General features: G+C 36.7%; 1 non-coding gene and 1 pseudogene across 2 annotated transcripts; one reads left to right on the forward strand and one right to left on the reverse strand.

Annotated features, from left to right (window-relative positions):
• Positions 1–3,529: 3,529 nt before the first annotated feature.
• Positions 3,530–53,098, reverse strand: LOC144369067 (endophilin-A1-like; annotated as a pseudogene). The gene is made up of 8 exons (XR_013428511.1): positions 53,033–53,098; positions 39,921–39,993; positions 14,910–15,053; positions 13,870–14,003; positions 11,921–12,079; positions 9,542–9,645; positions 7,190–7,320; positions 3,530–5,119 (listed from the first exon to the last, which is right to left on the reverse strand). The product of XR_013428511.1 is annotated as an endophilin-A1-like (transcript).
• Positions 53,099–135,248: 82,150 nt separating this feature from the next.
• On the forward strand, positions 135,249–135,352 carry LOC144369640 (U6 spliceosomal RNA). The gene has a single exon (XR_013429426.1). It is a non-coding gene; the product is annotated as a U6 spliceosomal RNA (small nuclear RNA).
• Positions 135,353–144,179: the final 8,827 nt, after the last annotated feature.

A 144,179-nucleotide genomic window follows, 5' to 3' on the forward strand; every position in this document is an offset into this window, starting at 1 on the left:
GCAGTGGCCCCATGTGGGGCTTTTGAGACTACCATAGACAACCCTTTCTCCTGACCCCTCAGGATACAGGAAGTTAGCAGTGAGGCATCAAGGAATGGCAGGGAAGAGAGAAGATAGAGACTCCAAGTCAGCACAGACTCAGATCAGGATGCCTTTTGTCCTCAATTTAAAAAAAAATAAAAGAAAAATCACTGGAGTTCCTGAATTTGCAAAATCACTCTTGAGTAAGGGTAGAAAAGCATATATCAAATATTATTGAATCAATAAACATGAATACCTTAAAGCAAAAAATTAACAAGAAAAAGTCAGTGAGCAGTGTCCTGCTTATTTAGAACATTTGTATCTAGAGGAGTACTTCCCAAACTTGTGGGAATCTGAGTCATTTGGGAAGTAGACTGGGACTCTCCAGAGCATGTTGAAGCAGCCACCAAAGCATGCCTGAAGTGCCACCTCTCAGGTCTGCAGAATATGCCTGGATTTTCCCCACTCGTCATTCTACATAGAAAATTCTATTGTGTGTGAGAGCACAATGAACAATTATTTGGGGAAAATAATAATAGTGAATAGTGTGTCAATGTTTCCTTATCATGTTCAACACCACAGGCAGGGATTAAAAACCAGGAAACAAGAAGCTGATCTAGTAGAACAGTGATACTCCAAGTGTTGTCCAGAGACGGGCAATAACACTATGGAGCTTGGTAGAAATGTGAATTCTCAGGTTCTGGCTCCAGACTTAGGACTGGTTTCTGGAGGTGGGGCTCAGACATCTGCTTTAACAAGACCCATGATTCTGCTTATTTAGAATACTGATTCACATCAGCACTGCAGATTTTTCCTAAACCTTTCTGATGGTAAATATAATTTCCTAGGCCCCTCTGTGGGCAACTCTGATTCAGAGCATCTGGAACAAAAACCTTGAAATTCAGTTTGTACAATTAACCCCAGGTGCAACTTTTAGGAAGGTTGAGGTACTCTAGGTCCCTTCCTAATCTCTTATCTACCTGAGTTCTGATGAAGGCAGATGCTTGGATAAGAAATATACATTAGAATCACTGGTAGAGCTTTTTAAAAACAGATTCTCACGTTTTCCAAACTCCAGCGAATCCACCTTCTGTTCTAAGCAAATGGTTTTGAGAAGCTCTTTGCTTTTGCTTTTAATGTGGACAATTTCACTTGTCAAGCATTGTAGCCTTCTCTAAGTGAAAGGCCACCATCATCTACTCATTTGCACTGAGTGACATTCAAGGGCCTTAACTTTAAGTAGCTAGCACTCAATGAGCCCTTAAAAACAGCTTTGCTGGTCAATTTGACAGCTCCTTTAACCTGGAGTCAGAACAGGTCTCAACAGTGGCGCCCAGAAAAAGCTGGTATTGGCCTTGTTGTATTGCATGTCTTCTCTCCCAGCCACCACCCAGAGTTCTTAGCGCAGGTGTCACGCCTCTTTCTTCATCTTAAAGTCTGTCCTTCCACTCCATCCACAGAAGATGAAGGGCAGTGGGCATGTTAAGCAGTTGTTAACCTGGCTGGTGAAACAATGGGTTTTAAAATGTGTCCACATGGTTTCATCCAGTATGTTAGATGCTATCCTGGAATTAACAGCCTGAGAAAACACCGATTTCCTAAGCAATATATGCAGTGATGGTCCAGGTTATATACCACATATACATAGTCCCACAGAAGTTTCCATTTCTGGTCATATTCTTATTGTTTACTTATTTACAAAGAATATAAATTGAGTGTGGGAGGGAGGACTATGTTTCCAGAGTTTTCTCTTTAAGACCTATTAAACCTATTTGAAAAATAGAGAAACAATCGTCCCACTGAACTTGTTTACCATTTTAGGTTCAGTTTAATTCAGTTCCACTTCCATTTCTGAAAGTTTGTTCTGTGATTACTTTGAAGGGCAAGAATTTTGGAGAAGTTTAACTTCCACTGATAGTCCACAGAGTTGTCTATTCTTTTCTATATTTATGATTTCATTACAAACTATTTACTACATAGTTAAATAAAAATAAGAAATTCAAACAGTTATGAATCTGCTAAGTGTATTAGTAATAATCTCCAGAAGACTCCCTGAAAAAAAAGGTTTTTTGAATCTTGGAATCTATGGTCAGGGCACTTTTATTTCAATTCATATTGACTCATAATGATATTACTCTATTTCGTCAGGTTTTGATGTTCGTTATCCTTTAGGTCACAAAAATAACATTAGACAGATACAGCTGATATGACTATATCACATTAAAGATAATGGAATGCTTTATTGGTTCAAATATGATTGAATGTCTCTTTCTGGATTCACTATTCTGTATAGACTATGCTTCTACTGTTGCATTAACAGTATACTACCTTAATTACTAAAACTTTATGATGTTTTAGATTTATATAGGGTAAGTCCTCCAAGTTTGTCCTTCAAGAAAAAATATCCCTTTGCTTTTACATGTAAATTTTATAAGGCTTGAAGCTGAATACAAAGAAACAAACATTCTTAGATTTTGGTAGAGACCACATTGAATATTTCAACAGGTAAATTTGGAGAAATATCTTACCTTTACTGAACCGACTTTTCCAATCCAGAAACACAGAATACCTCTTCACTATTTTTCCTAAAACATATTCCATAATTTCATATGCAGAGATCTTGCTAGATTTCTATCTATAGGTTTGACCTTTTGATGCTTCTGTAAATTTTTTTAATTGAAATTTTCATCTTATACAGAGTAATCCTATAAAAATCATTTATTAACATTTTATCTTGAGATCCTTCTGGATTTCTACATTCACAACAATGTCATTAGTAGTTTTTTAAAACTGAATTAATCTTTAATAATCTAGAACTCATGTAGCTTCCGAAAACATTGTTTTTGTTAGGTTAGTTCACATATGTAAGTTTTTAAAACTCTTCATATTAGTTTCGAAAATCTGGATTACTAGTCTGAGCATAAAATAATTTAAAGGGTGCCTAATATACAAAGAGCATGTTTATTTTCTTGGAAGCTTTGGAAATACCTATTCTGTGTGCAACTTCCCCTGTTGCCACCTGCCCAGTGCTGCTACACACAACACAACAAGAGAAAAAGAATGCTGGATTTTTAAATTTAATTTAATTTAATTTAATTTAATTTAATTTAATTTATAATGCTGGACTTTGACCCAATTGTTTTTCAATATATATTTGTTTCTCTTCATGTATGAGAGGAAATAAAAAGACTGGTTGATGTGATATATTTCATTTGCCCTTTGTTGTATTATTATCTTGCTGTTGCCACTGGTACATCTTATGGGATCTTGAGACCTCCCCTCTTCACTTGTCTCATCTCTCAAGTTCTTCTCCTTCCTGGAGTTAATGGAAGTTACCAATGTCCAGCTGGCTTCTTGCTGCCGGAACCTTCCTACTTACAGTGAGATAGAAAGGTGGCTGGAGTCAGGTCTGGGTGCAACAGGAGATAAAGGAGACTGAAGTGAGTCCTCTTCTACCCACCGTCAGACCCTCAAAATGGACACAAAATGAAAAAGCAGAGCCTCTGTGTTTGTTTTCAGCAATATTTATTGGAAACAGCAATGCTTCCCGGGTGAGAGTTTATACGTTAAGCAGTAAGTAAGATTTGCCTTTCACTCCACATGATCCACTACTGCAGGTGGCACATCGGAAGCAACACATTAAATCTCTGAAATAGTCTGTACAGCTAGATAAATAGAACTCTGGATACCTAACAGGACTTTCATGACTGATATAGGGGGGAAAAAAAACAACACTGGTAAGTTTACACACAGCACTGTACACACCAGATGGAGATGGGATAGAAGGGACAGATGTAGATGTGATGACTGAATTGGGAGAGGTTTTGCATATGCAGTCACAAACCTTAAACCGCTAAGCACAAAAATCATTTTATTTGGTCCTCATTGAGGGCAAATTCACACAAATGATGTTCAAGGAACACAAGGTAAAAGTGGAAAGGAAAGACATTTACTGTTTCTTGGTCTATGAAGTTGTGGGAAATGGTTACTAGTATTTTTCTCCTTGTATCTCTGTGCCTAATGAATTTATGTGATGAAACATATATTTCATGAATAAAACTGAAGGGAAGATAACTGTTCCCCCTTCCCTGTACCCTCCAGATATGGTCTAACTATGTACATGGCTTCTGTACAGCAAGAAATTTGAGCTTGAAAACCAGACCTTTTCCCAATTCCTCATAATAGAGAACTTCATCTTTTCAGCCCTTTCTACAATATGCCGATTGCTGTCTCACTTCAAAATAAATGAGTATCTCTCTCCCCTGGCCCACTGGATTTAATAACAGGGAGTAAAGAAAACAGGCTGTATCTCAGAAATAGGCATCAATGGGGAGAAAAAGGTGACTGTTTCCAGAGGATGCTCTGAGCCCACCATTAATACTTTTCTACTGCTGGCATCAGGAAACTTATTCATTCAGACCAGAAGACAATTTGCTGGTGAGGGAGGCTTTTTTGACAATTCCATGCCTCACATATTTAGGAAGGGACAAAGTGAAAAAGAAAGAACTTTCTCCTCTTTGAATGAAGAAGTTGAGGCCTGAATGGCCCCTAGGTGATAGACAATATCTTCAATAGGATGTTTTTTTTTGTGATGTGGCTCATAGTCATATTCTAAGAAACCACAGCCTCCTGAGAACTGAGTAAACAGTAGTTCTGTGACTACCAGCTAGTCTCAGATGGTGTTTAAAAGCACATGCCATGCCCACTAGGCTTGGAAGATACCATCCGTCACCAAGGCTCCTGTGGGAGCACACAAGTCAACCCAAAATACTTGTGGGGCATGATGACTTGGTCCACTGCAGCCTGCACTCAAGATGTGTTGTAAAGCAGCATTATCAAAGCAGTGGTTAAACTTAACTATCTGGGTCAAGAAAAGGTGAGCCAGCCAGCATAACTTTCTAATGGGGCAGGGAAACCAGAATTTCTACATAATTGATGGGGAAGAAGCCTGACTGGCCATGAAGCATCCCCTCATACCAGTTCTCATCAATTTGGTTGGTGAGTGTGATGATGTCACCCTCTTTAAAACCCAATTCCCCTTCATTTTCAGGTTCAGAGTCATACAGAGCTCGGCAGCAGGGCTGATCCATTGGGACACCTGGGAGTAGGAACAGGAGAGAAGAACACAAAGGATATTTAACTTGCAGTATCTACTGCCTGCTACATCCAACTGGCTTCTTGTTCCCCTTCTTCCTTCCCATATACCTCTCCCTGCCAATGCTCCCTCTTGCTACTAGACTCCAGCATCGCTCTAGGGCCATCTTGACCCTAACAGTTTTCAGACACTTACTTCAATCTTTGGAAGTTGTTGGATATTCCTGTTTCTATTCTCAATATGAAAAAATGGCCACATCTATTCTTGTGATACATACAGCAGCATTCATTAAGGTTTGCCTTCTCGACAATACCCAGAGATGGGAGACCCTATGACTTGGGGAGCTTATAATGAGATCTAGGTTAGTAACACAGCATGGCCAGAATCCTGTTATATTAGCACTTTAAAATCCCTGCACATTCAAAATAGGACAATTAACTCCATGTACAATGCTTTGCATCCTCAGAATAACAGTTATCATTCGTCAAAAAAAAAAAAAAACTCACCTCTGGAAAACTGCTGTAATGTAATGAAAGCACAATAATAAAATACACTGGGTTCAAGTTCTTACTCTGTGTGACCTTGCACAAGGTCACCCTTGGTTTCATTTTTTTCCAAATTGTAATTAACAATAGAATTTACTTCATATGATTATGTCTACTAAATGAGATGATGTTAAAAGAAATATAATTCATTCTTGGTAAAATGTTGAAGCTCAGAGCTATGATGGTAGATAAAAATAATGTATTTCACTTTAAGTAAAATAATAAGGGTTGGAATCATATCTTAAAATATATCTCTCTGGGGCTGGGGATATAGGTCAGTTGGCAGAGTGCTTGCTTCACATGCACAATGCCCTGGCACCACACACACAGTGTGTATATGTCTGTATGTGTGTGTGTGTATACACGAAATGACCAAATATTTTAATATAGCCCACATATACTTATGAATATGGACCCAAGTACATATAGCTCCCATACAAACTAGCTGTCTTGGCAGAGAAACAAGGTAATTAATATTTTATTTAGAGAAAGCCCCAAATTCAAATGAAAAGCAAAATATACTACTGGTTTCTGGATAGAAGCACTGTTACAGATAATTTATATGAATAGTCCTGGTAGCCAGAAGCCACTGCTGTTGACACAGGGAACTCAGCTCAGAGTTGCAGAGGTGAAAGCAAGGACAGAGCTGAGATTCATCTGCGGGTTTCTGTCTCCTTTCCTTTTCAGCTCCCTAAGAACATCTATCCAAAGTTTTCTCCTAAAGAACATCAAGCAATGAAGATTCATAGAAAATAGGATAAAGCTGCATATATTGAAAATTCTGTATCTAGTAAAAGACAGTTCCCATGTTTTAACCAAGCCGTGTCATGGAGTTAGCAATGCTTCAAGCACAGGCTTTGTCTGTCCTATGGATAGGGGGTGGAGAGTGATCGTGATAACTGAGAGAATGTGTTACTGGGTGTGCATCAATATTACTTGGAGAAAACAAAACTTAGCTTTCGTAAGACCAACCTCAGTTACCACCCCACCACGAACTGGTAGAGGGTGGGAGTAGAAAAAAAAAAACCTAGCAGGTGCTGAGGTTCAAAATACATCCATCTGCAAATATATTGAACCATATGTTCCTGTGACTCAAGAAATCCAGCTCCACACGTTCCTGGAGCTGCTGTCGCTGGGTGATGTAGGGTATATGTGGGTGCACACTGCCCAGGGGCTTCATTTTCATGTGTTGGATGCACAGGAGGGAAAAGGCAGGGAAAAAAGAAGACATGCCTAGCACCTTCCTGTGGTACTTGACCACCACAAAACGAGGCCCACAATCAAATATGTCTCCTAGGAAGTCTGTGTGTACTGCTGAGTAAGAGAAAAGGGTCATGCAAAGGAAGTTTTGCAGAAAAGTGGTGGAGGAAAAGAAAATGAAAAAAGATTCCTTTAACAGTTTCTACCCAGCAAGCCACTCCATGAGACTTGTGTTACCGTACATTTCTCATGCAGATTGAAATCCTGGAAAAATATTAGCCATGTGTCCAAAGCCTAGGTAGTGAGGTCAGTGATGTGTGCTCCTTACCTGCAGGCTTAGGAGTGCCCGTGTGGGAGAGGCCTCCATTGGGCTGCGTGCTGTCTCCAGTTGAAAACTCCAGGCTCATTCGAGGTTTAGGCTGATATTCTCTTCTAGGCTGAGATGAAGCTTGTCTTATTCTGCACAGAAGAGAGAGAGGAGAGGAAAAAAAAAAAAGGCTGGGTTGATTCAGGAGCAAAAACAGAAAGCAACAAAATCAAGGAGATGTTGGGCCACTTGCCAGTCTACTATGACAGAATGTGGAAAATCAAAGGAGCCGTAGTTTCCTTCTGTGTGTGCACCTGTGCTCTTAGTGATGTCCTCCTTCAGTGTTATCCTCACTGTCTTTATTCATCTATCAGTCCCTCACTTCCTCCCTCCTTTATTCAGTGATTTATTCCACTATGCACTGTGTGAAGTGCCAGGAACAGAGAGGTGATTAGGATACAATTCTTGCCCTCAAGCAATTTATGTTCTGTAGGGAACAGCACAACAGATTATCAAATTATAATAGTGCTGTCAAGGAGAGATCTACAAAGTGCTGTGGAATTTGGGGTGAGACTGGGGGTAGGGAGCAGTCCTCCTCACCTGGGAAAGGTAGAGAAGTTTCAGGAAAGATGCAAAAGATCCCTAGGAGTTATTTCCAAAAGAACACTGTGGAAGAAAGCTACTCTAGAACAAGAGCAGGTTTAAAGAGAAGGAAGAAGGAAATACTGAGAGGAGTGAGCAGTCTAAGATAGTGGGGGAAAGGGAATAAGGGAAAGCAGGAGAAAAATGGAAAGGTATGGCTGATAACACATTCTGCATACCACTAAGTATTTTCCACAGCTTTAGATACTCGATAAGCAAAGAACACCAGAGATATGCAAGCATGGAAGGGGCTAAGGGTATGGTCACTGTAGAATGATACTGACTTTCAACATATTTCAGAGGAAAGAAAGGAAACTGGTCCCTTTATGTTCAACAGGTATCACAAAGGCACATACTTCTTTACTAGTCTGACATGTATAGTTTTAACTCTTTCTAGAGGCTTCAGCGATACATACATTCCCACAAGGCACAGTGTACCAAAGGAAGCTGCATGATCAAAGCACCGAAGAAGATACTGAGGAGAGGAAGAGCCTAGCCAGATGCAAACAAGTGACATTTCCAACAGTGCAGCACAATACCAATGGTGTATTTACTGTGCACTAAGCCATCTATCTGTTCAGCTATGTGAGTCTAATCTGGCCATAATCTGAGAGTAAAGGCTGCTGGATGATCTTTTAAGGTATATATATATATATATATATATATATATATATATATATATATATATATATATATATATATTTTTTTTTTTTAAGCAAGATTATCCTGCTTCATCTGGCTAAGTAAAATAACACATGTATATAGTTGCCAGCCTACAATGGTTTGACTCAATAATTTTTTGATTTTTGAAGGTGCCAAAAGGATGCAGATGGAATAGAAACCACACTTCAAATTTTGATCTTTTCTGGGTTAGCAACATGCAATACAATATTTTCTCACAATGCTGAGGGCAGGAGTCGGGGGAGGGGAGCCACAAATCCCAGTGAGCTATATAATCGCAAATATAAACAATCCCTATTCTAAAGTGCACTGTGCGTTAAGCTATGTTGTTCCATAACTTAGGTATATTAAATGCTTTTTATACTTTGGGTTTATTGACTATAATCCCAATGTAAGTCAGATAAGCAGCATCTGTAGGATAGTGTAGAGTCACTGCATGTAGCTCTGCAGGCTGTGTCCCCAAATCCAGAAAGCCCATTTGCACAGAGAACTACTATACGTCTCTTTGAAGTGTATCTATGGAAGTAGAACAGGTATATGAAAATGGCTTTCTCTGTTAGTGAGAGAGGACTTTATTATTCTGTTAGGACTTTATTATCATTCAAAGAAACCTGATATGAAAAGATGCAGGTATTCAAATAGGTTGTACTTGCCAGTGAGCCCCAGATCCACCACTGAGTGTGGCCATGGGCTCCCTAAACCTCAGTTTGATCAACTGTTACTTAGACTACAAGGATGTTTTTAGAATAATTATATGCATTAAGTCTCTTGCTGAACATCTGCTCACAAACTGCATCCATCATCATCAACAGTATCCAGGTGTCCATCTGTGACAGTCAGTATAGAATCCAATCTATCATAAACCCAAGCCTAGATCCAAAAGAACAAAGTAAAATGAAGCACAGACAACTAATCCACAAGATGTCTATGTAGGATCAACAAAAATTTTGGCAAAAGTTTTGTCTCCAAATGTATTCTATTATTTTGGTTTCTTTACATCATTTTATATCAAGGAAATTTGAATGAGAAATGCAAGGAAGTGTTACCCACCTTTCCTCCAGTCTGACTGTGACCTGCTGCAGGATCTGCACTGCCTGCTTGTGGTACTCCAGCTGGGCTTGCACAAGCGCAGAGAGCTGGCTCACCTGTTCAATCTTCAGATAGAGGGGAAATCATGCCTCAGTTACTAGGTTACTGTCCTGAAGCTCCTACTACTTACTGCCCCACACATATGACTGTGCCTGGCAATGCTGATGACTGTGTGGCAGGCCAGGCTAAGACAGATGTTCTGCAGGCTCCAAATTCCTTACAGATAAGAAAGCATCCTTGTTCTCAGAACCACATATATCAGTACCAGGAAGAGCAGCATAAGTAAGAAACCCCGTGAAGATGACATCACTCTATTAAACAGTCTGATGTCTAGTTACCACCTTCTGATGATGATGTGGCTTCCTTTATGGATTTCTTAAAGGAAAAAGATCCACTGACTAAAGGACTCTTTGTTCCCTATACTTTTTATGCTAAGTTAATATCAGTGTTGTAATAAAGATGTGAATATTGACTGCTCACATAGGCACCATGGAGGTAATATAGTCTGATGGAAAACCTTTGATCCTCTCAGAGCTTCATTTGTAGTGCAAAGGGGTTTGATTATGTGACATCTTGAGTTCTTTCTAGCTCTAATATTCTTAGCATCCTTAGCTATTCTTTTTTTAAAAAAATATATTTTTAGAGAGGGGGGGAGGGAGGGAGGGAGGGAGGGAGAGAGAATTTATTAATATTTATTTATTTTAGTTTTCGGCAGACACAACATCTTAGTTTGTATGTGGTGCTGAGGATCGAACCCGGGCTGCACGCACGCCAAGCGAGCGCGCTACAGCTTGAACCACATCCCCAGCCTCTTAGTTATTCTTCATTTTGAATCTCCTGTTGTGTTCTGACATGAGCAGTAGCCTCCTAGTGAACAGAGGTGATGTTACCCTGAATTTGAGGTATAGGGAAAGATCCCTGAGATTCAGGTTTCCTATGTTATTCCTCCTGAGTATTTAGGTGGACAAAAGTTATTTCACATGAACACAAACCTATACCACTTCCGGATGGTGAAAAAGACCAGATTTGTTCAATATGCCTTCCCTGCCACAGGAGGAAGGCAGTTAAGTGATGTAATGGTTAATTTTAAGTGTCAACTCAACTAGATTAAAGGAGACCCAGATAGCAAGCAAAGCACTATTTCTGGGTATATTTGTCAAGGTATTTCCAGAAGAGATTAGCATTTGAATCAGAAGAATGTGTAAGGAAGATGTGCCCTTATCCAATGTGGACAGGCACCATCAACTTGGCTAAGGGTCCAAACAGAGTAACACTGCATAAGAAAGGAAAATATTTACTAGCTCCTGAAACTAGGCATCTGTTCCTGCCCTTGGACATCAGAGCTCCCAGTTCTTCAGCCTTCAGACTTGGTTTCCAAGACTTGCACCACTAGCTCTCCACCTCTGTCTGGTTCTGGGACTCTACCCTCAGACTGAGAATTACACATTAACTCCACTGGTTCTCACAACTTCAGGCTTGACTGAGCCATGTTACTGGCTTCCCTGGTTCTCCAGCTTTTGGATGGCATATTGTGGGACTTCTGAGACTATAATTTCATGTGCCAATTTCCCTGATAAATTCCCTCTTACCTATATCCTATTGGTTTTATTTCTCTGGAGACCCTAACCTAAGTAATAAATACATAATATCTATGAACATTTTGGCAAAAGTTGCTGAGCAGCTTATAGGGTAGGAGGTGGAGATGAACAAGGACAGGAAAGCTGGTATAACAGGTCTTATTGCATAAGTGAAATGAGGAAGGAGGATCTTTCGTTGTAATTTCAAAGCTAAAAGAATTTAACAGAATGTCTATAGCAATAAACAATAATTTAGCACCCTGGGTATGCTTTTAAACCATCTCATCTATATCCCAAGTGTAATACCTATACTACAATCATCATTCTCAATAAAAATTACCTTTTCAAAGACAATGTCAACTTTACTTCAAAATGCAGAATGTCTTAATCTATGTTAGATGCTCAATTCTAAATGTATTTCATAATCTCAAATCAATATACTTTGTATTAACAAAGTATTTTTTCAAATATTGGACTTATTCATGAATCATTACCAACATTCTTTTTCTCTTTGACTACTAGTAATGTTTTAAGATTCCTCATCAGAAATAAAAATCTAGGTAAATCAAACTATAACAGTGCAGGAAAATACTACTTCTCTGTATACTTTATCACTTAAAATTATTAAAAAGAAATAAGCATCTATGTGTTCTCACCACATAGTATAATCCAATCTTAACATTTTTAATATCAGACTCTTTAACACATTAATCTACAGCCTCAATGATAAGATTAAATTAAAAACCACAGAAGAGTCACTTACATCCACCTCCAAAAGATTGAACATGCTTGACTCAGCAATTTCTTTAGACTCATCAAATTTCTCCAGAGCTTGACGGAGCTCTTCATCTGGAATCTTGCCTTGTCATTTCTTCTTATAATCAAAGTCCAGGCGTCGACCTTCCAACTTCTTTAAATGATGCTGAAAAAGTCAAGGGCATGAATATTCTATGAAAGGACTTACAGAAAAGGTCCACTTGCAGCTCACTTATACGTCATGCCTATCAGCCTCCAAAATAAGACAGGCTACATTTCAAAATGGCACACTGCCAGAGAAACAAAAAAAAAAATACACATTAAGGAGGCAAATATTTCCAAATGTGGAGAAATATCTTCAAAACTAATTAAGAATGAGAAAGACATTGTGGGAAATGACATTGTCCTTTATTTTCTGCCTTTGCCAGGCCAAAGTCAAGCTGGACTTTGCCTTTCCCTCACAATGATAAGGGAATATGTGTGCATATCCTACACATACTAAAAGAATATACTCAGCCCACAAGTCTCCATCTTCAAGAGAAACTGTATCTCAGGAAAAGGCAGGGCAAAAACACTTTCCCTGAAATAATGTGAAAAGGAATGGAATTCTTGATTTTGTAATCATTCAGTCTGTTAGAATCACCTAAATTGTTCATCAATAAAATAAATAATTCCTAATCACCTAAATCAAAACATCCAGGGCTGGGCCTGGGAATCTCTATCTTAACCATGTTCCAGTTGATTGTGGCAGGTTTTGGGGATGTCCTGATTTAGCCTAAGCCTCCTCCTGACAGGTGATACAACTCAATCAGAAAGCCTCACCCGGAAGGATTTCATCTAATGCTCCACAATGAGCTTCAATTCTTCCTTGTACTACCCCAGTCAGGCTGCCCAGCCTCTGCCCAGCACTGTTAGTGGCCAGGTGGGCAAGTTGCTTTCCAAAGTCAAAAGGTACTTTCCCCACCCTGAGAGCTGCAGTCTTCTATTACTAATGACTGGAAGAAAATGCTGGACTTTCCCTTTTTTCTGGATATGTCTGCAGTGGAAGGAAAAGAAAAGAAAACAGAGCTTGGAGTGACAAAGAACTGAGAAAAAAAGGAGGATGAAAAATATCCTTCCCTCCCACTTCATAACCTGCCCCCAGTCCATGGCTGATCCAAACTAAATGATATCTGTTCCTCTGTTATTTTAAAACATCTGAACTTTCAGCCAGCTGTGGGGTAGAGCATGGGATCAGTTACAGTTTGGATGCAGAGTGCCAGTCCACCATTTACTGGGTGACCCTGAATGAGTAGTAGGGCTGAAGGAGACTTACACTAGAACAGGGAGAACCAGAGAACCCGAGTTCAAGCTATTGAAGTCCACTTGACAGTCAACAAAATTTAAGCTACATCAGGTTCAACAAATATTAATTGTTCAGTTTTAGGTTCAGTGATTGAATGAGCAAACATCATATATCCAGTCAGAGACAAAGCCCATTGAATTTATTAGAAATAGCTCAATGGTTCTGTAAGTTTCAGAAAGAGGATTATTGGCTACTCCTGATCAATCCCAATCATATTTTTTATAAAAATTTAAAAAAATACATTTAAAAGTGAAAGAATATTTACTTAAACTAACATATAGTCCAACTACATTTGGGGAGTGACATCAGTCTGGCAAATCATTCCAACTGATAAAATTATGTTTTCTCAGGTTGAGTCCATTATGCTTCCAGCAGGAAAAATGTTTGAAAAAACGAATGTGGAAATTGAACATAAAGAAGTCACATGTAATACACAAGAGTGGCACATCACAACAGTAGGCAGAAAGGTATTATACTTCTAATTTCTCTTGTCTTGCCCTGTTGTTTTAAATTTCATGTGCCCAGTTCTGTCAACATAAATATTAACTTCAAAAATGTTTTCTAAAGGAAATGAGCATCTGGACAACTTCTACAGGACTAGTTGCACATACCTGAATTTCCCTTAAATCTTTGTCATGAAGATTCTGAAGGGGGTCAATGAAGTTCTGCTTCACTTCCATGTCCAAAGAGTCTTTCACTTCTGAAAGTTCCCGCATGGCCTCCCCTACGTCACCAAGTGCTGGACCTGGAAGGAGAGAAGGAAATTCTTCTAACTCAAAGAACAAAGATGAGCTACACTTGCAAAAATAGGGCATTCACAGATGAAAATTCAGGATTACACATCCTAAAGATGACGAAGACCAGAAGGAATGTGTAATGTCTTTTCCACTTAGGATGTTCATTTTGAGAACCAGACTCAAAGCCCCATGCCAATGGGGAATAACCCTTATCATCAAGAATGTAACATTTTACTTTACTTTTAAAAAGTAATTTGTGAGGCTCTCTGCCCTCTGCTGGAAGTACCAGCTCTTGTTGATAGAGGACCAGTTTCAGACCAATGTATTTAGAAGAAGCTCATTCACTAGGAATGAAAAGCAGGTTCAATCAGGAAGAACAATCATCATGTCAAGAAGGACATGTCCCACATCACAAGGGGGTGAAGGAAGACAAGAGGTATTTAGTGTCATCGCTGAGTGCTGGAAAATGTGGGTAGTGAAGGAATAAACCCTGTCTCACTTGGAGAAGTGGGATTAGGTACATATACAAAGGAGCTAAGATCTAAGAGAAAGCCCAAATGGCAAGATGTTGCTTTGTGCTGTGACTGTTTCCTCTATCTCAATTCTCAGTTCCTCCCAGACACACCAAATAGAAAGTACAGAGGCACCTGGGTATGTCAACCAAATGAAAATATTCAATTCTAGAAGTCTGTTGTAAGCACTGGATCCAATCATAGAAAAGAAAAACAAACTAACCAAAAAAAGACAAATCACCTTTAAAAAAAAGGTGAAAATTTAAAAAAAAATTGTTTCATATATGTAAGATCTAAAACAAAAAATAGCTTGACTAACTGCCTACAGAGTTTCTTACCAGAAATACAGCCCCCAGGGCTAACCAGAGTAAGTACACTGTGAAAAAGCATGGCACTCCTTACCAAAGTTGCAATCATCTCCAAGTTCCCTTCCAAACTTGAGCATGGCCTCTGCAAGTAGCGCCTCTGCCTGAGGATATCCTGGCCCCTTCTCCTGGCCACGGATTTTTGACATGGTGTTGATCATGCTGAGCTTAGCTCTGGATGCTGAAGGCAAAGAGAGAACAGGCTTTTGAAGTCAGCAATGTGGCACAGTGGAAACAGGGACAGATGAGGAAGCAGACCTCAGACCAGCCTATAATCGGCTTAATGATCAAAAACCGTACCTTTATCCTTCATGGTTTGGGCTTTACTTGAAATATGTGGGTGTTGATGTATAGATAGACATAGATGTACATATGGATAGAGACATAGATAAATAGAGATAGAAAGATATCAATATAACATATATATGCAAATAAATATAGACTGTGTTGATATATAATTGCTAAGCTCTCTCTTTTCCCTTAAAGTCCTATGAGGAATTATAAAGAAAAGGCAAAGCTATTCTCAAAGAAGCAATAGTAGAGGCTCAGATCCTATCCCCATCTGTCCCTGTCCCCTCTTCATTCTGGTGGCTCCAGCTGAGAGTCTGTGGCACTTGGTGGCTCCACAGAGACCATTTTGGAAAATCCTGAATTATGTGATGATCTCTAACTTTATTCCAGTTTTATATCTCAATTCTAGAAGTCTATGGAATAAAGTCCAAAATCAATGGTAAATTATTGAAGGGTGAGCCTTTATGCCGTGTTTCAATGACATCATCTATAAAATAGAAGTATGTTCAAAATAGTCTCTTAATTAAGATTATGACCATAAACAGATTCATGAAGAAGAAACATAGTGTGCTCATTAAGAATTAATTACTTCTTTTGCACATAGTTACATCTGAAAATTAGTTTAATGCCTCAAAGATAGCATTTCAATTATTTATTTGGCTTTTATTTTTATAAAAGAAGATGCCTGGAAAGCAGTTTCAATCTTAGTAGAAGAAAAGGCTTTATTACCAAGATATTAAAGCTATGGTTTAATTTATTCTAGAATGCCTGGGTTCCTTAGGCTCATTGTTAGAGCTTGGATTGTACATTAACCCAGGATTGTGCCTAAGATCCCAGTTGCAGGGAAACCCCTGTCAGAACCACATCTAAAGGTACTTCTGGCATTCAGTGGCTGATCTAGTTCAAATAGACTCTTATTTAAACTCTGGGCCTCAATGATACAAACTGGAGATAAGAGAGTTATCAGGGGAGGGACGTTATAATGAGTGAGATAATTAAGGCCACAGCTGTCACAGTTTATAAGGACCTGAGGGTAAAGTCTATTTTAAAAGTAATTAGTGTGACATGTACATACTAAGTGCCATGATGGGGGACTTCTATGAGTTATAGGAACATGGCACTGTCCAACTTGTGGGGTGGGACACTGCAAAGGATTCTGAAAACAACAACTCACTGAGCATAGAACCATAGAGAGTACAGGCTGACCAATGACACACGCAAAGCTGGAGGTGACTGTAAAAATGTAAAATTCACCTTTTATTTACCTCCACTTTCCAAAGAAAAGTGTATCAGATATATTGAATTTTTAAAATTAAAATGGTCTCATAATCACCCGTTTACTAGAGGAAACTGTCATTAAAGTGAAATTGCAGAGCTGTTTCTGTAATCAGCCCCGGCTGAGACCCAGGAAAATCACAATCCCTGCCCTCACGGTGTTCACTGAACACTGAGGAGTTGGGCAGACAGGCAGTAGTCTGATAGGATAAATATTATACTGGCTGATACACACAAGGGGATGGGGAAAATGAAGAAGTAGTAACATCCGTACAAATAAAAGAAAGAAGCCAACACCTGATAATAAGGCACACAGAATGAACACATGGAACACAGACCAAAGACAGAGAGTAGTAAAACCACCCCTGGTGGGTAAGGTAAGCCTTCAAATCCTGTTTTGAACATTTTACATTCCACAGATATATTCTGTTTATGAAAGCTGGGTATTGGTTAGTGTTATACCTTCTTCTGTTAAAAACTGTCTTTGGTAAGCAATTTTAAACAGTTTAATATATTGTAGCTGATTTTAAAATTCCTCATTTTGACTGTTGCTGAATTATGAATAGCCCTGTTCTCTTACTAATTACTTAAAAACATCTTTGATACATTCCACATCTTTACAACAAGGAAGAATAAAGCCATATTTTATTATTTTATCTATTTATTCAAATGATCTAAAAAAAACTATTAGCCCACATTTGAAGAGGTTGGCTTTTAAGTTCATTCACAAACTCATTAAATTTTTATTAAGAACCTTGGTTTGGTAAAAACTCTCTGTTATTGAAAAATAACATCAGATCTTGAAATTACCATATATGTATGTATGTATATATATATATATATATATATATGTTAACAATCATTTCAAATGATTTTCTAAAGGAAGCTGAGTATGAGCCTGGAAAATACAAATATAAGACATTAAAATTCCTGTAATGGGACCTCAGCCTGGATTGTTTGTCCAAGTTGTATTGTGACCCTGGAGACCTAAATCCCTTTTCTTCAAAGGGGCCTGACTATTCTTTAAAATATCTTCCCCTGCTTCATCACTTGGTTTTCTTACAAATGGTTATATTCTCTCTGAATATGCCAAACCTTTACTTTCCCACCATCACTATCTTAGTTCATTTGGGTTTACTGAAAAAGTGGTTTCCTATCCTAATAGCAATCTCTCCCCTGGGCCATGAGAGTAGGACCCTGGCATATTGGTCTGTGTATCTCCCAGTTAGGGTCAACACAAAGCTGTGCACACTGGAGATGTTCAACACATCTGCTGAAGGCATGAAGAAATGAATGAGAAGACCATCCTAGAAAAGACAGAGCAGAGTAGTGGTTTGCATAAATGGACCACTCACGTGCTGACCACCCCCTGAAGCACAACAATGGAAATTAGAACCTTGTTTCTTTGGTTGACAAATAAAAGGTATGGCAATTCAACAGATTTTTTTTTTAAAGAAAACCCCTGACCCTGTGAGCTAGGATTCTGTGGCAGTCACTATGTGCACTGTAGGACTCACCAATTGATGTGTTCAGAGTGTGGGTAGTATCCCTCAATGTCCATATATTAAGGGCTTGGTCCCCAGGCTGGCATTATGTGGAGGTGTTGGAACCTTTGGGAGGGGGGTCTAGTGGAAGATTCTTGGTCACTGGGAGTGTATGTGTACATGTCTCCTGCTCTGACTTGAGAGGTAACCATTTCTTTCTACACATGCTCCCAAGATGATGTGCTCTAATCTACTGCCCTCACCAGAGACCACACCAGCATGAGCAACAGAAGTTTTCTTAGAAAACAATGAAACAATACCTCCAAATTTCTTAGAGAAAATAAGGAAAATTATACTAGTCTATATTTGAATTATTAACGACAAATAAAGATCAAACAGTGACATTTTCAAACACACAAAAGGAAGGTCACAAATTTTTCCCCTTCCCAGACTAATGGAAGAGTTCCACTAAAATGAAATTATAAATCATGAAAAGGGATAGGTATGAGACCTAGAAAATAAACAGGAACCCAATGTAAAGAAGCAGACAGAGGGAATCCCAACATGACTGCAAAGGGAGATAAAGACAGTCCTAGAGCAGGTGCGGTGGCACATGGCTGTAATTCCAGGCATTCAGGAGTCTGAGGCAGGAGGATCACAAGATCAAAGCCAGCCTCAGCAACGGTGAGGCACTAAGCAACTCAGTGAGACTGTGTTTCTAAATAAAATACAAAATGGGGTTGGGGATGTGGCTGAGTGATTGAGTTCAATCACCAGTACACCCATTCCCACAGGGGGAAAAAAAAAGATTAAGAAAAAGATAGTCCCAATATTTCAGGCACCACAGGCAACTAGACCAACATAACCAAATGTGTGCAGCCCTGAGAGCCATGAGCTGCGAAGGTGCAACAATCTCTGTGGATCCACAGGCTTAATTCTGAAGTTTTCTTTGCTCCTATGCTCCCACTGGGATCATCATGCTGCAGTTGCCTGCCGTCATACCATGATTTATAATGTCCCCTTTACTGGGTTCCTCTTCTTCCCTGTTCCCCTCACAGGGTTTGCTGAAATCACCTTGAAAACCAGTACTTGTGCTAAATCTTTGTCTTGTGGCTTGCTTCTGAGGAACTCAAACTGAGGGAGTAGTCAATCCAGAGTACAGCATCAGATGTTTCAAAGATGATGAACACCTGATGGGTTTCACCATATTTTGTGAGGAAATTCATATGTGAGGCACAGCTTGGGAAAGAATCAGTGAAAGGTACACAAAATGTTCTGAAAATTTAAAAATAAGACAAAGATTAGCTCCATGAAAACCAAAAAAAATACATGAGAAAGAAAATACTATTATATTATTCTACATGCCTCAGCTTTGTATAAAGTTTATAAGGACAAAAAAATTAAATACTGATGTAACAAAAATTATGCTACAAACATACCAGAAAAATGAGAGAACAGAGGTATGTGAAAAATAGGGAGGTAGGAAAAAAACAAGTGATTCCAATCTTCCAAATTGGGAATCAAATGGAAAACATCTAAAACTGGAAAACTAAGCAGGATCAACATAAATATATTGTTTTAGGATTGGAAACAAACAAACAAACAAGCAAAAAAAAAACAAAACAAACAAAGAAATGGCCAAAAGAGCCTTCAAACTGTTGCTTTGTGAAACAGAAATGGAGAAGGGCTGTAATCCTGGGGGGACTACTATGTTTTATAAAATGTTTGTAAACTACTTGCTTTTTAATGTTTGTGTATTACTTCTATTCTAAAGAACTAAATTTAAAATATTTCCATATATTTTTCCCATAGGGAAAAAGGATGTTTAAAACAAGTCCTCAGTTAAAGAGGGTTGGGGGGATAGTTGTCAGAACTAAGCTAAAAAAAAGAAAAAAAAGAAAAGTCAAGTCTCAGTTGGCCATGATAGCACACACCTGTAATCCCAGCCAACTGGGAGGCTGAGGCAGGAAGATTCCAACTTTGAGGCCAGCCTTGCAACTCAGTAAGATACTCTCTCAAAATAAAAAATAAAAATGGCTAGTGATGCAGCTCAGTGGTCCATGAGTTTCCCTGGGTACTGACAGATAGTTGAATTGATAGACAGTCAGACAGACAAATGAAACAAATCCTCATCTAGTGATTGAAGTAGATAAACAGTGTTCTGCCTTGTGGCCACTGCCCCAACCTCAGGGACCTTTCAATCAAAAGGTTTGATGAAAACATATACTCACTGGTATAAAGACAATTGTCTGGGAAGAGAAAAGTTAATAAGGATTGACAGGTAGAATCTTATCAGGAAGCACCATCAGGAGAGAGGGTTTGATGTCTACAGTGAATTCTGGAAGGAAATTTTTGGATTGGATTGAAACAGCAGGAAGTGAAAATGGGATAACCAAAAAGGGCTCTACTTAGATAAACAGGACAGTTTCTATTTTGAAACTATGCTCAAAATCTATGCTATCTTTTAAGGAAGACAAATGAGGGCACCTAAGCCTCAATCTTCATTAACACCCAACTCTGAAGCATAATCTGCAGCACCCTGGCCATCTTTCTAATTCTGGGAACAGCCAAAGGGAAGTCAAGGCTCTGCTGGGAGTTAGACAGCAGCTCCACATGCCTTGCCTAAGCTATTTTCCTCTGACCTAAAAGCAGTGTCCACGTGAGTCAGTGGACTAAAGCTACCTGTCCAATGCAGCAACTAGCCGGAAATGCTGAACATCCAGTATCTCTGCTAACTCTTAGTTTTTAAGATTTTTATTTCTTCATCTAAATTAATGAATAGGGAAATAAATCACTATTAGGTCTTGTCTTTCATGGAAAGAAGCAGAGTGTGTTAAATTAAGCATTAGTTTTGAACACATGCAGACATAGGTAGAAATTCAGCCTATAAATCCTGTTGTTAGCTATGTATCCCTGAAAATTATCTCATTCATAAAGCTGTCACCACTACTCAAGAATAAACAGAGAACCAGGCTCTCCTCAGGCAGCATGTGTTGCAATGTTCCATGGATATCTTGGTCGTGCAGGGAACCTCATTTCTGAGAGTTCCTATTTCCATGGACCAAAGGGAGGTTGTGCAAGGGCTGGGAGGCAAAAGTAACCTGGCAACTATGACACTTTGAAGGCTGTCATTGGAAGAAAGAGCCAGAGACAGATGCAGAGGAGAGAATGGATTACAATTTGTCCATGATGTTTCCCATTGTGAGCCAAGTAATTTCATTTAAAAATATTAATCTTCTCATAAAATTCTTCTGTACACATCAATTTTTCTAATCATTAAAGAATGCCTCCCTCCCTATTCAAAAGCACCCTGACCTTCCTCTGTGCTCTGAAATGGAGCTAGTGGCTGCTGGTCAAGTCTTATCACTCCAACTCTGTCTGATGGGCTGGCTGGAGTATGGGTCAGGCTTTGGGCAACTGGCCTGCCTGTCTTCCCTTACATGCATTAAACAGTATGAGTCCCAAGATGGCCAGGCCTCTCCATTTCTCCATTGGTACAGAAGGGTGGAGTCCTATATCTCAGGTGGTCTAAGAGCCACGACTTGGCACTTAACCACACTACTCTTCCCTGAGCAACCTGGATTTTTGAAACACTTCATCTTTAAATCATACCATGAAGTTCTGCTTTATGTGAGAATGACAAAAATTGATCTCACAATCTCCTTGAATTAGGGAACAGACTCTCGTTTCCCCTAACCAGAGAGGGTTCCTAAGCTAAATGAAGGGCTCTAGCTAAAATAATTTTTTAAAAGATCCAATTAAAAAATAATAAGTTGGGGCTGGGGATGTGCCTCAAGCAGTAGCATGCTCGCCTGGCATGCTCGGGGCGCTGGGTTTGATCCTCAGCACCACATAAAAATTAAAAAAAAAAAGATGTTGTGTCCACGGGGCGGGGGGTGGGGGAGTATGTTACACTGGAAACTAAATTACTACCCTTTATACAAAAAAGAAAATTCTAAAACTTCAGTGCCTTGTTGAATTGTTATTTACCAAAAATATGTTTTTAAAGGATTTTTCATGGAATATAATAAAATTAGTATTTAATAACACCTGCTATGTGAAGAAGATTGCTCTGGAGACTGCTGCAAGAAGGGCCCTGCCTCTGACCCCAAGGAGCCGTCATCCATTGGAGACCCAGAAAACTCATTCCCCAGCACCAGGTAAAAGGTAGGGCCATGCTTTAGGGGAGGTTATAAATTCACACAGAGAAGACATAACCAGCTCCCCTAGAAGAGTAAGGGTGGGGAAAGCTAATAAAGCAGGTGACACTGATCTGATCTGTGTTTTCTGAAAGAGTCCACTATACAGGCAGAGTTGGGAAAGGCCATTCTCAGCATCTGGAGAAAAGAAACAAGGCACCAGAAAAAGACATCAAGTGTTCAGAGGGTGCAGAGCCACCAAAACTCTCAAGAACAGCAGGTAGGAAGACAAACTGGTAGAATATTTTGGACAATCACTTAGCAGCATGATTTGACCTGAACTACAAGCTATAGTTCCACCTCTAGGTATACGTCCACCAGAGGTGTGTACACATAGTACAAAAAAGGGACTATTTAAAGTAGCCAGAGGATGAAAACACCTTTATTTTGCTGGTGACAAAATGGACAATAAACAGTCCGTTTTCCCATGAGGCAACATTCAGAGATGAGAAAGGAAATGATAACTACACACAATAGCAAGTACAAAGTCAAACAGAAAAAGGTAAATCACAGGAGCACCTGATGTGCTTAGGGTTCTATTTAAGTGAACTTATAAGACAGACAAAAGTGTCTGGTGTTGGAAGCCGGGAAGCTGGCATCAGGAAGAGCTTCTGGGATCCTGAGTATTCAGCCTGAGCTGGTTGCCTTTGCACAGATCATCAGTTTATACTATGCAACTGAGTAACATACTTTTGATCTGTGTACTGCTCTGCTAACACTGGTCCAAGCCATGTCATCTTCAGCCTTGATCATTAACATATGTCCCCTGCTTCTATTCTTGCCCCCTAGAACTTATCCTCCATATGAGAGTCAGGGTGCTCCCATTCAGTGTAAATCATGTCACTCTTCCACAAACCCTTTAATGTATTCTCATGTCATTCAGGTGTCACTCTTCCCCAAACCTTTTAATGTGTTCTCAGGTCATTCAGGGTAGAAGGCCCAGTCCTAACAATGATTCTGAAGTCCTATGGGCTCCGACCCCATGGACATCCCCTCCTGCTATAGCTCTTTACTACTTCCTGAACACACCAAGAATACCATCTTCCTAGACTGTTACTTTCTATTTTCCTTACTCTTCACTTTTCTTCATTGTACTGAGAACCACCTAACACTAAATTTTTATTCTGTATCAACCTCACTCCACTGGGGAAGGGGCTTTGTTTCATTTGCTAATGTATGCCCATGGCTTAGAACACTGCCTTAAGGTAAATTTGGCAAATAATTGAAAATCTGAAGACTTTATTTATCCCCAAGTGGAAAAAGTCAAAGCTTCCTTAATGTGAAGACCAGAAATGATGTCTGTCCTGGCTGAGCTTGGCACTTAACAGAAATACTCATTAAAACAAGTTACAACCATCACAACAAAGTCAGTGTGGTATGGAATTAGGTGAACAATGAGGATACTGAGATGAACAGATGTGGTACCCCAAGATTTCCATTGACAAGAGGAAAGTTTACACAGCAGAATAAACATGGCTTTAGGTGTAAACATCTGATGTTGCCTGTGGTGTAACACTGAGGAGAGGGACAAGAGAGCTCAATCTGGGACAATAGAATGAAGCTGGTAAGTGACTAATGTAAAAACGGTAAGAAGGCTGCTAAGGGTTGGATTGTGTTCCCTCAAAATTCATGTATTTGGAAACAGGAGTTTTAGAAGTTAACTAAGATTAAATGAAGCCATAAGGTTGAGATCCTCATCTAATAGCTATTATAATTCAGTTATGTGTACTCTATTCTGGATATTTTAAAGAACGGAGTTTGTTCAGTAAACACAAAGGAGAAAGACGAACTCTAGAAACAGGATCAAAACACATGAGTTCTTAAACAGCAACATGCACCAACTTTAATTTCTGTGTTTCAAATAAAAAGAATATAGAAAATTACGTATAAAGTAGATTTTAGGATTTATTCCTTGTAAAACGTATGAGAAAACTATGAAGAGATTCCTTATAAGAAGACTTGTAAGAAGGCTACATGGGAGCTTGGTGAGAAGGTGAATGTGCTGCAGGCCAGGAGGAAAGCCCCCATCAAAAAACAAATGGCCACACTTTCAACTTGGACTGCTCAGCCTCAAGACTATGAGAAAACATTTTTTTTCTATTGTTTAAGCCAGCCATCTATGACAACACAAGGGAACAAAGGTTACAGTCTGAGGTTCTGGGACATGAATTTAGGAGGAATACTATTCAAGCTACTATACTGTCTTTATATGATTATTTTAGCAAACTTGATATAAAAGTAATTTTTATGAACTTGCTGAATTGCTACATTTATGATAAAACCATTTATTATAATTTTCACTTCACATGGATTTCTAAAGTTCTATCTCTTAAAGATTCCATCTGGGGTTGCTATTCTTGGATTCAGCCACTAAAAAAATTAACTTTGAAAGAAGCCTTATAAAAATAAAAAAAATATATTGATTTCTAAGTGATTTATTTATTTCTTGGATAATAAATTTTTTATGGAAGCTTTATTTCCATAAGAAAACACAAGAATGTGATCAATGAATGAATGTGTGATCTAAGGTTTTCACAGATACAAAAGAGACAAGTCCCTAACATCCTCCCTGCTCTGAAGGTCTCCTTGCCTCAATCTCAAGGTATTCTCTGGGCATCTGCTGCCTACTTCCCTGTGGGGACTACTTTTCTGTGGCTATGGTATTTCTGGATTCATCCAGCAGTGCTTTAGAGAGACAAATGACAGTGTGTTTTTCCATGTCTACCTTTAGTGATACCTTGTTGGCAATTTAAAAATGGCCATAGGAGACTTTGCAACACAGATACTGGCAACTGCCACAAACTAAAGTTTTTCTTCTAGAGAGATTGTTAAACTATTAGCACCATTAAAGCACTGAGCAGTGATTAACCTTCCAGCTAGAGGAGAATTTTAATGTTCTCCAATTCTCATCTGTGCTGGCTATACTATTTGCTTAAAAAATGAAATAGTTCAAACACATGAAAGAAGTATCAAAAATAACATAACACTCATATACATACACTATTGAGATGTTCTTTGTTGAATACCATGTTCCTCATTATCTCTGAACAGGTACTTCTTGCTAGTGGTTCTATCTATTGTGTCTCTAAAATAGGGTACAGCACACTCATAAATAAGTCAGTGTTGAAGTTTTATATAATTTGTTGGAAACACATTGATATTTGCTTTTTTAAAAAAAGCCTCAGAGGACCAAGCACAAATGATGTTTTCTAAGGGGGTTTGGTCCCAAGGGCAATAATGCCAGAGTTAAATTGCTCCTATTCCTAAGGAAAAAATAGGGGGTTCTAATGACACCTTTTTGATTTTAAGTTTCATTTACAAATAATTCAAAATCAAAGTTTATAATGGATGGAAGTTCTGTACCAGCAGTCTCCATGGAATAAGAAGACTGAATAGAGAAGTCCAGCACAAATCCAAGGCCAGGGTGGAGTGTGGAGGGGGGAGGGGACGGGGTTGTGCAAATGAGTGCTAATGCTTGAAGGAGCAGGGAAGAGGGTGAGTCTGCCCTTCTGCACCCCATCTTCCTTCCCACCACAAATGATTATGACAAATGTTTGGAGAGAGACCATTTATAAATTTAAGAAAAAAATACAACCTACTTTATACTGCTGTTATGCTCTCAAGTACGGTTTTCTTCCCTCTTCAACTGTGAAATTTCAAAGAAGAAAATATATTGAAAGGATATCTGTGCATCACAACAGGGAGAAAAAAATCCACCCCCACCTTTGGCTCATGTTGATGAACACAGCAGACACATTCAGGCAGAGCAGGTGGCCACAGTACTGAGTCACATCTTCGTGGTCTGTGAGGAAACCTGATGGATTTAGCACTTACCACAGAAGCACCAGAGACCTGGAACAAGTTTTGTGGAGCCTTTTATTGCTTAAAGGGACTTAATTCTTTTGTCACCTTTATTTACATTACAGAAATGAAGCCAAGCTTCATTGCTCCAAGAGCAGAGTTCCTTAGCAGGAAAAATGCTGAATGATTTTATTCTAATATTCATAAATGCTACCATATGGTCTAAAAACTTGGAAAAATCCCCCCAAATATCTTGGAGAAACTGAAGATCATGACCACATTTCATTTACAGCTATCAATTCAGAAGTATCTACTCTCTGTAGTTCCCACATCATCTCTTTAATCCTAGCAATGACACAACAAGTTTTGTTTCTCCCTTTTACAGGAAAGGAAAATGAAGCACATAAAAATAATGTCATTGCCCAAGGAAATGCAGTAACAAAGCCTCAGAGCCAGACCTTGAATCATAGTTAGGTCTTCCCAGAATGCTGCACTGGCTCTCACTGCTTTATTAGACCTTCTCTAAACTAGGTCAAATTAGGAAGGAGCAGTAGCAGAATGCAAAGCTTTAGCTCTACTTACATGCATTAAATGTTTTAAAATACAGAGGTGAGGAAGTATGATCATTCAGGAAGTGGGCATGCATTAAGAGGTTGGAGGTCTTTCTGAAACCTTTATGACCTCTGGTGACCTGCCTAACCTCAGACCTTTGGTGACCTGCCTAACCTCAGACCTCTGTTTCTTCACTCAACACAAGACTAGCTTACCCCACACATTACAGTGCCTTTCAGATCCCCAAATTTCTGATTCTTTCCATGAAAATCTTCCGGGACAAGTGGACTACATTATTTGCAAATGAATAGATGTATCTATCTCGATGCACAGAATTTAAATGTAAAATTTCAAAACCCCAAAACCACAATCCTTTATAAAACCGTTACCTAGAGTGAAACAGTTATCACTTTAAAACTCCAATGAACTATTTTTTTAAATCTGTCTTTAATTTTTTTCCCCACATCAATGTATACCACAGCCAGACCATTTTCTAATGATATAGTTTCTTTGTACAGGTCTGAGCAAAAGAAAGAATTTTTTTAAAGCCCCAGTGGATATGTCAAAGAAAACAATAAGGTAGCTTATTCTTCCTTCTAGAAACTGTCAGATTTCATTAGAGATAATTAATTCCTAAAGACAAATAGCATTGTGAACAAGCATTGTTAAAATGTAGAGGACCAAAAGTGACATATAAATTTTGAAATAGAGCCTCCTTTTGAAGATTAAAATTAAATTAGAACTGCTTTCTCCAGTGACACAATCTATAATCATTTTCTGCTAAATAATGTAAGTATACATTATATCAAGGAAATAATATAGGACTAGGTTCAAATGTTATGATGATCTCTAGTCAGAATGGCAGCTATTATGAAGACAAACAACAATAAGTGTTGGTGAGGATGTGGGAAAAAAGGTACACTCATTCATTGCTGGTAGGATTACAAATTGGTGAAGCCATTATGGAAAGCAGTATGGAGATTTCTTGGAAAATTGGGAATGGAACCACCATTTGACCGAGCTATCCCTCTCCTCAGTCTATATACAAAGGACTTAAAAACAGCATACTACAGGGACACAACACAATTTACAATAGCTAAACTGTGTAACCAACCTAGATGCCCTTCAATAGATGAATGGATTAAAAAATTGTGGCATATATACACAATGTAATATTACTCATCAATAAAAGAGAATAAAATCATGGCATTTGCAGGTAAATGGATAGAGTTAGAGAAGATAATGCTAACTGAAGTTAGACAATCCCCCAAAAAACAAATGCCGAATGTTTTCTTTGATATAAGGAGGCTGATTCATAGTGAGATAGGGAGAGGGAGAATGGGAGGAATAGAGGAACTCTAGATAAGGCAGAAGGGTGAGAGGGAAAGGGAGGGGGCAAGGGGTTATTAATGATGGTGGAATGTGAGGATCATTATTATCCAAAGAACAGGAATGAAGACATGAATTGGTGTGAATATACTGTGTATACAACCGGAGATATGAAAAATTGTGCTGTATATGTGTAATAAGAATTGTAATGCATTCCACTGTCATATATATATAAAAAGTAAAAGAGAAATTTAAAAAAAGAGCAACAAAGGAGAAAAAATGTTGTGATTGTGAATGAGATGACGTATTTAAGCAAGGTAGGTACTAACAAATTAAATCCAAATGGATCAAAAACCCAAATGCAACACCTAAAATTATAAAACCTTTAGGGAAAAAAACATAGCAAAAGCTTTATAACATTAGACTTGACAATGATTTATTGGATATGATACCAAAGGCACAAGAAAGAAAAAAACTGGATTTCATGAAAATTTTTTAAATTTTGTGCGTCAGAACCCATTACAAACACTAAAACAATAACCCAAGGAAATGGAGATAACATTTGGAAATATTATCTGATAGGGATTAATATTAAGAATATACAGATGTTTCCTAAAATTCAATAAAAACCCAACAACCCAATTTAAAAATGGGTCAAGGACTTGAACAGCCATTTTTCCAAAGAAAACTTTAAAATGGCCAATAAGCATATTAAAAACTGCTCAACATCATCGGGATACTGCTAGTCAAACCTCAGTGACATACCATCTTACACTCCATTTGAATGATTACTGCCAAAAATAGAGAAAAAGTGTCCATAAGGATACAGAGTAACTACAGTCCTTACACACTGTTAAGACAGGAGATGGTAGGACCACCATGCCAAACAATGCCATGCTCCTCAAAACATTAAAATAAAGTTGCCATGATCCAGCAATTCTGTTTCTTGGTATATATCTAAAAGAATGGAAAGCAAGGTCTCAAGAGATACTTGTGCATGTGTTCACAGCCGCATTGTTCACAACAGCTAAGACGGGAAGAAATCCAAGTGTTCATCTAAAAGATGAGCAGATACACAAAACGCAGCATGTACAAATATCTGATGGAATATTATTCAGCCTTTGAAAGGAAGAGAAAAGGAAGGGAAATCTGACATATGCTATGATATGAATAAACCATAAGTATATTGTGCCAAGTGAAATGAGCTGGTCACAAAAGGACAAGTACTGTATGATTTCACTTGAATATTTAGAGTAGTCAAAATTGGTGACAGAAAATGGAATGGCAGGTGCTAGGGTCTGGGACAAAGGAGGAAACAGGGAGATATTATTTAATGACAATAGTATTTCACTTTTACACATGAAAAGAGCTTGGATAAGGATATGGTTGGTGATATGATTGTATGGCATTATGAATGTATTTCTTATCACTGAATTGTTCACTTAAAATGGTTAAGACAATAAATTTTATGTATTTTACTACAATAAAAAATTTAAAAATTAATTCTCAATTATTGTAAATTTGTAAAGTGTAATAGAGAACATAATATTAGAGTGAGTATAAATCCCAAAATCATGCTACATTAAATTGTGGGTTTAGTATTTGCAGTAAAATGTATGTAGCAAGGAGCTCGGCATCTTTTCATGCTGGCAATGTGATGATTGTGTATAACAGCCTAATTTTCCTGAATAAAACCTCAGAACATCTGTAAGTCTGAAATGTGGCCTTCTGATGCTCCAGGCACTGTGAGCAATGTAATTCTCTATCTTGCACACTAACAATTACTAAAGAACCCACAAAATTTAGGTGGTAATTCAGTTGTGTTTGAAATTAAGTATTTTAAGGGATTGAGGAAAGGGAAGAGGAAGATCTGCTGTTGTCTTTCACAAACAGGTAACTCCAGCACTGGATCATTATGCTTGCAACCCAAATAATGGCATTTACGTAAGGGCTCTCTTTGAGGTGATAGAGTTCTTTTATGCCCCTGAGGGGGAAGCAGCAGGGAGGTATTTTTAAGACACTGTGCTGTGGTAGTCAGCAGCTGTAAAAACTCATGACATTGGACAGCAAATATCTCCCATCTCAGGACAGGGTATTACAAGGTGCCAGCGCAGATCTCACAGCAAGCCCTGGGAGAACAGACAACGGCACCCCAGGAGCACAAAAAAGTTTGTGTAATTTGAAAAATACACAAGCATCAGTATACTAACATGATGAGCCTTTGATTCTTCAAGTTTTTAGAGTAAGGACTTATGACATTGTCATGGGAAAGGGTGCACAGAGGACTTTTCCCTAGACGTCTTGCCTGAGAAATGGCTAAGGACACATCTGAGACGCTCTCAGGTAGAGCTGAAGGTCTCTGGGAAGGGTAGGAGAGTAACATTTCTTGAGTTCCTACAAAGTGACAGGCACTATGAGAAGTGTTGTTTACTATCATAGTTCAAAACAAGAAGATAACTTTAGTTTCAACATGGAATGGATTACCCAGCCACTCCTTAACATGTTCAGGAGACTTCCTCCTGAGCTGAAGAGACAATGATAAGCACTCCCAATCTATCTCCTACTTCACTGCATTGTATCCAGTGAGCCAAAATTAACAGGAGCAGATATGCCTCACATGGAAAACAACTCGGTTTCCCATGCTCTGCTCGGGAAACAAATGCACTATAGCCACACTGTATTGGTTTAGCTTCAAACAACAGTTTATCTCAGTTTCTATAAATTGGAAGTCTTCTGCTTAAGCTCTCACAGTAGGGCAAATAAGGTGTCAGCCAGGCTGTCATCTGAAAGCCTGAGTGGGTTAGAAGCTGCGTCTGGGCTCCTTCAACTTGTTGCCTGAATATGCTTCCTTGTGTCTGTGTGACAGGTCCCTAGCTTCTTATTTGCTGCCAGGTAGTGGCCATCTTGTGGTTCAAGGGACCACCTCAGTTGGTTCTCTCTCCTTAGGCAGTCATAATATGGTGGTTGCTTCTTCTAGGTCAGTAAAGGAGAATCTCTCTCGCTCTAGTGGGCTAAAACAGACTCACAATGGAAGATAATCATGGAAGAAACAGCCCATCTACTCTGTCATATAATGTTAGCTAATCAAGGGAGTGATGAATGGTTGGTCCCTTGACTTCTGCCATACTTAGGGTTAAAAGCAAATCACAGGCTCCATCCACTCAAAGGATATGGGTTACATGGGTGTGAGGTATTAGGGGTCAACCTAAGAGTGTATCTGCCACGTACCAAGACTGAAGTTATCTTCATATTTTGCAACATAAAAGACAGTGAAGGGCTGGAGATGTGGCTCAAGCGGTAATGCGCATGCCTGGCATGCACGGGGCGCTGGGTTTGATCCTCAGCATCACATAAAAATAAAAATAAAGATGTTGTGTCCACTGAAAAATAAATATTAAAATTTTTTCTCTTCTCCTCTCTCACTCTCTCTTAAAAAAAAGACAGTGAAAACAAAACGAAATTTAAAGACAACTATATCTAAGAATTCTGGTTTTTCTATTGAATGATTTTGGGAAAATTAATCTATTTTGAAGCTTTAGTTTTTTCATTTCAAACAAGAACAACTATTATCTAGGTCTACAAAAACAAATGTTTTGTCACTAGCTTCGATCCAATAATCTCACCCATGATAGTGTGCACATATGCATTTTCCCAAAGCAATTACTTGTGAAACATATCAATTGTGACATGAAGGAGATATTATAAAGACAAACTAAAAGCTGATTCTGGCCTGCAGAAGCCTGCAGACCAAGATTTTACCAGAAAGGTTTGCGGCTCCTACAGGGTGGAGTTTAAATAGACTTAATGTGATCTGAATCAGCTATTCATCAAATTATCTAATTGCTAAACACTAAGGACTGTGCTAGAAACAGTATATAAAATAAGCAAAACAGACATAGTCCTTTGTTGAGTTATGACATAAAGAGAGGTTCATTCACAAAATATTTATGGAGGGCATTGTGTATATATGAGGGATATATCTTTTTAACAAACAAGACAGACAAGTTCCTACCTTTGTGGAGATTATATTCTGGATGGGAAATGGGGGTGATGGACAGACAATAAACAAAAAGATAAGCTGGAGTATAAATTCAATTGTGATAGAAAATAACAAAAGGGATAAATAATGAAAGAAGTAGAAACAGGTTATTTTAAATAGGATGTCCAGGAAAGGACCACACCAGGAGAAGGCATCTGACTGCAGGTTGAGTGATGAGAAGCAGAAGCTATCTTGAGAGCTAACCCTAGCCCTAACCCTGTGCAAGAGTATACCTGAGACAGGTACAAGATTGGGTGTCAATTCTCAGTCTATTCTTCCTTCGGTAGAAAACACTTGAGAGTTGTAAGCAAGAGTGACAAGATATGATTTACATCTTGAATGTATGGAAATGGCTAGGAGAGTAAAGGAATATGGTAGTATATTGAACAAATAAAATGACATACAAAGTAAACATTCCAAGTACAGTTATGAAAAAAAATCAGGATCCTTTCAGTGTATCAACAACAATCCTACTCTCAGGATTCTATACCACTTGCAGTATTTTAACAATGAAACACACAGTAAATGTACTAAAGATAAGTGCTACAAAGAAAAATAAAACAAGAAAAGGGCTTAGGGAGTGAAAGGATTGATATTTTAAAAGAGTTGTACAAGAAAGCCATGCAAGGTAACATTTGAGCAGAGACATGAGTCTAGAGTCTGAGAAGACATGGAGAGGGAGGACTCAGGCCAAAGGACTGACGAGGCCCACATAAGTGAGAATGTGCCTGCATTTGAGAAACCTGGCAAAGGTGGCGAAGAGGGAGCATGATGAAGATTGTTTGAAATGCAGAAAACAAGGTGGGACCACCAAGGCCCTGTCACCAACAGTAAGTGCTTTCAGTTTTACTCTATGTGAAATCACTTGAGAGATGTGTGGAAGGGGCTTATGTGATAGAAATGTGTGGTGAGGAGGCAAAGCTGCAGGGGCTGTGCAGAATGAAAGCGCAGCAGATGCCTCTCAGTGGAGAGGATAATTTGAACTGAGGAAGGATGAGTAAGATGACAGAGGTCAAAAAGGAGCATGTGGGGCACTCCAGGAAGCGGGAACTGCTACCACAAATTCCTGGTCCAGGAAAGAGCTTGAGGCAATGAAGAAACCAGGGTGAACAGGAGGGAGAAGGAGCCTGGAGAGGCAGAAGGTGCAGGGCTCCTCAGCTGTGGCGCAGCGCTGGGCACATGCTGAGCATTCCTGAGGCCTGGGCTCAATCCCAGCACCAGTGTAATAATGATGACAATAGCAACCCTATTTTAAATAATGTCTGGCTTTAGTATTCTTTAGAGACATAGGGAATGAGTATCATTAATCCACCATCAGTTCCAGCCGACTTAAAATTATGAATTACTTAAAGTCTCAAGTATATTAGGAACCTACTAACTTTCCATATTTTTCCCAAAGATGTAGTAAAAATAGGAAACCATGCCAGCCTTTTCAATACATACAGTATATGGATTATACTGCCTATTGCTTTACTTACATTTTCCTCTTTAATATGTTATCCTTGTGAGACCCTATTCCTTTGAAGTTTAACATTTTCCTCACAATTGCTTTTGTAACCAGTCCTTTATTCATTTGGAATTTTTCAGTGTCAGGATTTGGAAAGGTAAAAGGTACTGGCTACCAGACAGTACATTCCTCATTCTTCAAATGAGGGGTGAATGCTGCAGATTCATCAGACACCTATGTGGCAGACATACCGAGGGCAAACTACGTGTCAAGTACAATCCTAAGAGCTCTTAAAGACACTGGATGAAAATGTCAGGCCTGTCATCCAGGAAATAAAGAAAATACAGTGCTGTGGGAACAAAGATTCAGTAAACAAAAGCCAGGTGATCTGTGCATTACCTTTCAGTTCCGCCAACACCAAAATATCTTATAATCATTATATTTATTCATGTTTGGAAGAAGATGATTAAAAGGACAGCCTGTGGGAAAGAAGTGTAATTTTGATGTAATATCTTTCCAGGGACTAATGAGATGTTTTAGATCTAATGCAGCTAACTTTTTTCCCCCAAAGGCAACATTCCACAAATGAGATTTGAAATTATTATTTAAAAATACTGAATAGAAATCTAATGACCCAAATTTAATACCTGAATCTTGGATACACTGGAAAAAGACCTCTAAGGCATTTAAGGGACTAGAATTTATGTAGAGAAAATCTCTACTACCCATAATATTTTTATGTTCAAACTACATTTTTTCTCAGCAGCCTAGAAATCTGTATTGGTTTATGACATTAGGGTCAGAATAATTTCTCAGTGTTAAGTGAAAAAGTCTCTACCTTAACAAAGTATGCTACAGCAGGAAAGGATTCATACTCCAATCTGTGATTCTGTTTGAGGGAGAATCTCCACAACATTACCATGAAATGAATTTTCGGATGTTTAAAGTACAATAACTTAATGGTCTTCAGCTTGATCCTAAACACTTCATTTTTCTATTGAAAATAAAATATATTAATGCATAAACCAAGGTGGCAAACATTAAACATTTATTAACTACGTACACATTAAACATTTATGAAACTATGTAGTGTATATTTCAAATTTTAAACTGGTTGAATATAGAATTCTCTGACACTACGCTATCTGTTACAGAAACCACTATCCACACAGAGCTTTGGAGCACTTAAAATGTGGCTAGTCCAAACTGAGATGTGCAGGAAGTATAAAATACACACTGAATTTCAAAGACTTAGTATGACAGGAAAAAAAAAGAATGTAAAATGCCTTTATAATTGTCTATATCAGTATTTTACATGTTTGGTTAAATAAAATGTCATTAATTTCACCTTTCATTTAACTCTCTTGATGTAGCTCTTAGAAAATTTGTAATTACATACGTGGTCTGCATTATATAAACTGACAATGCCTATTTAGTGCCTTTTTCTTCCCCACAAGGCATCAGAACACTTAAATAAAAAACTGATTTATATTTTATGCAATGATATTTTCTCTTAGAGCAAGAATTTGTACTAGTACTTTTCATGTTCAAATTACTTCTTATCTACAAAGGGGGCTCTTGCACACTGGTGAAGATAAAGTTAACTGGTACAACCATTATGTGAACCAGTATAGAGGTTTCTCAAAGTCTCAAAAAATTAAAAACAGAAGTACCCTATCACCCAGCAATCCCATTATACTATAGCTATATACTCAAGGGAAATGAAATCAGTCCCTGTCAGAGAGACACTGGCACTCCCACGCTCACTGCAGCACTACTCACAAGAGCCAGGAGATGGGAACAACTAAATAAGTATCTATCAAGGGATGGATGAATAAAAAAAATGTGGTACAGATACACAATGGAACTACTCAGTCATAAAATGAATAAAGTCCTGACATTTGCAACAACATGAATGGAACTGGAGATCCACATGGTCTCACTCATATGTACAATCTGCAAAAGTTGACCTCACAGAAGTTGAGAATAGAATGGTGGTTACCAGAAGAAGGGTACAGTCAGGTGGAGTATGGATGGGGAGCGGTGGATCAATGGGTGCAAAGCTACAATGAGACAGGAGTAAGACGTTCTGGAGTGCTACTGCACAGTGGGATGGCTACACATAACAAGTAGTATTGTATAGTTCATAAAACTAGAGGATTTTGAATATTGTTGCCATAAAGAAATGGCCAATGTTTGAAGAGATAAGTATGAAACACTATGCAATGTATACATATATAGAAACATTACATGGTGCCCCCGAACATGGATAAATTTTATTTCTATGCATCAGTCAAAAATAAATTTTAAAAATATTTTCTAAAAATACCTTATCCAGTCAGCTTAGAAATTGGCACTGGTTATGCTACTCCTGTCTGAATGTCACAGACCCAGCTGGAAGACCTTACAGATCTGTTTCACACCCTTGAAAGCTCTGCTTCACAGGGAAGAACTGCTGGCCTATTGAGTGCCTGTGTCCCACTTTTCCTTGCCTCATCAATCAGCTGGAATTTCCACAAGGAATTAGCTGTGAAGCCCCCCCCGTGTTCCACCCACCTCAGAGTGTGTGTGTCAACTACACTGTTACACTGTCAAGTACCAGAGAGATGGACCTGATATGGGTCTTATTTTAACCCAGAAACATCTAGAATTGGCCCATTAGAAGAATATGCATGTGATAAATGCCTGTTGTATGTGTGGTTCCAATGGTTTGGGAAGAGAAAAGCTTTTACCTCCTCTCCTTTGTAGAGCAGTTGTATTGTATTAGCTACTGACTGTTAACTGTGCTTCCTAATTCATTTATTCAAATAGCCATGAGCTTGCTGGCTGCCTGAACTGGACTGGGGGCTTGGGATATAGCGGTGAATCAGACAGGCATGATATTGACCTCACAGAGAGGGAAAAAACAAACAAACATGTTACATAATTTCAAAAAGGATGACATGTGCCACTGCTGAAAAGCAGCTGAACTTACAAGAGGAACAGAACAATGACACGGCAAAGGAAGGCTTCTGCATGCCTTGTATACCTGGACCTGAAAGAGCTGTTAGCTTAGCAAGGTGGAAGGGAAAGGGCTGATGAGGAGGAAGGCAGGACCCTTTAAGCCATGGTGAAAATTTGAAACTTAATCCTAAAAGCACGAAAAGCCATTGAGGGTTTTATGAAAGATAGTCATATGATCAGATTTGCCTTTTTAAAATGTCACTGTTGAGGTGGGCAAGTACAAATGTGGGACTTTCACAGAGCATATCCATGAATTCCTAAAAATTAATCAGCACCTCCTTGGTCATCATTTCAACAGAACTTAAGTTTTGAGAACATAAAAGTTGTGTAAGCTCCACAACCACAAGATCTGAAACCCAGAAAGCACCTTTGAGAGTACCTCTATTTCAGGGCACTCTCAAAGTACCCTCAAAGCATTAATTTCTACTGCTTGTACTGGCTACCCATGTCAATTTGTCACTTGGCATCAGCTCCAGTCCTGAACCAAGTCCGGTCTTGCTTATTCAGAACCAGAATCCAGCTATCCAGACTTACTGACCCAGCTCTGGTCCCTAAGAGCAAGGCAGTTAAAATACTTAGAACAAGGCATGAATCTGGAATATTATTTATGTTCTACTGTACCCAAAGACTGAGTGCCTCCAAATGTTGGCCAGACTCCTGTGCCAGCTCCAAAAGGACACCTGGGTTCTGAATAACCAGTGTACCTTCCAGGAGTTCTATGCTGTGTCTGCTCCCAAGGCAAGAATTCAAGGAGAATCTAAACCCCAAACATGGATAAACTTTATTTCTATCTCATAAACCATTAAACACAGATTGTTCAAATTCTGAGGAATGACTATATGAAATTTCATTTGCTTCTGAATGTTTAGGAGTGACACTTATTTATTTGTATATGTCACTTTCCCATAAATGCTTTTCTGAAACCAAACTGAGACTGTTTGGTGATGGTCTTAATTGTTCTTCTGGACAGTAGATAACCATTCAATTCTCAAAGAGACATAAAACCATATATTGGCAATTAATTAGCATGTTCATTTCTAAAAATACATATCTCCCTCAATTACATCCTCCTTTAACCATTTTTAATCAAAATAAAAAATAAGCCTCAATCTCACAATGTTTTCCTTCTGAATTTTCAGTATATCTACTCGGAAAGTAAAGAACCCTTTAAATATAAATGAAATGGAACTCATTCTTCTAAGGGGCAGGAGGGCGTTAACAGAAATCATGTGGACTTAAGAGGCCCAGCTTCCTCCCTTCTTGGATATGTGACTGCAACAGTTTCTTAATTTCTCTGTCCCTTGATATTTCTGTGCATAGAATGAAGCTGTCCATAGCATTTGCTTTATCAGGCTGCTATTTCATATTACTACAATCTGGATGGCTTAGACAACAGACTTTATTCTCTCACAGGTCAGGAAATCTGAAACTAAAGTATCAGCAAGGTTGGTTTCTTGCAGATGCTCTGTGGGAGAAATCCTTCCTTGCCTCTTCCCACCTGTGGTGGCTCCTGACATTCTGTGGCTTATGCCAAGGTGTCACAACTCCCACCTCTGCTCTCATTCCTCCCATAGTTGTCTTCTGAGTGTCTGTGTGTCCTCTCTCTCCTTCTCTTACAAAGGCACCAGTTCTTAGATTTAGGGTCCACTGTAAATTCAGAGGAAGTTCATATAAAGATTCTTAACTAATTATATTTTCAAAGATACTATTTCCAAATTAGGTCACTTTCTGAAGTTCTGAGTAGACCTGAATGGGGTAGGGGTGTTTGCAGGAGAACATACTATTCAACTCCCTACACCTACCCATGACACAGTATAATTCTATTACACTCAGGAAAAAGACAGGTTCCCAAAGAGGATTTGTTAACACAGTGAATTTTTAGTCCATTCTTTACACTATAAATTGTTCAGTTATATTTAATTTTTATATTAAGAAAATGTTCACTTTAAAAGATGAGACAGTGACTGTAACTAGCACTGTGCTGAAAATGCATTATTGCTCAATAAACATATTTCTCTCCCTGTCCCCTATATTTAGCCCCAAACTGTGAATTACTAGCATAATTCATGTGTGAATCTCAGGAAATCATAGGGTACTTTAATATCCTATGCAAAAATAAAGAGAAAAGTTTCTTGCCCAAAACAATTATTTCCTGGGGTGAACCAGGATAAGTAGTTCTCTTTTCAAAATCTGACCAATTACTGTTGTCTAAATATTATGGCCTAAGCATACAGCTAAGGTATCTTTGTATTTCTGTGGAATAAAAAGGTTATGAAGAAGGCTTTGGGTAAAAATTAGGGGCTTGTATTTTGTTATTTTTTATGTAACTTGCCAATAACCATTTGAAAATTTCTTTGGTCTGCTATCAATTAAATTCCTGGTTCCCATCCTTTCCCATATTTTTTTCTATATTTTCCACCCTCACATTATCTCATCTCTAGCATGTTTTAAGAAAAAAAAAGAAAACAGAATGTTATTCCCACATAGTTTGTTCATCTTCAAAATAGCAGCTGTGCTGCCATAGGTAAACAAAATGTGATTGAAAGCTGCAACAAGGGGGCTGGTGGGGGGTGGTGGCAGGAGAGAGTAGCCCTACTAGGAGCACTGCGACGTCATTTGATCTCAAACACTCCACTTTCCTTGTTTCTTGCCCACTTAGGCTCTGTATCCAGACCCACCAGGGCTGAGACAGTCTCCTGCACTATCTTTCCAAGAACCACCAGGGACATGGCAGTCCAACCTAAAACTCCCAAAGAAACTAGTCTCAAAAACAAATGCTTCCAAATATCCATATATTTAGCCCTGCTTTGAGTTTTACACCCTGTGGTCAGGAACAGATATAGAGAAAGTATAATGAGGAGGCTTATGATATAGGTTGTTCTACTTTGCTACACATTAAGCCTATTTAAAGAGCCAGTTCTATCTGGTTCTCTTTTCAAAGTATAGCTGCATTATTTCTATTACAATTCTTTCCTCTAAGGTTAGAAGAATCAGAATCAAAGACAACCCTCTGATGCCAGAAGAACAAAAACCCTTTGTATTTCACCAAAGTATTCACCTTCCGACTTTTTTCACATCTTCTGGGATTATATCTTATTTTAAAAATACATACATTTTATTCCTTACCATTTCTTGCAAATTAAAGGTCAAGTGATAAGAGCATGAGACATGACATTATATGTCAATCAAGCTGTCCATGCACACCATTTGTTAAATACACCATGGTTGGATAAAATATCACAGATCCTCTGGTTACTGCAAAGTGAGCTTTAAAAAATCACCCTCCTGGGCTGGGAATGTGGCTCAAGCGGTAGTGCGCTCGCCTGTCATGTGCGCGGCCCTGGGTTCAATCCTCAGCACCACATACAAACAAAGATGTTGTGTCTGCCAAAAACTAAAAAATAAATATTAAAAAATTCTCTCTCTCTCTCTCTCTCTCTCTCTCTCTAAAAAATAAAAATAAAAATAAAAAATGTCACCCTCCCCCAGTTGAAGTGCTATATGTGATGTCACTGAACCTCCAGAAAAGCAGACTGATGAAGAAGCCCACCAAACTGAAAATGTCTATCAAAGAGAAGCTAAAGATTAATTGGGAGGCATGCTAAATACAGGTAAGACAATCCCTTACCTGGATTAGGTTGAAGGTATTCAATTGTTTTAGTCATTATTTCCATCACAGCCCTGCTGGTGACATCCACTTTCTGAAACGAGAAAATACACATCCTGAATGACAGAAATCATTAGTGTTTTTGTTAAGTCTATAGAAAACCACTATTGGGATAATAGAGTAATATCAAGTCCAGCAGTAGAAGGTGAGGGACTGTGGGGAAATGCTAAAAGGAATAATGACTGTCTATCAAGATCTGAAAAACATATTTATTCAAGGAGGAAGCTAGTAATTGCCTAAAATTTGTTTCAAAATATGCTTCATTATCTTCTGGCAAAAATAAGATCGAGACAGTGAATCATACTTTTTTTCCAGAGGCATTTAATGGATGTCTATGAAGAGCCACGTATGGTGGCAGATTTCACTGCTCAAAAGAAAAAATAATGTGCCAGGTGTGATGGGGCCTGCCTGTAATCCTAGGGGATTGGGAGGCTGAGGCAGGAGGATCACAAGTTCAAAGTCAGCCTTAGCAATTTAGTGAGGCCCTAAGCAACTTAACAAGACCCTGTTTTAAAATAAAAAATTAGAAAGGTAGCAGAATACAACAGTCACTAATAAGCCATTATGTAAAAATGTGAGTATGTAACAGAAGTGAGTCTGTATTATGTATTTGGGAAGTACAAAACCCAATTGAGTCAAATGTATGAAAGATGATATGTCTTGAGCTCTGTAATGTTTTGAACAATCAATAAAAAAAAAAAAAAAAAAAAAATAAAAAAAAAAAAAAAAAAAAAAAAAAAAAATAAAATAAAAAATTAAAATTAAAAAGCCTGGTATATGGCTCTATGGTTAAGTGTCCCTGGTTTCAACTGTGGCTACCAACTAAATAAATAAATAAATGACAGAAAAAGAGAAAAGAATGCAGTATCAACTCTGCTTACTCAAGTGTGAGAAGGAAAGATTGTATTTAACTTCTGAGAACATGCTAAGGATACAAAAATCTTCAGTTAACATATTTGACCAATCCTTGAACATAAGGTAAACTCTAAATAAAAACTGTGATGTTAGAGTCTATCTCAAAAAAATTCTGCGTGGTCAGCACTTGCTGTTCACTAAGCCCTCCCTGTCAGGCCCGTCTTCCAATGGGAAGAGATGATGGAAACTACTCAATGCAACCAGATCCCCTCCACCTTGCTCCACCAAATCCTTTCTTGTCAACATGTATGGTACATTCATTCACACTATAGGGAAAATGACTGATGGAAATAAATGCATCCATGTGTTCCAGGTACATGCATGTACTATATGGCATACGTACAGGCATAGGAGGCAATTTTAATAGTGAAATTTGGATATCAAGTGCATGAAAATTTTTTCATCTGTTTATTGGAGATCAAGGGCTCCTCCCTCAAATCTAAAAAGCTTCCATAGTTTATTGTATACACATATAAAATCAGACTTGCATGGTGTAAACCTCCTTGTATTCCATAATCTACCTATTAAAAGATTTCATCTTGCAGTTCAGTTTTCAATGCTTAATAATCTCCCATTCCATGACAGTAACATAACTCTTTGTATGCACTGTTACAGGGATAAACAGAGGAAATAAATTTCTTTTGTCAAGGAATTATGGTATAAAACTATCTTTAAAAGCATACTATTTCAGATTTACCGGCTTGCAAATGAGTCTTGTACCAAGTCCTTTTGATTGACTCAACTTCTTTAAAATTTATTCTCATTAGTTATACATGACAATAGAATGTACTTTGAAATATTATACATACATGGAATATAATTTCTCTTTCTTCTGTTTGTACGTGTAGAAGTACATAGGTCATGTAATCACATATGCATATAGGAAAGTAATGTCTGACTCATTCTACTATCTTTCCTATTCCCATTCCCTCTCTCTTCTCTTAATTCCCCTTTGTCTAATCCAAAGTATTTCAATTATTCCCTAACTCCCACCCCTATTGTGAGTTATCATCCACATATCAGAGAGAATATTCAGCCTCTGTTTTGGGGCGATTGGCTTATTTCACTAGCATGATAATCTCTACTTTCTTTGAATTTTTTTTGTTAATTTATTTTGAAATAACAATAATATAGACAGTGAATGTAAGCATAAGTAACACTTTTTTTAAAAAAATCTATATTTTCAGAAAAGATATTGTGAATAAAAAAGTGGCAGTTTTACAAATCTTTTAAATGTCTTCCTTAATGGGAGTCAGCTGGAATCTTCTAGCAGCTTCCACATTCAGTCTGTTGCAATGTACTGGTTTGTGCTGAAATATATCAAGGAAATCCAGCATCATACAGATATATAGTAGAAAAAAGGGAAAATAACTTATTAGGCTTTACAGATAATTGTGAATATTCATTGACAAGAAGGACTTAAGGTCCATCTCAGTTGCACTCTACTAGTCTACCGTGTATTTTTATTTTTTATTTGTTTATTTATTTTTTATTAGTTGCACGTGACAGTACAATGATCTTGACATATCGTACATTTGAATCAAATGGGGTATAATTTCTCATTTTTCAGAGTGTACAGGTTGCAGAATCACTTTGGTTATACAGACACATATATGCATACAGCAATACTAGTGTTTATTTTATTCTGCTGCCCTTCTTAACACCCCTTCCCCACCCCTCCCCTCCCATCACTTTTTTCTACCCAATCTAATGTGACACATTTCTTTTTTTTTCCTCTCACATCATCATACATGTATTTTGTATAACGATGAGGGTCTCCTTCCATCTTCCATGCAATTCCCCTTCTCCCTCCCATTCCCTCCCACCCAATCAACAAATGGGCCAAGGACCTGAACAATCTGCAGTAAAATTTAAGGTCTGGTGTTGTGATACCTCTTGCTTTACTTTTCTTGCTATGGATTTCTTTGGCTATTCTGAGTGATTGACTCAAATTTTTAAGAAGTTTTGGGATGGAACATATAGTTCGGAGATTAGTTCTAAAAAGAACAGTAGCCCTTGGAGTTATGCACTGCATGCCTTCTGCTACCACACATGGAGGTCCTGGTAGTATTAGTAAAACGTCAGTATCTATGTCCTCAAGTCATGGAATGGTTTAGGGTCAGGACAATGAATCCAAAGGGTATATGCAGAACAAACATGCAGAAGCTTCAGAGAACATGAGTGGTAGGAAGACAAATGCAGATCACCTGCTAACTATATATCAGGCATTAAGGAAGAAGATGTTGGATATATCCAGAAATCCTCTGGCTATGATAGGAAGGAAAACAGTTCCAAAAATCAAGATTTCTAAGAAGGAGTGCCAGAAGACTGGAACTGTCAGATGACCCTGATGTCTTCTGCTGCTAGAAGACCAATTATTTCTAACTTTCTTCCTTCTCTGTCCTTAATAATAATAATAACCATTACTATCACAAGATGTTTTCTATTTGTCAAAAACCAGTCTAAGGGATTTAAATATTGTTACATGGATGAGGAAATAGAGCCTAGGACACCTGCTTCAGAGACTGTGTTCCTAAACACTACCCTATATCTTCCTTAGAGGACAGGCAGCAGGGGAAGGCCCCAGCCTGAGGAGAGATACCAAGTCAGAGTTGAGAAGGAGTTTGTACCCTCCCTCACATGGACAAAGAACCTGACAGCAGTCAACCAAAAAGGTCAGGAGGAAAGCAGCTGTCATCCCATCTTCTGTTTCATTTTGAACGTCCTCAAATTCTATAAAGCTCCAATCACAAAAATTATTCCACCCTGAGCCCTACAGAAGGAGGACTCTCCCATGCTGAGCTGCTGAGCCACAAATTCTCAGTTCCAAAGGTGCCTCTGCAGAAGCTGGTGCCAACAGCACACACCTCACATTGTCCACAGGAGATTCAGCAAGGAAGGCTGTGAAATGTAGTTGTCATTCAAGTGGGGGAACCCCTAGCCCTACCAAGCTTTGTAAATATAGAGCTTAACTACTAAGGCTCTCTACAGAGAGGCCATTCACTTGGTTAAAGCCAGTAGTCCCAGAGGCACAGGGATCTTGGAGATATCAATATTAGAGTACCATTTTGGGTACCTAGAGTGGATTCAACCTTTAAAAGACTTGGGAATAGAAAGTATTCCAGTGTTACTGATGACTTGACCAAAGTCTCCCAGGACCATTACAGGTCCTGTTGTCCACTGAGGCTGACTCCTTCAACCTCTCTGGTTACCTAATCCAGGCATCATACAGAACCAGCTCTATCCAAGCACTGTTGATCTGAGCATAAAATGGGCTTCTTTGTAAGTCCATCTTTGGGGAAAAAAACTTTATCCAGTAGAATTATTTGTGTATTTTCTTTTCACAACATACACCAACAGGGAACAGCTTTTAGCAAATCCATTCATGGGCCCTTGATCTTTATGTACTCTGACAGATAATCACTCGATTAAGTTAATAACCATAAGAAGAAGAGACCAGAAGCACAATTAGTCCAAAGCCTTGATTTTTCAAAAGTGAGAGTCTTAAGGCCTAGAAAAGGGAAGGAGCTCCCTAGGGTCACATAGCTAGTGTTATTATGGGAAGCAAACTCAAGGTCATGGATTAGGTTTCTAAGAAAGAGTACTAGAGCTGAATTGTCTCATGACCATTTGCTATTCCAGAGTCATCTGCCAGGAGGAGGCTGACTAACTTCTCATCTCTCTCCATCTCTGTCCTCAATAATAACGTTCAGGATTTTTGCTAGGTTATACTGTATTGGCCACAGACAAGCCATGGATCACAATCCTAAACGTGCCTTGCAAGGTACTGGCTAGGAAAGCTATACCTTAACTGGCAAGAACATATTCTCTTATTATCAGAACTGATAAAATGAACATGAAGAAGATGTACCCTTACATCATTTATTATAAGCAAGAGTTTATTTTCACTTAAGAAAAACACAGTGTAACTTTGAAATTATGACATATAGTTCTTTATTTCTTCAATTCCCCAATTTTCCAATTACTTAAAAATAAGCTTTGATCATCCTAAATTACAGCAACTTCCATTTTTGTGAGCTCCTGAGCTAACTATTCTTGCCTGGGACTAGTAAGGAGGATGGTAGGGTAAGGCTCTTTAAAGGAGGTGAAAACATAAATATCTGTAAATATAGGCATGCTTTTAGGAAATAAAAACCTTTGAGTGAAATAAGGTTTTTTCCTAAAGGTAAAATCATGGGCATACATTCTGGGTATTTTCCTTCAATTTTCTCAATGCCAAGATTTTAGCAACTTCGAATATTTTAGAGTTAGGAGGTCCTTTCTCTACTATCCAGTCTTATAATTTACAACTTCAGAGAGGGACAAAAATAGCTGTCAACTTTCTTTACTTACTATAATAGTTTTGTCTTCATGCTAAGTCAGAGTTTGGCAAACTGTAGTCAATGAATCAGATGAGGCTGGTCACTATTTAGTCTTACATTTTTTAAATGGAAAAAGAAATTAAAATAAGACTACTATATTGCTCATAATTCTAAAGGTTTTGTAAAACTCTGCTGTATACCCATCCGGTCCTGGGCTTTTCTTAGTTGGCAGTCTTTTGAAGGTTTCTTCTATTTCCTCAATTGATATTGGTCTGTTTAGGTTGTCTATATCCTCCTGACTCAATCTGGGCAGATCATATGACTTAAGAAATTTATCGATGTCTTCACTGTCTTCTATTTTATTGGATTATAAGGATTCAAAATAATTTCTAATTATTTTCTGTATTTCTGAAGTGTCTGTTGTGATATTGCCTTTTTTCATCCTGTATGCTAGTAATTTGAGTTCTCTCTCTTCTTCTCTTCGTTAGCATGGCTAAGGGTCTGTTGATTTTATTTATTTTTTCAAAGAACTAACTTTTAGTTTTGTCAATTTTTTCAACTGTTTCTTTTGTTTCAATTTCATTAATTTCAGCTCTGATTTTAATTATTTTTTGCCTTCTACTTCTTTTGCTGTTGTTTTGCTCTTCTTTTTCTAGGATTTTGAGATGAAGTATGAGATCATTTATTTGTTGGTTTTTTCTTTTTTTAAGGAATGAACTCCAAGCAATGAATTTTCCTTAGAACTGCTTTCAATGTGTCCCATAGATTCCGATATGTTGTGTCTGTGTTTTCATTTATCTCTAAGAATTTTTAAATTTCCTCCTTGATGTCTTCTATAACCCATTGATCATTCAGTAACCTATTGTTCATTTTCCAAGTGATGCATGATTTTTCCTTCCTTCTTTTATCATTGATTTTCAGTTTCATTCCATTATGATCAGATAAGATGCATGGTATTATCTCTACTCCTTTATATTGTCTAAGAGTTGCCATGTGACATAATATATGATCTGTTTTTGAGAAGGATCCATGTGCTGCTGAGAAAAAAGTGTAACTGCTTGATGTTGGGTGGTATATTCTATATATGTCAATTAAGTCTAGGTTATTAATTGTGTTATTGAGTTCTATAGTTTCCTTATTCAACTTTTGTTTGGAAGATATGTCCAGTGGTGAGAGAGGTGTGTTGAAGTCTCCTATGATTATTGTATGGTGGTCTATTAGACTCTTGAACTTGAGAAGAGTTTGCTTGATGAAAATAGCTGCACCATTGTTTGGGGCATATATATTTATGATTGTTATGTCTTGTTGGTGTATGGTTCCCTTGAGCAGTATGTAGTGTCCCTCTTTATCCCTTTTGATTAACTTTGGCTTGAAATCTATTTTATTTGATATGATACTACTGCTTGTTTCCGAAGTCCATATAAGTGATATGACTTTTCCCAACCTTTCACCTTCAGTCTGTGTATGTCTTTTCCTATCAAATGCGTCTCCTGTAGGCAGAATATTGTTGGGTCTTGTTTTGTGATCCATTCTACTAGCCTGTGTCTCTTAATTGGTGAGTTTAAGCCATTAACATTTAGGGTTATTATTGAGATATGGGTTGTTCTTCCAGCCATATTTGTTTATTTATGTTACTAAACATGGTTTGTTTTTCTCTTTGATTATTTTTCCCCCCTTTACTGTCCTACCTCCCACTGTTGGTTTTCATTGTTATTTTCCATTTCCTTTTCCTGTAATGTTTTGCCGAGGATGTTTTGAACAGATGGTTTTCTAGCTGCAAATTCTTTTAACTTTTGTTTATCGTGGAAGGTTTTAATTTCATCTTCCATCCTGAAGCTTAATTTTGCTGGATACACGATTCTTGGTTGGAACCCATTTTCTTTCAGTGTTTGAAATATGTTATTCCAGGATCTTCTAGCTTTCAGAGTCTGTGTTGAAAGATCAGCTGTTATCCTGATTGGTTTACCCCTAAATGTAATCTGTTTCCTTTCTCTTGTAGCTTTTAAAATTCTCTCCTTATTCTGTACATTGGGCATCTAGGTGTGGATCTCTTATGATTTTGCACATTCGGCGTCCTGTAGGCTTCTAGGATTTGGGATTCTGTCTCATTCTTCAAGTCTGGGAAGTTTTCTCATATTATTTCATTGAATAGATTGCTCATTCCTTTGGCTTGGACTTCTATACCTTCATCTGTTATGACAGATGCTGCCACAGGGAAGCAAATCAGAGTTTAAGAGAATGTTAGACGTCTTAAATGGAGCACAGGTAGTTTGTGGGTTTGGCAATTGATAATAAATAGGTAATTTAAGCGCCCACTTGGATATGGGGTAATGAATGGTGGTTACATGAAAGAAGTTAAAATGTCACATGGAACATTAAAATATTTTCAAATTCTTAAGTTTTCTATCACCAAAGTTAAGAAAATGCAACTATTAGGAATGTATACACACTTACTTGAGAACCATGGAATGAGAATAATTGAATAAGCAGGTCACAGAGACATGAATAAAACAGCACCTGGGAAAGGTTGGCAGGAAGATCCAGGCTGATCCAACAGTGAGGCTTTTAATCATTTCCTACAACGCAAGAAGTAGTTGTGCCTGTCCCCCAACTTCCTTGCTTAAAGGAAGATACCCCATGTATTCAGAAAGTTTGGTAGTGTTTTCAAAATATAATATTAGCAAAGGTGTGGTTACTAGAAGGATGGTGAAAAAAAAGAAAAGAAAGTATTAGGTTGAGATTATTCTATCATTGACCATTATCATTCTTACCATTATTTTGCTAATCTACTTGAGCACTGCCTTTAATACAAATAGTCTGGAAATATACTATAAACACATAGTCAAAAGGAAGCTTGTCTTCATGAAATTTTAGGCCAGGCAGAAAGATGCCATTGAAGATCATCATCTGTGGGACTCCCATCCCTCTCACAGCTTTATACAAGCAGTTGAGTATCTCAGTCCCATGAGCCACATCTTTGTCACCACACTCCATGAAGGATACACAATTGGCATGGTGGGCACCCATTTGCCCACTCAGAGATGTGTGCTACTCTAAACATGTTGGCTGCACTTTTATTCCTTTGCTCCCATTCGAGAGACATCTCTGGAATCTAAGTAAGAGTGACATCATTAAAAAGAGATCTTGTTAGTAATGCATTACTTGCTATGAAACTCAAGAGATGACTAGCATTCTTCACAATACAGCTAGGAACTATGGGTTTAGCCTGTTTCAATGTGGGCGTGATAGGGAATTCAGTAGTTTCTGGGTCTTTTTTTTTTTTTAACACCTCTGATAGCCAAAAGTTCTTTCTATATTGAGCCAGAATCTGTCTACCCATGGTTTCTACCCATTAATCCCAGTTTTCCCACTTGGGGTTCAACCCCTCTCCAACTCAAAGACACTGTCCTATCAGCCTTTCCCCTCATCCCACTCTACCAGCAATCATCACCTTCTCACTCTCACTTGCAAGGACAGTCTTCTTGTTCTTTCTCAACATCCTGCTTTTATTACAACTTGAGGCTGCCCCTTAAGAAGAATTCTGTTTACCAAAGGGCCTAGAAACATGTTTCTAACCATAGAACCTCTTCTAGTTAAAACATAGAGAATTTCCATTACAAAAAAATAACAATAAATAACAATAAATCCCTTGGCTAGGAATTCTGCATTATCCATACTTTCAGAGACAAGAGAAAAATTCAAGTAGTCTCTCCTCTAGGAAGCTTCCACTGATCTATCCAATCGAGTTAGGCATCTATCCTAGATCTACAGAGGTTTTCCCCATGGCACTAAGAACTATGTCCTATTTGCTACAAATTTATGTGTCTTTTTTTTCCCCTCCAAATTGGCAGCCTCTTTCAAGCAGTAACTGAGCCTCATTTATCTCTGTACTTGGTACCCAGTATAATGCCTGACACATTATCATTTACAGATTTTCCAAGTGAATTAATAAACATAATAACACAACAAAAAAACACAGAATCATTACAGTAACTAATAAAATCTGAGAAGGAATCAGAGAGCCCTCAAATTCTAGAAGTTTCATTTTTAAAAAATCTATAGCTTTTCAAGGAACAAACCCACCCAGTGTCTGTACCATAGTAATGAATTTTGCCTGTGTTTAATGAAGCTTGTAAGCAACAGATAACATTTAAGCCTAAAACAGAACCAATTTCATTCAAGGTACTTAAGAGGAGGAGACAGATCATTATGGAAAGGGTTCCTGCAGAGCAACATAGCCACAGGCTCCCCCAAATTAGCTCAGGGAGGGTTAGGCTGGAAGGCTGGGAGATATGAGGGGATCTGACTGCACCTTAGCAGGAAAGCGTGGGGCAGCAATTAAAGAAGCAACCTCCAGGAATATCTACCTCTCTCTCCCAGTAGCAGCGATGCCTAATGCAGACCTCTAATTTATTTCGTTTTGTTGTCTAATTGCACATCTGAGAATACAGCTGAACAAAGGGCTCTCTACCTCAACTGTTTGATGATCAGAAAACCAATTGAGGGTAGACAATTCTTCTGAAGACCTGGGAACATTGAGCTAAAATATTATAATATACAAATTAACCGGAAAGAAAAGATTTGAGATTCTAAATCCAAAGCAAGTACTTTTCAATTAGTGCAAATCTTATAGCTTAAGTAAATCAATTATGGGTAGAGTCCAAAATTTGAAAGAGTCACAGATGAGACAAAGGATGCATGAAATAAGATGAAGTAAAATAATTTCGACACTGAACTGAAATCTAAATCTCTGAATTTACTTAGATAAAACCCTAAATGCAAAATCATTAGTAGGTCCTTTAAATAATTAGAGATTTATTTTGTTGCAGGAACTCTGGATTTTAAAAATAAAACCTTCAGAAACTTTATATAATCGATCATGTGGGATTAGGCCCCAACTTCCTTAATAAGAGAAATGAATCCTACATTTCATCTTCATCCTCTAGGGACACCTGTACTTGCCTAAATAAAATACTTGTAAGATTCCCTTTTATTTTAATTAGCTTGTAAGACTCACATAGGTTTCATAGCAAAATAAGTCTCCAAAAAGGTCTAATGAATTGCTTGTTGATAAACTCTATTCTTCAGATTTGCTTTTCTTTTTAGACTCACTGAAGAAACAAAAATTTTGTCTTCACATAGTCAGTGAGCTATGTGACTTATTTGCTTTAGTCCTGCAAGATGCTGAAATCAAGACCAACTTCCAACACTTGGTACTTAGTTTCAAACTTCTAAATCCCTGCCTAATCTGTCATAATGGCACAGCCCTGGCCATGTGGTACTCAGGAAGAGAATCAAAGGATAAAAGGAGGACTAAGCAAGACTGGGCACAGAGTGAGGCTGGGCCTAACACAGCCCTGTGGCTGTTCCTAGAAGGGGTAAGAACTCCACTATTAGGAGTGGAGAAGTCAAGACATTCTGGGAATGTGTGTCAGTGTTTAGAGACTTAGATGCTGTAGAAGGATGGGCAGAATACTATTCCCAGAACTATAAATATCAGTGGTTGACAGCTTTGCCTGAAGATAGGTGGTATTAATAAGATGAAAAAAAGGGACCAACACAGACATTTTAGTCCCTGCTGATTAATAAACAAAACAAAACAAAACAAAACAAAAAAACACAAATAACTCAATACATAAATGGGACCAAGGACCTGAACAGACACTTCTCAAAAGAGGATATACAATCAATTAACAAATATATGGAAAAATGTTCCTCATTTCTAGCAATTAGAGAAATGCAAATCAAAATTACTCTAAGATATCACTAAAGTCAGAATAGCAGCTATTATGAAGACAAACAATAAGTGTTGGTGAGGATGTGGGGAAAAAGGCATACTCATACATTGCTGGTGGGACTGCAAATTAGTATAGCCAATATGGAAAGCAGTATTTTCCAGTATTCCTTGGAAAACTGGGAATGGAGCCACCATTTAACTCAACTAACCCACTCCTTAGTCTATACCCAAAGGACTTAAAAACAGCATAACCCATTTGAATCAAATGTATGATATGTCAAGATCATTGTATTGTCTTGAGCAACTAATAAAAAAAATGAGGCTTCTTACAATAGAGATTAAATGAGAAAAAAATTTAAAGATGTGTTTATTGTAAATCTTTATTGTACCAATAAGCCTGATAGTCCTTCAATGTAAAATTTTCTCCCAGCATCTAGTAATGAATAATGACTTGTATGTTCTTCTGATACCAAATAAAAACAATGAGTTAACCTCTTAATAGAATTTGAAAAAACAACAACAGCATACTACAGGGACACAGCCACATCAACGTTTATAGCAGCACAATTTATAATAGCTTAACTGTGGAACCAACCAAGATGCCCTTCAATAGATGAATAGATTTTAAAATGTGGTATATATAAACAATGGAATATTATTCATCAATAAAAGAGAATAAAATCATGGCATTTGCAGGTAAATGGATGGTGTTGGAGAAAATAATGCTAAGTAAAGTTAACCAATTCCAAAAAAACAAATGCCAAATGTTTTCTCTGATATAAGGTGACTGACCCATACTGGGGTAGGGAGGTGGAGCATGGGAGAAATAGACAAAATCTAGATAGGGCAGAGGGGTGGGAGGGGAAGGGAGGGGGCGGGGGTTAGCAATGATGGTGGAATGTGATGGACACCATTATCCAAAGTACAAGTACAGAGACATGAATTGGTGTGAATATACTTTATATACAAACAGAGACATGAAAAATTGTGCTCTATATGTGTAATAAGAATTGTAATGTATTCCACTGTCATGTATTTAAAAAATAAAATCAATTAAATATTAAAAAAGACTTTACAAACAAAAAATAGCAAAACTGAGACAGTCACTGGAAATGATGTGGACAAAATGAAAAAAAGTTAAATCTATCTCTCAGGCCTCTAAAATATTTCTGATATAGGCAAATCAGAATATAAAGAAAAATGCTTTTTTATAAAAATGTACAGAAACAAAATTCTTAATTATGCTTAAATGTATTTTCCAGGTATTATACAGGCTTGGGATAGCCTTTATCAAGTACAGGATTTGTACTCCCAGATCCATCACCATCAACAATTGAAAACCCAAGATATTTGCACAATTCAATACACACTCTTCATCATAAGCCTAAATACCACTTGCTATGAACAGCCTCAAAGTGAAAGAGAAAATACAGCTTATACCCCAGGAAAAATGAAATGAGACATTTTATTCATTACCTCTACCTTTATTTATTGAGAACCTGTGATCTTTTAGGCAGAACCCTAAATTAATTATATTAGTCTTAATCCTTAATAAAAATTATCCAAGTGGGTATAAGTATTCTCATGTTATATATTTACACACTCTGAGCAATAAATGTACTTTGCAACAAGTGGTGGAAATGGAGTTGGAGCCAAGGCAGATATGCTCCAAAACTGCATTCTGTCCATACTACCCTGCTGGATCTGGATGGCACTATCCTGTCAGAAAGTCCTCTACAGTCAGAAAGTGACTCAGCCTTCAGCTTCTCCCAAAAACATTTGGGACATCTTTCTCCAACTTCTCCACTTTTCTTCCCACCTTACCCTCATTCAACCATCAGCTCCACATAATCCTTATGTAGAAAAGAGATCATAGGACCTACTAGGAGTAGAGCATTATGACACTCTACTTTTCACTGAGCACAGCACTGAGGGATGATAGGATACTTAAAATCTCCTATTTTGGAATACACTTCAAAAGGACAATATCTTTGAAAACAATGAAACGTGTTCTCAGATATCAGTAGAGAGCAGCTCCCCCTGGCCATCTAATGGTGGAAAACTTATGGCAAAGGAAACTCATGGTGGTGGGGACTTACCCTCTCCATCTCTTTGAAGTCATCATCTAGCTTGGTTCCTTCAGCTTCTCCAACCTTCTCACTTACTTTCTGCAGGGGGAAAAAAAACAAGAAAATTAATATAGTTTCTTTTACAAAGATGTAATTAAGCACTTTCAGAAACATCATTTTGTCATCAAAGGTTCAAAAAATTTTAAAAAATAAAAGAAACATCATTTAATGCACTCTCACAATCATTTTCAGAATTAGGTGGATAGTCCCATTTTCATAGTAAGAAACTGTGGTTCAGAGGGTTTAAAAACAACCTTCTGTGGGTATTGAAGCAAGTTTTTAAACTTCTATCTTCCTATTTCAATGCTGGTGCTCTTTCTGCTACATAAATCATCATACAAATATACCTAATCACTAACATTTTCCTTATGGAAGTTCTAAGGAGCAGTATCGTATAATAGTCATTTCCCTCCAATAATGGCTCTTAAATGCTATCTAGGTAGAAAATTGCTACTCCTTCAACTTATTCCTCAGTGGGCTATTGAACAGATAATCACAAGTATTTATCAAACTATTAAACAACAACAAAAAAGAAATCAGTCTACTTGATCTTCAGATAAAAGGACTTGAATACCTATCTTTCACAGCTCCCTGTAGCTCTCTACACATCCAGAAGGCAAACTATATGGAAAGATATAGTAAAGGTATTTCTTTGCAACCAATCACTTCCTATTATCATACATTTTATATTTATAAATTAACACATGCACATTATCATTTTCCACGTGTAATTTATGTTCATAAAAAATAAGCTGATATTTTCTGAAATAATTATTCAAATTAAGGATAATAAAAAATACTCTGATTTCACTGAAGATAGGAAAGAAACCTGAATACTGATTACACAGGACTTCATTTTCCCTTAAAATACCCTAAGTGTAAAGGTAGTTAGAAGTATTTCCCTAAGATGTCATTATATTACATAGCTATCTCACACTGATAACCAATTATGTTCTTAATTTCCTTCACTGGCTGTTGGGCTGAGAGTCACTGTGGAGGATCCCCACCATGACTAAGGAACAGTAATGTCAGCAGCAACTTGGGTTATCCTAGTAAGCTTGGCTCATCTCTTTCTAAAGAGGCCTCTGATATCTAGCTCCAGCTCCTGCCAAGGAAGCTCTGATAAATGATTGTTGGAGCTGGAGGTGTCTTTCTTACCCTCACTTTCTCTCTACCCTTCTTACCTTCTTTCTGCCATAGGAAAACCTTCAGAATAAACTACTTTTGGGAAAGCTGAGACTTGGATTTCTATCACTCTGAATATCAGATGCCATCCCTTCCCCTCCCTTACCCCTAATAATAACAGAAGGAATAAAGTGTAGGGGCTGAGCACGGGAACTGACTCCTCTACTCTGCTACTTACATGGAGTTGTTATGAAAATTATGTGGCATAATAACCAAAAGAACCTATATCTGAACCCACAATGTATAGAGCAAATCGTAGCTCTCGTCTCTCACCAATAAAGCTTGTAGTTGTTTGTGGTATTTTGGTTTTTCTATCAGTTTATTTAACTGTCATTTCACACTTAAGGAAAAGTGCTAGTTTCTTCTCCAACACAATTCAATCTTAGGTTAGGTAAAGGTCTATGATTCAAACTGAAAGGTTAATGAAAACAATATTAATATCTTTAAGTTGTATCACTGACACATACTTTCATTTGTAATTTACCATTTAATGTGTTCCCCAAGAACTATGTAGAATAAACTTATGCAAACTGAGGATTGCATAAATTAAATTACTTGCCAGTTATAGACATTTTTAGCTAGGCAGAGGTGGAACCAGGACCTGAACCTTAGTTTTTCCACATCAACTCGCAGGATTTTTCAGATTCACATCACATCATTGAAGAGCTCTCCTTGGTGCTGTCCTTCTCTGCCTGCTGTTCAATCAGAACACCAGATGGGCAGATACAGATTCCCTGCCTTAACTTTCTGTATTCAACATCAGCCTCTTCCCCTGTGCCCTGAATAAGCTGATTACCAATTCTTTAAGCAGTCTTCACAGATCCAAGATTTGTCTGGCATCGATCTTACTAATGGGATCTAGCTCAGCAGCTAGTTTTTTGTTTTGTTTTGTTTTGTATTTTTATACCTGCATCCTAAAGGATTTTTGCCAAACATAAAATGGAAGGGAGAGATGGAAGAGGTTCTGAACTAGAATCCAGTTTAGAATCTGCCAGTGGAATTCCAAGTGCCAGGACTTGATCTACAAGTTCATGTTCAAATTATAGAAAGTTAGGAATAGAAGAGAGAGACCTTAAAGGTTATTAATACCAAAATTTCCCTATGATCAAATTTTTACTGTGCCACACTAATTTCCTCTCTCACATCTGCTCAATGAAAACAGTTTCAATTCACATTACTCTTCATTGTATTCTTTTTTATTAGAGCTTTATAGTTATGAATAATAGTTGGGTTCATCCCAACAAATTCATATATGCATGGAAGTCAATTTGAGTTTTCATCTTGTTCTTGAAGTACATGGTTTACTCTTAAATTTGGGCTGTGAAAATTAAATCTTGTTGAACTTTCACAATAAATACATATTTGCTACACAATTTCAGTTGTCATCTCCATTTTATAGAACTGTCTCCATGATCAAGAAACTCACTATATCCTAAAGTGCCACAGTCTGGCTGGGCACAGAATCACGAGCCACTCAAGCAGAAACAAACTTTATTTTTGAAAATGCCGCCAATACCCCGTACACGTCTGGGAAGAAGCCGATCCCCACACGCGGGGACCTGTTCCTCCCCCGGAATTCCCTCCTACTGTACTTCCCCAACCAATGGGAACTCTCCAGGAGTCCCTTAGCAGGCCGAGGTGAACAACAGGAGTCCAATATCCATATGAATGTAAATCTTAACATAATCATATCATCTCAATGGCTAGCTGGCGTCACCTTACAACCAAAAGTGCCATGCATCATATTACTTGGCTGTGGCTCTTAGCACTAAAGTTCTACTTTTGTCAAAGAGAATTATTACAGTTAGACACCTCACATGACTTGTGGATCAGACATTTAACTTTATTTGCAAAACGTATACAAAAAATCAGCCAGCTGAGAAATGCCACCATGTATAGAAATATTAGAGATTACCAGGGTAATCTTGGTATAATCACATTTTGATCACTCCTAGGGAATGAAACATGGCCCTCATCCAAATCCCAAGGGTCTGTGTCATAGTTTCATTACCACAGTGCTCAAAGGAGAATAATTTTAATTCCCTTCTTTCTGCAACCATCACAAACTCAGCACCACAGTAGCTGGCTTACTGTATCAAATGAGAAACTGGGATCATTAGGTTAGAACTGACAACTGGAAACACACTGAGGCAAATTCATCAGTCCACAGGCTTTAACGCTTTAGCTTACAAATGCATGCACAAAAAAATTACAAACAAACAAACAAAAACTGTGTGGGAAGAGAGGAAGAGAGAAAGAAAAGGGAGCACAACAGTGAGAATGAGAATGTAACATAATTTCTCTTCTCTATAAAAGCTGCCATTTGCTCTGAGAGAAACAGTTCACTAAACAAGGTGAACGATGCTAGCAGTTAGATACTGATCTGGCATGATTGGTTGGTTGATACAAAAATCCTTATCTAATTATGTTCCTAAGGGGAAAAAGGTATTACTGAAAATTACATCTACTTTGTTATCTGGGCTATTTTTCCAAGTCACAAAGGATCTAAATATATCAAGGCACTGAATAAAACATTGAGCTAAATAACAACTGACTCATTCCTTAGGAGTATGGCAAAGATCTTGTCCTCCTTTTATTTTAATACATTTCAAACTTTCTTTTGTTTTATGCATAAGAATCCATGTGAGGAATACAGGGTTCCTGAATCCATATGGAGGACCAGAGTTTTCTTTTTCTTACCTGATACTATTTATTTTGTTCTATTATTTTCCAGTGAGATGGTTTCCAAACCTAGGATTCCACAGTTCTGAATATATTGTGAATCATCTAGTAGTCCTTAAGTGCTTGCCATTTGATAAATTGATTACCTATTTGAACAAACTTCAGGCAAAGCATTTGTATAAAGCAAAACAGTAGAAATGAACCCATAGGTCTCTCAGAATCATCTACAAATCCTCCTGTATCACCTAAAATACCTCCAAAATTGAGGATTCAAGATGTTCAATGGCACCTTTAATACAACATTAAAAGCTTGAGGTTTTTATCTGCCATTACATTTCCCTTACACTGTCTTCCAACCAAACCTAAAATCTTATTCTTCATTGTATTCCTCACAAGAGGTACTATAATCAATATGCAAATTTATTGTGCAAAAGTTCTTTAAAGTTTTAAACTGTTCCATACTGTTTATGTTGCTAAAAATTGTTGGCAAACATTTTGATAAGAATTAATATCAGTTTGGTTTTACTGTCCTTCAATAATAACTCTAAAGCCCTCTCCCTTTGTCTATACACTATTATTGTTACTATGTCAACCCTATCCTGCCTTTGAAGACTTCTAAACCTCTCTGTGCTTCCACAGCCTCTGAACCTAACTATGGTAGGCTCACAGTATTTGTTAGACTGTATTTATCATCATGGTTTGTTTGAATGTCTTTCTGGAGTTTCTTGAAGGCAGTGACTGTTTTTTTTTGTTTTGTTTTGTTTTGTTTTGTTTTGTTTTTGTACCGGATATTTAACCCAGGAACACTTTACCATCGAGCCACATCCCCAGACCTTTTTATTTTTTATTTTGAGTTAGGGTATCACTAAATTGTTTAGGGCCTCACTAGGTTACTGAGGCTGGCCTTGAACTTGTGATCCTCCTACCTCAGCCTCCCAAGTTGCTGGGATTACATGTGTGTACTACACAACCAGTTAGAAGGCAATGATTTGATCTTGTTCTCTGATTCCCAGAATCCAGTGGACCTCTGGCACGTGGTCTGCAGTGTAGGAGCAGACAAGAAGGCAGTGCAACAGGACGCCAAACTCTGCATCAGATTTTCTTCCACTTCCTTTTTCTACTCAAACCCCTTAGAAGTCACTCCCTGAATAATCCCTGCATTAAAGTATTTCTCTTCCCCACCAAACACCCATCTGCCAGTGGCAAAGCAGGAGTACAAGAGGTGGTTACAGAAAACAGGGTAATTAGTAGAAATTCTGGTCACATACTCCAACAGTATTTTCTTAAATAGGTTCTTTTTTAAAAATATTATTTTAGTTGTAGTTGGACACAATATCTTTATTTTAGTTATTATATGTGGTGCTGAGGATCAAACCTAGCACCATGCACGTGCTAGGTGAGCTCTGTACCATGAGCCACAACCCCAGTCCCTTAAACAGGTTCTTTTAAAAAGGAAATATGTAGGCATGACTCTTGATAAGCATATGATGAAAACAAGGCAGAAAAATCAGGGTAAGAGCAGAAATCACTTAACAGTCAGACAAAGCAATGTGTTGCCTTTTCCCCCCCTTGGTAAGTCCTTCCTCTTTCCTTCTCACCTCCATTCCCTTCCCTCTACCCCACTGATCTTTCTTCTATTTATATTTTTTAAGTTAGTGCCTTGTGGATACACATGAAGATGTGTTGACTTTTTTTTTTAACACTTGCTCCCCCATCACACCATCTCCACAACCACCATCATATTAGAATGCAGCTACCTTCTCATCTCTGCCATTTACTCATTTGAAATGTTTACTGGATGCTTTTTATGAGTCAGGCACCAAAGACACTGTGAGGAAGATGTGCAAAGACCCTAGGGATTATCAGGGGAGCACAGTTCCTCTAAGAAGCCTGCACAGAAGATGCTCAGAGAGGGGAGGGAGAAAGTCATCAAGATGCAGCTGGAGATGCTGACAGGAGCCAGATCGTGCAAGTTCTTTCAGACTAAATAAAGCCCTTTATCCTAAGAGCAATGAGGCATTATATTACTTCAGTCTGTCAAAACATAATATCATAGTCTGGGTGACTTAAATAATGAAAATGTATTTTCTCAAAATTCTGGAGGCTGGAAGTCCAAGATCAAGGTGCTGGCACATTGGGTCTCTGTGAGGACTCTCTTATTACAGAGAGCTGCCTATTCACTCCACCCTCTCACATGACCTTTCCTTCATGGTTGTGTGGAGAATGCTCTACCTTCTTCTAATGTTACTAATTCTATCATAAAAACCAATTCTCAATATGTCATCTAATTCTAATTACCTACCAAAGACCACATCTCCAAATATGCACTGGAGTTAGAGCTTTTGGGGGCATACATTCAGACCATAGCAGGAAGAAACATAGCAGGATTTATGATGTAAACGCTTCATTTGAGATATATTTAGTGCAAAGCCACTTGGCCAAATGAGAGCCCAGCGTGCTGTGTTGAGAGGAGATCCCATTCCTGTCATAAGGGCTCTGCCGCATTTTGCTTTCATTTGCAGGACCTCAGAGTCGTGACTGTCACAAGGCTGGCATGCACAAAAGAACATATGGCTTCTCTCTGTAAGAAGCCCTGCATACCTCAAGCTCCAAATTTGCTAATAAAAACATCCTGTTCTCTAAGCAACCTCAGGAAACACATTTTTTAAAATGTTATCCTTTTGTTTTGGTTTATTTTGTTTTCCTATTTTTTTTCCTTTTGGTCTTGGTTCTCCTCCTTACATAGCATATAAAATCTCCTACTGGGATTTAATTTTCTGGAACCTAAGAGAAATTTTCCCAATAAGCTATTTTATAGTTTTCTGCAAACTGTGTTTCTCTCGAGTGAATTACCATCCACTCTTATGTAATATTTCCCAACTTAGACAGAGCCTGTTCTACTTGTTTAAATCTCAGAGGAATCTCTTCAGTAGAGCAGAAAGTTTTAGATACATACTACTACCAGAAGAGAAAGCGATACTATGAAGTGCACATGAAAATGGAGGAAAGCCCCTTTCAATTTAATTACTATATGGTTCATCGTCTCTTCTACCAGTTAAATACAGTCAACTTTCTTTGATTCTTAAATTAATTTTGTTCAAGATATGATAACCATGCCAAGGTAGAAACCAGAGCTTAAGCAAAATTAGTATCAGGTTCTTGAAGAAAAAACAAATTAAGTTTTAAAAAGCTAACCGTTTGCCATATTAGTTACAGATATTTTCAAATAAAGAAATAGCAGGTAATAAATTCAACTAAGGTCCCTTTTATTCTGCTTGTCTGCTCTGGGATAACCACTCTTCTTCCCATAGGCAATCTTGTTCTTTTCCTGCCCACATCTGCCTTATTCTGGTGTTCTCCAAAGCAGAACTTGGGACACATATGAAGAGACAGCAGATTATTGGGACTGAGGTGTGAGCAAGCAAAGGAAAGGCAGGGCAGGACAGGTAAGGCCAAGGTAGGGTGTGTTCTGTAGCTGGTTACCACCACTTTAGGCCACGTGGCTCAGTGTTGCTGGGGTCCCTGTAAAGCACCACATGGACACACCTCAGCATGGGCTTTTGGATGAACAGGAAGTTATGGCAATCTTCATTAGCTGATTCACGTTGCCTCTGGCTGAAGATTGCTTTGAGGTTTTTTAACTCCTGACATTTCGGGATGCACCCAAGAACAGCTGAAGTTCCAAGGCATAGGACAAACTCCTGAAGAAAGGCTGAAGGTGGGACACAGGAGCTGTCCACCAAGCCCAGACTGAGGTCATGTAGCTGTGGGCACAAGCCCACCTGTACGGTAGGGGCCTGCAAACTTGTTTAGTAAAGGGACAAACAGAAACATTTAGGATTTGAGGGTCAGATACAGTCTGTGTCACATGTTATTTGTTGTTGTTGTTTTTACAATACTTTAAAAATATAAATATCATTCTTTTTTGTGGCTCTTGAAAACAGCCCATGGATCAGATTTGGCCCTCAGGCCACAATCTGTTAATACCTGTGCTATAGTATCCAGGATAAACAAGGATTTATTATCTGTTTATTAAATGATATGTTATACTGTACATGCCTTCCAGTAACTTATTACATATCTAACTTATAATTGTGCTATAAGTAGAAGTAGGTCATATATTTTAACTACTACATAGTTATCCGTTAAAAGAATACATCAAAATTTGTTTCTCCATTTCATCACTGATATATCTTAGGGGTATTTTATGTTTTTCAAAAACATTCAGTAACAAGCATGCCTCTGTGTTTCCTGCTGCACAAGTGAGAATATCCCCCAGAATTTGTGCCTTGAAGTAAAATTACTGACATAAGTCAAAGATACTATACATAGAACTTATTTAGATATTATAACATCACTCTCCAAAGTAGTTCTACCAATTTATGGCACCATGGGCAGGAAATTTCCTGTTCCTCCATATTTTCCCCAATACTTTGTTATGTTAGCCTTGTTTTTGCAAATATGGGTTATAGTGCATCATATTATGAATGTCATACTCTTGACAGATTCAACAACTTTTCATGTTAACTAACTCCCTGTGATTCCTAGTCTACGGATGCCTTTGCACATCATGTATCTATTTTTTTTTTTATTGCTACTATTGTTTTTTCTGCTACTGGGCTGTCTTCTCTTACTCATGTACCATGTAGCAGTTCTTCACATTCCCTTTGTTTTTTACAATTCTGGCTAGCTATGACTGGGCTGGTTCAGCAGAATCTAGACCTATCGTCCCCATAGCCACAAAAACCCCTATACTGCTGTATAAATCCCTTTGGGTAAAAACTTAACACATGACTTGGAAAATATGGTATCAAACCTGTTTATTCATCTACTCATTCATTCATATACACTTATTGAGAGCTCACAATTAAGCAGCATTCCTAGTACTATACACAAGGAACACAAAGATATAGAAGGTCACAATCTAATGACCACATTCAATGACAAAGAAAGATTAGTCCTCCAGGTGAGCTAAATGTCACTTCACTTGGAGAAAAGTTTTGGAAATAAAGGAAAAAAGAGGGACCTTCCAGAGTGGCAGTGAAATCAGTAGACACCCCCTCTGGCACCACCACCATTTATTTAACTGGTAAGGTTTATTGAAAATAAACTAAAAAAAAATTTCAAGTCCCTAGAAAACTTCCTAAAAGCCGACAGCAAATGGAGAAATTTCTCTTCAATAAAACATACTAAACCTTGATAAGAATGAAGTCCCATGGGGGCTGTGACTTGCTCCTAGCCTTTTCCCAAGTTGTGTGTAAAGGAAGCTCCACTGTGGGCAGATATGGCCAAGTACAGAGGGACTCCTGGCCTCCCAACTCCTAGTGTAAGGGCTATGGTTTCATCTGAAGGTGAAATATTCTTTTCCAGCTTCATTTGAAGCTGCCAATGTCCCTTATTGGCCCCTAACCTCAACCATGCAAAGCAGAAGAGTAATTCCTAGCAGGTGCTACTAAAAGGACTCCATCTTCCTCCTCCCACTGTCTTCATATTACAGGGTCGTTCTTAGGAGAAGCAGGCTACTATTCCTATTTTCAAATGGTTTAGTGATAGAGGTTCTGTCAAGGATGAGAGACTGGCCCTAAAGATGGAGAGCTCACTACTGCCTGAAGGGACTGACTTTATTTAGAATGCAAAGGGGGGAAGATCATGCCTAGGGGCATTATCAAAACGAATGGAGATTGTGGTGGCAAGCAATTAGCTAGCTGCATATTAGTAGCAAAAAGTAAAATTGTGAAATAACCATAATTTAACAGAATGTGCAAGACATCCAAAGAGTGTTTCTGAGGTCACACTCACCTCTAGGGGCCCAAAAGACTAATAAGCACATGACCCAGGCACACATCACTTTTATTTTTAATCAGGAATAATCAGAGTGGAATATAGAGGAGACCTGAAAAAAAATGCCTTAAGTCAAGTACAGACCCATCAGAAAAATGAAAAAGTCTTACTGACTCAAGAGGTATAAGCACAGCCTTTGATCAAATAAACATTAAGTTACTTTAGCTCAGGGGTAACCCCTGGGAAGTCAAGCTTAAAAATAAAATCACATTTATCTTTCGTGGTCTTTAAGACTGTAAGTCCACACTGCACTTTCTTAGGAGAAACCAGAGAGAGAACCTCTTGAGCTACTAGAACCTGGATGAACTCAGCACAAACCATAGATTTTCCTAATATGGAAACCACACACACATACCCAACTGCCCAGGGCAGCTTACGCAGAAATTGGATTAATAAAGGTTTAGGTAAACATGGTAGGGGATGGGACTCCTAGGAAACCAAGCTAATACAGACATAGAAGAAAAAGAAAATTTGACTAGTGAACATCAGAGGATATACACACTGGGAAGAAAATAGACTTCAAAGAATTAGTTCAGTCAAGTCACCAAACAAATTATCAAACAACTTCAATAAACTTCTTCCACAAGAAGGAATCAGTATCCAGAGATGTTGTGTTATCTTAATGTGCCATTTTCAACAAAAAATTATGACACATGCAAAAAATACACACACACACACTCCCATCCCAGGAAAATATGATCCATACACAGAGAGAGAAAAAAAAAAAAAACAGGCACTAGATACTACTTTTACAGGGCCCAGATGATGGACTTACAGACATGAAAGTAGCCAGTATACACATGTTAAAAGAAATAAGGAAAATCATGCTTATAGATTATTTTATCAAAAAGAATATAAGAATAGAATAAAAGACATTTTTAAAAATGAAAATTCTGAAGTTAAAAAGTATGATAAGTGAAATTAAACAATCACTAACTAGAAGGGCTTAGCAATGATTTGCAATGGTAGAAGAATCAACCTACTTGATAATATATGAGTGGAGATTAAGCAAACCAAATAATAGAAAAAAAAAGAGTAAAGAAAAAATAAACAGAATCTCAGAAATACGGCACACCATCAAGAACACCGAGAAATTCATAAGGAAAATATGAGACGAAAGGAGCAGAATGAAGTAATAATGGCTAAAAACTTCTCAAGGTTATTAGAAACACTAATCTACACTTCCAAGAAACTCAGTGTACTCAGAGAGAACCACACCTAACACATCAAAATGTTGAGAGCCAAATATAAAGAGAAACTCTGGGAAATCAAGAGAAAATTGTTTACTCATTGTGTTACAATGGACTCCCAATAAGATTAATAGCAGACTTCACATCAAAAACAATAAGGACCAGGAAGCAGTGGCAGGACACATTTAACATGCTGAAAGAAATCGATTTATTTTAGGAGACATGAAAATCCAGGAAAAAAGTTTTTGAGAAGAGTCCTGTGGCTACTAGGAATCCTCAGGCAAATAAAGTTAAAAGAGGGCAGTGCAAAAAGGAAGTAATGAGAGAGAGTGATAAAGGAAAACACAGATATTACTTGTCCAAAGCTTTTATCTATTAAAGGTCAAGCAGAGAAAATCCCTCATGTACATTATTTGGGAGTTTATGAGACATTCCCACCTATTTCATCTCTGTTCAACCAGATATGCCAATGAATCATTGTGAATTTAAAGTTGATGTATAAAAGAAGCAGAGAATCATTAGTTAAATTTTAAAAAATGAGTGACTAAACTTGCAAGCAGTACTGAAGGCAAAATAATATGATGCCAATTGCATAAAACAACCAAAGAATTTATTAATTCAAATATTTTGTTGAAAACATAAAATATCAAAACTTGGTAAAAAGAGTGGGCACAAGAAATATTACAAGGGTCTCTGAACATGAATTAAAAATAATAATTACACGAGGTGAGATTTTGGAGGGGCAATATGAAAACTTTGCTGCAGAAATAACACAAATGAAATATTTTAAAAAACACATTTGTTTGCTACAATGAAATAAGTTTGTGTTAGCATCCTAAAAAACGTTGTTTTGTTGTTTTTTGAGTGCACTTTGAAGTGCTTTGACTGTAGAGTGTTATTTATCTTTTACAATTGAAGCAAAATTATCTGGCACTGATTATTTAGATAAAAGACATTTGTGAAAGAAAGGGACACAATACATCAGGGAAGCTGAAGTAGTAAACTAAGAACCAGTTATTCGATTTCCAGCACCTGGCTATGCATGTCCCCTGTTACAGCCTACTAGTCCTAGTTGTTGTAGTCAGATATGGTCATAAATTACTGGCAGAAGAAAATGGCTAGTTTATAAAGAAAATATGTAGCATCCCTATTAGACAATGATAGTAAGTGAACCCAAGGTGTAAAAATAGTAATTAGCCATTTGACAAACAGAAGAATTTTGGTAAACCAACATTTCACTGCACACTCCATAGCCAAAGGATCAGATTACAATTATACAATGAATATTTTCAAGAGAAAATGAATATAATTGCATGCAGAAAATGTTGTCTCTTGAATAATGGGATGTTAAAACCATCTCCAACAAGCTTTTGTCAGCACAGAGAAAATAAAAGACACAAACATTTTAGAACCTATAAGTTGGTGTTGCATGTATGAAAAACTGATATTTTGTGCTAAAAATGGAAATTAATAAAGCTAATTTAGAAGATTTTCATAATCACATTTGCCTTCTCCTGAAGACACAGACCAGAATGAGGTTAATTTAAATAATGAGAAGAAGTCCCAAAGCCACACTTCCTGGGTTATCAATCCTGCCACTTCCTGGTTATGTTGCCTTGGGCAGGTGTTCCACTTTCTCAATGCTCTGAGATTCCTCATCTACAAAATAAAGTCCATAGACTACGCTTCTGAGTGGACATGGAAACTAGGTGAGAGAACATACTTAGCTATTGTTATTAAAATCACATGAGTCTTCAGTTACACAACACTGGACGGGGGTTAAGAATGGCACTAAGAACACAACCAGGCCATCACTTCATCAGAACTTTGTTTTTTTTTTCTTTTTTAAAAGTTGAGAAAATCTTGCCCTTCTGTAATCAGGGCATTTAAAAATAACTACTAGTGAGAAATTTATATTTCTAGTGCTTTATCTGCTTTCCACCTCTATTTTCCTTCCTTGTTGAGTTCACTGATGCAGCAATTAGTGCAAAGATGCTCAGTGCAGAAAGGTCTTCTTATTTCTGTGGTGCTGACCTCCATCTCTACTCAAAATATCATCAATTTTCATAGTTCAGACTTTTAGAGAATATAAAAATTTGATTAATCTTGTCTAGTTAGGGGTGAGTTGTGATTTAGCAATCTGAAATATCCCTTATATTGCTGTGTTTGGGGATCCAGACATTCCATAAGATGGCTATAAAGATTAAACAAGCAAAAGTGTGTGAAAGTGCTTTGACTAGTGCATGGAACTCAGTTAATCCTGTAAATATTGGCTATAATTCTAATAATATTATTATTTATTATACATTATATGCATTATTAATATTTTATTAATAGTTAATAGTAATTACTATTGTATAAATGCATAATGAAGGGCATTAGGTTCTTAATCAGCTTGCAGCTTCATTGTCTGCCTGGTAAGACATCATCTGGGATGACGCAGACCGAAGGCACCCGCATTGCCACTGACATCCTCATGCAAACCTCACTGCACTACTCTCCAAAGCTGTCCCTGCCTCACTGTCCTATTTTTCCTATTAGTTGTTCTATTAGTTGAAGTTCTCAAAGAGAAACAAAAACAATAGAATATACAATAGAGAATTTATTAAGGGCACTGGAGACAAAGAAGTCCCATGATGCACTGTTTAGAAGCAGAAGAACCAGGAAAGTTGGTAATATGTCCAATCCAAGTCCAAAGGCTTCAGAAAATGATAGGATGATGGTGTACTCTTACTCTAAGACCAAAGGCCTGAGAACCCAAGGGATAGCTGGTGCAAATCACAGAGACCAAAGACTCAAGAATCTGGAGCTCAGACGTCCAAGGACAAGAGAAAATAGGTGCCTCAACTCCAGAAAACAGAAAACACAAACTCATATTTATTCTGTCTTTTTTTCTATCTGGATCCTCAGAAATTAGATGGTTTGGGCTCAGATTGCATAAGGAAGGTCCCTAGGAACAATCTACTAGTGCAAATGCCAAATCTCTACCAGAAACAACTCCAAAGATTTAATGGAAATAATGTTTCACCGTCTATAAGATTATCCCTTAACATAGTCAGGTGATACCTAAAATTAACCACCAGTGTAGTCAAAGGTACAAAAACATATTGAGGAACATGTATTTCAAAAATACAAGTATAGCTAGAAATGTAATGGGACATTTAAGAGAAACTTTCCCAACAAATTAAGAAAACAACAACAGATTGGTTAAGTAAAATATGGTATATCTGTCTAAATGGAAAAAAAAAAAACCAAAACAAAATAAAAACAACAACACTTAAAACCATGGAAGTGATTGCTTGCCAGACTGTTTGGTAACATGCCCTCTGCAGAAGTACAGTTTGCCCTTACCAAGCTAATTCGATTTCTTGCAGCACACAGGTATTTCTAAGAAATTTGGTACCCAACATGGAACAACATGTATTGTCTCAGGGGTCATGGAGTCTTCCTCCTCACAGAAGACCATCATGCTGACTTGATGTGGCAGCCTCAGAGTAGGGAAGGAAATCTGTGACTCCTAAGGCTGACAATGGACCCCACATTGAAAGTGTGGGGGGGGGTGAAGGGCCCAAGCAAGCAACACAACAACCAGGCAACTCCATGCATGGACCAAGATAAGAAAATTTATTCTCAAGAAAAAGGTGCTTCCTTGGTGGTTAGGACATCCTGGAGATTTTGTGAGTGTGACTGAGACACAAGTGAAAGAAACCTCGAAAAGGGTATAGGGGAGCAAGTATTCGGAAATATAAGATCACACACAGAACAGAGGGAAGGGGAAGAGCAAAAACCATCCAGAGTGGAAATTGAGCCTTTAAATAAAATAGTCTAGAAAAAGAGGAGGCTGGCAGGGTAAAGACAGCGAAATATCCTCAAATACCTCTGGCCCTCATGTTAAACTATAGGAAGACAGTCCTAGGACAAAACGGAAAAAGAAACCAAAAATAAAAATACTGTTGTTTTATTTTGACTCACTGAGCACACAAGAAGCTTGGGGTATATAAGAAATCTCCAAGAAAACTTGTAGGCATAGGAACAGGGAAGGAAAATGGAAAGCACAGGCCCTTTCCATGTCTGAATGACAATGTAAAAATCTGTGACAGGCTGTATTTCAATTTCCAAAGAGTTAAAATTGATAGTTCTTTTGCCTCTTACCTGTAGGCATTTAACAGCTGATAAAGAGCTACCAAATCTTAGTTTCCTGGGTTTTTTTACATATACTAGTGCATACCAGTGTATTGTATGTCATATCTCTACACGTGATTCTGCCTTTATCATGTACATGGTATGGCTTACATGTACTGGCTTACAGATGAATGAGTACTCATAAATTTAAAGAATGAATCCAAATGCCTTAAGTTCATGTGACTTAAGTAAAACTTTAACCAAAAGGGTCAATTTAAATTGGTAAGGGCAAAGATGCCTTTGAAATTATTAAGGCATGCATTTTTCTAGGTTGTCAGCCAATCAAACTGTTGCTTTCTATAAAATGTTTAAAGTGTAATGACCATTGCTTCTAAAGGTTTTTCTATGGCAAGAATAACTGACAAAGTGTTAACTAGACTTGTTTAATACTTTGGTTTTCATTGGTAACATGCATAGTAAATTAGTTTTAATAAAAATGGGATTAATCTTTACAAATGTGTTTATTAGAACAGACATCTGATTAATTAGCAAAGTTAAAATACTAACACATCAACTAATTATAAATTCAGGTATTCTCGGCTTTTTGAATTCCATAAAGGTAACATATATTTGAGTATATTAAAAGTGTTTTATAAATTTATAAATGAGGGAAAACAGTGAGATGCTTGTTTCTGGGTCTTAACCCAAAAGCAAGGTTTCTAAGAGTTAAAATTCTAACAGGTAATTCTATATGCAAAGAATAAAAAAGGTTCAGCTATGTTTCAATTAAAGTGCTATAAAAACTTATTAAAAGAAATATTTTTTTTCTAAATTCCAAAATTTCATAATGATTATTTTAGAATGTAAATTTAAGAGTCAGCAACTGGAAAAAGAGAGACATAAGAAAGTTATGGTGTAGAAATATATTTCAAAATGGAAAATTGAAGGAAAAAGAAATGTTTCCAGATGAAGCAGTCTTTTTTATGGTGGAATAAACAAGTTGTAGAATGTCCATGTAAGTTCCAAAAGATTTGTGGAAGGTAAATCTCAAAAAGTTTCTGTGTGTGATTTAGTCAGCTCTAATCAGCATAGTCAGTTAAAGTTATTGAAGGTTTATTTCCTAAAGTTAACAGTTAAGGTGCTAATAATTCTTTATGTTTAGAAGGAACATGGCTCCTCAAACCACTGATCTGCTCTTATGATAATTTCTTATGTCTGTTAGGTTTTATTACTTAAGGAAACTAAATCTTAAAGGGATTAAGGTTTTTAAATGTTTCAAAGTCTTCTAAATGATAATTTCATACTGGTTAAGTAAACAACTGTTATATATACATCTGAGAATGGTTTGAGCCTGTCTAAATTGTTGTATTTATTTATTTATTTTATTTAGGTATATATGACAGGAGAATGCATTTTGATTAATTGTACACAACTGCAGCACAACTTTTCATTTCTCTGGTTGTACATGATGCAGCATCACACCATATGTACAGTCATACATGTACCTAGGGTAATGATGTCCATCTCAATCCACCATCTTTCCCGCCCCCATGCACCCTCCCTCCCCTTTGCCCAATCAAAGTTCCTCCATTTTTCCCATGCCCCCCTCCCCAGTTATGGATCAGCATCCACTTATCAGGGAGAACATTCGGCCTTTGGTTTTTTGGGATTGGTTTTGAGGGACTAGTTTACTTTGCTTAGCATGATATTCTCCAGCTTCTGCAAATGCTATAATTTTATTCTCTTTTGATGCTGAGAAATGCACCATTGTGTATATATATCACAGTTTCTTAATCCATTCATCGATTGAAGGGCATCTAGGTTGCTTCTGCAGCTTAGCTACTGTGAATTGCACTGGTATGAACATTGATGTGGCTGCATCATTATAGTATGCTAACTTTAAGTCCTTTGGGTAGACCAAGGAGTGGTGTTGGAATAACTTTCAGTTCACAGCTAGTAGCTATGAGCAGCTCAGAGTGCTAGGGAAACCTAATCTTGTACAGGCCTGACAGGCACACCTGCAAGACGGGGTGCTCTGCTCTAGCAAGCTGTCTGTAAAACCACATCCTCAGTACTTGTGGTCAGCGTTGCCAAGGTACCAGACTACCAGGTCAGGAAACCGAGTCAAGTGCTTCAAGTGCATGTAGCCCCCCAACTCATAGCCCCCTCCCTTAGGGACAAAGACCCTTCCAGACTGCCTTCCATCACGACAGCAATATTTAGTGCTTCCTCATAGTGCAGTTACATTAGGCAAAAGATGATTGACTTATAGATATTAAGGTGTTTATGTGTGATTGGCGGGCACGCCCTACCCATCCTATAACAGCTGTATGCATTCCAAAAATAAACAGGAGCTTGCTGAAAGTCCACTACGGTTTCTCATCAGCCAGCTTTCTCACTAAGCTTCTGGTGTCCTTGCATTGATTCCACATCTATATCCTCCACGACTGAGGTAGCCGAGTGTATGAGTGTGCCTTATTTCCTCACATTCTCGCCAACATTTATTCTTGATAGCTGTGCCATTCTGACTGGTGTGAGATGAAATCTTAGAGTAGTTTTGATTTGCATTCCTCTAATTATTAGAGATGTTGAATATTTTCTCGTATAATTGTTGATAAAATGTATATCTTCTTCTGAGAGGTGTCTGCTCATCTCCTTAGCCCTTTTAATGATTGGGTTGTTTTTTTTTGGTATTAAGTTTTTTGAGTTATTTATATATCCTGGAGATTAGTGCTCTATCTGACATGTGTGGCAAAAATTTGCTCACAAAATGTAGGCTCTCTCTTCACCTCGGTGATTTTTTCTTTTGCTGAGAAGAAGCTTTTTAGTTTGAATCCATCCCATTTATTAATTCTTCATTTTATTTCTTGTGCTTTAGGAGTCTTGTTAAGGAAGTCAGGGCCTAATCTGACATGATGAAGATTTGAGCCTACTTTTTTCTCTATTAGGCACAGGGTCTCTGGACTAATGCCTAGGTCCTTAATCAACTTTGAGTTGAGTTTTGTGCATGGTGAGAGATAAGGTTTTATTTTCAGTTTTGCTTCATATGGATTTCCAGTTCTTCCAGCACGATTTGTTGAAGAGGCTATCTTTTCTCCAATGTATGTTTTTGTCACCTTTGTCTAGTATAAGATAACTATATTTATGTAGTTATGCCAATACCATGCCTTTTTTGTTATTATAGCATTGGGGTATAGTTTAAGGTCTGGTATTGTGATACCTCCTGCTTCACTCTTCTTGCTAAGGATTGCTTTGGCTATTCTGGGTCTCTTGTTTTTCCAAATGCATTTCATGATTGCTTTTTCTATTTCTATAAGGAATGACATCGGGATTTTAATTGAAATCATGTTGAATCTGTATAGCACTTTGGGTAATATGGCCATTTTCACAATATTAATTTTGCCTCTCCAGAAAGATGGGAGATCATATCTTCTAAGGTCTTCTTCAATTTCTTTCTTTAGTGTTCTGTACTTTTCATTGTAGAGGTCTTTCACCTCTTTTGTCAAGTTGGTTCTCAAGTTTTTTTTTTCTTTTTTTTTTGAGGCTATTGTGATGAATGGGGTAGTTTTCCTAATTTCTCTTTCAGAGGATTTACTCATGTATAGAAACCTAGACCTTCAAAGCCAGGAGATGCTGGTATGACATATACCAAGCTCTGAAAGAAAATGGATGTCAACCAAGAATCTTATATCCAGCAAAATTAAGCTTCAGATTTGATTTTAAAAACTTTTATGAAAAACTAAAGAATCTACAATGAGAAATCCTACACTACAGAGCATCCTCAGCAAAATATTATAAGATGAGGAAATGAAAAAGAATAATGAAAATCAGCAAAGAGAGGAGCTACACTAAAGGAAAGGCCAATCAAAGGAGAAACTAAGTCAAGTTTAAAACCAAAAATAAAACAAAATGTCCAAGAATACAAATCATATTTCAATAATAACTCTGAATGTGATTGGCTGAAATTCATCAATTAAAAGACATAAACTGACAGATTAGATTTTAAAAAAATACCCAACAATATGTTGTCTTCAAGAGACTCATCTCACAGGAAAAGACATTCAAAGACTGAAGGTGAAAGGGTAGGAAAAAATGTACCACTCAAATATACCATGTAAATAAGCAGAGGTTTCCATCCTCATATCAGATAAAGTGGAGTTCAAACCAAAGCTAGTGAAAAGGGATAAAGAAGGACATTTCATACTGCTGAAAGGATTCCTATGACAACAAAACATAATAATCATAAATTTCTATCTCCCAAACAATGGGACATCTATATGTGTCAAACAAATCCTTCTCAAATACAAGAACTAAATAGACCACAACACAATAATACTGGGTGACTTTAATATATCTCTCTCACCACTGGATAGATCTTTCAAACAAAAACTAAACAAACTATAGAACTCAATAATACAATCAATAATTTGGACTTAACAGACATATCTAGAATATTCCATCCATCAACAAGCAAATGCACTTTCTTCTCAACAACACATGAATCCTTGTCTAAATTTTAATGTAAAAGTAAAACTTAGTTAATAATGATATCTGTGTAACTGTGACTCTAACCTTTACTAACTGCCCTGCATTTTAGATGTCTTCATGTTCTTTAAGTGCACAAGACTTTTAAAATGTAAAACTTTGGATAATACCAGCTTGGTAAAATTCTGTCCTAACTAAAACTGTCTATAGCAATATTCTTCTTCAGATTTATATAGAAATAACCAATCTGGGTAGTATTTATGTCGTTTAATGTTTTGCAACTGAGTAAATGTAATTTTTTATCAATAAGTTTTTATATATCCATATATATAAAATTTTATGTTCCTTTTCACAAATTTAAATGTACTTTTGGAAGGTAAATAGAAAAATATGATTTAAGTTATGAACTCTCTTAGCATTTCTGTTTGATTAATGTTTCAGACATAATGTTGTATTATGTTAACTGATATTCAGATAGATTCAGTAAATAATATGTAATAACTTTGTAAAATGATATGTAAGAAAGAGGCAAAAATCAGCTTTAGAAATAAAGTAGTTTAAGAATTTTCAAGAACCCAGACTCACCTTAAGTTATGATTGCCTCTTACCTTATTTCATGTAAGGATGGCTCCAAAGTAGGCCAGAATTAAGCACATTTAAATTTATGTTCAAGAGACAGGTTTATTGTTGTAAAGATTAATGTGATCTCAAAATAAACAGGGTATAAAATACATAACTAAATAAAGGTTTAGGATTATATAAATTATATTTCTTAGTTCATAGCCATTATGCAAATTGAGTATGTTTTTGCCTTTGTTAATTTCATTTTGTATTTTCCTTGTAAAATTTCTTAACAGCTTCCTGTCAGAAGCCATGTTTCTGCAATACCCTAACAGAACAACCTGAGTTAATTTGAAATAAGTCATCATCTATGGCACAGATAGAATATAATGCCAGCTTCCAGTACTAATATGGACCCCAAGTAATTATAAACATTAAAGTTAAAACTCAGTACTCCTACTTCAAGACTGGTGAAACTGACCTTCTAGATGTTTAAAATAAAAATTTGGAGAACACAATCAAGCAAGTAAAAGGGACAAGGAAAAATCAGTCAGTATTTTTGCCCTTTCTCTCTAAGTTCAGTTAGAATTCAGGGAATGATGGGACCCTCTAGGAGCCCTGCGACTCCAGTGAGTCACCTGACCTCCTCTTGATCAGGGGGATCGTGAGGACCCCAAAGAACAGGAAACCAACCAATGCACATTCTGTAAATAGGGAGAGGCAAATGTCCTTGATGCGTCCATATGTGATCAGCAAAATCCTGACCCATTCTGGCAGAGGGCATCACTAGTAGAGGAAGGCTAAAGAGCCAAGGGATTTTTTACAAGTTCCCAAGAGTGATCCCTGACAAATCTCAGCTGATTCTTAACTGCACTCAAGAAAAAGGTCAATTTTGACCATCTCAATCTTAAACACCTGGCAGGAGAGTATAACTAAAGCACAGACATGGACATTTAAATGGAAAGAAAATGGTTCTTTTAATGTAACTTGAGATGCATATTTGTGTTATTCCTCCGGAAATAAATAAAATGAAGGGGTTATAAAGGAAGGGTATTTATAAAGGGGTGTCTGATAAATATCACAAAAAGCTCTGTCAGAGTCACAAGTTTGTTCTGAGTCATTGGAGATCTATAAATTTTCTTAACCTCTTGTATACATGGACTTGATCTGTGTCTGTTTTTGTTGTTGGTTTTGCTGGTATGATTATTATGATCTGTTGCTTAGACTCCTCCTCTGGAGTTCACAAGTCATCATTTCCAGCCTGGAAACTTGGTTTTAATCAAAACCTGAAAGAAGACTAGGTTCAACCAAGTTGAAGGACCTCACCAAGTGCTCCTAATCACTGGAATGGCAGTCCAAACTACTAAAAAGAGAAGTCATACTATGGACAATTTAGATCTTAAAAAGTTAATATGTTTAAGATGGGTGGCAATACCAAAGGGTACAAGAACAAAAATGAGAGAAAGGTATAAAAAGAAAAGGGAGACTTGTGAGAAATAGAAAATAGAGTGGTCCAGTTACAGACTATAATATGTAGCCTTAACTGGATTGTAAGATTCAATCATAGTCTTTTTAACTATAGCCCTTGCCTTTGCCCTCCACAATTTTAAAATCAGCCAATCACATAGATTGAGACCCCCATCTCCTCCTATCAGAACAAGAGACAGTGCTGCATTAGGGATAAAAACAGGTGGACTGCCCATCCAAGTGTGCTTGATTGCCAGACTTTGTTGGGTAGCACACCCTTTTGCAGAAGTAAAGTGTGCCTTGCTAGGATAAAAAAAAAATAGTAATAAAAAAGAAGAAAAATGATAGAAATACATATCATTAAACATAAAGTAAAAAAAATTAGGCTTAAAACTGTATGATTCTAACTGTTAATAATAGTATGTATAGAGATGAGATAAATAATTCCTCAAAAATATCAAACCTAACTCCATTAAAAGAATTATAAACTATTTAATTTTTTGTTTGCTTCTACTTTCCAGAATGAGTATTTCTTTTGTAATCCTTAAAGAAATCCTGAAATGGTAAAGTTCCATGGAAACCTGTAGTGTGGCCACTTCCATACTAATTTCCTAATCCAGATAAGGGGCTGAGATGGCCTGCATCCGGACCCAAATCAGAATCAAACACCAAGCAGTCAGTTTTACCAAACTGCCAGTCTCAGAAGGTTGTACAGAGACTGTGAGCCAAGCAACTGGAAAAATGAGCCAGACAAGAGAAGGAAGGTTCAGAAAGCAGAGTGGGTATGGCCAGAAGTACCAAGTACATTTTGTTACCAATCTAATCTTCCAATAGGGTGACTCATATCTTATTTGCCACCAGGTGCACAGTGCTGCACAACACACTGCCTTTCCGTCTATTAAAGCTTTCCTTCTGGAAGATATTTGAGTGACTACTGAAGCAAACACTGTCTACACTGATCAAATTTCAGTGATTCATCTGTGAAGAGGTCATAGCACAAATGCATACTACAATTCATAAATCAAGAACTACCAGAGCTGTGCATTTTTAATCTCCAAGATTATTTAACTCTTTTAGAGTTAAATTTAGAACACCAAGTGCTAATTCTTATTTCTCACATTTGCTCAGATCTCATTTCACCTAAAGTATCAAAAGCATACTAGAAAGTAAATTTCTTATTTCTTCTATTCTTTCCTATCTTTGAAGAGGTAGAAGATCATGCAGTTAATTCACTGGCAGGGTAATCTCTTTGCTGTATTATGTCTTAAGTATTGAATTAATATTTCTGTATGTGGAGGAGAGTCTGCTAAAATTAAAATTTTAAAACCAATCCCAACAAATTGAAACATCTTTCCTTTTATTGAAAATCTACAAATACTCCTACAATTGACATTGATGTTTTTGTGGGTTTTTTTTTTTGGCCTACTATACTTTACAAAAAGGATAATCAACATATCAAAAATATATTGGAAATTTTGCTTTTTTTTTAATTTTTTTTTTATTGGTTGTTCAAATCATTACAAGGCTCTTGACATATCATATTTCAAACATTAGTTTCAAGTGAGTTATGAACTCCCATTTTTACCCCAAATACAGATTGCAGAATCACATCGGTTACACATACACATTTTTACATAATGCCAAACTAGTAACTGTTGTATTCTGCTATCTTTCCTATCCTCTACTATCCCCCCTCCCCCCCATTTCTCTTTTTATCCCATCTACTGTAATTCGTTTCTCTCCTTGTTTTTTTTCCCCCTTTCCCCTCACAACCTCTTATATGTAGTTTTTTATAACAATGAGAGTCTCTTTCCATTTCCATGCAATTCCCCTTTTCTCTCCCTTTCCCTCCCACCTCGTGTCTCTGTTTAATGTTAATATTTTCTTCCTGCTCTTCCTCCCTACTCTATTCTTAGTTGCTCTCATTATATCAAAGAAGACATCTGGTATTTGTTTTTTAGGGATTGGCTAGCTTCACTAAGCATAATCTGTTCTAGTGCCATCCATTTCCCTGCGAATTCCATGATTTTGTCATTTTTTAATGCAGAATAATACTCCATGGTGTATAAATGCCACATTTAGTGAAAGTAAAAAGAAATTCTACATACTAAAAAAGACATACACAATGGATAAATGTACTTAAACATACAGAATGACTATGTATCATTTAAAAAGATATACAACTTATAGCTTATTCAGGTAAGATACAGTCAAATGCAGGATGGATTCTTCACATAGTACTAAATCCTTTAAACCTCAACAAGCACAAGGGTATTAAAAATGTGCTGAGCAAGACATGATGCGCCTGACTCCAAAAGCTTAACTTCATATTTTAAGTAAGAATCCGTTTCACCTTCATGTTTATAAGCTCATCATGAAAACATTGACTGGAATAAGGTTTTGAAACAGTTCCTATGAACAGGCTAGAAACAGTAAACCCACATACACAGTTCTTTAAGTTTTAAAGGTTAGGGTCTTACTTAGCTTAACCACTTTGGAAGGAAGTAATATTTGGCATAATATCTTCTCTAAGATGATGAACATTAGCTACGATTGTGGGAAGGAATTTGATTTTAACCTGTTTCAACCTGGTTGACTGTGCTATCTCAATTACACTCAGTGAGCTTCAAAATAACACACTCAAGGTTCCATGGTTATAGTGACCAAATGAGACAGGCTATACTGAAGACTTTGAGAAGAGAAATGTCTATCTCACTTTTTTTTGACACTCAGAATTTAAATTTCTGATAAAAATATACCCTTATAAGTTAGTAGAAGGAAGGGTGGCAGAAAAAATACAGAGCCACAGACAGAAGAAGGGAATATGGTACTCCCATTTCACAGGATCAGTCCCCACCACCAGTTGCAGCAAAGCCATCTAGAGACTAACTAAAAGGACACTGCCTCCTACACTTTCCTGAACTTCTGATGACATTTGAAGGTAGGGTTTGGAACCACATTTTTAACACATTCCCTGAATATAAGAAATGCTGCCACACTGTGCCCTCCCAGGTCCAACCTCAGCAACATGTCATATCAATGTATAAGTTCTTCCTCTTAATTTAATTTGTGGTATTGTTGGCAATGTAATGAGATGCTTAAAAAAATCATAATTAGAAGCTCCAAAATCCTACAAGAGAGGCACAGTTGGATCTGGTGCTACAAAACTATGAGATCTGAATTTGCTGTGGCTCACTTCTAAAAGTTGTTTTCTATTTCTCCATATGGCAAATGCTAAAGTATTACCACTGCCATCTGGAGTTGTAAAGTGTTAAGCAATAAAACATCAGTAGAGCTTTACAGTGCCCCTAGCTCACAAGATTCCAATTCACACGAAGATTCACTGAGTACAAGTTGCCTTTCTCATGAGCCAACAAAAAAATGACTTGCAACAAGCAGGAGGAAAAATGAACTTAGTGCATGCTTCCACCCCTGTGGGCACCATCATACACTAAAAATCATTAATTATGTGGAAACCAGAGATTTCCAGCAGAACGTTAAAACTGAAAAGGTCAGAAGCATAACATGATTCAGGGAAAATAAAGGGAATGGATCAACTGTGAACACATCTTTGACTATTACCACTAATAATACCAGACATGTTTATAGTCTCTACAGAGTACACTTTGCGTGCCTTCATTAAGCTGATCTCCAAAATCCTGTGAAGGGCCCAGCACACCCCACACACTTCTGTTAGCATCTTTATCTCTGTGCTGTATTTTTATCTTTTTATCTCTTCTCTTCCCTATGTTTGCCTATGAGTTTCTGGAAAGGAGAGATGGCATATTTTCTTCTGCATCCTTAGTATCTAGCATGGTTTCTAGCTCCATAAATAAGGCAGAAACAGGAAACAATTGAGACTTACAGAGACCAGAGGTTATAATTCTGGACAGAGACTTGGAAGGAAGGGAGCAATAAGTCCTCAAATATAAGTGGGGCTATGGTATGGAGAGGAGATTAGACTAACTACACATGACTTCACTAAACAATCTGAATGGAAGATTTATTCCAGCTAATATATTAAAAATTCCTAATAGTGAGAAATGTCTAAAATATGAAATGTGTTCTTCAAATGGGAGTTGCCTAATACAACAATACAGGAAAGAATATGCAGAAAGAGTTTTATTCAGAGTTGGAGGCTGAGCCACATGACCCAAAAGGTTCCTTTTAATTAGAGACTCCATAAGTCTGTCCCTTGAGACATTTTACATAGCTGGTGATTGGTAGTAACAGAATGAAACCCTCAGCCTTATATCACCATTCCCACTGTACCACAATGGAAGATTCTGCAGACCACTTAGCTAACAGGTTCTACCAATTTCAAAGCAGGTCATCAAACTGCAGCTTCAAGGCAAGACAGAGTAAAATAGACTGGATTTATCCTACTTCCCAATGACAATCAGCGTGTGTGTGTGTGTGTGTGTGTGTGTGTGTGTGTGTGTACTCCTTCCCAAAGACAATCAGCATGTGCGTGCATATGAGAAACAATCATTTTAAGACTGAGTATCAAGCAAATAAATAGTGAACCCTGATTGACAGGAAACAAATGAGATTATCTCTACACTGTCCCAACTTAGGGCTCTGAGAGGTTTTTCCAGGCCACAATACAAGGACACTGGTAAAGCCTTAGAGATCACAGTTTAAGAAGACCAAGACAACGAGAATTTGTAGGGCAGAGTCACAATGCACAGGAAGAACATCTTGGAGATCTCTAGAGAGTCTCTTGACTATTCAGCAAAGCACATCCATGTGAGGAAAGTAACCAACACTGCAGGAAGAATCATCTAACAAGATTAGAGGGAACCATGCCCAGCACTTATGTGGAGCCAGAAATAATACCTACTCCCACCAGATATGTTGGGAAAGCTCATAATTGACACGGAATTTAGTAGAGAACTCAAGAAGTCTTGGAAGTACAAAGCAATGCACTTTGGCTATATCTAAACATTGCTCTGGTCTCCCCAATAAATATTAAAAGCAAGATCTAAAAGGACAAAACTATTTCCAAGTAATTTTGCTCTGTACAAAAAGAAAGTTCAGAATTTTTTTTTCAGTATTGGGGATTTAACCTAAGTGTGCTCCATCACTAAGCTACAGTTCCAATCCTTTTTATTTCTTATTTTGAGATAGGATCTCACTAAAATGTTCAAGTTGGCCTCAAACTTGTGATCCTCCTGCCTCAGCCTCCTGAGTGGCTGGGATTACAGATATACACCATTTCAACCAGCCCAAAGTTCAAAAATTTTATAAGAATATAAAAATACCCAACATTCAGGGAAAATTCATAACACCATGCAAAGAAGGATTATTAGGGATACAAAGAAGCAACAAATAAAGACTATGATCCATATTGAAGAAAACTAACCAATTAATACTAATTCAGAATGACACAAATAATAAGATCAATTCACAAGGAGAGTAAAGAAATTATAATTATACTACAAATGCTTAAAAAGATAAATAGAGATAAAGAACGAATAGATAGATAATATTATAGGTTTCTAACTATAATTTTACAGATAAAACAAGATATAGGACAGTATTAACACCAAGAGACAATGAGGGAGAAAAAAATCAGAGACATTTAAGATAGCAATTGAGAATATAAAAAAATTAAACAGAAAAATGAATTTTATCAACCAAACTGACTTTATCAACATATATAGAACACTTCAACCAACAACAAAATACACATTTTTCTCAAGTATACATGGGATATTTACCAAGATACAGAATAATCTCAGCCATAAAATTCATCTCAATACATTTGAAGGGATTCAAGTCATACGAGGTGTCTTCTTCAGCCATATAAAATTAAATTTGAAATCAAGAATAGAAAAATTCTTAGAAAAATCCAAAATTCTTATGAAGTAAGTAAATAATCTACTTCTAATTACCACACTGGCAATCAAAGGAAAATTAGAAAATAATCTGAACTGAATAAAAGTACAACACCGGACTTGTGAGATGACACTAAAGTAGTGTTGTTATGAAGAAAATTATAGCACTAGACAAGTATGTTACAGGCAAAGAAAGGTACCCAAAAAATGACTTGGGCCTTCTACCTTAAGAAATTAAAGAAAATCAAAATAAACCCAAAGTAAGCAGAAGAAATAAAATTCAAATCAAAACAATGAATTTAAAGGAGAAAAATGATAGAGAAAGCAGGCTCTTTGAGAGAATCAACATCAATAAATTCCTAGGTATTTTTATCAGGAGCAAAGAAAGACAGAAATTAACAATTTAGTACTATTAGAAATGAGGGAGTTGATATCACTACAAATTTTACAAATTCTAAAGAATAGTAAGTGGAGTTTGTCTAGGAATATTTTTAATATTAAAAAAATCAATTACTCTATTAAGAAACTAAAATGGGAAATCCATATGATTACCTCAACAAATGTATAGAAAGAATTCAACAAAATCCAACATCTACCTCTGACCCAAACTCTCAGAACCAAAAGGAATGCCCCATATGTTAAAAAAGACATGCAAGAAAAGCCTACAGTTAATGTCATACTTAATAGTAAAGGAATGAATGCCCCTCATCATCAGCACAAATCAAGAATATGCACAACAATGTTCACACTTAATCATTTCTACTCAACACTGTAATAGAGGTTATAATGAATAGTAATACCCACAGATGGATACACAGGCAGAAAACAAAGTGTTAAAAATAAATAAAAGGCATCCAAAATAATGACATAATTACATATAAAATCTAAAGTAGTCACCCGCCCAGGTACAGTCAAAGGTGCCAAAAATACACACTGGAGAAACGACAGACTTTCAACAAAAAGTTCTAGGAAAAGTGATTATCCATAAGTAAAAGAATGAGAGGATTCCTCACCCTACACAAAAAATCAACTTAAAAATCAATCAAAGACCTAAGAATTATACAGGAAATTATGCAACTCCAAGAAGAAAATGTAGGGTCAACACTCCAACTTATGATCCATATTGAAGAAAACTGACCAATTAATACTAATTCAGAATGACACAAATAATAAGATCAATTCACAAGTTTTTTTAAAAAAAACAACTTCTACATGCTCAACATCATTGCAATTAGAGAAATGTGAATTAAAACTTAACTGAGATTTCATCTCACTTCAGACAGAATGGCAGCAATCAAAAATACAAATAATAATAAATACTGAAGAGGTTGTAGAAAGGAACACTTTCATACTGTTAGTGGAACTGTAAATTAGTACAACCACGATGGAAATTATTATGGAGGTTCCTCCAAAGACTAGGAATGGAGCCACCATGTGATCCAGCTAAACCATTCCTTAATATCTATTCTAAATAATTAAAGTCTTCATACTATAGCAATGCATGTGTACCCATGTTTATGGCAGCACAATCACAACAGTCAAACTATGGAACCAGCCTAGTTGTCTATCAGTGGGTGAATAGATAAAGAAAATGTAGCATATATACATAATGAAGTTTTATCCAGTTAAAAAAATGAAATTATTTCATTTGCAGGAAAATAGACAGAACTTGAGAACATCATATTAAACAAAATAAGCCAAACTCCGAAAGCCAAGGGTTTTATGTTTTCTCTCACATGTGAAAGCTATAAAGAAAACAGGAAAAGTAAGGTAAGGTGGGAGAGTCTTATAAAAATTGAAGAGGGATCAGCAGAGTAGAGGAAAGGGATCAGGGGAAGTAAGGAAGAAAGGGGGAAAGTAAATACTGGAGAATGATTTTGGCCAAATTATATAGCTATATGGTATTCATGTACAAATACGTAACAACAAATCCTACCATTATGTATGACTATAATACACCAGTAAAAACATGGGAAAAATAAATAAAAACCTAACGTGATTTACAAAAAGCTACTGCAATAAGGAGTTGATTGAGGCTGCAGGCTATAAGTTCATATAAACTATATTTTCAGATACTAGTAATGTATAATCATAAATTAGCATAAAAGTAATGTTCAAAATAGCATCAAAATATAAAATATTTAGGGATAAACCTAATAAAAAGATGTATAAGATCTATACTTGTGAAACCAACACTGGGCAGAGAAGTTGTAAAAGATCTAAACAAATGGGGAGCTCTACTCTGTCATTTCACTTTGATCTATAGTTTAATACAATGCCAATCAAAATCCTACCTGGGGAGTGGTGAATGTGTACGAACAAAATCAGGCTGATCCCATATGGAAATATGAAGGACACAGACAACCAAAACAACTTAGAAAAATAAAGTTGGAGGACTAACAAATGGGGCTTGAGGAGAAATAAGTTTTACAAAGATGAAAGGACAATTTAGTGAAGAACAAACAAGAGTGTTCAACAAATAATGTAGAATAAATGGATGTTTATATGGAAAAAACCTTCAATCCATACTTCTACAGTATACAAAAATTAAACTGATCATAGATCTAACTCAAATATCTAAAATTTCTAAAAGGAAACATAGGAAACATCTCTACAGCCTTGGATTAGGTAAGGATTTTTTCAGATTATGACATTAAAAGCACAAAAAACAACAGGCTTATTAGATAATCATCATCAAAATTAAAATCTTCTAATTACTAGAAGACACTGTTAAAAGAATGAAAAGTCAAGCCATAAACTGGGAGGCAATATTCACAAAGCAGATATCTGATAAAGGACTTGGATCCATGTGACAGAAGCAGCTCTCAATACTCAGTTAAGAAAAGAACCCAATAAAGAAATGGGCAACATATCCGAACAGAAACACCATCAAAGAAAATATAGAGAATGGCAAATAAACACATGAAAAGATGTGCAACACAATTAGCCATTAGGAATAAAAATTTAAAGTACAGCTAACTATTACTATACAGCTTATTGGAGTGGCTAAAATTCACCTGACATACCAAAGTGTTGATGAGGGTGTGGAGCAACAGAGATTCTCACTCACCACTACTGGGATGTGAGATGGAACAACCCACCTTGTAAAATTATGCTGGTATTTTCTTGAAATATTAATCATGAATTTACTATATGATCTAGCTATTCCAATCCTAGATAGACCCATAAGAAAAGAAAGCATATGTGCATTAAAAAAAAAAAAAGCTTGTAATCATACCAAACTAGAAACCCTAAAAATACATCAATGGCTGCATAAGGATAAACAACAAGTTGTGGTGTATCCATACTTGGCAATATAAAGGAATGAACTATTCATATACACATAAACATGCATAAACCTCTAAATACTTACTGACTTAAATGTGAGACCAAAAATTACATAATACTATGTAATTATATTTACATAAAACTCCGGAAATTCAAACTAATCTACACAGAAAAGTAAGAATACCAGTTGCTGCCTAAGGAGAGGGGGCCAGCGACAGAAGAAAAAAAATTGCCAAGGGATTTGAAAAAACTTACAAATGGACATTTGAAACAGAAGGATGGGTATGTCCACTTTCTGGCTTGCAGTGATGGTTTCGGGGAGGTATACACATGTCAAAACTTTTACTGTACAGCTATTGTATGTCAATTTGTATTACAGATGTTAAATATAAGAAATCCCATCAAAGTCAAGGAAACAATATTATTATGCCGTATCCTTATGTTATTGCTTCAAACAAACAGTAGCAACAATAGCAGTAATTGTAAAAAATCAGCAGACACTGACACTGAAAAGTTATTGTGTTTCAGGCATCCTCAAAATGAACTGGACAAAATATTACTCACAACAACTGCCCTGTTTTATTAAGTGGTGCTATTATCATCATGCTTCAAGGATGAAGAATGATTTATTTTATTTGCTATGTCTTCAAGGTTCATGTAAATGGCAGGATTTATCAGAATTTATTTCCTTTCAAGGATGACTACTAGTCCATTGTATATGCATGCACTCAACCACACACATACCACATTTTATTTTTCCATTCATCTGCCAATGACCATATGAATTGTTTCTACCTTTTGGTCTTTTGTCAGCTGTTTTATGTTCTTGCTTTTTTTTCCTGGTTGTATATCCAGAAGTAAATCCTCTGGATCATATGGTAATTATGTTTAATTTGTTCCAGAATCACCATAACCTCAATTCCTAAATCCTAGTACACAGAAATAAATTTCCCACAAGGCAAATCTGACCATGTCACTCTGAGAATTAAGATCCTTAACAGTTCCCTAATTGACTTTAGCATGAAATTCAAACTCTTCAACATAGAGTTCCTTCCCAGACAACTATACTCCCACCCCAAGGACTCTGCTCCTTCCTCCAAGGTCTCAAAGCACAGTGTACCTACCATACTTCTATTAGTATTGCCTTTGCTCTGTTATCACTGGTATATATTTCTCCCTTAAGAAACTGTAAGCTACTTGAAAACAAGATCTATATTTTCATTCTTCATATCTGTAGAACTCTTCCACAGTGCCTAGAACATACTAGAAACTCAACATTTTTTAAATGAATGTCAGTTTTGCTAGACATACATAACAAAAAAAGCCTTTTCTCTTTACATGTAACATGTACTGATTCACATGTTATTTCCATTTTCAGTCATAAGCTCCTTATGGTGCTGTCTGGGGTCCTACTAAATACTGTGGAGAAAAAGAAGCTAATGACACATGGTCCATCTACATGTCAATTAGCCCCACCCCCCTCTCTCTGCTGAGTAGAATCATACACCTGTGTATGGATCTGCATGTGGACCACACATCTTTATTTCATGGACATGACACACAAGAAACTGTTCTTGCAACTGGGATTAGGAATATGTATGACTTCTGTTTTACATTCTTGCATGGACCAAAAATGGTTTCACTGTCTAATGGTAAAATATTTGAAGAGAATCTCAGCATGCAGTCCAGCCTGGTGAAAGAGCATGGATAATGGTTTCCTGAAGAAAGTGTATTTGAACTAAAATAAATAACAGTTTCTAACTATACACATTAGATGATTGCTTATTTTTTGAACTTTGTGAATCTCCTTAGTCAAGGAAAACGTCAAGTTTTCCAAAAAAGTTCTTGTTTTCCAGACAGTACTGTCACCAGATAAAAATGGTGACAGAAATATTAACAGACAGTCTGTTCTTGAGCTAGTCCACTCAGACTCAGACCATGACAGGTAATGATAAAGGAGTGCCCTCTCTTATAAATAGGTGCAAGTGAAAAAATTGGACTCTTCCAGGTCTAATGAATGCCTCACGGGCCACAAATGAACAAGCCCTGGAAAACATTCCATCACACATGACTTTAAGAACTTTTTATATCAGGAGAACCTCTGGATTAAACACTTTACCTACATTAGAAACAAACAAAATGTTTTCATGGGAGTAAGAATCACTAGGTGGGGGGAGTGTAGCCCAGTGATACGACATTTGCCCAGCATGCACGATGCCCTGCATTCAGTTCCCAGTAAAGCAAATTAAATGATTTTTAAATTAAATAATAAAATAATCATGGCAGAAACTATTGAACATAGAGAAAAAAATATGGTCACTTAGGACCCAGATTTAAAGGTAAAATACATTGGTGCTAGAAATGGAATTCTTTTCACCTCAAATGTAAAACATTAAAATTCATTATTTTAGTTCCAGTAAAAACTAAAACCTGTGGTAAAAAGGAATCTCAAATGCACTTCAAATTTCCTTAAACCTGAATCTTGTGATAAGGTTGGATTTGCATAGCCTAATTTCTTAAATGGGGCCAGGCAGAACTTAAATAGCACATTTTAAACAGATTCCAGAAGTGGACCTCCTTCACAGAGCAATCTCAAAGCACAAGAAAGGGCAGTATCTTAGCACAGGGTGCTAACTAGTCTGTAAGCCTCTGGGGACCTAACCACATGCCCAGGGTGAAAGATTGTTTAATTTGTGAGTAGAATGTAACATAATCAAATACATATTTGCTACCTAAATATTTGTTGTTGAATTTCTAAGAAAATCAAGCTCTCATGGTTCTACCCTCAAATTGTACATGTTTTAAAAGCTGAGATTAGAATACTTTCAGACTGGAATTGTGCTACAGTTGAACCCCTGAATTTCCCAAGGTGGTTTCTCTAAACAGACACATCTAACATGAAGGAGAGATCAAGAATGTAGCTCAGTAAATAAAACATACAAAATGTGCTCATCAGTTAAGCTGAAGCAAAATTCAGCATAACTGTCTATGAAAACCAAACCAAATACAGGTGATTGTAGAAAAATTGGGGAGGGGAAGCAGCATGGAGTGAGAGTGGCAATAAAAATATCAAGAAGCAGGTGCAGAAATGGGAGAGCACTGGGACCCTGAGGGAAGAAAGAATCCAAGAGCATGAGAACAGTTCAGACCTGGTATAGACTGTCCCTCCCATCTCAGAGGCCTGAGGGCAGCAACGAAGCACAGACCACTCATAATAGACATGCTGAAAGATAAGGATTTGCTGAATTATCTGTGTACATTCTATTTAATACAACAGAAACATCATGCACAAAATCTGCATGCGTCCAAGAGGTGAGTATGAAAAAAATCCAGGTCCTTGCATTTGGGGAGGATATGAAGAATAAAACACATGATGGATGTGTGTAAGATACTACATGCTCAAGAGGTTACCTTATGACCTGCTTCTGTTAGGAGAGGGTTTTGATCATCACTAGCAAGTAAACAAGCTCATAGAAAGATTTTCATATCTTAGAGATAAGGAATTAAGGGTATACTCTAACAGTTGTAAAGTAAATAAATGGCTGGTGTCACTCATAAGTTTCATTCTCCTTTACTGAAACAACACTTTTTCATCCCAAAATAAAGAATTTCTCATATTAATTGAAGACTGAAGTAAAACATTTAAATTTAATTTGAGTAATAATACCAAGTTCACAAATGTGATTGTTTTGTAAGACAGGTAGATGGTACAGAATGCTGTAAGGTGCCTTCTACTTACCACTGTTGTGTCCGCATTTGTCCTTCAAATACACAGCTTTCAAGCACACAAAGGATAATAGACTGCCCACAGAGAGCTAAAACCTAAAATTAAATGCCTCAGAAGGGTAGTTAGTGAGATTGCAAACATGCTATGTGTGGCCCCAAGAGGCAGATTCAGAAGCAAGATTGAGAACTCATAGAAGACAAATTTCATCTCAACTTCAGAGTGTCAAGTAACGTGATGGACTGGCTGAGAACACCAGTTGTTGCTATCTCATATCATTCTAACAGCCTAATGAAATCATGATAAGGAAATGGAGGATCAAAGAATTGAGGGACTTGCCCAAGGTCACAGAGCATGTTGAACCCAGGATACAAGACTGGCCAGATTCAAAAGTACAAATTCTTTTGAAAGCTCTAGGCTACTCTCCTAAATTTCTGGTCTCCAATGTGGGTCAAGTAGGGGTTAGCCAACTACCTCTTAGCTGTATAGGGGCTTTCTACGTCAAGTCTGTATTCATCAATATTGCCTAAAAGATCCTTCCCACCCTCAGATGCTGCTGCAATTCTCCTACAAAGCAAACTGCTTGAATTTCCTCTTAATACTCTATTGTTGAGGCAAAATCCTACAGCAGCTTTCTCTAGCCTTCCCTGGCTCTTAATTAAGGTTCTTCTATGTGAAGAAACAGGATTCTATTTTTACCATTATTCATTCTAATGGCATAGAAAATAGTCTTTTTTTGTTTTTTGTTTTTTTAGCAAAAAATAGTGAGACTATACTGATGATCCTGCAATATTGGTTACATGGGTAAGCAGGCACCCCCAGAGCAGTTACAATCAGCATTTTATCCCCTGGTGCATAAGGTCCTTTCCAGGTTCCTCTTTGGCTGAGTACTATGGGGTGCACAGTCTTTCCCAGCATCTCTTAGGTTTTACTATCTTCTATTGGGTTAAAGAAATATCGTTAGTTGTTTCCATCGCCCTTTATTCTCTCATGACAATAAAGTCTAAAACATCAGGAAAGAAGTAAATGCAAGGAAGATCCAAGACCCTTCACTATCCAACTATGAGACATTAAAAGCTGAGAGAGTAAAAAAAAAAAGATTCAACTCTTCCTTCATAAACAAAATGTACATTGATACAAAAGAAACAAGAATGACAACATAGTGTACATCATATAACACAGAAAAAATTAAGGTACTTCATCCATTCATCTTTATGACTGAGATAAATGACCAAAAAAGTTTACCAGGGTAAGAAAAAGATCGGAGGAAAATAAAAGTGAACTATGGATTTCTTTAGGAATATCAATTGCTTCCAAGGCATCTGGCTGAGCTGAAAGGCTGGTGCAAAGTTCATGAACAGGAGCTAGCATCATAAGCAATGGGAGAAAGGGAGTTTAAATTAAGAGCAAAAAGTGTATCCATGCCTTTCATGCCTGGTTAATAGCCAATGCATAATCTAAGGGAATGAGAATAACCTTTTCAGACGTATGAAAGGAGGAAGCAAGGCCACATGAAAAGAACACAGGATCAGGGCAACAGGGTCCAGGCCCTGCTGGCCAGTCTTGGGCAAGTCCCTCAGCTACAACAGAATAAAAGATGTAATCTCTCAAATGACACAGTTCTAAGTTTTAATTAAAATATATTACTGTGACACCTCTTACTACAGATATACAGATATATTACTTTGATACTGCTTACTAAAACTTTTAATGTTGTTTTGATCAGTCTTCAGCTCTAGATCTCCAAAAATCTTTTCATTATTTTTAAAACAAATTGAACAAAACTGCCACAAGTTTTTTCTAAATACAGTCATATTAAAAGCAAAATTAATGATTATAACATTAAAATCTGGTCATCAGTCTCATAATTAGTTGCTCTCACAGCATCTTTATGAAAAGTGATTCACTTCGGCTAGTTGTTCAAAAAATATTTTATTATTATTCTTTAAGCCATAAATGCCCTTAAATCATTCCCTGCCCATAGAAGACAGCCATCTTCATTTGTGGAAAGGTGGGAAATTCTGGAGGCAGCCAGCTTACTACCTTCACATTTCATCAGGGTTGACTCTTCCTTAAAGTCCTTGGGGCACCTGCCCAGGTCAGAAAGGTACACACCTTGCAGGGTTTAGCAGGCTGCTATGTCATCTGCCACAGTCCTCAGTGACTTCTAACAGTGACTTCTAAGAGAAAGCTAAAGAACGGGCAACATTCAGGTCAGAGCAAGATCCTGGATTAACAAAAGGATAATCGAGGGATACAGCCAGCTGACAGTGAGGCATTAACAGATTCAGAGCATTAGGAACACTGCACACTGGGGGAATGTACCTAAATTTAGTTCAATAGGAATTTCTGCAGCATATTCCTCTCTTTTTATTTTAAACATCTGTAAAATTGCAGAATGTGCCTTGTGTATGCATGTATGTCTATGTGGATGTTATTCGCCAGCAGATTCATTTTCCTGTGCCTTAAAAATAAGCATGAATATTAAGGGATTATTTTCTAGTTGTAATAATGGTTTTTAATGTGTTAAGGAAAAATGTTTTTTATACACACACATGTACAAAGAGATTTTTTTAGATAAGATGATATGATAAACTTCAAAATAAATTCAGCCATGAGGTGATAATGGTTGAAAACTGGTGATGAGAACATGAGGGTTTACTATGCTATTCTCTTTACTTTTCCATCTTCTAAAATGTTTTCCACAGGAGCTTTCTGCAGTACAATTGTGATTTTATATATATATATATATATATATATATATATATATATATATATATATATATATATATATATATAATTCTTTCTTTTACATTCCCTGGGTCATAATTAGAAAAGCTTTCACCAAACCAAATTATTTACTTTTTTTCTTGGTTCCTTCTAGGACCTAGAAGTCTTCATTAATTAGAAGATAAACCTTTATTTGTTCCATTTGGAACTTATCCTGGTGTAAGATATTACCTACTTTTTATCCATGACAACTACTCATTTGTTCTGATATCATTTACTGAAGCATCTATTTGTCTTCACTGATTCAAAATCCACATATACCTTATATTAAGTTCACATATGCATTAGGGTCTATGGACTAATTATTCTAGTGCATTGATCTGGTTTTTTTAATGAACAGAGTATTTTAAGCATTAAAGGTTTCACATGTGTTCTTTATACTTCCCTTAGCTATATTTAACTACTTTGCACACAATTTATTATCAGCTTATCTTGTTAAAAACAGTATCTTTCTTTTTTTTCAATTATCACATTTTAGTTTAACTTAGTCTTAGAAGACTGACTCCTTTATCATACTGTTCTTCTCCCTTCAAAACAGAATGCTTTCTATATGTACTTACATTGTTTTTATTCTTTAAGGAAAAATTGTTCCTAATTATACCTGGGCATTTATTTTTTAAAAACATTCTACCTCAAATTGAGTCTTTTCTTCCACTATTCTTCTATCTGGTGGTTGTTTGTTCCTGTATAGCCTATTTCTTCATGTTAACGGTTCTCTGTGTTAAAACATAAATGTGCTTATTGTTTTCATGTCTTTCAATTGATCCTCTAAAGGTTAAAATGTATGCTCATAACAATGATTTAACTGTCTTTCTCCCAATGTCTATACTGTACTTTTTTCCTTGCTGAACTGCCTTGGTAACAGAGAACCTCCACAACAAAGGTCAGATGGTCTTGCACCCCTGACCCTAGGGGAATATTTCAGTGCTGAGGTGTGATCTGGCTTGTGAGGTTAAGGCAGATGAAGGAAGCGCTGATCAATTTCTATTAGGAATTTTTATAAGGAATTGAGGCTGAATTTGGTCAAATGCACTTAGCACTGATGGATGTAACTGTATATGTCAACTTACACCTAAGATAGCATATTGTATTAGAGCTTCCTTGACAATAAATCATTATTGCAGAACCAAAGTAACTTCAATTTGATATAACCATGACATTTTGTTATAAAAATAGTGAAAAGAACACTGCAAGGATTTTTAGCCATATCCCTAAATATCTAAAAAATTAAAAAATTATGTATTTGTGTCATATGTGTGTGTACACACATGTATCTTTTTACTTAGTAATTTTAGGGCAAATTATTTATAACACTTTACCTGCAAATATTATACTAAATCTTCTCCTAAGGCACATTATTTCAAATAACCACTTAATACCAATACCTGTACCAGTCCCCACCTAAAAAATTGTAATAACTTCCTAATATCATTTAATATCTGGTTCATCCTGTCTTTTAAACTCATTTTTCAAATGAGAATCCAGTGATGGTTTACACACAACATTTGGTTGTTACAGCTAACTTTTAATCCTGAAACACATCCCCCATCCCCGCCTCCTTCCTTCTCCTTCCATGACATTGGCTTTTGAAGAGACCAGGCCAATATCTTGGAGAATTCTCCAGCAGTTTAGGCAGTGTTCCACACTACAGGCTCCTCCTGGTGGTGTAACTTGATTTGCTTCTCTATGCCTGTATTATCTGAGATCTCAAAAGTTAGAGATAAAGACTACATTTTTTTTTTGGCGTTGTCATATTCTTACATGTGCCCTTCTGTGATTAAATCTCTTGATTATAAATGATACCTAAATATTGAAGAACCAATTCTAATTGTCCCAATATGAATGTAAGTAAAAGTAAGGAAATAAAATTTTATTTGTCCACTATTTTGTTGGAGTGAGTATGGTTAGAAAGAAGAGGCAAACTTCTGAAACTTTCAAAAGAGAAGATTAATTTTAAACTTAGAATATGTTCCTATAACCTATTGCCAATATTGTCTTTCGATGAATGAATAAACTTTTTTCAAAAGTTAAAAAAAGACTGAGTGAATTATTTTTAGAAGAATGACTCATAAATTATGGTGAGTACAACCTGAATGAAGGCATCATACCAGGCTATCCCATTATTACTCATGCTCAACTGATCATTTGGTTAAGGAGGTAGCCACCAGATTCCTCCATTATAAAGACATTTTCATTTTTTCATTTAACAGCAATATTTTGGAGTGACACTTTGACACTATGAAAATATTTTAATACCTTTATCATTCTGAGAGGCCCTTTGCTAGAATCCCCACCACCACCACAATTGGGGACTGCAAAATGGTGATTTTCTAATTTTATCATTCCTTATATATTAACTAGATGGCATTCTTCTATAAAAGAAAAAAAGATAACCTTTTTTCTTTGCTTTTTGCCTCCTACTCTCAATTTAATCTTGTTTTATAGTTGTTTCAAAACCCTTCCTTTTTATATCTACCTTGCACACCACTGCTGATGCACTGATTCTCAACCTTTCTGAAGCACTGCACTGTTGGATGTATCTCACACACAGTACAGAGGAGGTTCTTGCTTTCTAAGTCAAATCAAAACTTTCTAATTAGTCAAGTTAACCCACTAATTTTTGTTGATAACATAGTACGGGCTCAACTGTGTCCACGAAACATATATGTTGAAGTCCTAACCCTCAGAACTGGTGATTATAATCTATTTTGGGAACAAGGTCACATTGGTAATCATGTGCAGATGTAGTCAAGATAAGGTTATACTATATGAGGTTGGCCCTTAATCAAATATGACTGATCAACCAATGAGAAAGAGAAAAGAAACATAGAGATAGATACACAATAAGAACTCCCTATAAGGATGGAGGTTGAAGTCAGTGGTGCTTCTCAACCAAGAATAGTAAGGATTGCCAGCAAAACCAAATGCTAAGAGAAAGCCAAGGAACAGATTCTCCTCTGGTGTCCTCAGAGATTAATACTCTGAAAACTCCTTGACTTCAGACTGCTGGGCTGCAGAACTGTGAGGAAATAAATCTCCATTGTTTTAAGCCACCAAATTTGCAGCAATTTATCACAGCAGCCCTAGGAAACTGCTAAGCATTAGTACAGTCTTAATTCTATTATGTTTTAGGTAACATTTTGTTTTTAGGCTTTCACATTTTGTTATTGGTTATTTTACTTTGAATTTTCTAAACACATACATGTGCAATTTTTAAAGATATTGTTTTAGTGTCCTGACTTTATGAGAGGGTGACTCTCTTCCAACTTCTCCCCTAAAAGAGACCCAAATCATCCATGGTAATCCAAGTCCTACACTTACTCTCCACCGCCTGTCACCTACCCTCATTCTTACAGAAGCTCAGGTCTTGGCTCCCTCTCTATTATAGCTCTTGATATTGCTTTCCAAGCAGCTCTGAAATGCATGAAAGCACATGTTTGTTTTGTTTTTGTTTGTTTTTACCCAGAATTTCTAGGTGTTTTATTGCAAAAGCTTCTCAAATTTTCTGTCTTATCCCTCTGGGAACATTGTGTATAGATTTTCCCTGTGTACAGAGGATTAATTCAGACACCAGAGGGAGTCTTTGCTAGATTTGTGACTCCATTTTCAGTGCCTCCCTCTCTTTGGTTGTGGGCCCACTTCTGAGAGGTTATGGAATAATGGAAAATAAGCTGAGAGGTTATGGAATAATGGAAAGTGACAGCTTGAAACTTTTACCAACTGGGACTAAGGCCCAATATGAAATGACTTGCCCAAGGGTAGACACACTCCATGTAGCATGATAAGACACAGCTGAAAGCTCTATCCATCTCTTTAACCTTAGAGATGCATTCATCTGCTATTGTTTGATATGATTCTTGTATGAAAAACTATTTGTATAGTTTTCTCTACACCATATGCTGAAGTCCTCAGACTTTGATTTAATATATCAGAAATCATGTGGTCTTACTGCCAATAGGATTTTAACACAGGCTTTTGCAATTTTTAGAAGACTGTTTAAATCAATCACAAACAAAGAATATAGAAATATTTCTAAAAAAGAGAGTTAAACACAGGGAAATCCTGGAAAAAAATCAGAATAGCAAAAAAATAGTCTGGCTAAAGAACAAAAGGTGGACAATAATTGGTTATCTTCAGAAAGGTAGCTGAGACAGATTCAGAAATCAGTACTAGCTAACCTAACAATGTATATCAGGAAACCATAGAACAAAGGTGCCAAGGAGACATCTCTTTACTTCTCTAGAGTTCTGATCAATTTTCATCTCACAAATGAACCTTAGAGTATTGCTTTAGGAAGTTTTAGCTGCAAATCCTGAATTAATTATACTACTAGGTAAATCACACATATGTGGGAAAACACAGCAAAAAGATTAGAAATCTTGAAAGACTGAGAAAAATCTGGTCATTCCTTCAAATACCATGAGATAGTATATGACATACGGCTCAGTCTCTGAATCCAAATGGGTCGACATGACCAACTTGACACAAAGTTTGGGAAAAAAAATAAAACACGAAAAATAATAAATCCCTAGCAGATGGATCCAGAACACAAGAGGAACTCAAGTTCTCCAGAGATAATTTTTCCATGTGTATGGCCATATGTTGCTCTTCTGAGATCGTGGTAGCCCAAACTACTTTCCTCTTCCACAGAGATCATCAGCAAGAATGACAAGGAAGGGCACTTGGATGCTCTCTCGAGAATATAAACTAGAACATCTCTTCTAGCACACAAATTTGCAATATGGGTCAAAATTTAACAATTCTATCTTTTAATACAGCAACATGCCACCTGGGTATAAAGAAATAAGACATTCAAAGAACAAAATGTCTATCATGACACTATTTATAATAAACACTGGAAATGACCTACATATTCACCATTAGGTGACTGGTTAAATGACACATGTCATCAATGACATACCATGTGACAGAGAAAATAGATAAAGCACTGAACTAATAGAGGTGCCCTTGTTCAAAAAGCCATATGGTCTCAAGCTCATGAGGCTTCACAGTACCACAGGCAAGAACTGCTGAACAGCCACGTGGGGCCAGTGTTCAACAGTGGGACCTTGTTTTAGTCAACTTTTGCACTGCTGTGACCAAAATATCCAACAAGAACAATTTAGAGAGGAAAAGTTCATTTGGGGTTCATGGTTTTATAGGTCTCAGTCCACACATGGCCAACTCCACTGCTCTAGGCCTAAGGTGAGACAATATATCTTGGGGGAAAAGCCCAGCAGAGGAAAGCTGCTCAGCTCCTGGAAGCACCGGAAAGCAGAACTAAGAGAGAAAGGAAGGGGCCTCAGGAAGAACAACCCTTCCAGGGCACGCCCAATGATCTACCTACTTCCAGTGACGCCCGCCTACCTACCGCTACCACCTGTCAGTCCATTCAAACTAGGATGGACCAATCAGGTTAAGCTCTCATAATCTGATAATTCTACCTCTGAATATGCCTGCATTAACAGAAGCTTTGGGGGTATACCTCATACCCAAACAATTCCACATGACATGACAGTGAGGCTACAGAGAAAGGACAACACAGAAGACAGACAAATACTAAGGCTCTTCCCTACTTGAAAGCAGATCTCAGAGAGAGTCCTTTCTGGGCTGTGTAAACTTGGTAGTGGTGGTTGAAGAGGGGAGCTGGGAAGCTGGGTACAGGAAAGGACATACCTGGAAAGTGATATTGAAATTCCTGTCAATCTAGCAAATATGTATTTCACTTGGTTTAAATTTAGTTTGGAGAAATAAGGGTAACAGCTTATTTCATTCACCTTGAATGTTATGAAACAGTTTCTGCTGCTTATACACAAATCTAATAGTACCTTTACCAAATGATTGACAGTGAGTCAATCATAGTTATATATATATGGAAATATTTCCAAGAATTTTGGCTTTTTCTCCCCATGTCCTTCTATATTTGAGTTTTAGTAAACTGCATACACTATACCTCTAGGAAAAGATCAAAAACTAAAAGGAAAAAAAATTACTAAATCTCTCACTTCCTGTCAAGGTCTGAAACATCTCCACTATACTTGTTACCTACATGGAAGAGGATATATAGTAGAATTTAGTCCAATTCCTTTAATTATGCAGAAACAAGGACAAGGAGTTTTTTAAGTAGCTAAGCTAACGTCATTTTACCTAATTTAATTCTTTATTTCTTTTTTTCTTTTGAAATTGTTTATTACTCATCAATTTCAGCAAATTAAGTTTTATTTCTTCATACTGTGTCTTATTTTCCTAGTTTATCTGAAGCCTGGGGTTTAGAACTATTCCAATATAAACATGTTCATGCAAATTTAAACATACTTCCCAGGGATTTCCTCCTGGTTCCTTCCCATTCACTAAAGCATTCCAGATATCCATCCATCTATTCATCCTTCTGCCTATAAGTCTGTCTTTATATAATCCAGGATTTAACAGCTGTCTGTAAAGCTACCCACATACAAAGCTGACAGTAAGAGCACTCATCACTGACAATGTGCCATGGGTCGTCATTCTATGAACTTCAGAGTCAGAAGGCACCATGTTTTGAACAAGAGAGCTGAGGCCTGGAGGGATGAAGACATTGACCAATGTCACAAATTACTCGCTGTATCCAACTTGGACCCAAGTCTGTAGATTCTTCCTATCTAGTGTTATTTCTACAAAAGTACATAATAGTCAACTTTCGATTCTTGCAATATTAGCAGGGTCTTCTATGGGAATATTTAAGGCAACAAAGTTTTTAAAAAGTATATTTAAGGCCAGAAAAATCCCAGAAGACCAGCGGTGGGACAAGATTTGGGGTAAATAAGAGAAAGTGTACAGAAAGAGGGAAATCAGAGAGAGAATGTCTTTTAAATCCTTACGGAATATTCTAGATCTTGGCTTTTCAACACCAACCTGATTTTACTAATACCTTTCAAGCAACACTGTGACAACAGAGCAAATGAGAAGAGGAGAAGAATGTAGGGGAAGCAACCCAAGCTGAAGACAGGAGTCCTAGGGTTATAATTCTAGCAGTTTCTGTATAAAATACTATAGCAGTTTAAATATTCCCTTGGTCCATTCCAAGCTCAGAAATCCACAGGTAGGGTTCCTTGACAAAGTCACTAACAGAATTGAGCACTAGGAGATTTCAAACAATGTTTCTAGAAGTCGTGTTGATCTAGATGGTTAGAGATATAGCTTTGTATTCCTGAGATCATATTGTGAACACAAGAGCTATTATTATTTGGATTGAACTTTTTCATTGGAAGGTGAGTCCAAGGTCAAATTGTAAAGGTGGTTTTGGAATATGGAAAAGAGCACAATGTTTGTTGTTAGCAGTATCTGTTCAGCCCTGGGCTTCCACGTCCCACATGGCCTTTCTAGGACCTCTGGTGTGAGGGGGCTAATTCCTAAAAAGGAAATGACAGCATCTGACAGCATCAAGATTCCAACACTGGATTTCATACATCCCCCCACAAAGAGCACATCCCTTGTCTGCCAGAAGCATGAAGCCTTCCATGTGTCCAGTCTGCCCCAAACTACCCTTCAATGAATACAAGTCCACAAAAAAAAGGAAGGAGGAGGATGACAGAGATCCAGTGCCAAGGTATGTGCAAGTCACGTTTAGTTTTAGCATCCACACAAAATATGTTGGGGTAAGAAAAACCAGAAACAGGAGGGAGGATCCAAAACCCTGAAGAGTAAAGTGGTCATTTTTCTGCAGCAAAATATGCAAATATTCTTTCTCTTTGGATTTGTTTATAAAACTGTTTTCTTTACATTCAATTTGCTTCAGGGCACAAACATAAAAGTGAAAGCATAATTAGAGAATTCAAATTTAACTGTAATTTGGATTGAAAATATTCTTCTCTCAGTTATAAAGATACTTTTAAAAGATGTCCTCCTATTTAAAAAATGTCCTAAATGTCAGTAACATGGGTCTTCCTGAGCCCTCAAGCAGCTCCCTAATTAAAACACCAGGTTTCAAAACTGGAAGGAACTTGGTTATTACAGAAGAACTTCACTGAAGGGATCAGAAAGGAGAAGCTCAGGGAAGGCATGTGGTCTGTATCAGACTGTAGAAAAACTTACACAACACACAGCCTGAATTAGGAGTAGCAGGCCTACCTTCTTCTGGCCTAGTATCTTCTCTCCCCACTATGTCAAATGTCTTTTTAAAATGCAATATCAGTACAAAAAGGTCTCTATTACTCACTAAGGTCAGATCGCAGAACCCCAATGTTCCCCACAAATTCCTTCAGATACAATTTCATTCTCTAATTTCAGAGACAATAAGCTTTTTTTTCATGATGTTTCCATTAAAAAAAAAGGGACCAGATTTTTCTTTGCTTATTCCTGCCAAGAAGAAATCCAGCCCTAGCTCTCTGCATAATGGCCACCCTGACAGAAAAAGGGACTGTGATTATATAACTGCCATTCGACCCACCACCACCACCGGGAGCATCAATACAGCAAGGGCTTTTTATAGAGAAGGTCAGAAGTCCCCAGGCGAGCTCATAGGGAGTTCAATACCTCCTGGTCACCTCCTGAAAGTTTCCATCTGCAGGAGTGCACCGAGATCTAAGCAGTCACATTTGTTGCCCTGAGATTATGTGACACCAAAAACCTATTGACTCAGTGAATATAATCCAATTACTCCTTATGTGCACAGAGGAGAGGAGCTAGGTAAAGTTTCTAACCTTTTGGAAATAAATATCTCCAATATTTGCCAACACCTCAGGCATCTAATCTATTGTGTGTCATGCAGGGACAAGTTTGCAGGAGCCCAAAGTTCCTCTCCTATCCTTCACCATGTGCCTGTCATCTGAAGGAGACAGTGGGATTATGTTTCAGTTTAAGAAAATGAAAACATCTTCCTAAGATGCTGAGCTAAGAGGTAACCACTGAACACTCCACAATTTGTACCCACTGAGCAGAGCCACAAAAAGAACAGCTAGGAGTGAGATCTGAAATTATTTTGTTCCCTCATATTCCCTTTTAATAATCTTCACAGTGCCTCTTTCCCTTACAGCAATCTCTGGCTTCTTTTCTATTCTTTCTTAATTATTTATTCATCTTATGAAATTTCATAATTTTTACTAGGTTTCTTTAAAATTCAAACCTGTGGTTACAATGTAAGAAGATAATCATCAAAGAATGGTGATGCCTCCTCCATTCTGTTCCTTACCAAAAAAACAAAAACAAAAACAAAAACAAAAACCACAAAGTCCAGTTTATAAACACTCAGTTACAAAGATCTTAGTAGGCTCTATGAAGTTTGGTATTTAACCCAATTATGTTAATAGTTAACAGCAACACCTTAAGAAAATCACCTTTCCCATGTCACTGGTACATAGTGATCAAGAGAAAATGATGGCTTCTCTCACTTCATCCGGAGGTCCACAATTCCACTGCCAGCTGTCCCATACTTACAACGTTCAGACCCTCAAATGTTTGCTTTCTTCTCCCTTGTTTCAACTCTACTATCTCAATTGATGGACTGGGGAGAGTGGGTAGGAGATGACATTTAATAAATTAAATTCTGAAGGATGAATGAGAGTTAATACTATTAGCTGTTACAGGCACACCATACCTTGCATATAAAAAACCCAGTGATCTGAGTATTTAAAAAAGCAATAGTTGCTTTTAGAATAGAACAACTGAAACATCTCTCCAGGAAAAAGAACTAACACTTTCTTGCTAGTATTAAACAAACAAACAAAAATCAGGCAATCAAAATCAGACTCTTGGTATACTCCACGATATGCTTCCATCTCCAATTTCCTTAGCAGGATTTTTCCCTTCTGAATAAATGGAAGTTTCCAACCAGGAAAAAAAAAAAACTATTGCCAATGAAAATCTTGAAAAATACTCAAAGGTACAAAAGAACGTAGAAAAATAAAATCTAGCAAGTATTTCATATAAACTTAAGTCATTAATAAATTTCCTAGATTTCATCAATAAACTCTTCTACCAACAGAAATTATTACCAGGAAACTTCTATCCAAGATACAAATATTTATTATTCTAACTATACTGATGTACGTATAATTTCTGACAGTAAAATGAGACCCCTCTCCCAACAGTGCCTTTGCCAGGCACTCTACTCCCTGTTTGGTTTACCCAGATGAGAACTGAAGTTCTTAGTAACTCCAATTCTGTTCTTACAAAATAATATAACTAGAGAGAAAATTACAAATTTGCAGGTGAAAATACTGCTATCTTTTCATATGTCTGTAGAAAGGCCTTTGTAAAAAATGGTAAAGTACAAAGCAACCTTCCATTTATTTTTGTGTGGGCATCTGTGTGTTTGTAGAGCATTTTACACCATTCAGTTTTGCAAACAAAATTACTTTCTCCACCCCCATTTTAGACAGAAGTAATGGCAACTCCTGGAAAGCAGAAACCATGTATTTCAGTTCACCTCTCCATTTCCTAGTCTATCTAATGTAACTGAAAGAGCATCCATCATGTTTCCTGCCGGCAGGATTTCTGTGCCAGAAGATATGCTCTAGTGTTTGCCAATGAAAAAATATCGCCATCACCCAAATCCCTCAGAAGAAGGACAGCAAATATCACCTTTTATTGCTAAAAAAAAAATCCAGTAAATTTCCAAAAACCCAAGATCAATATTAGTATACATGAAAATTCCCAAACTTTCCATAAAAAGTCTGTTTTTATTTTCAAAGGGCAATATAAACAGCATGGCTCAAAGAAACTAAACGGTATTAAAAAGTGCGTAGTAAAAAATGTTTCTCACTTTTCTCTGCTTCCAATTGCCCTACTTTCTCCATGTAATATTTATAAGCAATCACATTTTCAGTTTCTTTTATATCCTTCAAGGGTTTCTTTAGGCAACAAATTAAAACACCAAAATGTGCCACCCCTCTTCTTACACAAAAGCTAACATAAGTGTGTTTATACCTTGCTTTTCTCTACATAAATACATAGCAAACCCACTCTGCATTCTTAACATCTGCAGTGTTACATTGAATAAACGCACCATCAATCTGTACCCTATTAATATGCATATACTTTGTCTCTTTCCAATGTTTTGCCATTTCAAAAATGTTGTATTTATTAACTTTGAACATAGGTTAGTTTACATATAAGTATACTTCATAAATGAATTCTCAAAAAAAGACTACTTTTGTAATTTTGATAAATATTATCAAATTAGGTTCTATTCCTCCATTCTTCAATGACTGAAATAAATAGCTCTTCAGGACAAACCCGCAAATAACATCAGGCTGTTTATGTGGAAGAGGTAGCACTTTATAACAACTGCCAAAAGCATACAAAACCATTAATTTGAAAGTTCAAATCAAGTAATGACAATGTGAAATGTGATATTCCAGAAAGAGGGAAGTCTAAATAACAATCCAGACTGTACTAGCACAAGTTTGTATTTTTTAATAAAATTCCAATTGTGTTAGTATAAAATCTTCTCTAACAGCAAATCTCATTGTTTTTTGTCAGGAGAAGGAATATTAAATTAACGATAAAGAAACTCAGTTTATTTGTAGATTTTAAAATCAGTCATATTTCATAGATTCAATAAACTATGTATTTCTGTTTATGAATAGGAGGTCACATGCAAACAAACTGAAGAAGAGACTTAAAATGTGATAAACCCTGAAAAACCAATTATAATAAAGGGACTCATCTGTAAACTACTCTCAAAAACTAAAATTTATTTAAAAATGTTCTAAATACATTTTCTAAGTAATATATTAATATCCAATTTTCTATTATTTGTTCAACAAATTTAAAGGGATAAACAATATTTTATTGGTATTAGCAGAAGTGTTTTCTGAAATGATAAGCAGAATACAAATGGACTGAATGGAATTTAAAGGGCAATTTAGGTCTTAAAGATAAGGGTCAAAGGTGTGGCAAGAAGCTATAAAGCAATGCCTAGAGAAGGGAATAAAGAAAATCAAAAAGTATCTGGACATGATTCCACTTAAAAAACCTTCACATTCTCTAACTCTATTTAATGAAGTGTGTGCACTAGAATATCTAACATCCCATGCAAAACTGGTAAAGAGAGAAACAGTGTGAGTCTCAGGCCACATGAAGAAATATAAGGTATTCTCCCAGGCCTAACTTCCTCTGGTACAGAAGTTCCATGATATTAGGGGGTGGGGTTCTTCACTGTGGCTGAGGATCCAAAATATACCTGACACAGGCAGGTGCTCATCATCACTGAATAAGGAATTGGGTATCTTCCCAGAACCCCAGCAGATCATCCTCACTCACTAAGCATGATTCCACAGCCCCAAATCATACTTCTTTATCAGAAAGTCACTGCGTCAGCACCCAGTGAATGCAGATAATAAATCTAATCAATTTGTCATAAAATGGTAGGAACTTCCAAGGAGTTTAAAGTCTTGTCCCTTTGAACTAAATAAAGATATTCATAAATCCTAGAAAATAATCAAAGGCTGATTAATTCTAATATCTGGAAAAAAGGGAGATGCTGACTTCCCTATCCAAACAGCTTCGATTTTGTCTCAGTGAAGAGGGACTTTAAGCAGACTCTTCAAGTTCCATTTCTATTCTACCAGAGGTTATTGGAGAAAACAGTTCTCTCATTAACTAAATGAGAACTGAAGAAATGAGATACCAAAAGAAATGGAGGTTTGTTTCTCTGCTAAAGATATAAGGAGAGGAAAAGCTCTTTTAAAGGTCAAATTTGCCATTTCTGTATTTTATAAAAAGATTCTAGTTCCTAGGGAATTAAGAACCAAGATTATAAATTGGAAATAAGTAATTATCCCAATATAGAAATTACCTAGGAAAAGAATGAGCTGAACAGAATTCTGCCTCTTGCACAAGGGTAATTCCCAGTTTAAAAAAATGCAGTTGTGTTATACTGAAGCTGCTTTCTACAATTGCAAAAATTATTATGAACCAACCCTGACACCTTGCAGTCCTAATAGCAGTCTTAAAACCCAGGGATAGCATTAACTACAGGGCCTCTTGGTTGAAGGGGCACTTCTTGTGTTCAGAAATGTTCTCAAAAATGTCTGGGTCTCAAGATGATGAAAAAACACAGTATCAAATTCACTGAAATTCTGGAATAAATCTCCCTATCAAAATTCATCCTAAAGTAGGGAAGGTAAGTGTGCGGGAATCTTAATCTGTTGGTCACTTTTCGTTCAGAAACCTCAAAAGAACTTGTCACCCCTTAGCATAAAGTGAAAGCAAAAAAATAAACATTAGATGGCAGAAAACATGGAGCATGCTACATCCACCAAGAATGCACTGATCATTAACTGTAACTAGTTTGCTAAGTCTCTGGTCACACAAGGTTTTCAAAGTCTCCACTCTACAAAGAATACCCCCTTCTTCATAGAAGGGGCTAATTTAAAAATGTAAAATTTGTCACTGCTGTTGGAGTCAGGTGTGGGGTACTGAGTCAGGTTTTGAGAGGTTGGGATGCAGATGTCTGTTTACTTCTTGCTAATCACTATGTCTACAATTAATTCAGGCGAAATCTACATTATAAGGACCATTTGCTCATAGTATGAGTTCTTCAATGTCTTTGTATTATATTTATTTATCTAAATGCCCACAGTACCTGGCAATTTGCCTTTATTCCTAGTAAATGTGAGGAGCTAGCAAAGGTGGAGGAGAACATCAGGGTGCTGTTAGGCAGCCTGCCTCATGCAAACCACAGTGTACATTCCTGAGGTTACACTCCATCCCTCGACAGCTGTGGTAACATCTGTTTAGGCTTGGCTGGCCACAGGAGCTTGGTGCTTCATAACCACAATTACTGGGCAAGTGAGGGGGCATCCTACAAAGTTTCTAGGCCAGGGACTTGGAAAATATTTAACAGAAAAACAAAATTGTAAAGAGGACATGTGACGCAGAGGAAACCAAGATAAAGTCAAGCAAGTCAGAATCAAGGGACGATGGAGATAGGGAGATAAGTCCTGGAGGAGTCCCTTGAACAAAGTCTGAGGCATTCAGCATTTTATGCAGTGCCTGAGGCCTCTCACTAGGGAATGCTGACAGCAGTTAAAGGACAGATGCAAAGCAGACACAAATATTTATCCCATAAATGCCATTATGTAATTTCCTGCCAGGCAGTGAGCTAGACATTGTGGGGTACACAGATAAATCAAAGAAGCACAACTGCTTCAGTATTAGCAGTCTAGAAGGGAAACAAAGTTTCACACATACAAATGCTAATGCATAACAGAGGACAACTTTTTGAGAGGCAAAGAGAATGGGCTGTAAGCTTGTAGAATAAAGGAAGGAAGCAGAACTGAATAATTATGATGATATGTACTGAGCGCCTATCTGCCATGTGACAGGAGTTGCTACAGATGTTAAGAATAAACAGAACTAACAAAGTCCCTCATCTCGTGGAACCTAATTTCTAGTGGGATGGATAGAAAAGTAAAAATACATATAAATTATTTCATAAAATACTACTATAAAGAGAAAGAATACAGGCTTGGTGGTTGTAGACTGTAGAGATTCCATTTTAAGCAGAATGGTTAGGAAAAGACCCTTCTAATGAGGTGGTATTTGCCAAAAGCCTGGAGTGAGCTGAGCAATACCTGTGGAGCTCCTGTCAGAGGAAGCAGCAAAGGAAAAGCAGGAACATCCTGGACAAGTTAATGAACAGCAGCAACCCCAGTGTGGCTGGAGCAGTGCTAGGGAGGCAGTGCCTAAGAAATGGAATTAGAGAGAAGTGGCCAGACCAGGCAGGGCCTCCTAGACCATGGTACAGACACTCCACTGGAGGGGCCAGTGCAGTGAGCTCCAGAATGTTTTGATCCTATTTTTCATTAGCATAGCACATTTGGTGCAATTAGTGAGCCAATATTGAGACATTATTAGCTAAAGTGTAACTTATCTGTATTTGCTTCTTTTTTTTACCCATTTTTTTTTCTGTTCCAGGATCCCATTAGGACACCATGTTATATTTATTTATCATATCTCCTTAGTCTCCTCTTGGCTGTGACTGTTTCTCACTTTTGTTTTAATGACCTTCACAATTAAAGGTTCACTGGTCAGTTGTATTATATGTTATCATTGGAGTTTGCCTTCTGTTTTCCTCTTGATTAGAGATTGTGGGTTTAGTAGTATAAAAGTTCAAAAATGCTAACACAATTTATCACTATTGATGTGGACCTGGATCACCTGGCTGGACAGTGCTTTCCAGGCTTCTCACCAGGAAGCTACTCTTTCCTGTCCCCTGCCCCTTTCCATGCTGTACTCATTGGCAGAAGTCTCTATGAGCAGCACACACCAAACACATACAGAGTCATACTCCCTTTCTTTTAGGAAAGAGTGCATGGGTTACTTAGAATTATTCTGCACAGAAAACTTGTCTCTTCTCCATTTACTAAAGCATTCAATCATTTACTTATATTGGCATGGGCTCATGGATATTTATTTGAAAGTTTTGATATGATACTATTTCATTTATTTTGTTGCTCAAATTATTCTGTTTGAGCTCTTTATTAATGAATTAATTTGTTTTAATTAGGTATATATGAAAGCAAATGCATTTTGTTTCATTGTATATAACTGCAGCACAACTTTTCATTTCTCTGGTTGTACATGATGTAGCAGAGCACCATATGTGCAGTCATACATGTACCTAGGGCAATGATGTCCATCTCATTCCACCAACTTCCCTGCCCCCAAACCCCCTTCCCTCACCTGCCTCCCCTTTGCCCAATCACAGTTCCTCCCTTATTCTCATGCCCCCCCACCCACTATGGATCAGCATCCACTTATCAGAGAGAACATTTGTCCTAATTTTTTGGAATTGGTTTACTTTGCTTAATATGATATTCTCCAACTCCATTCATTTACCTGCAAATGCCATAATTTTATTTTCATTTAATGCTGAGTAAAATTCCATTGTGTATTATATATATATATTTTTTTCACACCACAGTTTCTTTATCCATTCATCTATTGAAGGGTATCTAGGTTGCTTCCACAGTTTAGCTATTATGAATCAACCTGCTATAAACATTGATGTGATTGTGTTACTATAATATGCTGATTTTAAATCCTTTGGGTATAGATTGAGTAGTAGGATAACTGGGTCAAATGGTGGTTCCATTCCAAGTTTTCTAAGGAATCTCCATACTGCTTTCCAGAATGGTTGCACCAATTTGCGGTCCCAACAGCAATGTATGAGTGTGCCCTTTCCCCTATATCCTCGCCAACATTTATTGTTGTGTGTAGTCTTTATAACTGTCATTCTGACTGGCATGAGATAAAATCTTAATTTTTATTTGAATTTCTCTAATTACTACAGATATTGAACATTTTTTCATATATTTGTTGATCAAATGTATATCTTCTTCTGAGAAGTGTCTGCTTAGCTCCTTAGCTCATTTATTAATCAGGTTGTTTGTTTTTTGGTGTCAAGTTTTTTTAAGTTCTTATCTGACGTGCGTGCTCTTGGATAGGCAAAATTAATATTGTCAAAATGGCGATAATACCCAAAGCGCTATATAGATTCAATGCGATTCCAATCAAAATCCCAACATCATTCCTTAAGAAAAAGCAATCATGAAATTCATTTGGAAAAATAAGAGACCCAGAATAGTCAAAGCAATCCTTAGCAAAAAGAGTGAAGCAGGAGGCATCACAATACCTAAACTATACTACAAAGCCTAGTAACAAAAATAGCATGGGATTGGCACCAAAATAGACTTGTAGACCAATGGTACAGAATAGAAGACATGAAGATAAACCCACATAAATACAGTTATCTCATACCAGACATAGGTGCCAAAAACATACACTGGAGAAAAGAGCCTTTTCAATAAATGGTGCTGGGAGAACTGGAAATCCATATGCAACAAAGTGAAAATAAAACCCTATCTCTCATCATGTACAAAACTCAACTCAAAGTGGACCAAGGAACTAGAATCATACCAGAGACCTGTGAATAACAGGAAAAGTAGGCCCAAATCTTCATCATGTCAGTTTAGGCACTGACTTCCTTAACAAGACTCCTAAAGCACAAGAAATAAAATCAAGAATTAATAATTGGGATGTAGTCAAACTAAAAAACTTCTTCTCAGCAACAATGAGGAGAGAGAGCCCACATTTTGGGGGCAAGTTTTTGCCACACACACATCAGATGTTTGAGATCTTTAAGCTTGGTCTTGCATCCTCTGACACATTCCCATGAAAATGTTTTGTTTCTGAGTGACTTCTTAAGTTCCAGCACTACAAAATGCTGACTCAGCTTGCATAATTCCTGTTCCCAGTCCTAGAATCAGCCATTTCCCCAAGATGCCCTGGCTCCCTTTACTGGAGAATGTTATTAGAAACTAGATCTGAGCATTGAGTGTACTTATGATGTCTGCTATTTTTTAAACAGTGGATTTTACCTTCTTTTCTCTTCTACTGATAAGTTATACATTTCCCCTTTTAAAGAAAATGTTACTTCTCCTCTTATAACCAATATTATACTTTCACCCAATTTCTATCCTGATGTGATATTTTCAACAGTCAATTAAAGCAATCCATATATAATACTAAATACAATAGAAAATCACATTGAAAGGCAATGTTAGGGGCTGGGGTTGTGCCTGAGCCTTAGAGCACTAACCCAGCAAATGAGGCACTGGGTTCAATCCTCAGCACCACATAAAAATAAATAAAATAAAGTCACTGTGTCCATCTATAACTAAAAAACATGTTTTCTAAAGGCAATTTTACTGATTGAAAAAATGCTGACCTCTTGTGCTACAGTGTCTTCCATAAAACCAAGCTCAATAGAACTAAATAAATTTGGTAACACTATTGGTTGGATTTTGAATGTCCCCCAATACACAAAACCTGTGTATTGAAGGCTTTGTCCCCAGGGTATTGCTTTGGGAAGTGGTGGAACATTTGTAAGGTGGGGCTCAGTGAGAGCCTCAGGTCACTATGAGCATGCTCTCAAAGGAGATTTTAGGACTCCAGTTTCTCCCTGCCTCTCTCTTCTTCCTGGTTCACGAGATGAGAAGTTTTGCTCTGCCACGATGCTCTGGCTGATACATACTGTCCTCCCCAAAGGCTCAAAACAATGGGGCTGCTCGATCTTGGACTGGAACCTCAAGAATCAAGAGCCAAAAATGCCTTTTCTCTTTCTAAGTTAATCACCTCAGTTAGTTCATTATTATGATACAAAGCTGACTAATACAGTACTACCTTAATAGTAGAAAGACAAATAATACAAATGATCTTGGTAACATTTACATAAGGCAGGCATCTATAGTCACTGTAACAAGTTCAAAACATGTTCAGGAGTATTTGAATTCACAAGTAGATTGAGACTGGAACAGATGAATTTGGTGAGTTCAGGGAGCAGAAAACTAGAACTCTAACCTGACAGAAAATCTGCTGCTCCCATGCTGAACTATGTAATACATCTGATCTGTGTCCTTTAAATACATTAAAATTATAGAGACACTATCAGTCACCTCTCAAATGAATTCTATAACATAACAAAACTGGCTTTAGGCAGCAATCTTTGAAATAGTCGCAAATACTGTTACTTTCTAAATTACAGATCCCAGATAATTAGTGGTCTTGGAGACGCTTTCCACACAAATCCTTAAAAGTCACATTCTTCTCTCTGATTTAACAAGTAATTATAAGACATATTCAGTATAATAATGGTTTCAGGAAAAATAAAAATCCTCATTTATGAGAATATTTAGGCTTTATTATCATCAGAATTGAGAAATACCATTATATTCTACAAGGACATGACTTCCAACAGTTCTCTTTTTAAAAACTCATTTTTATCATTGTGAGTTCAGATCTATGCTAGAAAGCACACACACTCTTAACTACTTTCTTACATCTATAATTTTGTTTACAATTTAAATTTTTTTTACTGTGCTTTGAAAGTCCATTTTTTAAACTATGTACCCTGTAACATGCATTTATTCAAATAGAGCCTCAGTGTCATCGTTTAGCCTAATCTCCCTCCAACACATGCAACAATACTGTACTACAATGACTTTTAAGGCCCTTTTCCCCATGAAATCCCAGAATACTTGTTAACTCGCAGATGGAGTCATAGTGACGTTCAAGCTCTCAATGTCTTATATCAACATAGTTAATGACAGGACAGTTCTTGGACTAAAATCATTCAAAATATATTTAAGTGGTTCTAGACATTAAATTAATGAAAAGCAAACATTACATGAGAAAGCACACTTAAAGGCTTAATAAGTTTGAATACTAGTTATTGTCTTCAGTTCTTACAAATAAGTAGCCCTTGAGACCTTTCCATATAAATCCTTAAGATTCACATCTTTGTTTCTCTCTAATTCAATAAGGATAAAAAAATTACGAGGCTTTGAGCATAACAATGGTCTTGAGGCAGAAAGTTTATTTAATGTGCATCTTTGGTCTCAGATCATTCTCTCTGCCTCTCTAAAAATACAAATGATCATGATGTAGTTCACCACTGTGATTTCAACATTTTGCTAAGAGTCTGTTTTCAATCTTCCCACGTGTCCAGTAATGAATGGCTCCTGTGATGGTTAGCTTTGCATGTCCTCTTGACTAGGGTGTCCTCTTGACTAGGCGATAGTACCAGTTATTCAATCAAGCATGCACACAGATATTGCTGTGAAGGTGTGGATAACAACACATACAGTTGACTTTAAGTCAAGGATATTATTCTTAGTAATGTGAATAGGGCTCATGGAATAAACTGAAAGAACTTAAAGGCACACTACTGGTTTCCTGAAGAAATTCTGTCTCAAGACTGCAGCATCAGAGATTCCATCCTGACCAGTCCCCATGGAGTTTGGATTTGTCAGTCCCCATATCACATGAGCCAATTTCTTTAAATAAATCTCCTGGTATCTATACACACTCCCCTAGCCATCCTACTGGTTCCTTTTCTCTTGAGAACTATCACAGATACCGAGCACTTTACCTTAAAACAATCAAAGCTACAACAGTGAACTAAGATCAGACAAATCTCAAAAAGTCACAGGCAACCAGGAGTTGAGACACAATAGTTGGTTTGTCACAATAGTAAAGTTCAACGTGGCTCTTACCTTCATTTCCATAGACATTTAATGTCATCAGTGAAATGAAGAATAATAAGGACTTTGAATTGCTTTTTTTATTTCTTTCATTTTAGAAAGTGTTTTTGCTGGACAAAGGATTTTCAATTTATGATTTGCATTTCTGGCTTGCCTAAATTATGATGAGAAATCTGCTTTGATTCTTTCTTTTTACAATGTCTTTGTTCCCTCTGGCTGCCTTTGAGGTTTTCTGAGTTTTTTAAATTTGTTTTTGTTTTTTTTGGTGGAGGGAGGGTTGTTTGTTTTTTTAGTTTTAATATGGTATTTGCGTTCTATTCATCCTATTCGCTGTCTACTGATTTTTGATCTGTTACTTGATTATATTAATTCTGGAAAATTCTTTGCCATTATCTTTTTAAATATTTTCTGTATCTTTTATTTCTTCTCATCCTGGGATTCTAATTTATATATATATATATGTTATATTATATGTTATATTATTTATATGTTACAGTATATAATATATATATGAAATATTTATTTGATATTTTCTCAAGGTTCCTAGAGATTCTAATATTTCGGTTTTTGGTACCCCCTTTTTTTTCCATGGTGTTTCAACATGGAAAAGTTTTTTTATTTACTTGTGTTTATGTGCTCTTATTATTTCCTTGGCTGTCAAAGACATCATTCTTCTCTGTTACTATTTTTCATTCCTAGCATTTTCAATTTCTTTCTTTTTATAATTTTCACTTCTCTACTGAAATTCCCCATCTGTTCAAAAATATTATCCCCTTTTCCACTAGAACCTTTAACATATGGATCACAGTTATTTAAAGTTCTCTTCTCGTTCTGACATCTGGATCACCTCTGAGTCTGGTTCTATTGACTGCTTTGCTTCTTGTATGTATGGTGTTTTTTTGCTTCTTTGGATGTCTAGGTAATTTGGGGCTGAAAGCCAGACATCCTGTGCATACTGACATAAGTAGTATTAGTGCCTAAAAATGAACACATGTCTTCTTCTGCTCATCTTCTCTATGGAATTGACTGAATCTAGTTGGAAGTTGAGAGTTCAAATTGGGATTTATTGTTGCTATGGGTATTACCCTCTGCTCAGCCCAGGTTTTTATATGGCTTTAATGTTACCCCATGCTTAGAGTTGGACTGGCTTGCCAGAGTGTTTTCCTCAACTTCTGTTCTATCCCTTTATGCCTGTACCTCACGAAGGGCCTCTCTCCATGTTCTTTCCCGTCACCTAGCAGTAGACAGTCCCTACTGTCACTCCATGCTTGCTAACCCAGTATGTATGTGTACAGAAGGTATTTTCTTATCCTGGTTCAACTCAGTCTTACACGGGATTTGTGTGTGAAGGGTTGGGGGTGGGCCCTTCCCGGCCCTTCCCAGTGATCTTGACCCTCCTCCAATATTAGGGAGCTCTAATAGTCAGGGTTGGTAATACATCCTCCTCCAGAGATAGAGGGCTTGCCTATTCCTTCCCCTGCTGAAGTCGGTCTTCCCTGTACCCCAAGCCTGCCCTTCCCTTGGGAACCTAAGGCTTTTGTTCCAAAGATGGGATGGGGTGGGGCAGTCCCAGAATGGCTTCCTGCCTTTCTTACAGTGGTTTCTGTTCACAAGAAAGGCATTCTTCAGTCACTTGCCTTGCCACCAGCTCACTCCCTCCCTAGAGCCCCTGGTAAAGTCTGTGGCCTGCACACCCATGACTGAATTCTCACACTGCTCTTTCCATGTTGTCACTCAGCTTTCATTACTTTAAATGTAGCTGAATTTTTTTCTTACCAGTTTATATGACATCCAGCTTCTGCTCCAGGTACGTATATCATCCTGTCTACTTGGAGGCTCTTATTTCTCCTTAGATTACAGGTTAGTTGACTGTCCTGCAACCTAAGTTCTTTGAGTATTCCAGAAAAGTTGCAATTTTGTAGACTATTCGGGGTTTTTACTGTTGTAAACAATGAGGCAACGCTCTTCTGGCTTTATACAACCTAGCAGAATCCTGATCATATGAGAGTTTTGATTGGTTTTAGTAACACAAAAGGTTTAGGAGATTGAAATATATGAATGCACATGTATCATGCCAGCTTGTCAATTAGAAATAGATAAGCAAGTGCTGGAGACTCTAGTTAAAATATTACCTCTTAGAATGAATCCAAACTAAATGGGTTTTGCAAAGGAGGAATAGATCTTGTATCTCATTTGACTTCGTGTTTTCTTAATTTGGAGTCTAAATACTTACTGGTCACATATGACTATGTCATAGGAAACCCTTCAGCAGACTTAGTAATGTGGTTCTATTTTAGCAGTAGATAAAGGACAACATGATGAGGTCACAGAAAAAGAAAGGAACAATAACAAAAATACCAGCATTGATTGGTAATACTAAAAAGTGCCACTAGCAATCCTCAGACTGACTATAAGACATTTATTTTCCACTTATCTTTCCCCCAACCAAATGCTTATGAGTAATACATCTCCTAAAACTGATTTACAGTACCTTCCATAAACTTCTACCTAGTTTTCCCATCTTAATGTAGTCACTTCTGAGGCTTATAGATAGATGGATAGCTAAAAGATTTGTTATGAATTGTGTGCAATAAAAACTTATCATTTAACACATTAAGAGAAAAGCTCTGACCCTCAAAATACATGCTTAGTAGAAGATTATAAAATACTAAAAGCTTCCAGTTGATATCTCAAAGCATTCAGTATAAAATTAATATTGAACTATCACCCTTGTGATGTCAAAGTACATCACTACAAAAATTATACAATCCATGTCTTATTACAAAGATCAAACATAAGTTAAAAATAAAATTGCATGGGAATGTGAACATGAGACTGGGCAGAAAAGGGGAAAGCAATGAATGGGTTATAAGGTTGGCACAAATTTATCTTTGTTTTAAAATTTTTCACACAGAACAAATCAGAATCTGTGGGTGCTCTGAGGACAAAAGACCTTATTTGCCCCTGCAGAAATCCCTAAGTCTGAAAGAGTAACTGCAAAAAAGGAGGGAGACTTCTCCGAAAGGTTCTCATGCAGACTGGCCTTGGTCTCTTCTTAGCCACAAGTTTAATTACCTGATGAAGATGGTATAATCATTCTTGTTTTAAGAGGACAAAGCTGAGTTGTGAAAATCACATTGAGGCTGTGTAGAAAAACGGGACTTTTAGAGGTGCACAATTATGTATTAAGGCAGAAAGTGTAAGGACATTTGTGACATACTTACTCAAGTTTTGGCAAAAATAATTCTTCCCATAATCTATGCTTAAGTGCTTTCATAATAAAGTAGGTGGGAAAGGAAAGAAATTTAAAAAATAACAGTGAGATGCCAGATCAGGAATTAATATCTGGAATTAAGATAAACAGCAAGAAGGGTAAGGTCAAAAATGATAAGAAACAGAAATAAATACAGACTCCCCACTCTAAGAACCTAAATGATGACTTCAATAAGTAGACAAGGAGATAAGAGTCAGCTTTGCTAACATGATAGAGATGGTAGTAGGTGGGTGGGGAACACAAATCAAGGAAGGCATCCTAAAACAGCCAGCACAAAGCCTTAAATGCAAAAGAATTAAAAGAGGCATCATTAGGTTTGGATGTGAGGTGTCCCCCCAGATCTTTTGTGTTAATGAAGGAATGTTCAGAATGTATACATGACAGATATGCATAGGGGCTCCTTTTCTTGATGAATTCAGTCACCCTATTCACTAATCTGATCATAATGAGCTTAGGTCAAGGAGCTTAGAATTCGGCTGCCTATGCTGTTGTAGTCCTTGCTCAATCAACTATTTATACCCCAGGCATCTTAACATTAAGCAAGTGGTACACACATCTGACGACAAGTGTTCAGTTGCTTGGAAACCAAGATTTTCAAATTTTCCTTCTCTGTTCTCAATTTTAACTATTTCCAAACCACAAACTTTAATATATGTATCACCTTAATTAACTATATAATGGGCAAATTTAGCATACACATTTTCAAGATCTTTAAATAACAGTATTTATCTCACATACCACAGTAGATTTAGGTCAAAATAAAACATCAGGTTGCCAAGGTCAGTTTCCAATTAAGTCTCATGTGACATATGAGGCTCCAACATTAGTCACTAGGCAACTCCCTGTCAATTCCATAATAGATGGGATTAATTTACTGATATAGTTTCAATTCAGTCAAGATATGCATACAATCTGTGACGAGGTAACACGATTGTCATGAGACAAGATAAACACCTAAAAAAATACTAATTCAACCAAAAGTTTTATTATTTCAAGGCAACCAAGTTGTAATTGGCAGCTATAAAGGCCATTATTAAGTTTATAAAACTAAATTTCATCTTTAACTCTCAGTTTCACTACAGTTAATTATGTAAAGAACAGAGACACAGAGATGCAAATGTTATTCAATGAATTCTGAAGTCAAGGGCTTTTTGTTAATTGAATATAGGATCTTAGAAAATATTAAGTTTTTCTAAATAAGATACTCCCTTTCCCTGCCTTGAAAATATAGTTGAAGATAAGGAATCTGATGAATAAATGAAGGGTTCAAAAAATAGAAGATTTAAAACTAGAGTTTTCCATCTCCTTTCAGATCTATGACTTAAATATCAAACTTTCTTGTGTTGCAACAGAAATGATCACTCCTATCTTATAAACATCAATAGAATACCAATCATAATGCCCAGCAATATTCCCTGAGATAACTTGTGCTCCATTTCATTAATACAGACCAGTGATTTTTTTCAATTGTGGTCCCCAGACCAATGCCTCAGCCTGGCCTGGAATTGTAGAAATGCAATCAGTCCCCTCCCAGGCCTGCTGAGTTAGAATCTCTATGGGTGGGGCCTAGTCATCTGTGTTTTAACAAGGAGGTGATTCTGTCACCCAATGAAGTTTGAGAATCATTAATATATATGAAAATTCCATTGTTTCAAATAGATTTAAAAAGGAACAGAAGAGAAATAATTCTATAACATTGTTTTCTTAAAAATTTTCTCTGATATAAGTGGGGTGACTCAAAGTGGGGTAGAGAGGGACAGCATGGGAGGAAGATTATTTCTAGATAGGGAAGAGGGGTGGGAGGGAAAGGGAGGGGGAAGGGGAATAGCAAGGAGGGTGGAAGGTGATGGTCATCATTATACAAAATACACGTATGAAGATTTGAATTTGGTGTCAACATACCTTATAACAAACAGAGATATGATAAATTGTGGTACATATGTGTATTAACAATTGTAATGCAAAAAAAGAGTACATGTATAATGGCATAATTTGGCGTGAAAATATTTTATATACGGAGTTACAAAAAATTGTGCTGTAAATGGGTAATAATGAGTGTAATGCATTCCACTATTGTCACGCATGTAAATAAATAAATCAACAAATGGAAAATTCAGAAAAGGTACAAAATGTGCAGCATACTAAAATGATAATTTGCCAAGGTAAATCACACTAAACCTAGTCATAGTAGAAGTTAGAAAAGAGAAATAGAGAAAATACTATTTGATGATCTATTTGTAATTTAATAAACAGTATAAATTAGACAAAAACATGTTCGTGTAATGCTATTGTTTCTCCCCATTCAAGCTTGAAAAATACCTAAAAACAAAAGCAATCAGGGGATATTAGTCCACCAGATATGAAAACATACTAAAAAGCTTCTATAATTAAAACAGTTTCTCAGTTTCTTATACAAACAAAACATGCAATTATCACCCAACTCAGCAATCACTCTCATGGGCATTTATTCTAGAAAAATCTTGTATATAAATTATCATAGCAGATTTATAAGTAAAAAAACTAGAAATATTCCCACTGTCCTTCAACAGGTGAATGGTTAAACAAAGTCACACACACAATGAACATATGTGAAATAGTATTTATGAGGTTACTTTTTGATCTGCTTCTGTTATGACAAGATTTCAATTATCTGTATTGAGTAGACAAGCTTGGGACTTAATCAGGAATGAACAATACAACAACTTGTATGAATTTCTAAGACATTATGCTGAGAAAAGGAGGGGAAAGCCAATCCCCAAAGGTTACATAGTATTATAAAAGGCAAATTATAGTATTAAAGTGACAAAATTACAGAAATGGAGAACAAATTAGTGGCTGGCAGAGAGGGTGAGAGAGGAGGTAGGTGTGGTTATAAAAAGGCAACGTGAGTACCCCTGTGTGATAAAACTGGGCTGCATGCTGACTGGTGGTGAACACAGGAACATACACATGTTATACAATGGCTAAAACACACACACACAAAAAAAAATACAATGAGTTCAAGAAAATGGAAAATAATCTGATTGTTGTAAATGTTAACATCCTGGTTTTGATATTATACAACAGTTTTGCAAGATGCTACCATAAGGGAAAACTGGGCAAAGGACACAGGAATCTCTATTATTTCTCACAACTATATGACAGTCTGAACTTGTACAAAATTAAAATTTCAACTTAAAAGTATAGGGATCTGGGGATGTAGCTCAGTGAAAGCATGCTCCCTTAGTGTGCGAGTGGCCCTGGGTTCAATTATCAGTACCACAAAAAAATAATAAAGTATGATATTGGTACATAAACAGATCAATGGAACAAACTAGAAAAATCCAGAAATAGACTTACTTACATGAAAACTGTGTATCATCTAAATAGTACATAAAATCACTGAACAAGATGGACATTTAATAAATGGTTCAAAGTTTAGGTTTGTACCTCAGTAGCAGAGCATTTTTTATCATGTGCGAGGCCCTGGGTTCAATACCCAGAACTGAAAAAATAAAATTAAAAAAATAAATGGTTCTGATTCAATAGGCATTGATTTGGGGGGGGGAGATACTCTTATTAAAGAAAAACATGTATGAATTCTAAGTATAGGAAAAGACTTCCTTTGACTCAGAATCCAAATAAGAGAGACTGACAGATTTGTTCATGTGTAAGGAAATCTTTATTGGTCAAAGTTATAAAATTAGAAGCAAATTCAAAAGACAAATGGCAAACCCATACATTTATGAATAATTTACTTTTAGCAACAAATGTAATATGACAGTTTCAGCAAATGGTGATGGGATAACTGGTGAAAGACTGAAGCTAGTTGACTACTTCATACCTTATACAAAATTTATCTCAAAATAGATGAAAGACCCAAATATAAAACTATAAGAAAATATAGATATAAATCTTTGTCAACTTGAATTAAACAACAGCATTTGCATATGACACCAAACCACCATCACCACTACAAAAACACCCTAGTAAGTTGTACTTCATCATAATTCAAAATCTTGGTGCTTCAAAGAATCTTACTTAACAAGTTTTTGAAAAATATTCTGGCAGAGCCTCAAAAGGTTAGACACAAATTTACAGTGTGACTTGGCTGTTCCTCACGTAAACACAGTAGAAATGAAAATTTTTGTCTACACAAAAACACATACACAATTGTTCATAGAGGCATCACTGGTGATACCCAAAAAAGTAGAAACAATCCAAATGTCTGTTCACAGATGAGAAAATGTTTTGTATCCATACAATGGAATATTATTCTGCCACAAAAAGGAATGATGTACTAATATGTCTATAACATAGATGAACCTTGAAAACATTATGCTAATTAAAAGAATCCAGGCACAAAAAATAGGTAAATCTATACAATCAGAAAGATTAGTGACTGACAGGCTATTTAAAGGGTAGGGAGAATGGCCACCAGTGGGCCTAAGGTTTCTATTTATGGTAATAAAATGTTCTGAACTGGATGGTGGTGATGGTTGCATAACTTTGTAAATTTAATTAAAAAACAATAACAGAATTGTACCCTTTTAATAGATGGATTTTATGATATATGAATTATGTCCTCATCAATAAAGGACAAATGAAAAACCATGAGAAAAAATTTGTACTACATATGACAGCTAAAGAGCTATTATCACTAATGTATCAAGAATGTTTCAAATGGAGGGAAAAGAGATTTTTAAAATTCAAAAAAAACAACCAAAAGGCACAGATAGACAATTTACAAAAAGGATCTAAAAATGGTATTCAATCGAATGAAAATATGTTCACATTAACACATAATAAAATAAAAGCAAATTAAAACTATATCACAATACCATTCTCATCTTTCAGATTAGTAAAACTTAAAAACATTTGATACAGTTTATTAAGAATGCTATGAAGAAATGGGTCTTCTCATTACTGATGAGAACTAAAGTTGGTACAGTCTGTATGGACAGGAATATGACAATATCTATCAAATTCACTTTTCTGTTTACCTTTTGACCTAGTGATCCCACTTCTAGGAATTTTCCCTAAATATACACTTCCAACATTATGAATGTATGGGAGTGTATGTGTGTGTGTGTACACATACACAAGTTTATCCACTGCAGGAACATTTTTAGTTGCAAAATACTGGAAACAATCTAAATGCTGATGGCTACATAAGCTACCTGATGTCCAATACTTGGAAACTATTAAAAAAACGAGGTCAGTCTCTATGAACTGACATGTAAACACCCAGAATATACTGTCATATGGGAAAAAAGGCAAAGCACTCTTGCACATGTGCTCATTCACTCACTCTCTCACACACATACACATACACACACACTTCATGTTACCTTTATGTGTGAAAGAATGGGAAAAATATAATTTACAAAAAGATCTGAAAATGGTATTTAATCATGTGAAAAAATATGTTCAAGTTAACACATAATAAAATAAACGCTAATTAAATATAAGAAAAATTTTTGTATTCATACAATAGGTTTATTTTTGCAAAAGAAATATAAGGAGGATAAATCAGAAACTAATAACAAGGTGAAAACTGGGTAGGAAAAACTGGAGTCATGGCATTTCTGGGTACATCTTAGTCTTGAAACCATATTACTTTATATAACCAATAAGTAAAATCAGCAAGCGTGGGTGGAAGGATGCTACAACAGAATACAACATAGGGCTGTATGTGGCTCCATGGAAGAGTGCTTGCCTTGAATGTGTGGCCCTGGGTTTGATTCTCAGAACCACAAATAAATTTAAAAAAATAAAAGTTCATCAATGACTAAAATAAATAAATAAATGAAATGAAATAAAAAGAATATAACATAAACATAAGAACCTAACTATTGCAGATAAAGAACATAATCACATCAAAGAGATGGATAAAAGGAACTAACCCAAATCATTTGATGTGGTACTTTGGACTGTACTCTCAGTATTAGATAAAAAGAACCATAAACAACATTGAACTGTAGTTAGTAGGTTTCTTTTCACAGTAGTATAGGCAAGAAATTCTAAAAATATGTTTGTTTAATTGAACAAGTAAGTAAGTATACTGACAATAATAAATGTCACCTTCTCACAGATGGTAAGTTTAGTTACAAACATGGAAAGGAGATATACTAGTGTGAACCCTGTGGAATGGAACTGAAACTAAAGGTGTTAGGAAGAAGCCACACTTTGAACAGATGGATAGATCAATGGAAAAATGAATGGACATGGATTTATTTGTGTACTTTTTTCTTTTCCCTGGCTTTAACCTCAAAGAGGGTCTAAAAGTTATGGCAATCTGATAGCAAAGGGCACCCCAGCACCACGATCTAAATACCATTCCTGACTAAAAAGAACCAGACTTCCTTGCAGAACCCACAGCAGAAAGAGAAGCCCGGAATATAATACTGTGCCTGAAAGAAAGGCAATGCAGAAAGACTGACAGTGGCATGTCAAAGAAGGAGCCACTTTGGGGAGGATCCCACTGGCCAAGTTTGGAAGCTTGTACATTAAAATAAATATTAATGATAATGGTTTATAATCCACTGAATAAGAAATGCTGAGTCTGTAACAAATGTAAATGAGTAAGTTAATAACTAAGCAAACAAATACAACTTTAGAGAAATCTGTGAATATATGTTGTATATGGTAAATTTGCCTGTTGTCCTCAAAAACACTAAGGTCATGAAAGAGAAAAGTAAGGATGAAGACTGGATTCAGATTAAAAGAAACAAAAGAGATATGAAAATTAAATACAACATAATATAGGTAGGTCCTGGACCCAAAGGGAGAAATTCTATATAAACGTCATTATTGGGACAATAAACAAAATTCAAGTTCAGACTGAACTAATTTTAAATTCTGATTTTTACCACAGAAGTTATATAAGAAAACATTCTAGTTCCTATGATATATCCACTGAAACAGTGTCAGGTTAGTCTATGACCCTCAAATGATTCAAGGAAAAATATGTATGTAAAGAGAGAAGAGCTAATAATAAAGCCAATGAAAGCAAACAGTGAAACAGTGATGAATCTGGGTAAGAAGCACATCTGGAAGTTTTTTATGCTACTGGAATTTTTGTATTTGACATCTTTTTTTAAATTGGTTGCTCAAAACATTACAATGACCTTGACATATCATATATCATACGTTTGATTCAAATGGGGTATGAATTCTTATTTTTATCATGTGTACAGATTGTAGCATCACATTGGTTATACAGCCATGTTTATGCATACTGCCATACTAGTGCCTGTTGTATGCTGCTGCCTTTCCTATGAAAAAAAGTCATGCAAAAACTGTCATTTTTCTTTAAAATACAATTGAAGCAAAAAAAAAAAAAAACCACACACATTTTTTTCAAGCCAAGGAAATCTTCTGAAACCTTGCACTATGTTTTAAATAAATGAAATGTCACTATGCTCTTTTACAGCTGAGGAAATTAAAGGGGGAAAAAGAAGAGGAGGTAAGAAAAAAACATTATTTTATAAGTGTTTGGAAAATATTCTGATTTCTTACAAAAAGCACTCCTGAATTTTCTATACAATTGTGTATTTCTGTCAATCAGAGAGACAATATCATTTTCCTAATTGAACATTAATACATTTTAACATATATTTAAATGCAAAACTTTTGTCTTTTTCAAAATTTCTTAACTTTCTCACAACCATGTGAAATCAAGATTTATGCCTTCATTTCTGAAAAGCAACAAACTAAGTCAAAGAGATGTAAACTGTGAGTATATCTCAGAGTGAATAATTCAAAACAAGTTAAGAACTGAAGATTCCAGAAGTCTAATCCAGTGTCCACATTACAACTACCCTGGCTTGACTTTCCCATCAATATATATCTGGATGTTATATATATTAAGAGAAATAATAATGGGAAGCACACTTTGTTAATATATTCATGGTAATGCATTTTTACCCAAAGGAAATTAGGAAAAATAATTTCCATATTTTAATCAGAGATTTAAGCCTAATAGAACACCTAACAGCTGTGCCTTTACAGCTAGTAATTTAATTTAGCTACACTCAATGAAAGCTTGTGTTAAGAAAAAAAATTAAAGACCATTTATAAAGCACAATTTTTTTTAAACTTTTTTCTCTGATTCACTATTTTTCTCCCTCAGCATTTTTTAAATTTAAACTGACACTGGTGGTAAAATAATCAAGAGATAATGATTAGAAAAGTGTCCCTCTCCATACCCAAGAAGTAATAATAATTTCACTAATGAAGCAGCAAGTTTTTTAGTTATTCCAATAGATATTCTTCAATTTCATCTTAAGAGGTTCATTTTTACCTTTTTTTTTTTTTTGCTATGATTTTAGATCCTAACTCAAGTTCAGTCACTGGCAGCAACTTCACTGTAATTACAGAACCACACACAGTAAAGCTACAGTAGTGATACCTGGATTACATTGTGGAATACCGGATTCACCTCAGTTTTGACATCTACAGGATGGATCATTAATAAGAGCCATTAATAAGAATATAATTAGCAAGTAGCTATGAAATATCAGATTAGCATCACAGAACAATAGCACATCTAGATTTCAGAATCCTGAGTTGGTCATGTCTTTTGATTTATTTCATTCCCAAACAAATTAATAGTCCTTTGATTCACAAAATTATGAAAATATAAATATATTTTTGTGATATTAAATCAGTGTATGTGTTAAAATTTAATTCTAACAGATGGAATGTATAATGTCCAAACTAGTAGAAGGAAAATAATGAAAATTTTTTGAATAAAAAGAGATTAAAGCAGCAAAATAAATAGTAAAGAAGAAAAGTTAATTAAAAATGGAAGAAAAACTATAGATATAGGATATGAATAACAACATACAATCATCACAGTGTTGTGTTCTATTCTCAAATTAACAGCTGAGATCAAATCTGAGTGGTTTTTTAATGCCAGCAATATGCTATTTAAAAGAGACATCTAAAATAGAATGGCTCTTTGTTCCAGTTATTACTAAATACTGATCTTGAAGAGAAGATCACATTTATGTATTTTTGACACCAAAAGAATCCTAGCTATTAACAGTTTTTCCTAAAGAGAACTAGTCTAGAAGGGGGGGAGGAAGCCCCCAAATGTGATAACTTTCTCCAGAATATGAGGGGTAAAGGCATGTAGCTTTGTTAAGACATATAGCCTACAGCAAATTTTTTTTTGGTCACTTAACAGGGAACACCTTTCTTTTCCACTAGAAAATATTTTCCCCAAGGGGTTTATTAAGAAGAGATTTAGCCAAAGAACAGAAAGCATATAACTTTATATGTGTCACTACAAAATGTGAAATCAGGATGTTAACATGCCAAAAAAGAGGGTCAAACTCTTATATCTGTATCTGAGTGAAAGAGAAGCTAAATTTCAGAGTCCCAGCCCAATGAATGCACCCTGAGACCAAACTGGAGGTCTGGTGTGCATACTTGCTTGGTAGTTGTGAGGAAGATGAAAGAATATATACCCAAGGAGTAATAATAATTTCCCAAAACCCCAAGAAGTCACGGGTTTTGGGAATCAAACCAGAAATTAACCAAAGCCAATAGGAAAGTCATCTCAATGTAATAATCCCAACAAACCCATGAGAGAAATATCACAACACCGACCCCACATTTAATGAAAACAAGACTCAAAAAGGTGTGTTAGATAATCATTAAGTGTTAAAGCCAAATTTATATTCAGAACTGTCTGGCTGCAAAGTGTATACTTTCCACTATATCATGCTACCTCTTTGACAACAGAACTTCCAATACAGCAGTCTCCAAAACTTTTAATCACACCTATTAAGTTTTTAAGTTAATTTTGCACCCCTAATGCCTCCAGTGTTGTTTTTATTCATGTACAATCATCCTGCTAGGCAAGTCAACAAAAAACTTACTTTGAAAAGTTGCTTATCTAAATAAGGGGAAGTCCTAATATTTTCTATATGTGACATGGTGATGGCTCTGAACGCACATTGAGAGTAAACATTGCAACTAAAAGCCTAGCTCTTTTTTTCTACCTACTCTTAAGATTTTTTTTCCTTCCCTACCTTTACTGGTACCACTGATTTCAAACCTAAATTACAGCCTTGCACACTGATATTTGTTCAATTATGGCGCATTGCTCCATTTTTGTCAAAATATCTTTCCATCCTCAGGCTGTCATCCATCCTATGAGTCTCCCTCTCAGTTTCACAGAGCTGCTACATTGAGGCCTGCCCTAGGAACTTTATCCTGATAACAACAAAAATTTCAACAGCACAGGAATAAAAGAAACTCTTCAGCTTATAAGATTATAATAACCTATAACTTTGAAGATTGCTTTTATAATCCATACTTGACTATTTATTTGTAATATCTCACAAATAAAATATTTTCAAGTGCGGTACTTAATCACTTTTCAAACAAGTTCATCACGAGAAGAAATCCTGAGAATGAGCTAATCCAAACCCTGAAATGTCCCTAGGAAAACAGTGAGATTTAGGAATTAAGTGGTTCTCTCTGGTCACATGGCTATCAGAGACAAAAACGGGGTATCAAACAGCTATTTTGTTTGATATTTCGGGTCTGAAATCTCTTGGATTTAAACTTTCCCTTTACTACATCATCAGTGGCATTGACAGGAAAGAAAAAAGGAAGAAAATATTTAAAGAGCTCTATTGCGTGCCCAGTGCTGCATGCTTTTCTTTTTTTTTTTTTTAATGAAAAATCTCATTTACTGACAAAACAATAAATGTCTACAGGCTCAGTTAGATAACAAAAGCAAATGAAGAGGTAAGATTCAGACAGCAGGGAGCCACCATATGTGGAAAAGTGAATGCATCCCACCCAGAGAAGCTGCCAGAGGTGAGGGCCAAGGCTGCTCATTTTCTCATTTCTGAAAACCACATTATTACAGTGAAATGTATCAGCGAACAAATTCAACGGAGCCCTGACCAAAGAAACTACATCTCCACAGCAATTTCACTCTTGTGAAGGGCATTTTCTACACATCCTCTCATTAAATATTATCATAGCCATAGTTTTAATGAATGAGGCAACCGTCACTCAAAGAAAAAAGTTGTCCACAAAGCTAACAGCAGGTAGAGTTATAATGCAAGACTATCTAATTAATACCTCCATTACCTTTTTCTATTTCTCCCACTAATAGTTTTCCCCAAGCAGCCTGAAAATATCTCAAGACCTAATCTCACCAACACATTAACTCCTCTTTTCTCTAGGACATACCATGATGAGGACCCTGGGTCATACGAGGCCAGTCCACTGTGAAAAATCATACAAGGAGGCTAACACCCACTTCAGCTCCTTTCTTGCTCAGAGGAAAATAATTTCCCAACTGAATTTTAATTTAGGTGTTCAGTGATTTAATCCATTACCCCTCCAGGGACAACTCCATGGATTCCTAAAGATGAACAACTTGACCCAAAGGACTCGTTTCTCATGGTGGATGCTCTGGTATTTGACAGGGCAAGTGGTGGTAATCTCTGGCGATAGCTTGAAAGAACTCTAGCACATCCTTCCAATCATTTCCCACAGCATCCCAACTAATAAGTACACTGCAAAAACACTTGCTTTACAAATGTCACTTAAAGCCACCTTCAAATAAATACTCAGTTCAAGTTAAAAAACACTATGTGAACATCTCAGTGTTCATGAATGAGTCGCATTACATATGCCTAGCATTATGAATGGCATATATAGCAGACGTTTAATAAGCAATATTATTTGTTACTGATCTTATTAATTCCTATTCTAAGTCTATTTTTACACACCCAATGCAATGACCTAGTGAAATTCAGATGATATTTTCACCAGCTTTTAGTCCCCAAAGAGAGGGCATATAAAATGTCACTACAAGAAATCAAACAAATGGAAACATTATAATTCATTACTAATATGAGGTATCAAACAGCTATTTTGTTTGCTTTAGTTATCTAAGAAAAAAAATAGATCTGAATTTTACTTTTTTTCTGTAAAAGGAAAAAGCACTTAGAGAAAACTGGTGCTGACACTACACAGACCTCACAGAGAACAAAAGCAGTTTCTCCTTTCAGCATCTGAGGTAACAGCAGCAGACATTCCAGACACAGATTTTTAATTAATAATTTTGCATGACTGTCAAAAAGACAGTATCTTAATCAGTGTTCATTAAATGGAGTATCTACAAACAGAGAATATATAGCCTGAATACCAGAAAGAGGCATTTCCAACAATTCAGCCTTAAGCACGAGTGAACAGGGAGTGCCTGCTTGCCTTTTACTTCCTACTTGCAATCACGTAATCCAATTCTAGACGCTCATCCACAACAGCTGTTTAAGAACATACAATTTTTATTAAGCCATAAAAATCCCAATGGAATCTTAATATTCAAAACACTGTAGAATGAGTACCATGAAAACCTTCCACCAGGTTAACGGAGAGGTTGGATCAACCTCTTCTTCTCTAAGAGTGGTCACTAAAATGACAGCCAAAGTTACCTGTATGGGTCAGATACTGTTTCAAGGGCTTTGCATATTTTAGTTCATTTAATCCTCATGATTACCCTATGTGAGAGCAACTATTGTTATCCCTCTTTAATAGTCCAAACATAATAAAGTAACTAGCCCCAAATTACGGAATGATTGCCAAGAATGTTAACCGATTGTATACATGTCTACCATGTTTACAAAGCTCATTCAAACACATTATCCCATCTTGTCTTCTTCATAACTGCCTTTGGAGGCAGGTATTTTTACTACTGACCCCAATTCATAAATGAGAAAACAGACTCACCTAAAGGTCAAGTAATCACAGGGGCTGACATCAGAATCCAAAGCAACCACAGAAGCCAACTGTCTTTAATATCAGAGAGTGCTTTGGTTACTTTACACTTCAAACATTTATGTACCACTCAATATTTTTTTCTTTTCTTGAAAGTCATTAAATGAATTGAGTTTTTCAGTCTTTACCATAAGAAGTTAAAATAGGGATATATTTGGTTTTTACTTCTATTTTCCTTAACTAAATTGTGTACTATTTAACTTATCAGTGATCCAACATATTCTTCAAGCAAAGAAAAAAAATCCATTGAAAAATCTTTTTCAGCAAGCATAAAATATGTTCAAATATGTTTCTCAAGAGAGCTGAACATAATTTAAATAGCTAACACTAGAAGTTATTACTTTTCATGACTAATAGCATGGATATAACTATGATAAAAGATACCAATCACAGGTATATACTTCAACAATTTATTATCTGTTATTGACTACCTGTGATGTTTATATTGCAAATACAACACATAATTTTTACCAATACATCAGAGGCAAGGTTATCTTTGTCACTGCAATCTACAAAGCAATGTTATAGAATTATCTCTTTTTTAATTTATGGAATTCTCAATATCTGCCATTAGTGAAAAACTTTAATTTTCAACCAACAGGACATTTCATAAGGCCAGTAGTCACTCAACTGACTTTATGACATGTTAGTCAATTATCTGAAGAATATTACATAGTACAGAAGATTAACATGTCCTCTAATGTAACTATATGATTAACTTTCTTATTATAAACCAGTCCATCAAAATAATTTTTAGAATGTTCCAATAAAAAAATCATGAAATTGATGTGGAAAACAGTTCTGCCTAAGTAATAAATTATTTTTAGAAAGCCCATCAAAGATTTCTAAACAGTTTTAGCTCCTTACTCCAAAAAGTGAAGCCACACTTCTCAGTTCTGCAACCACTTTGCACTCTGGGAAAGAGCAACAGGAAATGGAGGGAGAGAGTGTGGCTTTGCACTTTAACCACATTTCTCCTCCAACCCCTCACCCTCTTTTTAATCAGAGTTTCTTAAATTTTTTCTTTGAAATATCATCACAACGAGTTTTTATTTTGCATTCTATTTTTTAACTGAAGACAAATCACAGAAATTTTGAGTTCAGCTGGCACTGTATTCCAGTAGATACTACATTAAAAGAAATTATAGTTAATGCATGTATGAATGTAATAACAAAGGCCACCATCCATACAACTAGAATACCCCTCAAAAAAAAGGGAAAATAATTTTTTAAAATAACAGCTCTTTATTTAAAAAAAAAGAATTAGAAAAGGAATTACAGTTAATGACCATAAAAATCATGCAACTGAAGCTTTGGGTGGGACAGAAGAACCATTTATTCAAATAATTCAAACTTATTTTTGAGACTTTTTTATTATCTTAGCCACAGACATTTCCCATTTCATTTTCCTCACCTTAAGTTATGATATAAGCACTGATCATAAAGGGAACAAAATTACCATTAAATTATCATCATTAGAATTAGTATGAAGTAGTTCATCTGCTCATAAATTAAGGTAAATATTACATCAAAGCCACTGCTGAACTTTATAAAGTATTAATATAATTTTTTATTGCTACTGAATTAAGCTGAGCTTATAACTGAGTATCTGAAAATACTACAAACCAATTTGCAGTTTCACATGTTGGACATGCACACTTTCAGACCTGGTCAGAGCACACACAGGCATTTTTATATGGCCGCTAAACCAAAACTGTATTTGAATAAAAGCATCTTACTGGAAACCAGCACATACCCATACTTCTCTCCATAAAAGATTTCAAGACACCAACACAGAATTTAAGAGATGAGCCAACCACCAAGTGTTTAATGCTGACTTAAAATGGCCAGGTTGGGCTTTAAAAACACTTTTCTTCCAGGTCAAGAAATGCACATCCCTATGAAAGGCAGCCTGGGTCCACCTCTGCCCTCTTCCCCAGATACAGCAGGCTAGGACTGACTCAGGAGGGGTTCTGGCTGAAGGCAAGCACATGGGATGGAGTGGTGACCACAGACTATACTCATCACATAAGTTCAAAGCACTCAAAAACAAAGCATGGGGCTAGAAGACCAGAGGAGGCCCAGAAGAAAGGACAGCAACTACCTTAGCCCATGTGTAAAACAAAGAAAAAAAAAATGCTGCAGGCATAGGTTCAAAACACTTATATTTTAAAGTGATACATTTAAATAAATAAATAAATCCCTTGAGGTAATTCTGGCTATTCAGACTCAACTTACAAGGTTATAAAATATACTGTGAATATACTGTGAAATAGTAAGTTGATGTTGTATATTTTAGTAGAATGGACTCAGTGCATATCAGTACCTCCCAAGCTGTAAAATTAGGGAGGCAGCCCAGAGGAAACAGTAAAACACCCGATCATGTCACTAGGGGTCAAGCGTAGGGAAGCAGGGGAAAGCCTGTAGTGAAGCTCAGTGGCCATCCTTCCACAGCTCCTAAAGACAGCAAGTGCTGTGTGAATTAAGAAAGACAAGATAATGAAATTTCAAAAGAAATTACAGTCTTCTGACATGCTGGATTATCACTTTTCACTTTTCCAATCATGGACCCTGGCTTGACACCTCTTGGGTGCACAAACCATTTCTAGAGGGAAAGGAAAATGTATGCCTATCTAACTCCTCCTCATCACCTCCCTCTGGTGAGGGATTTTTCACAGAACAGCACAGAACAGTGAGATATATGAATATCTGAAGAACATTGAACCAAGTCCATGTTTTTTTCTTCCAGGACCTATTTAATCTTCCCACAGAGCTCCTATCACAACCTCCATGAGCATCACGATGGTCAGTAAGGTAAGAATTTAGATGGAAAATGTCTGTGTTACTTTTCTTTTTTACTATTACCTCACTTCCTCTATACACTGCAGTCTAAATCTCCTGCAGTAGAGTATCATACTTTTGTCACATAATAATATATTATTGTTCCCTTCAGTATACTATTTCTTGTTCACACTAGCTACTGGTTAATACAATGATGATTAAATTAATTTTACCTACATCTTTATTTTCATACATTTCTCTTTCACAATGTCTTCTTATGACACCTATTACTTTCATCATTAAATTCTATCCATTCCAAGCCCTAAGCTATGCTTTTGGATTAGCCTTACTGACAGGCATGCTGGCTCAGGGACAGGGTTCTATAAATAAATCAAGCCTCAGTTGTCTAGCCAAGAGGCAGATTCATATCTACTGCTACATTTTCAATGAGGACTGATCCATTCATTTGGTTAACAAAGCTTCACTGAATACAAGGAAAAACTACAGCAGACCCCTTCTCTCTAGGAGTGCAGTTATTCAGCGGCAACAGCGCAGAAACCCATAATAGTAACATGTTATAATAAAGACATATTAAAAAAATACATAAGAATGAGATAGAGAAAGGGTGGCTCATTCTTCAGCAGCACAGCAGTGGTCAGCAAGTAGCATCCAGGGAAGTATTAACATTTTCCTCCTCTGACTAGGAAGAGAATTCTCATTTGACTCTCAATCCTTGGCCCTTTTGCAGCCTGTGAATCTCTTCTTGGTATGACACTTTCTAGAAGCTAGCTGCTAATTAGAATCCAGAGTAAAGTCAAAGCTTAAAATGCGAAATGAATAATGACAGAAGGCTGCTATGGAAATATACTGCATGACTTTTCTCAACATTAAAAAAAATCTTTCTAGTCATTTCCTTGTTATAAATTTGATCTTTTTTACCCATTTGAATCCGGATCATCATGAGCCCTCCATGTCAGCCTCCTGTGAATGTCCCCATGAATATTCACAAAGGAAGTATCTGTTGTCTTCTTTTGTAAGACAACCCAATTCAACCACCCTTGAAATGAACTGCTAGCACCCTTCAGGCTTCCCCTAGTTAAGTTCCTCTGAGCAAAGGTCATTTCAGCACGTGGGTCTTTCCTCAAGCTCTGTCACTCAGCATGGCCCAGGGAGTGTGCCCTCTCCAACAGCATGACTCCTACAATCATGGCCTGGTGCATCCAGAAGCTGGCGAGGGGCTGCACCTTGCTGCTGCCACCTTCAGTCAGCCTCTCTCTAGTCCTGCTGGGAAATGAGCACAGTGGCTATCTACACCTCAGGAACTCAGTGAGAATACCACGGATGGTGCCCACCATGGAGGGCGAGACACAGAAAGAACTCGGTGACTGAGAATGTCCTTTCTTCCTACCTGAGACACCTAACTTATTTCAAGTTAATTTTCTCATATAATCACACAGGTTTGCTCCAGAGAAGGCCTTATTTCTCTCTTAGAGAAAGGCTAAGTGGTTCTCAATCTCAGCCACCAGTGAGAAAATAATATGAAAACATGTTTCTCCAGCACAGCTCTCCACATGGTCAGGATGTATTCTTATTTTTACTATTTTTAACACAATCCATTTTTAACACAGTGGATTCTGTTCTCTGATGTCTTGCGTAGATCTTCATACTCTATATCTCTGTTCCTTGATCTGTAATGAACTATCCTATAATGACAGATAATGAAAATCAACCAGATTTTCTTGTATTTTTTTTCTATCAAAGTTTTCTAGTCCCAGGCAGACATAATAACCAAAGAAAGGTATATGAGTCCAGAATACAAGAGACTAGCTAAGTTATATGGATCACAAATTTATCTTCTCACAGTTCTAGTTGAGAAGTCCAAATTCAAGGCACCAGTAGGTTCATTTGGTGAGTGCTGCATCCCTGGGGCGAGGGGAGGGAACTCTGCATCCTTGCCCAGTAGAAGGTGGAAAACAGAAGAACAAGCTCAAAATCCATCTTATGTATATAAGTATGTATTCACTCATCTGTTCATTAGTTCATACTGGGGATTGACCTCGGGGCACTTTACCACTGAGCTACATCCCCAGCCCTTTTTATATTCACTTCATTTTTTTGAGCTAGGGCTTCACTGTGTAGCCCAGGTTAGCTTCAAATTTAACAATTCTCCTGCCTCAGCCTCCCAAGTCTCTGGGATTATCTTGTGTTGCCACCAACTGCCAGAAGTCTGTCTTATAAAAGTCTTAACCCTGTTCATGAAAAGAGGGGCCTTCACAGCCTCATCACCCCTTAAAGGCCCACCTCTTAATACGATCACATTGGCAAAACTCGAATCTAGGAGGAGACACATTCAAACCACAGCAGCAGGTCAAAGTTCTAGGGGATTAAACAGGAGTTCAGAGAAGCCTGAGGCCTCAGAGGAGCACAAACACCACTGGTCAGAGAAGGCAGCTCCAACAGCCTAGCTAGTGTTGGAGCATGGAGGTAGATGAAGGTTCCAGAGAGTGCCCAGAAGAGGGAGAAGGAGATTCAAGGTAGGAGATGTGGAGGCTAGAGGAGTGGGACAAGGAGTCTCAAAAGAATAAAGAAAAACACATGGATTGAAAAAAAAAAAAAGGACTGAACAAATAATCCCCCAAATTTTTCCAGAACTGAGGAAAACAAAGAATAACATCTGATTTAAAGAGTTTCCACAGGAAGGGAGAAAGGAAGAAATCAAAGCAAGCAAGGAATAAAACAGGTATAGTAATTAGAAAACATAAAATCATATGGCAAAAACAAGCCTGGTAGAACAGAAATCACAATTAAAGTAAATGAATGAAACGTACTACCAATAGATTTCTCAAATTGAATCTTATTTTATTTATTTATCTATTTATTTTTTTAATGTTATTGGGGATTGAAACTAAGGCCTCATGTATATAAGGAAAGCACTCTATTATTGAGCCACTCCTCAATACTAGGATTTCTTAAAAAAATCATGACTCAAACAGTCAATATGAAAGCATGAAAGATATTTTGTAAGAAACTCATCAAAGAAAGCCAGTGAGGCAATTTTATTATCAGACAAAAGAATGTAAAACCAAAAACATCATCAGGAACAGATGGGCCAGGCACAATGGCACATGCCTGTTATTCCAGCAACTCAGGAGGCTGTGGCAGAAGGATCACAAGTTTGAGGCCAGCCTCAGAAACTTAGCAAGACCCTGTCTAAAATATAAAATGGAAAGGGGTAGAGATGTAGCTCAATAGTAGAGCACCCCTGGGTTCACTTCCCCAGGTAAGAAAAAAAGAACAAACAGAATTTATGTACTTTTAAAAGGAACTGTGTCTGAAACAAAAATACAACACTCACAGAAGGATTTGTACCTAAAAATGTGACCACAAAATGTAAAAATAAATAACAGATCTACTAGAATAAATAAACTATTTTCATTGGATAATTTACTATGCTCCCCATAGAAACACAAGATTTAAATAAATGTTTTATTGGATATAATATGAAGACACTCCTCTCAGAAATGAGGATGTAAATATCCTACTTATAGTGATGTACTTCAAATGATTTCTTTAGAATTTTAGAAAACAACCTATTTTTATTCTTAACATTCATGAACCTGGTCATTCACAGACCCAAAGGGAAATCTCTAAAGTTATTTAAAACATGAATCAGATTATGTTCTTATTTCAATATAATAAAGGCAGGAACAAATAATAAAAGGTAAATGGAAGATTCTATAATCTGAAATCTAAAAAACTAGATATGTACTATGTAAAAATAATGCCCCAATAATGACTTACAGAAGAAATAATAAGAGAAACTACAAAATCCTTAAAGTATGATGAGAAGGAATGCCAAACTTTATGAGATTCATCTAAAACCTAAGAATTTAAATGTTTCCCAGCAAATAATGACTAAAATAATAAGCCATTAACTTAAGTAAATACTCACCAAGAGAAGAATTAGAAATGAGAATTCAGGGAATAAAAACAAAGGTAGATATCAGAGAAAAGGAAAACCAATTAACTGAATTGATTACTAAACCACCAAGTAGAGCTTAGACAGACTAATAGTTTAGAATAGCCTCAGGCAGGATTTCAGGGCAGGAGGAAGGGATCACTGCCTCACACCATTTAAGACTGGATAAAACTGGGGACTCAGATTGCAGCTCAGAGAAAGAGTGCTCACCTAGCATGCATGAGGCACTGGGTTTGATCCTCAGCACCACATAAAAATAAAATAAAGGTTCAAAAAATTATTAGTTTTTTTAAAAAAAGAGATTGGATAAAACTATGAAAGTAATGAGTGAGAAAACATTCTTAGAAATTTAAAACAAGTGAAATAATAAAATGAAAGGATGCTGGAAATATCAAAATGGCACCTTTAAAGTGCTGATAGGAAAAACAATCACCTTAGAATTGTTTACCCAGCAGTAAATCCTCAAATACTATGGCAAAATGAAGACTTCTTTAAGAAAATAAAAGCTGAAAGAATTCATTACCCACAGACTGCTAGAAATCAAACAAAGAAATCCTGCCAATAAGGTAACAGAGAACATTAATAGGAGAGTTTAGCCAAGTTATCAGGAACACAACCAATATACATCAAATCAATACAATTTTTCTGTATTATAATAACCAATCAGGAAAATTTGGCACTAAGCAAAAATAAAAACAAAAAATAATCCTTCAGGCATGGCAAAAAAAATGTATCTAGGAATTAACCTGTTAAAGACTCCACAAAATTCTCAATGGAAACTTAAAATCTTAAAGGATATTTTAAAATCCCTGAATAAATAGAGAAGATGCTTATGGACAGAATAAATTAACATTTTAAAGATGCCAATGCTCTCTAAAATTAATTTATATCTTCAGAGCATTTCCTATAATATCTCATTAGGAATTTGATGGTGCTTGAAAGTTAATTCTAAAAATGTACATGGGAGGGGGAATTAATAGCTGAGACAGTATTTGAAGAAAATAAAGCCAATGTTAGAAGAAGCTTATTCTTCCAGATATTATGTTACAGTAATTAAGAACAGTTAAAAGAAGTATCAAGAAGCAAAGTCAAGAAACAGAATGCATGTTCTACTTCCTTCTCATACACTTACACAACACATGGACATATGCACGCATGCACGCATGGGCACATGCACACAGAAAAGGAGTGAACCAGAGAAAATGTCTGAGGTCAGTTACAGGTGTCGGAATTCAGGCCTAAGGGAAGTCATGGTTCTATAACTAGGACATTAGGGTGACCAGAGAAGGGACTCTGTAATGGACACCCGGAGTGTAAGACTCAAACACTCTAAAAGAAAGAAGCACCATAAGGAATCTAACATATTAATAATATTTCCAAACAAGAGAGAATCTTCCATGGATTCAGGACTTCTTTATCTTTCATGTTGCCATTTACTTGTGATTTTACAAAAATATGCTTCAGTTCATTGGCCATGAAAGCATCAAGTGAATCTCACCTCCAATACTCTTCAACCAATCTGTAAGAGCAACATGATTATTAATTAAGATCTGAGGAAAATGTGGGCCATTTTCCACTGTACATTTCAAATTGTCACAAGATGTCATTTATACCTAGTTTAAGTAAAATCCTGGAACTGATCACACTGTATTTATTATGTATTAATATATAACACCTGAAATATTCTATAACTAAGTTGAGAATATAAATGAAAATAACATCGTCAACTGTTGTTTTTAGTTTAACTTCTTATCAGAATTGGTATGATATCAACTTTACTCTCTCCAGGGAAAATGTCCTTGTCAGTATATTAGAGATATATGGAATATTAAATACAAACTGGTGGTTATGAAGATTTTTATTTTATATTAAATCATGAGCACTATTCTACATTTTTCTATATAGAACATCAGGACATATTAAATACCATTTTGGTACAACAAACCTGTCAAAACTATTAACTATGATTTCTCTTCTTAATTTCTGTTTCAACAGATGTATAACAAATTGGTTTGAAATGTTTATTTAATATCTAGGCATAGCAAGAAAATGTATTATGACTTCTCTGAGAAAAAGAATATTAACACTCATACCACTGACTATTTTCCCCATCCTCAAAATGATGACTTATATATGTTTTTATTAAAAGAAAAATGTAGTGCTTACTTTGACAGCACTTATACTAAAATTAGAATGACATAAAAGATGAACATGGCCACAGTGCAAGGAGACACTCAAGTTCATGAAATGTCCCAGATATTTAAAAGGGCTGGAATATAGCTAGTAACAAAACACCCTAGGAAGGAATAGAGGGAGGGAAGGAAAAAAGGAAGAAAGGAAGGGAGGGAGGGAGAGAGGCAGAGAGGGAGAGAAGAAAGATTGCCTGCATTGCATCGTTTGAGTGATGTCCAGTCAAGCCAACTTAGTTAAATACCATTTGGTAGATTAATTTATTTTTCAATTGAAGTAGAAAAGGTGAGTTTCATGGCATTTCCCACTGCCCTTTCAAATATCATACACTTGGTAACTTACCATACAATTATTACTTTTTCATTTAAATTATACTAAAATAAAAACATTTTGATTGAATCAGGATGCAATATTTATGAAGGAAAGTGAGTTTAATCCAAAACATAGTTTGTAACAGTGTCTTTGAAAAAAATGTATACTATAGAGCCTCATGAATGCTTGAGTTAAGCAAAAATGGAATAAAAGCTTATATTGACATATGTCTTCTTTTTTTTAAGTTGCAGATGGAAACAGTACCTTTATTTTTTTTATGCAGTGCTAAGGATCAAACCTAGTACCTCACACATGCTAGGCAGGTGCTCCACCACTGAGCTACAGCCCCAGCCCAACATATTTATTCTTACACATATGCTAACATACAATATCAGGAAGCATGATTATACTCAGTAAATCAAAACCCTTGAGAGAGATGTGCTCTTTGCATCTAGATCTCACTGCAGTGATTTTGGAAAAACTGGACTGATGTGATGAAAATTCTATAGCACTTTGCTTCTGGGTGTAGGATGCAAACTACACTGCCAGCCCTTTCCAGAAGATGCTTTCATCATGCATCACAGGAAACTCCTCTGAACATTCCACCTTTACCAAAAGACAGACTTACGATAATATCTGAAATCTGTCAACACAAAAATTTTAAATCCTGAGAAGCTATCTGAAAGAAGACTATGACTTATTTTTCTAAGCAACTTTCTGAGGCACTATATCTCAGTACATTTTGGGACATGAATTTACTAAATAATAATGGCAACAATAAAATATTCCAAGGGAACACTCGCTCTCAAGTTTCTAAAGATTAATCTACCTATGCTAAAAAGCTAATACTGTATCACTGAGTGAGTTAAAGATCAGCATACTTACTTTCCATAAGAACAAAACCAAACTCCTTTGCTTGGCACTCCAGATATGTAAAGATGTGCCTCCAATTCCTTTCAAACCCAGTTTCCAACTTCCTGTGCATCTTAATGTAGCTAAGCCGACTACTTAGTCCTTAAACCCATCTCAATTCCACTAAGCTTGCCTTCTCCTCATCTTGATCATGCTCTTTTTTCCAAGTACTGATCTATGTAAGAAGTCAATTTTCAAGGTCTAATTTTAAAATATGTCTCTTTGAGTGCTAAATGCCACACTCTGAATTCTCTACTCTGTGCTAAATGCTTTTTATGCAATATTTCATCTTTGCAATCCCTCCCCAAGGATAGCCACACTAATTACTATTATTAAGTGCTTCTACATGGTGCCAAAGGCTTTATAACATCACTTAATTTAACCTTTGCCACCAACCATTTTGTTATGCTTATTCTATACAGATGAGGAGTGTTAGTTGTGAGAGGTAAGAACAAAACCTCTATGGTCTGAATGTGAATCCCAGCTCTACCACTTTCATCTTCCTAAATCAGCAGTTTGTTCAAATGTTAAAATGTGTGTATATGGGTATGTGCAACAAACAAGGCCTCTCTCATAGAGCTATGGTAGCCTTAAATGAAATCAACCATATGTAGCATTAAGCATAGCATCTGATATATAATGAGAACTTGCTAAGTACCAACTGTTAATCTTACTTCACAGCATCTAGCAGAGTGTTTTGCACATAGGAGAAACAAAAATATATTGCTTATTAGAGAATATTCCCTATTTTAAAAAAATAAGTTTCTTTTACAAGTCAACTTAGAGATGCAGTTTGTAACTTCAGATCATTAGAAAACATGAAACTAAATTCAAAGCATGTTTGGTTTTCCCTTACCTGCTACCATAAGCAAACATACTGCAGAAGCACTGTGGAAATGATGATTGAGTTTATGTTCAGAGGGATTGGAAAAGCTATTTTCTTGGACACACCAGTGGGAATTAGAAAGTTAAAATGTAATACTCATTCAAATCTAGCACAGAGTTATTAATATTGGAAAACTGATAAAATAATCAGCAGCCAACTTTAAAAAACATTCCCTTATAGAAGCTTAATAACATTTTTTAAACAATCTCCTCCAGGTAAAAAACAAAAATATTTTTCAATTTGTAATTTTTATAAGATTCTATAATTACATATCTAAATTTAAATGCAGGCTTTTACTTAGAATTTGTGCATATTTAGATAAACCTCTAAAAGGAAGCTTTCCTTTATTTACATTCTTTCTTAGAAATCGTTTCTAAAAAAATTAAAATACTATCAATTATAAGAGGCAAAATACTGAAAGGAAAACAATATTCTAATGAGTCCTCAATGATGTGTTAAAAATTATCTGCATGTTTGCATAACAGAACTTTCATTTTAAAGACACAGCAATAGTATATAAAAGAAAAAATAAAATAGCCACAGTAAATAAAACTTTTCAAGTAAACATTTCAAAACACTCCTTGTCCTTGGGGTGGTGAGAAAACCATAGAAGAAGCCCAGAAAAGCCACTAGCCAACAGAGCACAACACTGGACATAGCACAGCTGCGTCATGTCCGACACAGATCATTTCAATTCGTCTTCTCAACAGCCATGCATGACAGGCACCACAGTCCTATTTCACAGGCTGGTCTAAGGATCAGCACATGAGAGAGATCCTTTAAAATAAAAACAAATGTTGATTTTCTTTAACATTATAAAGCTTTCAGGAAATGTACTCTATAAATCTGTTCAGTCTTTTGGTGACAGGCAGAAATAATTCTCTTGGAAAAGGAAAAAGAGTATACAGATTGGGTAAATAGGATTTATTATAAAACAGAGAAGAAAAATGTAACCTCTCTCCAAACTCTCTAGCCACACAATGACTAGTAAATAAATAAGAGTATAAAAATGCTTAGAAAAGTAATCCTTTATCATATTTAATTGAGAAACACCACAGAATGCTTCATTAGTAGAAGAAAATGAGATAACCACAAAGAGGCTATATATTTTTAGAAGTTTTTACTTTATTAGGGTATAATTTATATTTTCACAACCTAAGTGCAATTAAGATAATAAGTTTTGGGTCATTTATTTTAACTGTAAAGTTTAAGTTTTGTAATTGATACAATCTTGTTACCACCACTACATTTGAGATACAACAACACCATCACTGGAAAGTTTCCTGGTACTCTTCTGTAGTTACACTGTCAGCCAAACTCCCAGTCCAGGAAATCCCTGATCTTCTTCCTACCACTAATTTTAAAAATTACAGAATTTCATTGAAATGATTCAGACAACATTTGGTTTTTGGAGTTTGACCTCTTTCCTGCAGCATAATTTTTTTAAGTTTTCTTAAAATTCAACAGATATTTTCACATGTTAGTGTTTTGTTCTTTTTAGTATTAAACAATATTCATAACATGGATATACCATGATCACGTTGTGTCCAGCTGGAACTATTATGAATAACACTGATATGCACTTCTACATAAAAGTCTGTATGGACAGGTTATCTCTCTTCAACAAACACCATGGAGTGAAATGGGCCCAGTCAGATCCCAAGAACTTCTTAAAAAATCCTCTGCTTTGTCACAGTGAAGACTTTTGCCTAATGCAAGGTCTTATCCTGCAGATTGCTTGGGGCCAAAAGATAGCCTGGCTAATCTAAGCTGCTCCCACTTTCCTACCGTGTTCACTGAACTTGGCTTTTTGTCTGTGAATAAAACGGTCCAGATCTGGGTTGGTTGCCATGGTAACTGCATCAGGAGCCCCTGGGCTCTCTATCTTCCTCTGCTGACAGCTCCTGAGCAATGAACACCCTGTGGGGCGTGGGTGCCCTCAGTCCACAACCTCATGGAATCACCTTCCTGAGAAGGTACAGTTCATTATAAAAAAGTAAGTTTGTGTGGGGAAGGGGTTCTTGGCTACCCCTTCTGGTACACGGCTCTCTGGTCACATGTGGTTTGCCAAGATAATGATTTTAGGAACTTTCATTAATTAACTCTCCAACAAAGATCCTTCTGGACCAGGGGACAGTGGCTTTTTTTGACATCCTCATTTCCTTCAACCAGTGGCAGTCAAGGCTTTCTGAGTCTGGGACTTACTATTATTTCTTCACCCAATTCATTGGAATTCTAAGTCCAGCCATATGGAGACTAAGTCCTGCCTCTTGGACCCAAGAATAGCATCTCTGTAGCTGGCCCTAGGTGAGAAATTTGACTTGGTTCCTTGACTCTTTCCAGGGTTCAACCTACTGCTTACCAAGGTCACTCTGGAGGGCCCTCTGGGCCTTGGATGAAGCCTTATTTTTCTGATGGATGGCCTGATCACAATGGGGTCTCAGGACAAGGCTGCAATATGTCATGATTATTTACAGAGACCTGTTCCCTCGCTCAAACTCTGGGCTGTATGCAAAGGATAGCAAGTTAGCAATTTTTCTGCTTTCTACTGTCAAACGTAGTAACAGGAACATTTCCTCCTGATTCTGCATGGTATCTGGAGGTCCAAATCAATGAAATTTTCTTGGGTTTTGCAGATGGTACATTGATTTTTATTCACTTATTAATTCATTCACTCCCTCAATATCTACTGATTGATTATGGGTATGGCACAATGCCAGTTCTGGGGGATGGGGCACATGAAGGAAATGTTATACACACAACCTCAAGAGCTTAAAAAAAATCCAGCTGAGTAGATAGTTATATGCACATTAGACACTTGTGGCTATACGTTTTGCTATTAAGAAGGGAAGCATTTGAGCCAGACAACATGGTTGATTGCCTTGCTCATTATTTATTAGTTGTGGACCCTGGGAAAGTTTCTTTACCTCGAGAAGCCTCAGTTTCCTCATATGAGCATTTCTCTTCTGTGAATGATAATAAAAACTATGTCATAGAGTTGCGGGGAGGATTAAATGAGGTCATTCCTGTAAAGCATTTAGTATCGTGCCTGGCACATAGTAAAAATTCAAGTGTTATCTGTTCTTATAGAAAAGATAGCCATGTGGGTTAGCAAGGGAGTAGAATGAAGAGCAAAGAATATAGCGGAATTCAGAGAGGGTTGAGATTGATGTGGTTACAGGAAATTGGGGAAGAAAGCTTCTGGAAGGTAGAAATTGAGTTGCTTCTTGGAATGGGCATAAGGTTGAGAAGTAAGAAAGTACGTGGAGAGGGGGTGAGGGTGGGAGCACTGGGTAGGGGCCAGTGTACTTGCTATTTGAAATGTGGCAAAGCTGCTCACGATTGCCCCCCCACCCTCACCCCTGCTCCCCAGGCCAATAGGGAGGCTGATACTTTAATTGGTTATGTCTGAGAGTCCCCCTCTAACCCTGTATTCAGCAAGTGTGGTGATTTATCATTACGGATCAAATGTTCTAAAATGCCAGTTGCAGCCCTGGGAAGTCTAAATTTAGTATACGAGTCCTGGGTATTTAGAACTTCAAGTGAAAATTCTAGATTCTGAGATCAGGTGAAGACCATTTTGACCCTTTAACTGCAGTTAACATTTTCCTTGAAAAATTCCAACCTTTAAAAAGCCTCTATTTGACAACTTGCTTGCCAATATTTATGTTCCACTCCATTAGCATCGCAAGGGCTGACTCTCCACTTTAAAAGACATGCATTTAGCTGCAAGAAATCATTGCTGTTTGCACATTTCACATGGTCACACACACACTCACACTCACACACACAGACAGATACAGGACATGCCCCCAGAGGACTGTGCACATGCACTTTGTCCTCTGGGAAAGGTGACCTGAGTGACATCTTCTCCATTTGTGACTTCATCTAATTTTATTTTCTTCAAGACTTTGTCTTTTTTTCAGCTATAAGCCTTCTGTAGAGTAAAATGGCAATATATTATGTCTCTCTAATTGTTATTTTTGGGCTAATTGTTTAAATGTATTTTGTTATAAGATACCCTGTAAGCATGCCACAGATTTTAGAGTTACAACTGATGGTATTGCCTTATACCTCAGAGATTTAGACATGGACTTTGAGAGTCACAAGAGAAAAAGAAAAGAATAAAAACTTTGTTTTAAATCTAGGTCCATGGGTTGTTGATGGAAAAAATCCACTTTATTATGATAAACCACCAAATATGAATTTGAGCTCTTGTTTTTCACTAGTTCAGAGCCTACCAGAAAACACACATTTAACTAGGTCAGTGATTCTTAATCCTTTGTAGAGGTATGTGTGAGTGGGCGGGGTAAAGTGTAAGAATCTGAGAAAAGCTATAGATGCCTTCTCCAGAAATTGGCATACAAACACTCTATGCATTTATTCTGTTGCGTTGACACATATCTTTCACATAACCAGAATGTTAGAATAATACTTAAAAGATTCATGATCCTCTTAATGTCACTTTCTGAATACAAAAATTAAGTCACTTCTCCTAAAGTCACCTTGTGCAAATAAAAGCAAAACATAATTTAGTTACTTTACTTCCATAAGAAGATTGCTGTCGTTTGGGTAGAACAAGAGTGTTTAGAGAGTGTTTATTTGACATGGCAGAGTAAACAAACATTTTCACTTCAGATCAGTTTAGACGTTCCATTTTGGTGGTAACAAGGAGAGCAAGTTCTAATTTTCAATAGTACTTGGTAACAAAAGAGTTTTTACTCTTGACAGGTTTTAAGGGTTAGCTTATGTGAAGGAACATGGAAATTCTCTAAAGCACTTTGAGTTGAATTCATATAATGCTATTTTCTTTGTTTTCAATTTAGTAATGTCAACAGTGCCAATATTTGAACCTTAAGTGTGGTCCTTGTCATGAGGGGAAGAATCAGACATTTCAATTTTAAGCTCCTTAGACAGCAGGAACCTGTGAAGCAAAGTCTTTTTGTTCTTGGCTCTGGCTTCCAGGTGCCCTTCCTACCCCCCCCCCGCCGCCCCAACCCCAATGGACCTGGTTAGAAGACATTAAAACTTTCCATTAGTTTCAAAAATGGGATCTGCTGGATCTTGAGACAAAAACTGGCTCATTCAGATGGCCCAAAATATCAACCAAGTCAGCCAAGTCAGGAATGCTCTTGTTTTTGTCAAATTAGTCTGGGAATAAGCTTGGCTAGTTACTTAAGGGATGTAAAGCTTTCGGCTTGAAGATACACAATTGCTTCAGAATTTGGACTTTAAAGCCAGTAAACTTCAGCTTTTATTTTTTGACAAATCCTGGTAAAGCCTCATTCAAGGTTCTGACCTTGTTATGTTGAAGTGAACCTATTGGAGAGTTGTTGTCTGTCTTATTCTTTAACAAAATAGTAAAGCAGGAGGCTTTGTGGAATAGCGATGTGCTCTATCTGTATCATGACACCAATATTTTTCTTTCAAGGTTTTTCTTGGCCAAGACATTTTCATTATTTCTAAGGTTTCTATCTGAGACTTCCAAAGGAGGCTCACTGAAGGGGCATGAGCACAGCAAAACTAGGCACTGGCTACACTGAGAACTGTCAACACATTTATTCTGTTGCAAACTGAGAGGAACTAATCAGGCACAAATACCTCAAGACCTTCCTTCAGCAGGAGAAAAGCAAGTGACTCTGGATAGGATGACACTTCTTGAGGGAGACACTGAGGTATCCTTTTTTTCTCTTCTCAGATGACACATACACTTGGCTGCTTTAGGGCAAATGGCTCCAAGTATGCCCAGTCCCAAGGCTGTAACTTGACTGTGACATAAGCATTGTTGTAGGATGCTCTAATTACAGGCTGCTTAATTGGTATAAATTTTTCTTAGTTTTGATAAAATCCTAACTTTTTCAAATTGAGCTATCTTCTCATGACAATGACCCATTTTGAGCCAGCATTCCACAATGGTCAGATGCCAGCTACTCCTTTGATCTTAATTTTTTATATATATTATTTTATTTTTTATTTATGCTTCTGCTGGGTAAGACATTTGCACAAAAGGGACCATATTTTTGGTGTCCATCACAATTGGGACAGTACCAAAGGAAACATGCTGTCTTCTACTTTGTTTTCTTTGATGTTTTCCAGTGTAAGGTGGCCCACACACTATAAATGGGTGTCCATATTCAAAATGGTACTTATGCGTATACAAAACAAGTCACAGGAAAGCGCTTTGATGATGATAATTTTTGCTACCTGACAACGTATAGCAAATATCCTGTACTACTTGTACAGTATGAATTCTTTTAGGACAAAATTTGACAGAGCCAAATTTTTCAGAGTCAATTTTCAAACTATATGACAACTTCCTTCCTTAGGACACTGGCTCCTGAAATCAAAGACCTATGGACTCTTTTATTTTTCTAAATTAATTTTTTATTTATATTTGACAATGGAATGCATTACAATTCTTATTACATGTCGACATAAATTGGTGTGAATATACTTTGTATACAACCAGAGACATGAACAATTGTGTACTTTGGATAATGATGTCCATCACTTTCCACCATCATTTCTAACCTCATGCCCCATTCCTTCCCCTCCCACCCCTCTGCCCTGTCTAGAGTTCATCTATTCCTCCCATGCTCCCCCTCCCTACCCCACTATGAATCAGCCTCCTTATATCAGAGAAAACACTCAGCATTTTGTTTTTTGGGGATTGGCTAACTTCACTTAGCATTATTTTCTCTAACTCCATCCATTTACCTGCAAATGCCATGATTTTATTCTCTTTTATTGCTGAATAATAATCCATTGTGTATATATGCCATATTTTTT

Source organism: Ictidomys tridecemlineatus, chromosome 12 (assembly GCF_052094955.1).
Source record: "Ictidomys tridecemlineatus isolate mIctTri1 chromosome 12, mIctTri1.hap1, whole genome shotgun sequence".
Lineage (NCBI taxonomy): Eukaryota > Metazoa > Chordata > Mammalia > Rodentia > Sciuridae > Ictidomys > Ictidomys tridecemlineatus.